Below are 124,434 nucleotides of genomic sequence, written 5' to 3'. Positions count from 1 at the left end.
GCTGTTTTGATGATTCATTGAGTTACAGTTGATCTTAACTAATTCAATTGAATTGTATACATACAAATATCAAAATTATCTTGTGAGATAATGGAAAATCTGACATATCCTAAATTGGCAGATCCTCATAAAGGGGAAGGAGATTGCATACAGTCATTGCCTGTGTTAATGTGTATGCAACATTCTAGCATAGAATTGCAGAGCCTTTGGAGAGGGAACAGTTTATACCTGTTTGATAAATTTCTGCAGCTTCTTAATTTTTTTTAAACTGCAAAGCAATGCACTTTAAGTAGTATGCACAAATTTATTTTCAATAATGTGCAATGTCACTCTTCTGGTTTTTGGTGGTGTTTTTAAAACTGTTTTACAATACTTTCTATAATAGCCATAGCTTGTATTTTCTTCGTGTTTGAATGTACACTTGAAATACAGGATCTCAAGAGTGGTTCATGAGAACTTTAGTAAGCCAGGTTTGGAATAAGGAAAGAGCCTTTATATTCTCTCCTTCCCCTCTTTTTTTCTTCTTCCCCAAGCACAAGATTCTTCAATATTTACGAATAAACTGCTTTCCCCAATATCTTTAAGTGTGGGGGTTGAGAGTTTTAAAATACAATACCAAAGTTGTCCTGGTTTTTTCATTGCTTGATTTTTTTTTTTTTTTTAAACTTCTTTTCATGATGTATCAGACACTCACTTGTTAGTTATGTTAAAAATTCCCCATTGTCTGAGTTGGCAGACTTACATCTTGTAAAAATGTAGTTGTCTTCACATTCTCCCACTGGTTTTACATTTCCCTAAGAATTCAAGGCTACAGTGTCTCTCTCTGCATTGTAATGGGCTATGCAGGTAAATCTTTACCTTTTGCTTCTCTAGAAACAGCTTTTCATCAAGAAGCTAGCCTTGCTCCTCTTGTTCGTAACCTCTGTTATCACATGTTAATCACAAAACTCAACACTAGATTGAGCATCTGGTTTTTATCTTCATAACACAGCGACTTCTTGTGGCATTGCCAGCCTACACCTTAAAGCAAAAGATGATCATCACTCAACTTCTTGGTAAAAATTTAGGGACGAGTCCCTTGCTATAACACTCGTACAAATGGTATGAATTGCTAGAGTAGAACAATTCAGGGAAAATGTGTATAATAAAGATTTATATATAGTTACTTGGAGTCTACAGTAGCAGATTTTTCTAAAGCGAGTAGTCTTGGTTTGATCTGTGTCTGGGAAAGTAATTTTGCTGTCACCTGAGATTGTATTGCTAATTCTGTTATGGCTGAAATGTAAGCATAGAACAAACAGCTCTGAGTGCTCTTAACAATTAGGAGGAGGAAGTGAGAATGTTAGACAAACTAGATTGAATTTCTGGGGATCCTTACATTTTCCATGGGACCCCTAGACCTACTGGAAGTCCTTTTTTGTAAGATGCATTTGTTATATGAAGTATAGCAGAGAGAAGCTGCATAGATTGAAGGTGAGTAGTTTAGGAGCAGAATGGCCAATAAATTGGACTCTATGGGATTAAAATATACTGTGTTCATATTAAGAAATATTGACCTGGGGATTTTAATTCAATGGAGGCTCAAGCATTATGCATGTAAAAAGAAGCCTCCAAGATGCACTACTGTATTTTTTGTCATTAAAATTAACAAGACAGAAATCACAAGCCTACTCAGTTTTTCTCAATATATGATATCCCCCCCCACAATTGTTTTGCTGTTTCTTGTCAGTTTCAGGTCTGAGGTATTTGTAAACTGGCAAGGAATAGTTAAAGCTAGCAGTTGAGGGTCCAGAAATGCAGAACTGAAAGGCAATACCTTGCTGGGTTTTGTTTTCAATTAAATACATCACACGTTCTGTTGCAGCATGTGACATATATGCTTCATTTAATAGAATAATATGTCTTGATCGTACTTCTGTCACACTCAGCAGCTTACAACAGCCTGGAGCCAAAGCCAGCTGTGTAATACTGGCATCTGCTAAAAGTTAGTGTTGTTTGCACTAGCTTCAATCCTGTCAAGGGTCTGCACTGGCTAAAGATAGGAATATGTTTGTCTAGCTAGATCCTTGCTACTTTCTCTTCAACCGCTGTTCTTGTGTGCTGAAGGTACCAAATGTTTTCCCTTTGCAAATATTACTGCTTGTGTTGGTTGACATGTAATACTGTACAGAGGATGTTTTTGCTGTAATCATTCTGGAGGCATTGTTTCTCACTGTATTGAGGCCCAGTGTCCACATGTTTTTCTTTTATTGTAAAATACATTTTGACTTTTTTCATTCTATCTAATTTAATAAATGTATCATGTATATCAAAACAGAAGAATCAGTCCTTTGAGGGAAGCTATACCTCTTAACCTGTATACATTCAGACTAAATAATCCAGCTTTCAATTTCTGGGGTCAACGATCAAAATAAAAATGAAGACAAATCTAGGATGGTGTGAGAAATTTTTCACTTCGGATGTTTGCAAAATCTTTGAGCACAATGGTCGGTTTCTATGCACATCACTCTTCCACTTGATGAGTCACTTTATTTTCTAATACCACAGTTACTTGATTGTAGATTGCATCTCTACAAGAATTTAGATGCAATCAGTCTGCTGTTAGTACAGTAAGTGTTTTAAAATGTCCTACAGTGGCTGCATGCACCATTCATAAACAAAAATGTGTACATCTAGAAGTGAAGAACGTAGGACAGACCTATAGGAGGGAGCACTCTATCATGGGAAGCAATGACTCTGAAAAAGGTTTTGGAGTCATAGTGGAAAATCAGCTGAACATAAGCTTCCAGTGCAATGCTGTGGCCAAAAGAAAATGCAAATCTTCTAATAGGTGTGTTTTTGTTCTTATTGGTATTTTGGATGTTATTCTATTCCAAGAATATTATCTTCATAGTTATCTAGTATTGTAACACCAAAGGAAATTTTGCTCAGAATGAAGAAGTAGAGTCTGCATAATTGTAAGGTGGCTGAAACAAAAATCAACTATATGTATGAATGACACTCATGTAAGGAGAAGAATGGGCTCCATCATCTCAGTGGATTGAAATCTGGTTAGAGAACACTGGTCTCCTGCTAATGAATAATTGGGCAACTGAATATTAACTATTTTTAGCTGTACATAAGAATTAGTCCTCTAATATAGCTGACAATTTTCAGTTAGTAAAATCACTAATTATATGCAAAGGTATTGTAAGCTAGTAACCAGCTTATTTATAAGTAGAGTGGGGTGAAATTGTATTGGTGAATAGTTTATTCAGCAAAAAAATGCAGTCCCATTTCAGCCTCAAAAAATCAAAATGTTCTTTTGAGTTCTGGTCCCTATGTATTCCACATGTGGGTACACGTCCTCCATGCATCTGAGACCAGAGATTTGCAGCAAGTAGTGCCCGTTGGTCTGCGCATGCACAGCTGCTCTCATCCTCTGACTCAAGAGCATAAAGGGAGGTGCGGACTAAAGCCCCTCCAGTTACTTCTGACCACTTAATGGCCTGAGTTGGAATTCTGTGTCCATTATGATCTTCCTATTGGAAAGGCTGAAACAAAATGTTTCATTTTAACCAACTCAAATTTTGGTTTAGACTTTGGGACACTTCTAACAAAAGCAAAGGACTATATTAACAAAACTCTGGGGGTATTGCCCTCATTAGAACTTTAAGAGGCAGTGGTTAGGGCACTCAGGTGGGTGACCCAGGTTCAGTTGCCCTGCTGCCTGATGTGGAGAAGGAATTTCAATTTCTCTCTCTCACATTGCAGGAAAGTGCTCTAACCACTGGGCTATGGACTAGTCTCATGTGGGGCTTTCTCAATCTTTCCTGTGGAAGCTGTTTGACTTTTTATAAATGAATAGGTATTGGAGCAGGGACTGGAACCACCCACATCCTATGTGAGTGACCTAACCCCTAGGCTATAGACTCATTCACACATTTTTCCTGGCCAAATGATTATTCATTGACATGAGTGACATTGGAGGACTCCCCTAGGACATGGGAGGCCCAAGTTCAAGTGCCTGCTCTGATGATTATTTATAAAAAGTGGGACAGCTTCAGCAGGAGAGATTGAGAAAGCTTCATAGCCCAGTGGGAGACCCAAGTTTAAATCCCTTCTCTACACTACCTGGGGCGCTCTCATCCCTAAGTGAGTGCCCTAACCACTGGGCTAAAAAGTTATATGGAGAGCAGCACCACCAACACCAATATCACCAGCTCCTCTCCACCCTTTTCCATTTTGTGAATCTAGTCCTTAAGTTGTTTTTTTTTAAAGTGCCCAGAATAAAAATGTTTTGATCCAACCCAAAAAAACTTAACTTTTTTTTGATTTGCCAAATTTCATTTTTGGTTTGACCCAAATCAAAAATTTAAAACCATTTTGTTTTGGAATTGCCAGCAAACTGAAAAATCCACTATTCACCCAGCTCTATTCATGAGGACCTTTTTAAAATGACTAATTTCTTGTTTTTTGACTGAAAGTCCATTCTCAAAGTCAACACATTGCTTTACCCAGCACCCATTACTGCATCAATATCCATTCTTTATTTTAGATTTATTTTCTCATATCTTAGGATTGGAACAATGTTTCTGGATTGTAATTAGATATCTATTTTACAATGTTTCTGATTTTTCATTCTGAGCTATATCAGTTGTGTGGCAGAAGGAAGATGCATTGGTGGGGGAGGGTGGTGAATCTTTGACCATTTTTTCCCCCCTCTTGGCATACTCCCTTAACTAAGGACTTACTGCTAGCACAATTTCATTTCATATTGTGTGCTCTAACTGCACTATCAGTTAGCAGTTGAATGCCAGTTTCCATCCCCATTAAAGTTCTAAAGCTTCTCACTGGGGCTCTTGCATTTTTTCAATGCGCTGTAGTAGATAAGAGAGGAAAATATGAAGATGAATTTGCTCAGGGACGTGGTAGCATTCTAGTGATTGTCAAAACATCTATTTAGGATTTTAATTATAGGACTTTTTAACATTTCAATGCTAATAGAGCAACACAGGTGTGGGGAAGTCTTTTTTGTTGTTGTTTAAGTATTAAAACATTAAAATATACTAACGAAAATACGGGCCTCTGGGAAAAATAATGAAAATACACTATGCATTTCCTTTCTTTTAGAATAAGGGAAAATCTATTGAGAGATTTTTATGCTGGGAAAATTAAATCAGTAGCCTAATGAAGATTGTTTAATTTGTCTCTCCTTGGTCTTCGGTCAAGTTGCTCAAAATCCAAGTTATACCTATTTTCACAGTGCAATTTGTATAACCTGAATGAATATTAACCTTCCTGGCTTACCAAAGAATACATAATTACTTTATATGAGTGTTATTAGGCTAAAATTACATTCCACATACATTAAGTTTGCAGTAATTTAAAAACTGAAAATAAATTTCTTTTCATATAAAATGGGAAAGTTATTTCCATTTGCCCAGTTTCCATATTTCAAAGTCAATCATTAACTGTCTCTGTATATTGGTGAAGGAGGTGGAAAGGAAGTGTGAAAAGTATTGTCACTGGCTAAATGTATAGCCCCTAGTGTGGAATGTATATTTGGAAATGAATTTGTTGCACACAGCTGAAGTATTGAAGGGTATGTGCTGTTTAGGAAAGACAGAAATAAAGGCAAAGGTGGTGGAGTAGCATTGTATATCAATGATGAGGTAGACTGTAAAGAAACAAGAAGGGATGGAATGGAAAAGAGAGTCTGTCTGGGCAAAAATCACATTGGGGAAGAAAGCTACTGGAGCCTCCCGTGAGATAGTGCTTGGGGTTTGCTATAGACCACCGGGATCTGATTTGGATATGGATAGAGACCTTTCTAATGTTTTTAATGAAGTAAATACTAATGGGAATTGTGTGATCAGGGGAGACTTTAACTTCCCAGATATAGACTGGAGGACAAGTGCTAGTAATAATCATAGGGCTCAGATTTTCCTAGATGCGATAGCTGATGGATTCCTTCACCAAGTAGTTGCTGAACCAACAAGAGGGGATGCCATTTTAGATTTGGTTTTGGTGAGTAGTGAGGACCTCATAGAAGAAATGGTTGTAGGGGACACCTTGGTTCGAGCAATCATAAGTTAATTCAGTTTAAACTAAATGGAAGGATAAACAAAAATAGATCTGTGACTAGGGTTTTTGATTTCAAAAGGGCTAACTTTAAAAAATTAAGGAAATTAGTTAGGGGAGTGGATTGGACCGAAGAACTTGTGGCTCTAAAGATGGAGGAGGCCTGGAATTACTTCAAGTCAAAGTTGCAGAAACTAGCAGAAGCCTGCATCCCAAGAAAGGGGGGGAAATTCATAGGCAGGAGTTGTAGACCAAGCTGGATGAGCAAGCATCTCACAGAGGTGATTAAGAAAAAGCAGAAAGCCTACAAGGAGTGGAAGATGGGAGTGATCAGCAAGGAAAGCTACCTTATTGAGGTCAGAATATGTAGGGATAAAGTGAGAAAGGCCAAAAGTCATGTAGAGTTGGACCTTGCAAAGGGAATTAAAACCAATAGTAAAAGGTTCTATAGCCATATAAATAAGAAAACAAAGAAAGAAGTGGGACCGCTAAACACTGGGGATGGAGTGGAGGTTAAGGATAATCTAGGCAAGACCCAATATCTAAATAAATACTTTGCCTCAGTCTTTAATGAGGCTAATGAGGAGCTTAGGGATAATGGTAGGATGACAAATGGGAATGAGGTTATGGAGGTAGATATTACCACATCCAAGGTAGAAGCCAAACTCGACCAGCTTAATGGGACTAAATCGGGGGGCCCAGATAATCTTCATCCAAGAATATTAAAGGAACTGGCATATGAAATTGCAAGCCCATTAGCAAGAATTTTTAATGAATCTGCAAACTCAGGGGTTGTACTGCATGACTGGAGAATTGCTAACATAGTTCCTATCTAAGAAAAGGGGGGGGGGGGGGGGAGAAAAGTGATCCGGGCAACTACAGGCCTGTTAGTTTGACATCTGTAGTATGCAAGGTCTTGGAAAACATTTTGAAGGAGAAAATAGTTAAGGAGATTGAGGTCAATGGTAATTGGGACAAAATACAACATGGTTTTACAAAAGGTAGATCATGCCAAACCAACCTGATATCCTTCTTTGAGAAGGTAACTGATTTTCTAGACAAAAGAAATGCAGTGGATCTAATTTACCTTGATTTCAGTAAGGCATTTGATACAGTTCCACATGGGGAATTATTAGCTAAATTGGAAAAGATGGGGATCAATATGAAAATTGAAAGGTGGATAAGGAACTGGTTAAAGGGGAGACTACAACTGGTCGTACTGAAAGGTGAACTGTCAGGCTGGAGGGAGGTTACTAGTGGAGTTCCTCAGGGATCAGTTTTGGGACCAATCTAATTTAATCTTTTTATTACTGACCTTGGCACAAAAAGTGAATGTGCCAATAAAGTTTGTGGATGACACAAAGCTGGGAGGTATTGTCAATACAGAGAAGGACTGGGATATCATACAGGAAGATCTGGATGACCTTGTAAACTGGAGTAATAGTAATAAGATGAAATTTAATAGTGAAAAGTGCAGGGTCATGCATTTAGGGATTAATAACAAGAATTATTGTTATAAGATGGGGACGCATCAGTTGGAAGTAACAGAGGAGGAGAAGGACCTCAGAGTATTGGTTGATCACAGGATGACTATGAGCCGCCAATGTGATATTGCCATGAAAAAAGCTAATGTGGTCTTGGGATGCATCAGGCAAGGTATTTTCAGTAGAGATAAGGAGGTGTTAGCACCGTTATACAAGGCACTGGTGAGACCTCATCTGGAATACTGTGTGCAGTTCTGGTCTCCCATGTTTAAAAGGATGAATTCAAACTGGAACAGGTACAGAGAAGGGCTACTAGGATGATCTGAGGAATGGAAAACCTGTCTTATGAAAGGAGACTCAAAGAGCTTGGCTTGTTTAGCCTAACCAAAAGAAGGCTATGGGGAGATATGATTGCTCTCTATAAATATATCAGAGGGATAAATACCAGGGAGGGAGAGGAATTATTTAAGTTCAGTACCAATGTGGACACTAGAACAAATGGATATAAACTGGCCATCAGGAAGTTTAGACGAAGGTTTCTAACCATCAGAGGAGTGAAGTTCTGGAACAGCCTTCCAAGGGGAGCAGTGGGGGCAAAAGATATATGTGGCTTCAAGACTAAGCTTGATAAGTTTATGGAGGGGATGGTATAATGGGATAGCCTAATTTTGGCAATTAATTGGTGTTTGACTATTAGCGGTAAATATGCTCAATGGCCTGTGATGGGATGTTAGATGGGGTGGGATCTGAGTTACTACAGAGAATTCTTTCCTGGATGTCTGGTTGGTGAGTCTTGCCCACATGCTCAGGGTTTAGCTGATCGCCATATTTGGGGTTGGGAAGGAATTTTCCTCCAGGGCAGATTGGCAGAGGCTCTGGGTTTTTTTTTTTGCCTTCCTCTACAGCATAGGGCACGGGTCACTTGCTGGAAGATTCTCTGCACCTTGAAGTCTTCAAACCATGATTTGAGGACTTCAATGGCTCAGACATAGGTTTGATACAGGAGTGGGTAGGTGAGATTCTGTGGCCTGTGTTGTGCAGGAGGTCAGACTAGATAATCATAATGGTCCCTTCTGACCTTAAAGTCTATGATTACGTACAAAGCAGACTAGATATAAAATGTGCAAAGCAAGATTTACAATACTGATTTATTCTTCAGTTACTTTGGGGGTGCACGATGGATTATTCAGTTACTAGGAATAGTGTCTGCTCATTCTCTGAGAGCATGAGGCACTATAGTCTTCTAGGTTGGTGCTGATACAACTTTATAGATTGGGAATTAGGAGTGGTATTTACATGGCAGAGCTGAAGTGCATTACCTCTTCAGGATACACACACAAATCATTTGCTTAAGGCGAAGGACAATCGCTGTCAAATATTTGTTTTGTTTTCAAATTGTTTTACAATGAAACTCCAGATAGAAATACAGAACATTGGGTACACTGCGGGCCAGCAGGAAACAGGAGCTGTGCAGATCTTAGAGTCCCTTGATAAGGTGGAATTCATCTCCTCAGAGAAAATACAGTTAATATGGTGTGAATTTAACAAGTCTTCTGGTTCTTCAGGTTTTTTTGTTGCTACAGTTTGCATTCTTCCACTGTTTGTTCTTTATTACTGGCTTTTAATAGTACCCCAGCTTAGTGCTTTACAGAAAAACAAAAAACTTCACTATCCTTGTGGAGTAGGTGTCATTGTGTATCGGTGGGTCATGACTTAGGATGCCAGGTTCAGGATGAACTGCTGTGAAGTAGGGCAGACTCACCCCAAACTGGCGGTAATTCTATTATTAGATAAACCAAGCCAGAAACAAAAATAAACTTCTGTCTTACCACACTGATTAACAAGAATTCCAAACTTCAGTCTCCTTTAGGCATCCTAGCCCTTGTTCCATCACCCAGACACTCAACTTCACAAGCTATTATTGAAAACCAATTTCATCAAACAAAGGGTCCTTCAAATCCCAAGCGATCAGCCACATAGCCAGGTCAATATATAACTCAGATTTTACCCAATAATCACGCTTTTGCCAGTCCTTTAGTATCTAATAGCTAATAGCTTTATTTGTAAGAGAAAAGAGGAAAAAGTTAAAATGGTCAAAGAAATGATATACATACAATCATTGCAAAGTTCTTGGATCAGGTTTGTAGCAGTGATGGAATAAACTGCTGGCTTGTAAAGTCTGGTAACTTCCAAAAGATTGGAAGGTCCTCAGCCCCTTCGTTGGAATGCTCCTTTTAGTGTAAAGTCCATAGTGCAGAGATCAGAGCAGGAAAGAGGCAAAATGGAGATGCTTCTAGGGTTTTTTATTCCTTTTCCCATGTGCCTGACTGCTCTGTCTTAGGCTGTGGGAAATTATAGTTGCAAGATAGAGTCCAGGGTCACATGAACAAATCACATGCCCTTGCATTCTTTGAGGACTCATAGGAGTAGCCATTACCTGTATTCCTGCTAAAGGGTCTACAGCAGGGGTTCTCAAACTGGGGGGTTGGGATCCTTCAGGGGGTTGTGAGCTTATTACATGGGGGCTTGTGAGCTGTCAGTCTCCACCCCAAATCCTGCTTTGTCTCCAGCATTTATAATGGTATTAAATTTACAAAAATGTGTTTTTAATTTATAAGGAGGGTCTCACTGAGAGGCTTGCTATGTGAAAGGGGTCACCAGTACAAAAGTTTGAGAACCACTGGACAGGAAGGCTCACTGGGCAGAGAGAGGAGCTTCTTCTATGACCCATTGTGAGAACGAAGTATTCTTTGATGGGCCATCAAATTGAATAGTTCATTCACAATGTGCTGGCCAGACTGCATGTAAATTACCTTGTGGGTGTTACCCTAGGAGCAAACACATTTGAAATACTGGTACATAGTCAATATTCATAACTTTAGATACAAAGGTGATGCATGCGTACTAACAGGATAATCATATTTGATTGTAACTTTTCCATTGATATCTTACATGACATACTTTGTATAAGATTTGTTGGAATTGTCTAACAGCATCACAGTAGGTACATGTTATCCTATTTTTAGAGGCAGAAACTTAAGGTTTGATTTGTCCAAAGCCAAAGGTGCTATCAGAGCTAGTATTAGTGCAGAGGAGTTCATGGCTCCAAGTTGCATACTCAGGCCACTTGGCCATGCCTCTTTAAGACCTTTTCTACACTATAGGGTTACCATATTTCCACAATCAAAAATGAGGACACGGGGGGGGGGGGGGGAAGCCCTGCCCCCGCCCCCATCCACTCCCTCCTACTTCCCACCTCCTGACTGCCCCCCTCAGAACCCCAACCCCCCCCTGCTTCTTGTCCCCTGACTGCCCCCTGCTGAGAACCCCCCACCCTAACTGCCCCCCCTAGGACCCTACCCGTCCCCTGACTGCCCTGACCCTTATCCACTCGAATGGGTGGCAGGGTTGTAGAAATTTTGGTGGTGCCCAGAAACCCCCCCCCCACCCACCTAAGGCTCTGGGAGCGGGGTTGGGTGGGGGGAGGAGGTCTGGGGTGCAGGTCCTGGGCTGGGGATTAGGGTGCAGGAGGGGTGCAGGCTCTGGGCTGGGGGTGGGTGTGCAGGAGGGGGTGAGGGGTGCAGGCTCTGGGATGGAGTTTGGGGGTGGGAGGCGGTGCAAAGGGAGGGGGTGCAGGCTTTGGGAGGGAGTTTGAGGGCAGGAGGGGGTGTGTGGGAAGGGGAGAGGGAGTTTGGGGATGGGGTGAGGGCTGTGGGTCTGAGGATGAGGGGTTCATGATGCAGGAAGGGGCTCAGGGATGGAGCAGAGGATTAGGGTGTGGGGGGATGAGGGCTCTGGCTGGGGCTGGGGATGAGGGGTTCATGATGCAGGAGGAGGCTCAGTGCTGGGGCAGAGGATTAGGGTGCAGGGGGATGAGGGCTGGGGTTGAGGGGTTTGGGGCGTTGGAGAGGCTCAGGGCTAGGGTGGAAGGGCAGGGTAAGGGCAGCCTGTCTTCCCATTAGTGGATGGGGGACACTAGGACCCGGGGGCAGCAGACAGCAGTTGCTGCTGGGTCTGGCAGTACAAGCAGGCAAGGGAGAGGCAGGCAGGGAGCGGGGGTCCACGGGGGGGGGGGGACACGTGGAGGGGGGGGTGGCAGGTGGAGGCTGGGGACCCATCCAACGCTCCCCCGCTCCCTGATTGCCCCCCCCGACTCCCCTTACCATTCTGGCTCCACGTGTAGGCAAAACACGCTGCCCGGTGGGTCGGTTTGTGTGTTACACAGGGCTGCAGACAGAGGGAGGGGGGAGCAGGGGAGGGCTCTGGCTGCTGGAAGCCAATGGGAGCGGCTCAATTGGCCCAGCCGCCCAATCAGCAGCCGCACTCTGCATGGAAGGGAGGGAGAAAACCCCCCCGGACATTTTAACCTTGTTGCCAATTCCTCCCGGACGGCTATTTAGAGACACAAAAGCTGGACATGTCCGGGGAAATACGGATGGATGGTAACCCTACTACACTACACAGTTTTATCGACAAAAGTCAGGTTTCATCAACAAAACAGTGGAGGTGTGCTCCAACAATGCTCCTCCCGCCGATTTAACTCTCCTGCCATGCCGACATCATAAAACCACCTAGACAAGCAGCATAGAGCCTTTTACAACAAAGTTAGTGACAAAGTGTCTGTGTAGAGAGTGTACTTGCTTATGTCACCCTAAGCGGCCTCCAGGAGGTGTCCCTCAATGCCCGTTATGAGTGCTCTGGCAAACAGTTTTTACTCTGCTGCCTGCAGCCAGGTACACAGGCATGCGCCCCTGCCCCTTTAAAGCCCCAGGAATTTTTGAAATTCCACTTCCTGTTTGGTCAGCATGGACAGCTCACATCATATCTTCCCAGCTGACCGTGCTGGCTTTCCTCAGCAAACGCCCTCCTGCCTCGAGTACACCAGAGTTGCTGGGTCTCTGGGGAGAGGAGGCTGTGCAGTCGCAGCTCCGATCCAGCTGTGGGAACTTTGAGACCTATGAGCAAGTTGCTCGTGGCACGGATAAAAAGGGGTACAAAAGGGACACGCAGCAGTGCCATGCTAAGATCAAGGTGCTGAGGCAGGTGTACTAGAAGGCAAGGGAAGCAACCGTCGCTTTGGTGTGGCGCTGAAAACATGCTGCTTTTACAAGGAGCTGCATGCCATCCTCCACCACCAAGAGTCTCGTGGATACTTCGGGGGGATTGGAGGCAGTGGCCAGTGGAGTCATCCCTGAGGACGAAGTGGTGGATGAGGAGGTCGAGTTGAAGGAGGATGTGTGACAGGCAACAGGCTCATCTGGTGGCGTGACGTGGTGTGGCGAGCCAGGACCTCTTTTTGACTCCGGAGGAGTCTAGCCAGTCCCATCACTCCCGCTCTGGCATGCCTGAAACAGGAGAGAGGAGCTCCAGTAAGTACTCATTTTGCTTTGCTGCTGCTGTGATGCTATCTGATTAAAATATGACCATACAGAACATTATTGCAACCACTATTATATAATTGCAACAAATCTTGTACAAAATGTGGCATGTAAGATGTCTATGGAAAGGTTATGATTTGCTGAATATGATTATGCTATTTGTATCCATGTATCATGTTTGTATTTGAAGTTATGAGTATTGGCTCTATACCTGTATATTTCAAATGTTTGCTTCTGGGGTAAGGCTCACAAGGTATCTAGCCTGCACATGCAGCTCTTCATTCCTCTCATGTTCCCGACCTGTCACAGTCCCCCTTGCACGCCACCCCCAGGGACATTTTCTATAATGACAGCTGGACTTACACACAGCTGTGAGATCCTCACTTCGGAGAGTGCTGCTCACTGTCATGTCCCTTGTAAGAAATGTTGCTGGCAAGGTTTCTGGTGTAGGGCTTCATGAGCCTCGGGAGTAAGGGATCGGCTGGGTCTCCCAGGATCACTATGGGCATTTCAGCATCCCCTATTGCAATCTTTTGGTCTGGAAAGAAAGTCCCTGCATGCAGCTTTCTATACAGGCCAGTGTTCCTGAAGGTGCGGGCACCATTTATCTTCCCCGACTACTCGGCGTTGGTGTCAGCGAAACGACCCCGGTGATCCACCAGCACCTGCAACACCATAGAGAAGCAGCCCATTCTGTTGATGTACTCTGCTGCAAGATGGTCTGGGGCCAGAATTGGGATATGCGGGCCATCTATGCCCATGCCGCAGTTAGGAAATCCTATTGCTGCAAAGCCATCCAGTACTTCCTGCACATTGCCCAGAGTCACAGTCCTTTGAAGTAGGAGGCGATTAATGGCCCTCCACGCTTGCATTACTCCAAATGAATTTGTGACTGACCAGTCGCAGTCTGGAGTTGCCAGCTGCCACACAGCAACCTCCACATTCTTTTCCACCATTAGGGTAGCTCTCATTTTGGTGTCCTTGTGCCACAGGGTGGAGGTGAGCTCCTCACAGAGTTCAAGGAAGGTGACTTTGCCCATATGAAAGTTCTGCAGCTGTTGCTCATCAATCCGATCCCACCACTCAGTACTTGTTTCCTGAGCCCAATACCGATGTTCCACCATGTGCAGCTGCTCCGTGAATGCCAACATCAATCTTGAATTTTCTTTCCGTGGCACTCAGCAGGTCAGGTACCATGCATTTCTGTTTAGATTCACAACTCATGAAATACTGAAGGATCAGCCGTGCTGTGTTCATAATGCTTATTACAAGACTGGTGAGCACTGCAGGATCCATGCTTTCAGTCAGAGATGGCGGGTGCAAACTTTATGAGGGCAGCTGAAAAATGGCGTGAAACATAGTCTGAAGCCCTTGGAATTATAGGATGGAGAAAAATGCATCATGGGGCGGTGATCCCGCCCCCTGTGATGCACTGTGATCCATTCCCAGACCTCCTAGCGGGAGAAGGTGGAGATTTGCACAGAGGTATAGCTACCCACAGCACACTTCTCTGTCGGCGGTAGAGCACCAACTGTGGCCTCGCTCCGCCAATACAAGGAGGGTCATGTGAACATGCACAAGCGATGTAATTACAGCGGTTTATGGTCGTTGATGTAACTTAAGTCGACTTAATTCCTTAGTGTACACATGGCCAAAGAAGCCTTCACCTTATTTCCTTTGTTTCTTTACTATTTTTCTCCAGTCCCACCCCACAAATCCAAGGGGGAATTTTCTGGGGGTCTGTTTCAGAGCTGTGAGAATCCCTATATTTCCTGATTTAATATATGTCCTCAAACTTGAAACTTTTTGTGCAGCTTCCCACAGTAAGAACTGAATTAGTCTAAAGGAGCCAGCACTGAGTGGTGTGTGAGGTAAGCATTTTGTTTGCTTTCTGTAATGCTTGCAGACCTTCTTGGTGTCAAAGCCCAGCACCAGAAACTGAGCCAGTCTCTTGCATGCCGGTGTACCATTAGGCCAGACCTGCAAAATCCTTATAAAAATGTAGTAGCTTGACTACATCCCATAGCCCAAAGAAAGGGCTTCTTGCAGTTCATGAGTCAGGGTTAGTCACAAAGGGATGTAGGTACCTAACTGCCACTTTAGGCACCTGAATTCAAAATTTAGATCCTCAAAACCCTTCTTCAGCTGCCACCTGATCCTGGAGGTGACTACACGTCTGCTGGCAAAGTGCCTCATGTGCTTACATTTCTGCTGGTGGGCATGTGCAAAGCCACCGAAGTCTTGATGCTGCCAAATTGCTTAGCACCTAAGCCATATAGGAATTCTCAAATTAGGCATTGCCCTGCCTTTCTCACCTGCAGGGCACCATCTGGTAGGCATTTTCAGAGGTGGCCAACTGGTCTGGGGCCTGCACAAAACACAACAGGTGGTAGTGCTGCCCCTTATCCTATAACCCAGCTGTTAGAGCACTTACCTGGGAGCTCGGAGACCTGGGTTCAAGTCCCTGCTCCAAATCAGGCAGAGCAGGGATTTGATTCTGGGTCTCTGATATCCCAGGTGAGTGCTTTACCCAGTAGGGTATTGGGGGGGGGGGGGGGGAAGGTAGGTGGGAAGAGGATGCCACATCTTCATTTTTGGTGAGAAAGAACTAACTTGGCTTAGGCACCTAACTCCAAGAGAGGAGCTTCATGGCTGGGAATCCCAAGAGGAGATAGGCAGCCCTGTAATGAATTCAATAACTAGTTCGACTAACGCATAACTTGTGTTTGGGTAAAGTAGATCTTTCAGAAAGTCATCCAGTCTTGATTTGAAGGCATAAAGAGAGAGAGTATCCACTACTTGCCTTGCTAGTTTGAGAGCAATTAACCATTCTAACACCATTCTTGAAAAAAATTAAAATTATGCCTAATTTCTAATTTGAAATTACCTGGCTTCAGTTTCTAGCCATTGGTGGTTCTTATGCCTTTCTCTGCCTAATTAAAGATCCTTTTAGTACCTGACATTTTCTCCTTATGAAGATACAGATATAGTATAATGAAGTCACTTCTCAACCTGCTTTCTGATGAAGTAAACAGACTGAATTCTTTAAATCATAAGGACACTGTCCCTGGGAGCAGTGTGGGTGTATATCAAGCATTCTAAATAGGTTTGGTGTAATTTATTACCTGGAGAGTTCTGATACTTTAATTGCAAAATATCTTACCTAATCATCAGTAGGATCATGAATGAAGAAACCCCATCATAGATGTACTCACTGGAAGTGGATGTGTGTATATATTTTAGAAATTTTAATGAACTTTTGTTATTTAACTCTTGTTCTTTCCCGCCATATACAAGCATTAATGTGGAGTGGCCCTTGTTCCAAACAACAAACTTGTTTGTGGAACCCAGATATGTTATAGGCTGAGCTAAAGCTTGCTGTTTGGAAGCCCCAAAGCACTACCTTCCCCTTTTACTCACTCAACCTGAGTGCGGCTCAAAGGCATTGTCACTATTCCCAAAGTGGTGAAGCCCTGGAAATTATTTGGTCACTATGAATAGTTGATATGGTCTATCATTGAGTAACACTAGGCTCAAACTCCATATCTCCTCTCTAGTAGCTGCATTCCAGCTGCATAGCCTGCTGCTGCAGCAAAGAAGATTGACAGTATCTCCTAGGGCTGGAACACTCATCAAAATTTGATCCAAAGAGGTGCTTAAGAACACTTACACCACTCTCCCAAGTCTCATGGTAGCAAATGTGACTGCATCACTGATCCAAGCTATTTATTAGGGGATAGTGCCTGTATCTTACCTCACGCACCCACACCCATCTCCAATCTGGTCCACTGTAAAACACTGCTTTGTGGTGGAAGCACAAGTTGCTCAACAGTGATGCAGTCTGCAGTTTACTCTGAGTGTCCTGACATGCCCATATTGGACCGGTCTCAGTACTGGTCATAGTTCAATGGTCACAGTTAAACTAGGCAAAGCAACACACTTGTGATCCATCATAGTGAATTAATTTTATCTTAGTGCTGTGAAGATGTTTGCTACATTTGGAGTCTTTTGGCTCCTTACAATTCTAAGCCGGTGTACGCTGCTCCAAATAACTTCATTTGTATCGACTAGTAAGGGTAGTCCATCTTCTTTGTGTGCTAGGATCGTGCTCCCTCAAATCATGTCACTTAAATCAAAGCTCAAGACAAATCTTTGCTTTTCTTTCTTATACTTTCACAAAGGTGATTTATATGAAGAGTTTGATGTAAACTGGTGATCAATTGATACATCTTTTAAATTCTACGTGGCCACTTTGGATGGTAGTGGCCCAAAATAAAATAGCCCTGTTATTTTTACTTACAAATGCAGGTTGTGTTTGTGTGAGTAACCAAGGCTTTAAGAGCTGGAAATGGCGGTAATTCTGTCCTAGGAGAGACACTCTCTGTGGTGTTTCCATAATAAACAGCTCAGGGTAGAGATGCAGAGCACTTCACTGATGCTTAAAAACTCTTTGCAAAAGGATGACAATTCTTTCCTCCTCCACTCTGCTAAGCCCCTGATCCAGATCGCTTTGCTGTAATCAAGCCTGAAGTGTTTCAAGTAGAGGAATACACAATGTGATTTCAAGATTTGATAACAAATGGCAGAAACTGCTTTGTTTGCTTCTCTTTTAGACAGAAAAGTTTGTTACCGTAATACTGAACAGCAGGGTAAAACAGTATGGTAACAAAAAAACAAACAAAAAAAGATCTTGCCAACTACAAAAGAACACTCCAAGTACAAGTGTAAGAATTCTTCTTATAAGAAGTTGGGGTTTTTAAATTTGCTGGAGGTAGAGGGAGGCAGAACCACTATAGATCTAAACCAGTATTTTCATAAATGGGTGCCCAAATTTATGCTGCTGAATCCATGTGCAAAGGACACAACCCTATGCTCTGGGTGTCCCTAAACCTCTGACTGCCAGAAGCTGGATGACAGAGGGTGGGTCACTGAATAAATTGCCCCATTTTGTTCATTTCTGCTGAAGCATCTGGCACTGGCCACTGTTGGAAGATAGGATACTGGGCTAGATGGACCATTGGTCTGACCCTGTATGGGCATTCTTACGTAATTCTTACCTAATTAAAAGTGGTCTTGTTTTTCAGAAGTGCTGAGTACCCACAAATCCCAGTGAAGTCAGTGGAAAATGCAGGTGCTCAGCACATCTGAGAATCTATATATCTTTAAATTTTTTTTAGGTGCCTAAATATGGCTTTAAATGCCAAACTCTGGCTACACAAATTCAAAAATGTTCATTTGAAGTTTTATGGCAACAGTAGCTATGTACAGCATTTTAAAACTGATCCTTCTTTGAGGTGTGTCCTTGTGGGTGCTCCATTTTAGATGAATCTGCATCCCTGCGCCTGCAACAACCATCTCGAAGAACCTCAGTTACTGCACAGGGTGAGCAGGGCCGGCTCCAGGCACCAGCAAAACAAGCAGGTGCTTGGGGCGGTACATTTCTAGGGGCGGCATTCTGGCGCTGGCCATCATAGGCGCTGACTGGGGCATGGGGAAAAAGTGCCCCCACCGCCCCAGCTCGCCTCCGCCTGCTCCCCTGAATGCGCCGCCGCCGCTCCGCTTCTCCCCCCTCCCTCCCAGGCTTGCCACGCGGGAAGCAGCTGTTTCACGCAGCAAGGCTGGGAGGGTGGAGAAGCGGAGTGGCGGGGTGCTCGGGGGAGGCGGCGGTGGTGGAGCGGAGGTGAGCTGGAGTGGGGAGCGGTTCCTCTACTCCCCGTTACTTCCTGCGTCCCCACACCCTAGCTCACCTCCGCACCACCTGTTCCCCTGAACTCGCTGCTGCTCTGCTTCTCCCCCCTCCCTCGCCTGAGAGGGAGGGGGGAGAAGCGGAGCGGCGGCGTGCCCGGGGGAGCAGGTGGAGTGGAGGTGAGTTAGGGCAGGAGGTCGTGGGGGGCCCGCAGGAAGCAATGGGGGGGGAATGCGGCATGCCCGGGGGAGGAGGTGGGGCTGGGGATTTGGGGAAGGTGTTCGGAAGGGGTGGAGTTGGGGCGGGGTTGGGGGGGCACAAAAAAAAAGGGGGGGGTGGCCAAAAGTTTTTTTTGCTTCGGGTGGCAAAAATCCTAGAGCTGGCCCTGAGGGTGAGCAACCTTCTCATTCTGCATTCTGGAGATTGAAGAGTTTTCTTGACAACAGTTGCTGACTAGAGTAAGAGATTGTACTAGTGTTCTTCACATTGGATATCCAGTACCCATTGCGCATCTGTATTTTAGAGGATGAATGTCAGATTTAAAAAAAAGAAAAATCCTTTCTAAACCCCCCAACAACTTACAAATAATGTTAAACGCAAGAGAAATTATTTAGTAATCAATCACTCCTTTTCCTTGTCGTTGTATTGAACCCCTTTGATTTAAAATTAAAAGCAAACAAACATAACCTTCCCCACCCACTCCAAACAAAGCCTGTTTTTATTAATTATGTTGTGAAATGCTATAAACTAGGCTTTTAAATATTTTGCAGCCAAAGCACCTACGACTTGATGCTGACCAATAAGGTAGTGTAGACGAACACCTTTTAAATCAACAAATATTTTATCAAATGAAGAGACCTGAAATCAATTAAGTGGGGAGCCCCAACACAACAACCAAACACATTGCCAGAATCCATTACATTAACACCTTGCCATCATGTTTAAAAAAAAAAAGAGAGAGAGAGTTTTCATAGCATCTTTGTCTATGCACGGTTCATTCACGCACAGAACTTTTTAAAATTCTGTTTAGAGCTATTTAAACAATTCATTTATTTTATATATATATATATATATATAAAGAGTGAAGCGCAATGGGAAAACAGATAAGGGGCTATAAATCTGATCCAAAGGCCATGGTAATCTTTCTATTGATTTCAGTGGGATTTGAATCAGGCTCTCTATTGGATATTGCGGTTCAAGTGCTGTAGAGGGTGTGAATTAGTGGATATTTAAAATTTGTAGATCTCTTACCATTTATCTTCTTCAAGCTGCATCTTTTGGCTATCAGGTGGGTCAAGTTGCCTGGATGTGTACAGGTATTGGATCTAGTTAGGTATTTTAACATCAGTTTTGAATCTTCCTAACATAGAAAGAAAAGAATTGCAAGACAGGAACAGGCCAAAAGTTTGTCTTGTCTGTTATCCTGCCTTGGCCAGTGGTCTATAGCGGATGACTTTGACATGGGTGAAAAAACTCCATAATGTACTTGTGTGTGATTTTTTTCCCCATGCTGGTGGAGGATGTTCTGCCAACTGAATTTAGGAATCAGCTAATGCCCTGAAGCATGAGGATTGATAACCCTTGTAATTTTTATCCTCGCTACTGGAACTGCAGATACTATTCTTATTAATCCTAAACAGTCCATCTCCAAATGATAAAACCATGGGTGCATATCTCAAAAACACTCAGCATGCTGGTGCCAAAATCATGGTGATAAATCTTCTTTGACAATGAAATCCTGTGGGAGTAACTTGAAATTTAGTTTTAAATGCTTGTCATTTTTACTCCATTGTTTGAAACAGCTCATAATGTAGAAAGTCAGTTAAACATTTCCCCTGCTAGCTTCTCTGTGGGGCGCATTTTACTTTAGAGAAAAAGGAAGGATGATTTATGTTGCTTTTCAGGGCTTTGACATAGTCGCACAGCATGGAAGCAAAAAAGCTAAGTACCTCCTGGCAGACCTCAGGGCTTACGCATGTGATATAGGTCCTGTAAGGTCAGGAGGGAGCCTTGTTGCTGCGTGTATATGATCCTGCAGAAATTAAAACAAAAACACATTGTCTCACTTTCATGCCTCTGTTATATTCAGTGCACATCAGAAACAATTCAGCTCAGTGTGAGTGCCAGTGGCATGTTTTCAAACTGAAGACACATTTCTATGACCTTGTTTCAGCAGACAAAATAGCCATACCCAAAATACCCATAGCAGCTGGGAAAATCGGGGGAGCTTAATTAATTTAGTGTAGCAACACAGGCGGTTGTCTGCAAGTAGCATGAGCATAAGGAATGCATTGTGACTGTATCTGCATAAAAACACCCACACTGTTGCTCTGATACAAGACATCAGAACACAGCATCTTTGTTTCTTTGATATTGCTTTTATATTTTAAATGAGTGCTCATTTGTGCTATGATATAGGAGGGAATGAGAGAGAAAAATGAAACTTACATTGGGGTGAACCTGAATCCCTTCCTGCTGGGCACGACCTAAAACCCAGTTTGGTCTTTCCCTGTACCTGATTTAGGAGAAAGGGTGTTGTCTAGATATAGGCAAACCTCAGGATGGATTCTGAGATATAAATCTTAAATTTTCTAGGATATTGGATTTGTGGATTTAGTTTTGGTCTTTCTCTCCTCAAATTAGTTTAAAAAAAGTCTAATTTCTTTGAAAATTTTCAAACAAAATGATTTGTTTGAAATATTTGTAGAAAAAGTTGGATTATGGATGAAATATTTGAAGTGAAAAAACATTTTCCTTTTGAATTCTTTGATGGAAAAATAAAAAACTTTATCTTAATCAAACATTTTGTGAAATATTTTGTTTTTGCCAAAACTATACTTTTCCATAAAATAAAATGGTTGAATAATTCTAACCAGCTCTAATCTCTGCCTTTAAGGAAAAGAAATACTTCATTTTAGTTATGTGATTATGCAATCTCTGCTAAAGAGAAAATTAGTAGAGTTTGTTATTGATTCCATGGGTTCCCCTGTATGATTTCTTCCCCCACATCAAATCCAATATTTTAGTAAAGATGGGCAACAGACAGGGCCGGTGCAACCATTTAGGCAAACTAGGCAGACGCTTAGGGCGCCTAGTGGTTGGGGGCGCCTAAAAGCTGATCCAGGTGGTGCTCGGGCACCAGCAATATTCAGAGCCAGGGGCCCAGCTCCAGCAATACTTGGGGCCATGTGTCCCCCCCGGCCCCACCTGCAGCCCCCCCACGCCTTCCCTGAGTGTCCCCTGGCCCCGATTTGCTGCCCCCCCCCCCCCGCTCGCCTTTCAGGGCACCCGGAGTCTCTGTCCGGGAGCAGAGCCTGTCTGTCTTTAAGGTGCCACAGGACTCTCTGTTGCTTTTTACAGATCCAGACTTACACGGCTACCCCTCTGATAACTAAGGAAGAATCTTAAAATAAAAGATGTCCTCTTTGTGAGAAGATGATGTGCACATATTATTAAAAAGGAATTTAAAGGAGACTATCCATCCCTCGATGGGTGGAAAAGGAAGTGAATTTTTGTGTGTGATGGTTAGGTATGTTATGCTTAAAAATAACTCCTATACTTTGAGTATGTGTTGCGTAAAGGGCAACTGTAGAGGAGCACTTAAGGGGAGAGCTACAATGGAGGAATTTCATGATGCTCTGAGAACCTATGAAATACTTGCAATGTACCAGGTAGTGCTCTGCTTTTTGGGGAACATAAAATGTAGGGGAGTACAGCACACTTGACTAGCAACTCCACAGGAGCTCCAAGTGCAACGCTATGGCAAAAAGGGTGAATTTGGTCCTTGGGTGTATACAGTGGAGTAGTGAGGTGATTTTATCTCTGTATGTAGCACTGGAGACCAGACTGACCAAGTACCTGGTATGTCAGGGACACTTCCATTTAACTCCAAAAAATTCTCAGGGGCCGAATTAATAATGTTATCCCCGGCATTAAAATACCAGGGTACTTGGTCAGTCTGCCTGCTGCGTAGCAACACAGGACTGCTTAAATTTGGCCTGATTGCTGCTGAGGATCGTGCCTGCCTGGGGCTGGAGGAGGGCCACACTATGGGGGAGCTGATGCTGTGAGATGATCAGTGGCCAGTGGTGCTGGTGACTGGGCTCCTCCTTGCTGTGGTTCAGCTCCTCCAGGTGGCAGGGAAACAAGGAGGGGCATAGAACCAGCTCCAGCCAACGCGAGCAGGAGGCAATGTGGGTGCTACATGCAACGTGACACAGAGACTTGAGAACCCCTCCTTGCCCTGCATGCACTCTTCTGCCGGTAAAGTAAGTTTGGGGGAAGGCCTCTTGTTGCTTATGGGCTGCTGTGTGGGGCACATTCGGGAGGTAGGAGCCTCCAGTTGAGCAGAGGCTGGGGTTGAAAGTTCCAGAGCTGCCTAGGCTTGCCTCTCTTTGGGAACTGGTTTGATGAATCTCTCCTGTTGGGACACAGGGTCTCCCTTATGTTGCAATAAACCCCATGCATGCTGCTTCTTTACATGGTCACAGAGCTTTGGAACTAGGGCCAAGTCTACCCGACAGCGCTACACTGGCACAGAGAGCTCTCATGTTGGCATAATTACTCCACCTTGGCAAGAAGCTATGTTGGCAGAAGAGCGTCTCCCACCGACATAGCGCTAGTGTGGACAGCGCAAAACTTGTGTCGCTCTACGGGGCAAGGGGGGGAGCTTTTTCATACCCCTGAACGACTTAAATTATATTGAATTAGGCTGTAGTGTAGCCCTGCCCTAGGAATCGCTGTGGATTGTTCTTTCCACACAGCAATGAGGGGAGGGAGATAAACTGACCATATGAAGCATATTGAATTCAACACCCTTTGTCTCCCTAGAAGCCGTTTCTCACTAAATAATCTGATTGAAAAGTTTATGATCAACTGTCTCTCACCCTGTGCCTATTATAAAGGGCCAGCATTCACTGAAGCTAATGTGCTTGCCTCAGGCATGAATTTAGCCCACAAAATTTTCTGTCTTTCTTTCTTTTCCCTCTTCAGAGTATATTCTTATATTTGTCAGTGGACTAAAGACTGCAGGATTGGTTAATTTGGGATTGTGTATCCTTTGCACCTTCCTTCAAAACAGATATTTTGTTTTGTTTGACTGAAGAAGAGGCTGGGCCAAGTGTCTAAAAGGGGACACCTCTAGGTATCTTAATGGAAATGTCCACCCTGTTAAAAATCTGACTGTGTGTTTCATACAGACAGAAAAGAACACTTCCAGCTATTAATTATACACTGATTTTTAAAACAATACACAAAAATAACATTAAGGGTCTAACAGACTAGCATAAGCCAGTAATTTTTTTGCTCAAGATGGTTACTCCCTGCTTTGCTTTTATCTCATGTGGCTGTGCTGATATGCTGTAGTGATCTGAGTAAAACTATTAGCCCCTGTTGCCCCAAGCTCCCTTCTATCCTCCTGCCCCCTGGCTGCACTGCCCCAGGTTCCTTTCTCCCCCAAACACCCCTTAGAGGCTCCTACAGCTCTCCCCTCACATCCTTGCCCTGGTTGCCCCAGGCTCCCCTCTCCACCTTTCCAGGATTTATCTGATTCTCTTCTCCTTCCTCCAGACACCAACAGCTCCTCTTCTAGACTCTCTTCCATAGCAACTTTCTCCCAGGAGCTGCTGCCTATTCCAGTACACTCAGCCTCTATTTACTCCCCCAACACCTCTGATTTTCTCAGTGCACCCCTTTCTTCTGAGGTATGCTCCTGTCTCCCTGGCATGGCTCCCAATGACCAGGGTCTTGGAGAGTGGGGCTCAGTGACATTTTCTCACTAGCGAGAAATGTCTCACATGGAGCTACAGAAAACTTGACGGATTGTCTGTTCTGGGGGCTTCTGGTTGGAATACCTTGCAGAATGGTGAAGGGGCTTTTCACAAGGCAGTTTAGCTTGTTCTCTGTTGGCACAAAATAATGTTTTTTAAAAAGTTTTAAAATAATCTAGAATACAGCAGAGAGAATAAAGTTACCATCCCTGTCTTCCAGACATGGACGGCCAATGCTCTGCTCTATGTAATCAATCTGATTGAAAAAGAATAGAAATCAACTATAAGAAGATATATTATGAGTTTGTTTGGAATATCAGTCTTGTTTTCTCCTTTTAAAAATCTCTTAGAAAAATAGCAAACTATTTTTAAAAAAAGGATAACTAAATACTGAAAGCAGAAAAATTACCCTGAATCTCCATGCATGTGTTCTGAGTTTCATTTTGTTTTTAAATGGAGACAAGCCGAAGTTATACATCCAAACTTTCCTGACCAACTTTTTTATTTGAAATTTTGGTTCAGGCTTGTCTGTCATTTGAAACTTAAGCTTTGTCAGGGCTGTGGAAATGTATAAAGATATTCCCACCACTACTAACATCAGTTGTCTGGTGTTAGTACTGACGGGAGCTCTATTGAAGACAAGGCATCTGTGGCCAGATATATTTTACCACAGTGTCAAACCTCCTTTTCATCTGGTTTAACTATCAGAGTGGTAAAAATGCTAAAATCTGCCAGTGTCTCCTCTACATTAGGGACCCTACATCAGGGCTAGCACCTGTGAGGATTATTTTTATAAATTTCCCCTGAGTAGAAATGTGTGACGATCTGGATATAGCCATCCCAGGAAGGGAACAGGATTTCTGAAGCCCAAAGAATAAGCAGTTGAATCAATTGATTGTATACAATATTACCATACTATAAAAGTGTATTGAGTAAGGTCTTTTATTAAAGCGGGTGACACATTGTTGATTGGTATCATTGTGAAATGTTTGTGTTAACACTATAGGAGGAATTATGGATACTTATTTATATTATGCTTTAAAATCTGTGACCAAACAAACGGAGAAACAGTTTTTTTGCAGACAGAGGGAAGATAGCTGTCTACCTCTCTCCAGTGTAAATTAAGCATTATGGAATCAAAACAGAAGCCCCATTTACATATAAATCAGCAGGGGGATGGAAAGCCAACAGGAAGGGGAGAACAGCAGGAGATCAGCCTGACTCTAGGGGACAAAACAATGAATTTTAGGAAATATAAGCAGAAGCAAAAAGCCATTTTGACATCCATCTCCTGCAGGAACAAAGAACTTTGATTCTGTGAGGGTTGGATTCTGGCTAGTACAGCCAGTCATGCCGGAGAATGCTAACAACTTGGTGTAAGTAAGAAACTATGTTTAGGCAAAGCTATAACTTTCTAGAATGAAGTTTTAGACACTAGAAAGCATGTTAGTTTTGCTTTGTAACTCTTTCATATCTCTTTCACTCTTGCTTGAAAGCACTTAAATCTGTTTTTCCTTAATAAACTTACTCTTTCTTTATTACAAAACCAACTCAGTGCTGTGTATTAAACTGAAGGGTGAAGTCCTCAGCTAAAGTAACAGGCTGGTGTATTCTGTCTCTTTGGAGGCAGTGAACTTAACTTCAGTGTGAATATCCAGTGAGAGGGACTGGACACTGGAGGGGAGATGGTTTTGGGGAGATACAGGACTGGAAAGGCTGTTGGTGTCGCTCTGAAATGAGTAACCCGGCTGGTGGAAGCCACGGTGAGGCCATTGTACTGTGAGCATGTTGCTGATATCAGGGCTCTGACCCAAAGGTGCAGGTGCACAGCATCAAAGCAGCCACGGTTACAGGGCAAGTGGTGACAGAATTAGTCCCATAGCATCATAACATGGCCTTACGTAGCCATATACCTGTCTCATCAGATTGACATTCCACCATGAAAAACACTTGTATGACAGTAAAACTGACAATATAAAAATCCCACACACCTTTGCACAGGGAGAGAGGGGGAGGGTAAAAGAGGTGAACAAATGTATCTAGTAGAACCCTTAGCCATGATCATCTTCCATTCAAGCAAATGGACAAAAAATTCTTACCATAGGAAACAGCCACCACATCCTAGTGAAGAAAGTGGTGCTGAGTGGAATTCTGTGACCAAAGGGGGATTCAGATTAATCCCCAATAGAAGGAACTGTCTTGAGTACTATCAATTCAGTATCAAAAGGAGGCAGGATAGCAAAACCCTGAATTTATTGATAGGCAAACTGAGGGGAAAAATGAGAATGAATGATAAAGGGGAAAGAGAGAGAAGGGGGAGCAGGAGTGGGAGGGAGGGGAGGACAACAATATATTTCTCTTGGCATCAAATGCTGCCTGTTTACGTTAATTTTTTCCAAAAAAAGGGGGGGGGAGGGCGACTGGGGGAAGATTGAAAAATAGAGAGTGAGCCCAAGCTTTAAAATTCAGACCCATATATCCTTAGTGTTTAGGGGGGATTGGTTCCATCTTCTGTTCAAAATGAAACTAATTTGGTTAGTCTATGACTTCCCAAACCACCAGCAAGTTGGGTATGATTGACAGCGCCTATTCAGGAGAAGCCGAGGCGGGCACAATGAGACATGCAGCACATCAGGATTGCAATGAGCTGTGGGAAAACACTGTGCAAACACCCCACCCCCACACACTGCCTCCCTTTGTTCAGTAGCACTAGCTTCTCTCACATTCATAAGCGCTACAATTCAGCAAGTAAACACAGAGGTTTACAAAAGAGAAAAAATTAGCCTTGACATTTTCAATGGATTGTTTAGATAAGGAACTCATAACAACTGTAAATTTGCTGTAAAGTAGGCAGCTGTTTTTGGATAAACACTTGAGACCATATTAAGAGACAGCTTACAGATTTGTTTACATAAAGGAACAGGCAAAACAAACCTTGTGCAGGGAGACCAATAAACTGTACCCAACTGGGTAATAGAAGCATATATGTGCATATTTTACAACATGGCCATTCCTAATAACAGTACCCCAAAGCACTTGTATTTAGCAATTTGATTAGATAAACATCCTAACACCCTATTTTCTTTTGTAGACAAGTGCCACTCATGGACGGTTCCTAATGAAATATCAGGACATCAGCTCATCTTTTTGGAAGGTCAAAGTGCACATTTTCTAAATGTATCTAGTATATTGCAACAACTGTTAGCAAAGTTGTCCAGTGCTGATTTTATCTGACATACTACTGTTCATTTTTCAAATGCAGTATCCTCACTAGTCTGTAACTGCATTGATTTATAGCATGAATACACAATTAATGTTTTCAATAATTTTGCCATGAGACTGAGAAATATATAGCACACCTCTACCTCGATATAAAGCTGTCCTCGGGAGCCAAAAAATCTTACCGCGTTATAGGTGAAACAGCGTTATATTGAATTTGCTTTGATCCACCGGAGTGCGCAGCCCTGCCCCCCCGGAGCACTGCTTTACCGCGTTATATCCGAATTCGTGTTATATCGGGTCGCGTTATATCGAGGTAGCGGTGTATTTGTTTAACTGTACTTCAAGAGTTAGGTTTCTTCTTCTGATTAACTAGATTAAAAGGAGACATGGTAGCTGGATATATATGGTGTCTTAGCAAAAAACAATGATCACTTTGTCAACCACAAGTTTATATCTTCATGTTATTTTTATGCCGTTATTGATAGATCTGTGTCTCAGATTCTCACTCTTTCTTAGAGATTCCTAGCTATTGATCTTTTGTAGTGATCAGTCTGTAGCAATTGTTTCTGAGAGATTGTAGTTTTTACAACTGGCCTAATCTCAGATATTCCAGTTTGTGGAAAAATTCCCACAAGCTGGAAATTCTGTCAAATTTTCGTTTTGGAAACACCAACACATGGTCTTTCCAAAACAAAATTTGTTCTCCATGACTCCAGCAGCTCCTGACTGTAATTAACGTGATTCTTGTCAGTTTTGTACTGCCCACCATCTGACTGACACTGACAGGGCTTCCAGGGTCCACAGCTCTCGGGAGACCGCACTGTGTGGTCTGTCCTGGGGCCGGAGACCCAAGAGATTCCAGGTTCTGTGGCTTCCAGGCAGGCCTGCCATACAGACTGTACCAGGGCCAGGCCTCCCACAGCTTCCAGACTCCTAGGCCAGCTGGTTCCCCAGGCTGCCAGACATTTTGGACAGCTGTCTTCGAGACTATGGGAGTCAGGCAGTCTGCAGAGCCAGCTGGCCTGAAAGTCTAGAAGCCCTGAGCTCCCTGGTCATAGGGCAGTCTGTATGGCAGGGCTGCCCTAGAGTTGCAGACCCTGGAATCCCTGGGGTCCCAGCAGCCAATCAGGCAGATTTTCAATGGAAACCTGCTGCAGTTCTTTGGAAGTTTGTCAAACAAGATACCTTTCTGTGAAACACTTTGGATTTGAGGAATCAACATTTCCTGATCAGCTCTAGCAGCTTTCCCCTCTATCCCGGACTCTCAATTTAGCTGGGGAAGAGTGTGGAAACTCCTTAATTAGGAAATGCAAGGACTAGTTTTTTCACTTGTTAGGTTTTGGGGGGAAAGGAGCCTGTGTCCCTCTTTCCATCAGTTCTTTTTAATTTTTTTAAGTCATTATTTATATTAAAAAGTGTATTAGGTACTTCACAGACAAGTAGGGAGTTCCGGTTCATACCTCAAGAAGGTAATTGGTCCCTATGCCCATGTAATCTTTGGTCTCCTGGCTGAGGCAACGAGCAAGTATACTAGATAGAGGACTTGCCATAAAAATATTGACATTTACTAATTAAAGAAATCAGTACAATTTTGATGATCTCGATCTATCTCCCAATGTTCAGATGTCTACAGCACAAAACCCACCACAGCTGGCACTACAGTGTTGCCAGTTGTGTTTTTTTTAATGATGTCGCAACATGTCCACTGAGGACTGCACTGAGATAATCAAATTCATTTCACATGCCACTGAGCAGCCAACTGACAGCAATTAGCTTTGGTCACTACTAACCCAAGTTGAGTAACCACCCACCACACTTTGGACCCTGTAAAATAAAAAATACTTTTCAATAGTGACAAAGGCAATAAGATCTATATTTCATTATCAATCCCTTGAGCCATCCAGTCTCCCTTTGTCTATTGTATTTAAATTTTGTATTGCATGTACTGTAGGATTTCAAACCCTCCCCCCATGAGATTAGTGAGTAAATAAATTTCACCTGTACTAAAATTTGTATTGGATGGTCTCATAGGAATACAGTACTCTGTTGACTGAAACACCTAATCATCACTAGAGGGCAGCTGAGCAACGTTTGAAGTGTAAGTACTGAACAGGACATTTTATAAAGTGGCTAAAATAATTGTAAGTGAAGCCAACAAACCAGATAACCTGTTTTGCAGGCTTTGTAACTGGTGAGCACATGAGTAAATAATCAGAATGTAGGGGACCAAATAGTTTCACAAAAACACCCAAACTTTTGGCCCAATTTTTAAAGGTGATAAGCGCCTGCAGTTTCCATGGACTTCAATGGGAGCTGAGTTTGCTCAGCACCACTAAAAATCAAGCCACTGCTAGAACTGTTCACATATTTTGCTTTATTTCTACCATAATCTCTATTGTTTGTAGTTTGGGGGAACTGATCTCAGTAACATTCTTCGTGGACAAGCAGCCACTTACACTACCAACCCAGCGGCTCTCAAACTGTGCATCTGGACCCCATTTTAATAGGGTCACCAGGGCCAGCGCTGAAGCTGAAGCCTGAATCCTGCCACCCCAGGCTGAAGCTGACCCCAAAGGCTTCAGCCTGGGGCAGTAGGGCTCCAGCTCTGGCTCCGTCCGGGGTCGTGTAGTAATTTTTGTTGTCAGAAGGAGGTCGCGGTGCAATGAAGTTTGAGAACCGCTGAGGCGGGTTAATCCTATTTCGTACACTAATAGTATAGAAATAGGATGAGATTTGTTAGATGAACCCCTTGGGCTAGCACTTTTTATGGCTGCTTCTTTTCTTGTGGGGAAGAAATAGAGGGTTATTCGGGTGTGGGAGCTTACTGGTCCCCCTCTAACTTTGGATAGAGAGTCACTTCTGTTGGGACCCTTCTTTTTAAGCTTACCTTGAGGACTGACTTCACTTCTGGGCTGGAGACTCACCCTGTTATTAGGGAGACACTGCAAAAGCTTCCTTGTTGGTTTGTATAGAGAAAGTTACTTGAGCTTGTTAAAAATATGAATTAGTAGAACAGCAATTTCTGAGTTTTAAGCCTAATGTCTATGGTAGCTGATTAAGGGGGCTTGGTTTAGGTCAAAGGGATCCGTGTAAGTGGAGATAGGCTTGAAGTGAAACCTTGGATCCCAAATCTTCCTAACTTTGTATATAGGTGTGGTGAAGGATAGCGGATGAGGCTGGGGTGGTAATTTGGATCCAAGTGTTAATGCTCTGATGTATCTCTACTTACCTTATCCAGGCAAATCACCTGGGAATTCAACCATTTGGGGTAATTATTTGTAGCCATTTAAGGAGTTATTAGAAAACCTAATTATTAAGCCACTTGTTTATATTGTGATTGCACTGTGTTGTGGATCATTTATGTAATGGGTTTATTTGTTGTTTACTCCTCTTTATTACTGAGAAAACTTGTAAATAGTAAAGGCACCTTGTAGTAGATATTATGTGTTTCACAGTTTTTTGTAGGGCTACCCAATGCAGCTCAATATGTAATTGTTAAGGTCAGAGAAATAAAACAGCTGGGACCTAGGGAAATTAGAAACTTAGAAAAGCCACAAGTAATCAACTGAAAGAAGAAATCCAGGAAGCAGTAATATTGGAGGAGAAGTAGGGGTGACAGTGGCCAGCGAATTAGGTCTGAGTTCAGGCTATATGGAGGAATGGTTCTATGTATTCACAGATTCTGAGGCCAGAACCATTGTAATCATCAAGTCCAACCTCCTGTATACCACATGCCATAGAGCGTCCCCAAAATAATTCCTAGAGCATGTCTTTAGAAAAATATCCAGTTCAGATTTAAAAATTGCTATGATGGAGAATCCACTAAAAGTTAGTAAATTGTTCCAATGGTTAATTACTCTCACTGCTAAAAATTTACACCTTACTTCCGGTCTGAATTTGTCTGGTTTCAACTTCCAGCCATTGGATCGTGTTATACCTTTCTTTGCTAGATTGAAGAGCCCATCACCTGCTCTATTAAACTAGAGAGATAGGCTCAAGGAATTCTATCCCTGTAAGGCATGTTTTCGAATCCTTTAATCACTCTTTTGGCACTGAACCCTCTCCAATTTATCAACATCCTAAATGCTAAATAGCATAGGGTCAAGACATCATCTCTATAACGCCTCTCTTAAGATAGAGTGGAGCTCAAGTACTATTCCAGATTACATTACAGACATACACTTAGGAGTTTAAACTTCTTTAGTGACACATTCGAGATACTTTCTCTCCCAATGTATTTGCAATTTTTCGGTTAAGTAACCTTGATTTATCTCAAGAAACTGTCAGTATAAAATTTTGTGACCATAAACTGAAGAATTTAATTCCTCCCCCCCAGGAAAAAAAATATTACACGAGATCCCATATCGTTAATACTCTATGGGCCAAAGGATATAATGCTATTGACCTTATTCAGGGTCTGAATTTGGCCCTCTGCTTATATGTGTTTAAAATTTGTAACTGAATACGATTATTTGAAAAGTCAGTTCTGCCTTTACTTTCCTGCAAAATCCTTAGTTTAGGCTTCTGTGTGTAAGCTGTAACAGCTGCTGATACAGCAGCCACCCAAAACAGTGCAGGCAAATATTAAGAACTGTTGAGGGGAAATGCAGCCAAATTCTTCCCTGGTGTAAGTCCTTGGAAGTCAAGATTTGGCAGGTAAGTGAAGGAAGAAAATGAGTTGGAAATGCTGCATTTAGTTGTAAACTATGGAGCTAGCTGTACATTTTAAGTTACCAATATGTTTGGGATCCTAAATAGCATTTTATATCTTTAAAAACCAACAATGCACTCTTCACCATTCATAAACATTTTGTTGTTAAGAGAGAAAAAAATATTTAAAAATCCTTCAGACATGTAAAGATGTCTAAATATGTCATTACTGTATCAATGATAAGGAGCAGCAGTTAATTCTCAGGAGCTAGATTGTTCCCTGGTCTAACATGGTAATGCAGGAGAGTAGCAGAGAGTCAGGTTCTCCCAATCCTGCAGGGCTGCAGTAACACCTTCTAAATCACAGCTCCAGGCATGTGGAAAGCAGGGGCTGAGGCCCTGTATGCTGCCCCTCCATCTCAGGAGCTGGTGGACTGGGAGGGAACAAAACCAGAGCTCTGCCCAACCTACATGCCAATCAACAGAGCTGGCCGGCTGTGTGCAGGGAGTATGCTGCCCTTGAGAAGGGTTTTCACAAAGGACTTGCCTCCCTGCCCAAGTGCAACTAAGGAGTGGATTTGTAGTTATCTGAGGCATGAACCCTCCTGAGTGGAGCAGCTAGACACATTGCAGCCAAAGTGATCAGATACATGGTCAGGCTAGGTTTCAGCAAGTGAAAACAGCAAAGTCACCAAAATTGAAAATGCTGAAAGTTTTATTAATCATGTAAGAACAAAATGAACGGGAAAAGATTACATGTTAACCCCATACAAAACCTTAAATCCATAGACAGTGAAACCCCCCCCAATAAAATTATTTCTCTACTCACAAATAAATAGCAAAGGACAGTGCAATGTAACTATAAAATTCAGTTTTTTACGTAAAACATTAGCTCACCATCACCATTATTTTTGTTTTAAAGAGTCATCCTACTACTTCTTGCTAAAACATTAATGTTGTAAACGGTTGACTGGAATAATTGCGAATTCCCATGATGTAAACAGGATATTTGTCAGGGGTCTTCAGTTGTTTTTAGATATACACGTGCACACAAATAACCATAATGGGTGACCCATTGAAACAATGAGAATACTAAAAAAAGAAATAGGTGAAAAGAATAGAACTAAATGGTCTCCAAACTTCACAGGGGAAATGGTAAAGGAAAGTAATTTTTGGATTAACTCACGACTCTAACAATGCAAGTTATAATTTTGTTTATCCTTTCCCCCTCAAAAGTTGTATTGTTTAGAAATAAAAATACATATGAAGACTTAGTTATTTGGCTCCTGAATATTCTCATATTTAAGAAGTGAAAAATGGTGATAGTGGAAGCTGAAATAAGTAAGAAACAGAGTTTTAAGCCGGTGCACAGGTTATTTTATCTATGTTGCTTTTGATTTTAACTGCTTTAGACCTCTTGGGTTCTTTTTTCCTATGATCATATTGTTTTTTTCTGCTCTTCTTCCTTTTGGAACTGTTGTGTGGTTGTGGTTTCTGGAATGCACGCAGTCATGCATTGGCACTGTTCCACATAGACATAGTCATAATTCATGCTTGTTCCATTGCTGCATGTCAGCGTCACCTCTCTCTTGTGGCTCTTGAGTTCCTGGCAGCAGGTACACTTGTGTTGCATCTGCTGTGTTTCAAAGGAATACCTGCCCCACCAGATAAAGAAAAGAAATTATACCCCTCTGTAAAAGTCTTCATATAGCACACACTCTGCTAAATATTGCACACTTTAAAAAAACGTATCTATTTGATAGAGGGCCTGTTCCTGCGCCCACTGTGCTCTGTGGCAAAACTGCCTTTCATTTTAATAGAAGCAAGATTGGGCCCATTATTTCCAGCTTTCAATCGTGTGTGTGTGTGTGTGTGTGTGTGTGTGTGTGTGTGTGTAGCTCAATATAAACAGGAAAGATCAAATTTTGTGGTGTTAGTCTGAGTTTTCTAGTCTCTCCACTGGCTTTCATCATCATTTAATGGCAGTTAGTTCTGAGCATGTATGAGACAGAGAGAGAAATCAAGGTGGTCTAAAGAACAACTGATAGGAAGGATGGGCCAATTTATATATGATGTACTCTATTTGCTAAATAGCCGTAATGGCTTATTTATGAATGCAGGATCTGATTCTCTTTAGCCACAGCAATATATCAGGTGTGACTCTACTGATGGCAATGAATGTAAGTCAGAGGAAAATCAGAACCCCAGTGTGCATCTTCCTCACTGTTGTTCCAATGGGTGCTTTGCTGTCAGATACTCAATACTCTGCTTTGTGACTTGAACAAGGTTTTTACCTCTGTGAGTCTGGTTGTTTGACATTGGGACCGTCATGTTATATTGTGTGTCAGGCAAAGTGATGGGAGATAACTGCTGTGGTATAGAGTAAGCACTCTCCCGCTCCCCCAAATACTGACACACACTTCAGATGTACAAGCCATCACACTCAATGGAAACCCTTGCTTTTCAAGTGTATATTAAATTAATTGAAAGGTCATAGGTGAGTCCATGCTCAATACCACTTGAGCAGTTGGATGAAAAGAGGCCACAAAGAGAAATAGATACAAGGAGAGGATATAATGTACTCGCTGCCACTTACACTGAGGAGCTGGCACAAACACCCTCACAGTACGTCAGTTCAATAGGCTCAGAAGATTCACATTCATTGTGGCGGATCACAGTTGAGTTCTTGTAAACTTTGCATCTTGTTACTAAGAAAGAGGAAAAAATAAATAGAAACGCTTCACGTCTCTTCATATTCACAGCTAAGCGAATGCTTAAAGCTGTTCTGAGAGGAAGATGTTTGATTATGCAGGATTCATGCTATAGGTAGGAAACACACAAGTAATTTAGTTGGGTATTTGAGTTTAAGTCCCAGTCTTAATCTTTCAACCTTAGGTCATTGGTAGCAGAGAGCACTGCTGAGGCAGTATAAACAGATCTTGGATGAGATGGGGAGTATCTTGACACTGTCAAACAACCATGTTTGCTCTTTTTCTTTGGAAGGACCAGTCAGTGTAACGTGGGGCTCTTGACAATGAGAACTAAAGAAAACCTGTGTGGGGATCCTGGAGGAAACTTCTACTTCCCCATCCCACGCAAAAAAAGTTAGAAATATTATAATTATACAGAATCTATTGGCAGCAGAACATCAGAAAATAGCTTTACTTACATTCAGAGGTACAGGTTTTGCAGCAGCCATCAGGAGTCAGCTGTACTTCATCCTTCAGTGCAGGAACAAAGAGAGAGCATTCAGAATTAGTGTATGAATGACAAGTCAAGAGCTTTCTAGCACTGGCTAGCATTTTTACCATTAACAGGTGGTGGGCTGTGCAGTGGATATTGAATGAAACCATGGCTGGTGGACCAGGAAGGCTATCTTGCCAGCTTGGTTCCATGTAGTTCTTGAATCCACATATCCAAAAATAAGAGGTAGCAGACTATTAAGTGGGAGGACAGGGCTGTTTTGGAGGGATTGTCCATTACAATTGACACTGTGACAAGATTAAGTTCACTCTCAAACCATTCCTGATAAATGGCTGTTTACACAGTGGGAGCCATTAATAACTAGAGATACTGGTTCCATGTTGTCTTGTCTTGTCTTGTATCCTTTGTCCCTTGTTCTGTGTAGTAGCACTCAACAAATAGCAAACAATAAAGGACTGATTGAAACTTACAGGCTTGCAGTCCTCTGGGTCAAAGGCAGGACATGTTCTCAGAACAGTGACTGAAACAAGCTGATCTTCAGTTTTTTCACATTTGTAATAGCTGCATGGATTATCTTCAGGCTTCCAGATATCACCCGGCTGACATTGGGAATAAAACAAATTTAGCATTATTGCTTTTCTGATGTGATCAAGATGTAATTATGATAAGTATAGTGTGATTACTCTGACAAAGCCTGGTGTAGGATTTTCTGATGAGCAATTTCATGCTCTCACCTAGAAGGAACTCATCTGTACCCTCTTAACTTCCTCTGAAACACTAAACACGGGGAGCCTAATTTTCAAACTTCACTGCCTAGGTGGGGAGCCTAAGGCTAAATCCTAGACCTACACTCTCAGGTCTGTAGTTAGATGCCTAAAATGGATATTCCCTCCCCCACCACCCCCCAGTCCATTTGAGCACCTAAATATGTGATTTAGTTATTCAAATGTGTGTCCAGCTAGAATAAATGTAGAAAATACCCTGCTGTAACTAAAAATGGACATAAGTTGGTTGAGAGCTGTCCCTTGCTTTTGTCAACACTTATCCCCTGTTGTGGGCTAAAACCAAGTGTAATGAGAATCAAAGGAAATAGTTACCTTGAGCACCTGGACAGTGTTGTTAGTCAGCTTGATTGTGCAAGCCACCTGGACACACTCTCCGCAGCACTCTCCATCTTTCATCATGTATTCATAACCCTGTTCAAGAAGTGGGAGAGAAAATACATTGAGTCAATAAGGGAGACTTCCATTTTCACCAGTTTAGAAACTAACGGGGAGGTGAAATAAAAAATGGAACTCACCAGGGGGCAAGTGGTGTCACAGCGGACCAGCTCACATTGCAGAAGGTTTCTGTTGGAGACTGGATCTACTTCAGAACTGCAGGTACACGTCTTACAAGAGTCCATTGGAACAGACATTCCAGGCTGGGAGAAGCCAAAGAGAGAACATTCAGTATGAGAAAATCTCATTATTTTAAGGAGATCTACTGTATGTTACCTCATAACGTATGGAGATAATTTAAAGCAATTTTGTGAACATAAAAGATGCTGATACACAAGTGAAATTGAGTTACCCAATGGACAGCATAAAGCAACTATGTTGCACATAATATATGAAAATGTGGGGCCAGTGCAAAAAGCATGTATAGGAACAAGCTAATTGAACTTATGCAAAATACTTAGGCTAGTAAAGAGATGGCAAGAATGTACCAAGAAAGGTCAAAAGAACATGCTGAGTTTGGGTACTACGTAAGACTGGTTTGAGCCGCCTCAGTATTTTGCAAACTCATCAATACACCACTTGTCGCAAAAGAAGCTTTCCATTATGAATTGTTTTCAGAGCTGGTGAAGCAGTCATCTCTTGCAAATGGATATTAAAACATCTACCCATTGGTGTATCCAGTTGCATGAGCATAAATATGTACACATTCTTTACACATGGACTTCAGGCCTCTTTTGAAAATTTGATCCAAAATCACATTCCAAGATGGCAGCTGTGATCTTAAGGAGAAAATCTTGACTGAGAAGTTAAGGTCTCAACTTGGAGGTCTAGGCCAAAGTCCTAGATTTATTTTTTGAGGGGCTTCAGTTCTTTTGCCCCACAAAAAAAGACTTTCAAAATTCTGCTCCATCAGAAAGTTATATTGCCCACATCTGGAATGGATAAAGAACCGATTCACCCCTCTCAGTAAAAACGGTTAAGTTTTTACTTTTGCTCCTTGTTAAAGGGGAGCTCCTCCAAACAAAATCTATTTCAGATCTGGGCTGGTGACCAAGGAGCAAACATGGTACAAAGGTTCTTTAATATGTAGGAGACAAAGAACTCCCTCATGGAAACTCCTAGTGAGATGCTCTGTATCAGGGTTTTAGAGAGCTACTGAAATATCAGTATATGTTAGTATGTTTGGTGTAGTACTACTGTTCTTACCTGGTAAATAGTTCCATTAAGCACACAGACATCTGGTATTGGTTCTGAAAAAAAGAATCAATTATTTAAAAAAAAAAAAGAAATGAAAAAAAAATCTTTAAAACTGCCAGAGTCTGAATGCACAAAAAAGTTCAGTTTTTCCCCTGGATATAGTTCAGTGAAGGTAAGTGGGTTTTTTTTAATGATTATTTAATGTACACTGACCTTACTTTCTTCACTTCTCATACATTTTTTCTTAACTCCATATCTCCTTTGAAATTGAAATTAGAGCCAGAGGTCAGAAGAAGCACAGTAACTTACCACATGTATAATTGACACAGCAGTCTCCTTCTGAAAGGATTGTGGCTAGCTGATACCCTGGCTCACAAGTCTTCTTGGTCTGGGAGCAGGCGCTTGTATTGCATCCTGTGGAATAAGCCAGAAGAGAAAGTGCGTAATGGGATAAAGCTAGCAATATGAGTCGTTGTTTTCCTGCTTAGAAGTAATTGGTGCTTCGGCTCCGTGAGCATGTGGAGAGCCTAACACAAAGAAGGGCACAGAACATAAGAACGGCCATACTGGGTCAGACCAAAGGTCCATCTAGCCCAGTATCCTGTCTTCCTACAGTGACCAATGCCAGAGGCCCCAGAGGGAATGAACAGAACAGGTAATCATCAAGTGATCCATCCCGTCACCCATTCCCAGCTTCTGGCACAGAAAGATTATTGATAACTTCTTTTAAAAACTTGATGTGCATAAAGTTCGAGTTACATTCTAGCATATGGCTGAAGCTTGAAGAAGCTGGAGGGATGTATCCCTAAAGGGAGAGAGAAGATTTAAGAGGATAAATGGCCTTGAACTAGAATGGGAGCCTGAGAAAGCCCTCTCTTTCCCTACTGCTATCAAGCTCCTCCTCAAGTTAGAGCAAATCATCTCTTACTCTATAACCACAGCAGTGTGATAAATTCAAAAGACACCTCTGTTCCATGGCTGAGTCCTCTGCAACCTGTCTGCAAGTGGCTTGGATGGACGACTGATCCTCATAGGAAATATATATGCCACACCATCATAATCAAATCATTTGGTAGCATCTCACATCCCACTCATGTTTTTCACAGGACCACTTCAAGCTTAGCCCTCCACTGCTCATTTGTTTAGTTCCAGGCTAATAAACTGTGGGCACATTCTCCCTTTTGACTTCACTATATCAGTAATAAAAAAAAATCTCTAAACAGCTAGCACTATATCACATACAGCTACTGGCTCGTGCTTTAGTGTTTGTTCATCTGTTTAGCTCTACTTAAATTAATATTGCCATTCTGCGACATAAAATCTGTGTATAAAGAAACACTGTGTAACCCACAACTATGGAGCTAATTTATCAGCTACTTTAAGACTCAGAAAAACCTTTTACCTCTCTTCTCCCCTTCTGCAACATACACACACCAAAAAGATTTTGTTTTACCAACTAAAAATGTACATCTAACTAACTCAGAAATCAACTTTTGGTACCTAGGTACAGTTATGAATCAATCAAGGAATAATGCTTAATTGTAAGAGCCGTTAGATATTACAGTGATAGTTACTATATGAAAACCTTAACTAGATTAGATTAGCTAGTGAGAGATGTGCAGCTGTAACTGAGGACAATATTTGGCCCACTATATTTTTATGAGCTGGCTATAAAAGATAGTAGCCGGTACTTACTGCATTCAGTTTCAGGACAGCATGGGTCTCCTGGTGTGAACACTGGGACAGCTATGAATCCTTCTTTCTCACACACGGGTGTCTCGGGTGTCTGACATGACAGTGACTTACATTGTACAGTAACAGAGAATGGGTCACAGACACACTCCTGGCAGTTACTCTTCCAAATGGCTCCAGGCTGTAAAAATATAAAAATATTTTATCTTACCTGTTCTCTGATGCTCATGATCATAGGTATTTTTTCAGGGTCAACCTGGATGAAGGCCTCAAAGCGGATAGTAAGTTAGACTGTTCATGGAGCCTGATCCCAAGCCCATTGATTTCAATGGGTTTGAATCTGGCCCAAAGAGCAGGCCGAAAATCTTCAGACAGGCTGCTTTCAATTTCCCAAGTTAGGAGACCCATAAATAAATAACATTTCCAATACTTGGCAATGGAATGATACAACACTGGAATTGAAGTACTAGCAATTTATCTGAAGCAATATAGACACACCATTGTGCAATTTGAAGCTGTTACACACAATTCATATTAGTTCTTTTTGGGCATTTTGGGGTTTTAAAATGTGATTTTTTTAAAAAAAACTGGGTGCAGTTGATAACAGAATACAAAGTGTATTGGCTGTAATCAAGTCCTTACCATCATCTCCTTCCATTTTATTTCTGCTAAGAATTTAACCTGCCACAACCTTGCACATTTCATAACAAAGTGAGGACTAAGAGGTGGGCAAATGCAATGAAATCCTGGAAACAGCTGTATTTGGGAGATGTTTCCGGGAAAGATGCCTTGGAGAAAGTGCTGACTGAAATACTCACCAGTTTGGGCATTCCATCTGGTCCCACACAAGCTGAGGGGAATGAAAGGATAAAGATTTACATTGATGCTGATCTGATGACCCATGTGATACACAAATGAATCTCGCTTACCCGTTTAATTAAGGGTTCATAAAGGCACTTTTCAGATATTATTATTGCTACACACTTTATCCACAAAGTATTTACTTTTAAACCTTCATCTTGTCTCATGATTCAGCTCAGACCCATTTTTTTCAACAAGTAGACACTGATGCTAATGCCATTTACCAGTCACTTTCTAAAAAAAATGGAAATGGAAATAACTAGCCATTCTCAAGGTGAAGTCAGTTTTGGCACTCAGCATTCACATGTTAAGTGGCTGGTGTATTTACTCCGATGATGATGATGCAAGACTAAAATCTGCTATTAGGCTGAGTCTGAAAACAGACTATGGGGCATTTCACTGGCAGTGTAAATATTATGCAGGTTCACTAAATTCTAGGAATGTAATATAAAATGGGGAGGAGGGTAAAGTAATGGGTTTAATATGCTAATCTTAAACTATGAGGGATCAGGCTTTAAATGTGATATATTATAAGTGAAACACGGTCGGTAGTTTTAGTCCCTAGTATGAATTTGTCATAATTACAAAACTACCTGTCAGACTGGTTCAGCTAGCAGAATTTGGATATTCACGAACAGAATTTGGATATTCAAGAATGGGTAAAGCTGAGTGGGATTAAGGTCCATGAGCAGAGCTGTGTGATAGAAGCTTCCATAGCATTTTTTCACGCTATACCTAGAACTAGGTTGTCCTGTCCATCTCTTTCTTTCATCAACACTAATATTCACATTATTTACATCCTCCTCCAACCCTTTCTCCTTCCCTCCTTCCTGTCCCCCCCAAACTTACCGCATTCTGACACACAGATGTCAGTGTATGAATTGAAGAGAATCTTATCCTTGGGGCAGAAGCATCCTTCAGCAACATGTTCACTTGTATGGTTAACAGTTCTACAAGGAAGAAAGGAATGGATATTAAAGTACATTTTCCCAGCATTATCTGATCAATAACTTTTTACAGCACTAACATAATTGAGGCATGAAGAAGAATTTCTCTAAACAATCAGGTAAGGTTTCCTGAATATATATAAAAAATGTACATTTATACAATATGGTAATCCTTATCCCCAAATATTACAAAACACTTTGTAAACATTCAGAAACGATCTATGTACGGGAATCATTTTTACCCATCACTGAACTATAGGCAACTCTGAAGTGGAGCACTACATCGACCTAACAGCTCACAGCAATGCTGGGCATGTTTTTCTGTTTAGGAAATAGCAGGAAGTGAAAATACAGCATCCATTTGAAATTGTAGAGGGATTTAAGTAGCACAATGTAATTATCCAAAGAGGAAATTGGCTAGGCACTAAATACTGGCCTTCCTACTCATGTGAAAAGTGCCATGGGGTTTTTAATAATCAAAGGAGTCAGGACTTCAGTTTCAATGCCACAACTAAAATATGGCATCTCTAGTAACAACACATTGTCCCCGTCACCACTTTGAGGATTTACTCAGTCATCAATGCCACCCTGTCCTCAAGCAGTTGGTTTTTACTACGAGGTCTCCCGTCCAAAGACAGACACAGTTGAACACAGTGACATTACACTAATGTAAAGCTAATTATTTGGTTTAGCCTTACCCGGAATGACAGGTGACAGGATTAAGAGGGCCACATGCATCATACACCTTGCCGTTAGGACAGTTGTATGCTGTGTGGGAGCAAAAATAAAATCAATATGAAAATGAAACATTGTATGAAGGTAAAGAAGCAGAGATGATGCTTTCCAATTGCTTTTAATTTTATGTAGGTGGAGGGGTAACAACCACTGGTGCTCTCACTTCATCAACCCTTTGGATCAGGAAATAGAAAAGCAGAAATATTTTGTAACGGCTACTGAATGATTTTGAACCTCACAAAAGATGTGGCTTTGGTTGAATTTGAGAGAACAGCAAAGGTTCAGGGTTGTTTATATTTTATCGGAACTAGTTCACCCATCTCCACAGGAATGAAATTAAAGTAAAGTTTAGATACGTATCTATTCCTCCCCCCCAAAATAATGGAAGAAATTTACATTTCCAGAATAAGTTTGTAATAAGCACGTCATAGATCCAAGGCAAAATATCTCTTAATGCTACTTACGGCATTGTCCTTGGGTCTTGCTTCTCCAGTCGGCACAGACACCTTTAGCAGAGCAGAGGGAGGCATATGTTTCCAAGCTGAAGCATGGTATAGATTCATTGGTAATGTGGCATGAATCAGCGATGCAACTCTCATAGAATATGCTGGGCGTCAGAATCTTATGACACTCTGCAAAGAGACTTTAAATATAATGGAAGAGAAGTTTGAGCTGTGCTGCATAATCACTATAAAAATCTAGACTTGTCCGAGTGAAATAATTAAAGGGTAATGAACTGCCTAGATGGTCTTTTAGGGCTAAAATACGATATTAGTCCCAGGTGAGTGTTTTATTGACAATGTAATAATAGCCCTTGGTGGGACACAGTTTATATTTAATGAGAATTCTTCAAGGGCAGACTGGGTTTCTAGATAGCGCAACTCTAAGGCTACGTCCTCACTACAGGGGGTGGGGGTCGATTTAAGATATGCAAATTCAGCTACGCGAATAGCGTAGCTGAATTCGACGTATCGCAGCCGACTTACCCCGCTGTAAGGACGGTGGCAAAATCGACCTCCACGGCTTCCCGTCGACGGCGCTTACTCCCACCTCCGCTGGTGGAGTAAGAGCGTCGATTCGGGGATCGATTGTCGCGTCCCGACAGGACGTGATAATTCGATCCCCGAGAGGTCGATTTCTACCCGCCGATTCAGGCGGGTAGTGTAGACCTAGCCTAAAAGAGACTAAAGTGATGCCCAGAGAACCAGCTTTGGTAACAGCCACAACAAACTACACAGTTATTCTGTATTCTTAAAAAACAAACCAAGACTACTTTGCTATTATTACAATCAGGGCCGGCTCCAGGCACCAGCCCACCAAGCGTGTGCTTGGGGCGGCGCCTGGAGGGGGGCGGCGCGGCGGGGCGGGGCGCTCCGGCCCGAGAGCGGGGCCGCGACTGGGCTCGCCGCCCTCCCCCCGGTGCTCCAGCCGGTCGGGGAGAGCGGGGCCCCGGCCGGGCTCGCCGCCCTCCCCCCGGCGCTCCAGCCGGTCGGGGAGAGCGGAGAGCCCCGACCGGGCTCTCCGCCCTGCTCCCGACGTTCTGGCCGCCGGGGGCTCTCTGCCCTCCCCCCGGTGCTCTGGCTGCCGGGGAGAGCGGAGAGCCGCGGCCGGGCTCGCCGCCCTCCCCCCGGTGCTCTGGCCGCCGGGGAGAGCGGAGAGCCCTGGCCGGGCTCGCCGCCCTCCTCCCGGCGCTCTGGCTGCCGGGGGCTCTCCGCCCTCCCCCCGGCACTCTGGCTGCCAGGGAGAGCGGAGAGCCCCAGCCGGGCTCTCTGCCCTGCTCCCGGCGCTCTGGCCGCCGGGGAGAGCGGAGAGCCCCAACCGGGCTCTCCGCCCTGCTCCCGGCGCTCTGGCCTGTCGGGGACTGCGGGCCCGCGGCTGGGCTCGGTGCCCTCCCCTGCCGCAATTGGGGGGGGGGGGGGCGGCTGGTGGCTTTTTTGCCTAGGGCGGCAAAAAAGCCAGAGCTGGCCCTGATTACAATCAATAATGCAGTGTATATTTTTGTTACTAAATGCCACTTCAAAGACCATTATTAAGGCTTCCAAAACACTTTTTTGCTTTTCAATACATTCAAATGTATCCTAAGCCTGAATTTAACTTACTCGCTCAAAATCAGCTCACAAAGAGGAGAAGTAGAATTGCAGGGCACAGGTGGAGTTGTTGGCGTGGCAGGTGGTACCGGGGGCCTTTCACAATTGGGCTTATTTTCATTCTGAACCTGCCAAGCGGCAGCCATTTCTGAACAAGAGGAAATTACTTCGCCACTTGGCATGCGGCATTCGTCCACTTTGTCATTTGAACATGTGCCTAGAAGAAAACAGATGGAACCAAGTCTGAAAGGTATTGAAGCACTGGCAATAGAGCAACTCAGCATGGCAAGGTAAGTACAAGAGGGAATGTCCACGCTAAATGTAACAAACACAGTCAGGGGCTGGTTACCTGATTTTCAGGTTACTACGATACCACTAATCTTACTTGGTCCTAACACTTTATGAAAGACTGAAAGTAGAAATATTCTTGTTAATGTAAATTGCATTTTGAGGTGATGCTGAGACTGGAAATAGTGAAAAAGTGATATGCTCCATAATCCCACTGTGGTTATTTTATTTCATTTGCTGTAGCACCTAGAAACTTAAATGATCAGCTAAAGTGCACCTTACCATAGCATAAATAAAGAAAAAAGTCTCCTGAGAATTGCCTTATGGAAAAGAGGGGATTAAACCACTCTACTCACCACACTGGCCTTCAGTGTTGTGTCCAAACATGCTGAATGGCATTTTCACTGTGAAGGTGAGTCCATTGAAGAAGATGTAAGACTTGATGTCCGGGATTTCAACAACCATGTATGTTCCACCATTGGCAACTGAAATGCCATCTCTGCTGAAGCCTCCACTGATTGGCTCGTTGTTGACAAGAATCTAAAACCCAACAAAATAAAAGCAGCTAAAGCACAGGTTTATTTTATGTCTTAGGCAGGGAGACAAGTCTTTGAACACATGATGGCAGTGTTAAGAGTTAAGAAAGAGCAGAGTTCCTCTCTGTAGATCTGAAGATCCCCATTATGTTCCTCATGAAAAAAAGAGGCATAAGAGAAAGAGATTACAAAATAATCTCTCTCTCACACACACGTGCGCGGTAAACACACACACACTATGGAGTTCTTATGAAATTAAATATAATTACCACATATCTAATGTTGTGTTTATAATCTTTAGCTGTTTTTATATGGTGTTATTAAACAAGCCTTCTCTTATTATTAAAATGTTTTTATTGAAGCAATTTATAAAATGTGAAAATCCATTAAGGTTTACCTTATTATTTTTCTCTCCTTGGTGTATCTGACTGATTAGCACTATTTCCATGGAGTTGTAATTCACAATGATAGATCTAGGGCAGGAGAGTCCATCAGCCACATCACAGAAGTAATTGTCCACAAGGATTCTGAAATTGTATTTGGGCACAATCTGTTTCATCAGCACATATGTGCAGTTGTCATGGAATGTGTAGTGAGTTCCATCAAAAGTCAAGTAGTCAGAATTGCTCCAGCCGCTGCAAACACCTATCAGGAAGAAAAGAAAAGAAAAGTATCTATTTATAATCAAAAGCTAAAAATAGCAAATTTCCTTAATCTGCCAGTCAAAGAAAGATTGGTTGCTGGTACTGAAATTGAAGGTGATGTATCATATTTAAACTAAAATCTTTCTCCCTTGTATGACATCTGTAAAAATAAAGATTCTAGAAGCAGAATTTAGTTGGCGTTAAGTATTCATACCTGTTTTTCTGTCTATATATCTAGCTTTATTTTAGCCGATGATCTGGATTATTAAATTCTTACTTAGCGTCAGATGCTACTACAATGGATGTATAATAAATACCAAACTAGATAGAAAAATCTATAATTTAATGATATACTCTTGTAATTCAAATATTTTAGCCTGATTCTATCTTCTGAGAAAAATAGAGTGCCTAAAGCATTGACTCATCACAACAATATTATAAATTTGTAAACTATAATTTGGCGGGTAAAGCCTGCTATAGTACAACACTAGATGAATCAAGACATTCTGAAAACCTCTTTTTCTGCAATATTAAAGTATATTGTGCATCGTTAGTGCTTTGCTTGTTTCTTGGTTCCCTTACAGTCACACTCATAGTGGTAGTTGCAGCCATCCTCATCATAGACTTTTATTGGTGGGAGTCCACTTGCACAAGTAATCATCTCTACAGCTGGAGGAAGCAATAGAACAATTCTGTTGTCTCCCTCACAAGTTGCCATAGTGCAATTGTTTAACATCCAGGATTCATTCATCTAGAAGAGACAAGGAAATTCTTGTACAGATGGTTTGGGTTGAGGCAGAATTTAGATGTCTATCTTACAATAATATAATAATCAATCTTTGGGATTCAGGTTGTTTCAAGTAAGATTGTCTACGGGTGACCTAGCAAGAATGGAATTCAAAGAAAGTAGGTCACGTATCTGAAGAGGAAGCTGACTATGAGTGACTGCCCTTACATATCTGGGTTTAGAGCATAATGAATATTGAAAAAAGTTATTCATGGACATTTTGTTGACTTCCGTAATAGAATTTTGCTTCACCCAAAAAACAAACACACTTGGGTGAACAGGATAAAAGTTAAAAAAAACCAACCAACCAAAAAAAAAACCCAGTATAAAAGTTCCGTCATCCAGTTAGTGAATGACAACTATGCTATATGACTTCAGTGATCAATCATACAGCTTGAATATCAAATACACAAGAAACACTTATAAGGAACACTTTGTAAACAATCTTTAGGATGAAATTTATTTGCATAAAATATTGAGAAATTCTGAATATTGAACAAATTTGTAAAAACTGTAAGTCAGTCTGTGGACAATTTGCAAACAGGAAAAGTTGACAGCACAAGTTCACAAAAAATTACATCTTGCCAGATTATTTTCAATAGCCAAATCCTGCCCGGACATATACATGAGCAACTCCCAGTAAAATTAATGAAAGTTGGATGTGGGTCTATCTGATGGCAGAATTTGGGTCAATTTTGGGAATGGTGGTGTTGTAGAAAAAGAAAATAGATAATTGGATTACCTTTCTTGGCGGGTCAGCATCAGGGCAACCTGATATTGGAGTAGTTTCTGGAGTTACTGGCACTGAAGAAGATATAGCTGTTGGGGTTGATAAACTTGGTATTGTAGATGACGGGATTAATGAAACAGGAGTTGTTGTAGGACATGGCCCCTGGAGTCGTTCAATTTCGCATCTTTTACTGCAAAGTGCATAAAAACTACAACCAGTGCTATCTGTTCTGTTGTATATAACTTCGCCTATGAAACAAAATTAATAATACAAATGCAATAAAATGGCTGAGTAAAATGTTCAGCAAAAAATCAAACAAACAATATTAAAATGTTTTAACTTGTATGCATTCATCATATTTTTATATAAAGAAAACATTCTCACTTTTAAGTTACACTGTACAGTAAAATATAATTTTAAAAAGGTGAATGCTAATATTGTATCTCAGTTTTTAAAAGCATGAAACAATAAACTCACCGGGAGAAAAGAAATCACCAGACACGTGGCATAAACACGGTGTTACTCTGCTTGAAGTGAAAGATGTACTTTTTTCACGTGCTTTGTAGGCTGTACTGGGGCCTTCAGTTGTTGCAGATACTGAAGAAGTAAGCCTTGAAATAGTAGATGTTGGAGGAGTTCTAATGCTTAAAGTTGGGGAGACCGCAACAGTAGTGGAAACCGGAGATAAAAGTGTGGTGGTGCTTCCCTGTGATGTTGGCTGTGCTGGACTTGTGGAAAAAAGCATAGTACTTCCAGTGATGGTAGAACCCTTACCCGTGGAGGCTGAACCTGTTCTCATTTCTCCACGTGTGCCTGTAACAGGTGGGATTGTGCCTGTTTGCAGTGATGCTGTACCAGCTGAGCCTGTTGGTATACCTGGAGTTGGAGGAGAAGCAGTGGAGGTGACTGATATTGTAGTGGAAACTGGGCGTACAAGCATGGTGGTGCTTCCCTGTGTAGAGAGTAGTGTGGTGCCTTCAGTGGTTGTTCGTCCCGAAGGAGGAAGGGTGGAACCTGGTGAAGGTTGTGGACGTGTGCCTGTCACAGGTGGGATTGTGCCTGTTTGCAGTGCTACTGTACCAGCTAAGCCTGTTGCTTTGCCAGGAGTTGGAGGAGAAGCAGTGGAGGAGACTGATACGGTAGTGGAAACTGGGGGTACAAGCGTGGTGGTGCTTCCCTGTGGTGTGGGCTGCGTAGAGAGTAGTGTGGTGCCTTGAGTTGTTGTTTGTCCTGAAAGAGGAAGAGTGGAACCTGGTGAAGGTTGTGGACGCGTGCCTGTCACAAGTGGGATTGTGCCTGTTTGCAGTGGTACTGTACCAGCTGAGCCTGTTGCTGTGCCTGGACTTGGAGGAGACGCAGTGGAGGTGATTGATACTGTAGTGGAAACTGGGGGTACAAGCGTGGTGGTGCTTCCCTGTGATGTTGGCCGCGTAGACAGTAGTGTGATGCCTTCAGTGGTTGTTTGTCCCGAAGGAGGAAGAGTGGAACTTGGTGAAGGTTGTGGACGTGTGCCTGTCACAAGTGGGATTGTGCCTGTTTGCAGTGGTGCTGTACCAGCTGAGCCTGTTGCTGTGCCTGGAGTTGGAGGAGAAGCAGTGGAGGTGACTGATACGGTAGTGGAAACTGGGGGCACAAGCATGGTGGTGCTTCGCTGTGATGCTGGCTGCGTAGAGAGTAGTGTGGTGCCTTGAGTGGTTGTTTGTCCCGAAGAAGGAAAGGTGGAGCCTGGTGAAGGTTGTGGATTCGTGCCTGTCACAGGTGGGATTGTGCCTGTTTGCAGTGGTGCTGTACCACCTGAGCCTGTTGCTGTGCCTGGAGTTGGAGGAGAAGCAGTGGAGGTGACTGATACGGTAGTCGAAACTGGGGGCACAAGCATGGTGGTGCTTCCCTGTGATGTTGGCTGCGTAGACAGTAGTGTGGTGCCTTCAGTGGTTGTTCGTCCCGAAGAAGGAAAGGTGGAACCTGGTGAAGGTTGTGGACGCGTGCCTGTCACAGGTGGGATTGTGCCTGTTTGCAGTGGTGCTGTACCAGCTGAGCCTGTTGCTGTGCCTGGACTTGGAGGAGACGCAGTGGAGGTGACTGATATTGTAGTGGAAACTGGGGGTACAAGCGTGGTGGTGCTTCCCTGTGATGTTGGCTGCGTAGACAGTAGTGTGGTGCCTTCAGTGGTTGTTCGTCCCGAAGAAGGAAAGGTGGAACCTGGTGAAGGTTGTGGATGCGTGCCTGTCACAGGTGGGATTGTGCCTGTTTGCAGTGGTGCTGTACCAGCTGAGCCTGTTGCTGTGCCTGGAGTTCGAGGAGAAGCAGTGGAGGTGACTGATACGGTAGTGGAAACTGGGGGTACAAGCGTGGTGGTGCTTCCCTGTGATGTTGGCTGCGTAGAGAGTAGTGTGGTGCCTTGAGTGGTTGTTTGTCCCGAAGAAGGAAAGGTGGAGCCTGGTGAAGGTTGTGGATTCGTGCCTGTCACAGGTGGGATTGTGCCTGTTTGCAGTGGTGCTGTACCACCTGAGCCTGTTGCTGTGCCTGGAGTTGGAGGAGAAGCAGTGGAGGTGACTGATACGGTAGTCGAAACTGGGGGCACAAGCATGGTGGTGCTTCGCTGTGATGCTGGCTGCGTAGAGAGTAGTGTGGTGCCTTCAGTGGTTGTTTGTTCCGAAGAAGGAAAGGTGGAGCCTGGTGAAGGTTGTGGACGCATGCCTATCAGAGGTGGGATTGTGCCTGTTTGCAGTGGTGCTGTACCAGCTGAGCCTGTTGCTGTGCCTGGACTTGGAGGAGACGCAGTGGAGGTGACTGATATTGTAGTGGAAACTGGGGGTACAAGCGTGGTGGTGCTTCGCTGTGATGTTGGCCGCGTAGACAGTAGTGTGGTGCCTTCAGTGGTTGTTTGTCCCGAAGGAGGAAGAGTGGAACCTGGTGAAGGTTGTGGATGTGTGCCTGTCACAAGTGGGATTGTGCCTGTTTGCAGTGGTGCTGTACCAGCTGAGCCTGTTGCTGTGCCTGGAGTTCGAGGAGACACAGTGGAGGTGACTGATACGGTAGTGGAAACTGGGGGTAGAAGCATGGTGGTGCTTCGCTGTGATGCTGGCTGCATAGAGAGTAGTGTGGTGCCTTCAGTGGTTGTTTGTTCCGAAGAAGGAAAGGTGGAGCCTGGTGAAGGTTGTGGACGCATGCCTATCAGAGGTGGGATTGTGCCTGTTTGCAGTGGTGCTGTTCCAGCTGAGCCTGTTGCTGTGCCTGGACTTGGAGGAGACGCAGTGGAGGTGACTGATATTGTAGTGGAAACTGGGGGTACAAGCATGGTGGTGCTTCCCTGTGATGTTGGCTGCGTAGACAGTAGTGTGGTGCCTTCAGTGGTTGTTCGTCCCGAAGAAGGAAAGGTGGAACCTGGTGAAGGTTGTGGACGCGTGCCTGTCAGAGGTGGGATTGTGCCTGTTTGCAGTGGTACTGTACCAGCTGAGCCTGTTGCTGTGCCTGGACTTGGAGGAGACGCAGTGGAGGTGACTGATATTGTAGTGGAAACTGGGGGTACAAGCGTGGTGGTGCTTCCCTGTGATGTTGGCTGCGTAGAGAGTAGTGTGGTGCCTTGAGTGGTTGTTTGTCCCGAAGAAGGAAAGGTGGAGCCTGGTGAAGGTTGTGGATTCGTGCCTGTCACAGGTGGGATTGTGCCTGTTTGCAGTGGTGCTGTACCAGCTGAGCCTGTTGCTGTGCCTGGACTTGGAGGAGACGCAGTGGAGGTGACTGATACTGTAGTGGAAACTGGGGGTACAAGCGTGGTGGTGCTTCCCTGTGATGTTGGCTGCGTAGAGAGTAGTGTGGTGCCTTGAGTGGTTGTTTGTCCCGAAGAAGGAAAGGTGGAGCCTGGTGAAGGTTGTGGATTCGTGCCTGTCACAGGTGGGATTGTGCCTGTTTGCAGTGGTGCTGTACCACCTGAGCCTGTTGCTGTGCCTGGAGTTGGAGGAGAAGCAGTGGAGGTGACTGATACGGTAGTCGAAACTGGGGGCACAAGCATGGTGGTGCTTCCCTGTGATGTTGGCTGCGTAGACAGTAGTGTGGTGCCTTCAGTGGTTGTTCGTCCCGAAGAAGGAAAGGTGGAACCTGGTGAAGGTTGTGGACGCATGCCTGTCACAGGTGGGATTGTGCCTGTTTGCAGTGGTGCTGTACCAGCTGAGCCTGTTGCTGTGCCTGGACTTGGAGGAGACGCAGTGGAGGTGACTGATATTGTAGTGGAAACTGGGGGTACAAGCGTGGTGGTGCTTCCCTGTGATGTTGGCTGCGTAGAGAGTAGTGTGGTGCCTTGAGTGGTTGTTTGTCCCGAAGAAGGAAAGGTGGAGCCTGGTGAAGGTTGTGGATTCGTGCCTGTCACAGGTGGGATTGTGCCTGTTTGCAGTGGTGCTGTACCACCTGAGCCTGTTGCTGTGCCTGGAGTTGGAGGAGAAGCAGTGGAGGTGACTGATACGGTAGTGGAAACTGGGGGCACAAGCATGGTGGTGCTTCGCTGTGATGCTGGCTGCGTAGAGAGTAGTGTGGTGCCTTCAGTGGTTGTTTGTTCCGAAGAAGGAAAGGTGGAGCCTGGTGAAGGTTGTGGACGCATGCCTATCAGAGGTGGGATTGTGCCTGTTTGCAGTGGTGCTGTACCAGCTGAGCCTGTTGCTGTGCCTGGACTTGGAGGAGACGCAGTGGAGGTGACTGATATTGTAGTGGAAACTGGGGGTACAAGCGTGGTGGTGCTTCGCTGTGATGTTGGCCGCGTAGACAGTAGTGTGGTGCCTTCAGTGGTTGTTTGTCCCGAAGGAGGAAGAGTGGAACCTGGTGAAGGTTGTGGACGTGTGCCTGTCACAAGTGGGATTGTGCCTGTTTGCAGTGGTGCTGTACCAGCTGAGCCTGTTGCTGTGCCTGGAGTTCGAGGAGACGCAGTGGAGGTGACTGATACGGTAGTGGAAACTGGGGGTAGAAGCATGGTGGTGCTTCGCTGTGATGCTGGCTGCATAGAGAGTAGTGTGGTGCCTTCAGTGGTTGTTTGTTCCGAAGAAGGAAAGGTGGAGCCTGGTGAAGGTTGTGGACGCATGCCTATCAGAGGTGGGATTGTGCCTGTTTGCAGTGGTGCTGTACCAGCTGAGCCTGTTGCTGTGCCTGGACTTGGAGGAGACGCAGTGGAGGTGACTGATATTGTAGTGGAAACTGGGGGTACAAGCATGGTGGTGCTTCCCTGTGATGTTGGCTGCGTAGACAGTAGTGTGGTGCCTTCAGTGGTTGTTCGTCCCGAAGAAGGAAAGGTGGAACCTGGTGAAGGTTGTGGACGCGTGCCTGTCAGAGGTGGGATTGTGCCTGTTTGCAGTGGTACTGTACCAGCTGAGCCTGTTGCTGTGCCTGGACTTGGAGGAGACGCAGTGGAGGTGACTGATACTGTAGTGGAAACTGGGGGTACAAGCGTGGTGGTGCTTCCCTGTGATGTTGGCTGCGTAGAGAGTAGTGTGGTGCCTTGAGTGGTTGTTTGTCCCGAAGAAGGAAAGGTGGAGCCTGGTGAAGGTTGTGGATTCGTGCCTGTCACAGGTGGGATTGTGCCTGTTTGCAGTGGTGCTGTACCACCTGAGCCTGTTGCTGTGCCTGGAGTTGGAGGAGAAGCAGTGGAGGTGACTGATACGGTAGTCGAAACTGGGGGCACAAGCATGGTGGTGCTTCCCTGTGATGTTGGCTGCGTAGACAGTAGTGTGGTGCCTTCAGTGGTTGTTCGTCCCGAAGAAGGAAAGGTGGAACCTGGTGAAGGTTGTGGACGCGTGCCTGTCACAGGTGGGATTGTGCCTGTTTGCAGTGGTGCTGTACCAGCTGAGCCTGTTGCTGTGCCTGGACTTGGAGGAGACGCAGTGGAGGTGACTGATATTGTAGTGGAAACTGGGGGTACAAGCGTGGTGGTGCTTCCTTGTGATGTTGGCTGCGTAGAGAGTAGTGTGGTGCCTTGAGTGGTTGTTTGTCCCGAAGAAGGAAAGGTGGAGCCTGGTGAAGGTTGTGGATTCGTGCCTGTCACAGGTGGGATTGTGCCTGTTTGCAGTGGTGCTGTACCACCTGAGCCTGTTGCTGTGCCTGGAGTTGGAGGAGAAGCAGTGGAGGTGACTGATACGGTAGTCGAAACTGGGGGCACAAGCATGGTGGTGCTTCGCTGTGATGCTGGCTGCGTAGAGAGTAGTGTGGTGCCTTCAGTGGTTGTTTGTTCCGAAGAAGGAAAGGTGGAGCCTGGTGAAGGTTGTGGACGCATGCCTATCAGAGGTGGGATTGTGCCTGTTTGCAGTGGTGCTGTACCAGCTGAGCCTGTTGCTGTGCCTGGACTTGGAGGAGACGCAGTGGAGGTGACTGATATTGTAGTGGAAACTGGGGGTACAAGCGTGGTGGTGCTTCGCTGTGATGTTGGCCGCGTAGACAGTAGTGTGGTGCCTTCAGTGGTTGTTTGTCCCGAAGGAGGAAGAGTGGAACCTGGTGAAGGTTGTGGACGTGTGCCTGTCACAAGTGGGATTGTGCCTGTTTGCAGTGGTGCTGTACCAGCTGAGCCTGTTGCTGTGCCTGGAGTTCGAGGAGACGCAGTGGAGGTGACTGATACGGTAGTGGAAACTGGGGGTAGAAGCATGGTGGTGCTTCGCTGTGATGCTGGCTGCATAGAGAGTAGTGTGGTGCCTTCAGTGGTTGTTTGTTCCGAAGAAGGAAAGGTGGAGCCTGGTGAAGGTTGTGGACGCATGCCTATCAGAGGTGGGATTGTGCCTGTTTGCAGTGGTGCTGTACCAGCTGAGCCTGTTGCTGTGCCTGGACTTGGAGGAGACGCAGTGGAGGTGACTGATATTGTAGTGGAAACTGGGGGTACAAGCATGGTGGTGCTTCCCTGTGATGTTGGCTGCGTAGACAGTAGTGTGGTGCCTTCAGTGGTTGTTCGTCCCGAAGAAGGAAAGGTGGAACCTGGTGAAGGTTGTGGACGCGTGCCTGTCAGAGGTGGGATTGTGCCTGTTTGCAGTGGTACTGTACCAGCTGAGCCTGTTGCTGTGCCTGGACGTGGAGGAGACGCAGTGGAGGTGACTGATACTGTAGTGGAAACTGGGGGTACAAGCGTGGTGGTGCTTCCCTGTGATGTTGGCTGCGTAGAGAGTAGTGTGGTGCCTTGAGTGGTTGTTTGTCCCGAAGAAGGAAAGGTGGAGCCTGGTGAAGGTTGTGGATTCGTGCCTGTCACAGGTGGGATTGTGCCTGTTTGCAGTGGTGCTGTACCACCTGAGCCTGTTGCTGTGCCTGGAGTTGGAGGAGAAGCAGTGGAGGTGACTGATACGGTAGTCGAAACTGGGGGCACAAGCATGGTGGTGCTTCCCTGTGATGTTGGCTGCGTAGACAGTAGTGTGGTGCCTTCAGTGGTTGTTCGTCCCGAAGAAGGAAAGGTGGAACCTGGTGAAGGTTGTGGACGCGTGCCTGTCACAGGTGGGATTGTGCCTGTTTGCAGTGGTGCTGTACCAGCTGAGCCTGTTGCTGTGCCTGGACTTGGAGGAGACGCAGTGGAGGTGACTGATATTGTAGTGGAAACTGGGGGTACAAGCGTGGTGGTGCTTCCCTGTGATGTTGGCTGCGTAGAGAGTAGTGTGGTGCCTTGAGTGGTTGTTTGTCCCAAAGAAGGAAAGGTGGAGCCTGGTGAAGGTTGTGGATTCGTGCCTGTCACAGGTGGGATTGTGCCTGTTTGCAGTGGTGCTGTACCACCTGAGCCTGTTGCTGTGCCTGGAGTTGGAGGAGAAGCAGTGGAGGTGACTGATACGGTAGTCGAAACTGGGGGCACAAGCATGGTGGTGCTTCGCTGTGATGCTGGCTGCGTAGAGAGTAGTGTGGTGCCTTCAGTGGTTGTTTGTTCCGAAGAAGGAAAGGTGGAGCCTGGTGAAGGTTGTGGACGTGTGCCTGTCACAAGTGGGATTGTGCCTGTTTGCAGTGGTGCTGTACCAGCTGAGCCTGTTGCTGTGCCTGGAGTTCGAGGAGAAGCAGTGGAGGTGACTGATACGGTAGTGGAAACTGGGGGCACAAGCATGGTGGTGCTTCGCTGTGATGCTGGCTGCGTAGAGAGTAGTGTGGTGCCTTGAGTGGTTGTTTGTCCCGAAGAAGGAAAGGTGGAGTCTGGTGAAGGTTGTGGATGCGTGCCTGTCACAGGTGGGATTGTGCCTGTTTGCAGTGGTGCTGTACCACCTGAGCCTGTTGCTGTGCCTGGAGTTGGAGGAGAAGCAGTGGAGGTGACTGATACGGTAGTGGAAACTGGGGGCACAAGCATGGTGGTGCTTCGCTGTGATGCTGGCTGCGTAGAGAGTAGTGTGGTGCCTTCAGTGGTTGTTTGTCCCGAAGAAGGAAAGGTGGAACCTGGTGAAGGTTGTGGATGCGTGCCTGTCACAGGTGGGATTGTGCCTGTTTGCAGTGGCGCTGTACCAGCTGAGCCTTTTGCTGTGCCTGGACTTGGAGGAGACGCAGTGGAGGTGACTGATATTGTAGTGGAAACTGGGGGTAGAAGCATGGTGGTGCTTCGCTGTGATGTTGGCTGCGTAGAGAGTAGTGTGGTGCCTTCAGTGGTTGTTTGTTCCGAAGAAGGAAAGGTGGAGCCTGGTGAAGGTTGTGGACGCATGCCTATCAGAGGTGGGATTGTGCCTGTTTGCAGTGGTGCTGTACCAGCTGAGCCTGTTGCTGTGCCTGGACTTGGAGGAGACGCAGTGGAGGTGACTGATACGGTAGTGGAAACTGGGGGCACAAGCATGGTGGTGCTTCGCTGTGATGCTGGCTGCGTAGAGAGTAGTGTGGTGCCTTCAGTGGTTGTTTGTCCCGAAGAAGGAAAGGTGGAACCTGGTGAAGGTTGTGGATGCGTGCCTGTCACAGGTGGGATTGTGCCTGTTTGCAGTGGCGCTGTACCAGCTGAGCCTGTTGCTGTGCCTGGACTTGGAGGAGACGCAGTGGAGGTGACTGATATTGTAGTGGAAACTGGGGGTAGAAGCATGGTGGTGCTTCGCTGTGATGTTGGCTGCGTAGAGAGTAGTGTGGTGCCTTCAGTGGTTGTTTGTTCCGAAGAAGGAAAGGTGGAGCCTGGTGAAGGTTGTGGACGCATGCCTATCAGAGGTGGGATTGTGCCTGTTTGCAGTGGTGCTGTACCAGCTGAGCCTGTTGCTGTGCCTGGACTTGGAGGAGACGCAGTGGAGGTGACTGATATTGTAGTGGAAACTGGGGGTACAAGCATGGTGGTGCTTCCCTGTGATGTTGGCTGCGTAGACAGTAGTGTGGTGCCTTCAGTGGTTGTTCGTCCCGAAGAAGGAAAGGTGGAACCTGGTGAAGGTTGTGGACGCGTGCCTGTCACAGGTGGGATTGTGCCTGTTTGCAGTGGTGCTGTACCACCTGAGCCTGTTGCTGTGCCTGGAGTTGGAGGAGAAGCAGTGGAGGTGACTGATACGGTAGTCGAAACTGGGGGCACAAGCATGGTGGTGCTTCGCTGTGATGCTGGCTGCGTAGACAGTAGTGTGGTGCCTTCAGTGGTTGTTTGTTCTGAAGAAGGAAAGGTGGAGCCTGGTGAAGGTTGTGGACGCATGCCTATCAGAGGTGGGATTGTGCCTGTTTGCAGTGGTGCTGTACCAGCTGAGCCTGTTGCTGTTCCTGGACTTGGAGGAGACGCAGTGGAGGTGACTGATATTGTAGTGGAAACTGGGGGTACAAGCGTGGTGGTGCTTCGCTGTGATGTTGGCCGCGTAGACAGTAGTGTGGTGCCTTCAGTGGTTGTTCGTCCCGAAGGAGGAAGAGTGGAACCTGGTGAAGGTTGTGGACGTGTGCCTGTCACAAGTGGGATTGTGCCTGTTTGCAGTGGTGCTGTACCAGCTGAGCCTGTTGCTGTGCCTGGAGTTCGAGGAGAAGCAGTGGAGGTGACTGATACGGTAGTGGAAACTGGGGGCACAAGCATGGTGGTACTTCGCTGTGATGCTGGCTGCGTAGAGAGTAGTGTGGTGCCTTCAGTGGTTGTTCGTCCCGAAGAAGGAAAGGTGGAACCTGGTGAAGGTTGTGGATGCGTGCCTGTCACAGGTGGGATTGTGCCTGTTTGCAGTGGTGCTGTACCAGCTGAGCCTGTTGCTGTGCCTGGACTTGGAGGAGACGCAGTGGAGGTGACTGATACGGTAGTGGAAACTGGAGGTACAAGCATGGTGGTGCTTGCCTGTGATGTTGGCTGTGTAGAGAGTAGTGTGGTGCCTTCAGTGGTTGTTTGTCTCGAAGGAGGAAGAGTGGAACCTGGTGAAGGTTGTGGACGCGTGCCTGTCAGAGGTGGGATTGTGCCTGTTTGCAGTGGTGCTGTACCAGCTGAGCCTGTTGCTGTGCCTGGAGTTCGAGGAGACGCAATGGAGGTGACTGATACTGTAGTGGAAACTGGGGGTACAAGCGTGGTGGTGACAGATGAAGTGATGGGAAGTGGGAATGGAGTTGGACTTTCTGTACTTCTTGAAGCAGTTGGATGTCCACTAGTTGTGACTGACGGGGTAGATGTTGAAGAGTCACATGGTACATAAGTACAACATAATATTCTGATCTGATAGTTGAGGCACTTTGGTCGAATCTGATCCCTATTATTACATATGAGTCCAAAGTCTTTGCTACATGTCACGTTTTGGTTCCGGTCTTTTAGTGGTACGTCAGTGTGTCTTTCTGCTCTGCATTCCACATCGCTTGGAGTTTCGCAAACACTAAATCCCTTAGCTCTTATGTTTTCAAATGTTTCAAAATCTCCATAGTTGGAGTCTCTTGGATAACTGACATCGTACCACTCTGACCATTGGCATACGTTGTGAACACAGACTGTTGTAACTGGTGGTGTAGTTGTTGTTCCTGTGGTAGAAAGAAAAAAAAGTACTTGCTTGTCCTTAGATTCAATATTCTTGTTAATAATTACTGTCTGATGTCTAATTATTACTACTGCATTTGGAAAGATTAGGGTATTAATCTTTCACAGAATTTATTTTAGGCCACATGGGGGACCTTTATTATCTTAGACGCTGTTCTCCAGCAAAGTGTTTTGGAAGAGCAATTTTAATCACCTGTGTGAGTGCATGTAGTATCAAAACTTAACCTGACTTATAGTCTGTTTCTTTCTGCTTTTGCAGTTAAAAGTATTTCAAGTTATGTCTTGTGTATCCAGTCTCAATATATAAAGGAGTCAATGAATTTTTAAGAGGCACTTTTCTACTGTGTACAGTGTAAAGAAGAGGCCCTGATTTTCCACTGTATTATCTCTTTTGTAATAATTTACAATTGATTTCTAGACAATCAAAACGGTACACACACTTCACAGTGACTACGCAAGGAACAAGTCAATGGCAATTAAGACAGTCATATTTAGAACTTTTCTTTTTATTTTAACGTAGGTTTCTGTAGCATCTTGGTATTACTGAGACATTTATGTTGAATAAACACCATCTTGTTCACAGAATGGTTGTTCCTGCTTGATCCAACATTGAATTCATCATGTTGTGTTCATGATATTACTGTACCATGCCATGGATATATTTGTCATTTTTGCAAGTTCAGCATGATGCATTAACTGCAGGATCAAGCAGGAGTAAATGAGCTTTTTGGAAGAAAGCACTAGCTGGTTAAAAAAATCTTTAGCAATCAGGAGGAGTGTCAAAGGACATTCTGAAATACCTTGAAAGTTCCCTCATACTGGATTTTTTAGCTTTGAGATTGCACTAATGTGTTTAGTTTATTTTAAAATTGTTATTTGTTGTCCAGCATATATATAGGGAGAGGTAGTAAAGATGCCCGCCCAGTCTAGAGCTCTCTGGGAGCTGCCCTTAAAGCTGCTCTACTTCATGCTCATGGCAGCCAGGGATCTCCAGGGCATAAAGATGAACTAGCTACACTTTCTTTCCTCTGGGAGCACCTGGTGTTGGTGTTACCCAGGGTAACAATGGGGACTGAGGGAGAGAATTTGTAGAAGCTGTATCTCTCTGCACCAGCTGGGCAGAGAATCCTCAAGATGGGGTGGGGGTGGGGGGGGAGCTGCCAGCTGAGTTTCTGACTGTTATGGTAGAAATTACCAACTTACAGTACAAACATGTGCAATTAGAGGAGTAAGTGGCCCTTACCCCCCGGTATGCAAAGATTTTTTCAGATATTTTGAGAAATGCATAGAAATACCTGCAGCACTCGGAGGTAGAACTGTACTAAATGTGAATGGGATGGTAGTTGTAATTCCACTGCATTCAAAGAATTTTCTGGTTATTGTTCCATTGATGTCACAAATTGCACTCAAACACCCTCCAATCCCATCTGTGGTGTTATAAATGACATCCTTATATTTATATTTGTGTTCTTCATAATAGCAATAACATGCTGTAAAACAGAAGAGGTGGAATGACATTGTTAGTTACCTGTCAAATGAAACAAAAGCTCAAGAATTTGTTTTCATTCATAAATGTTCTTTGCCAACTTACCTTCAGCATCAAACTTGCACTCTAAGCCTTCCATTGTGCATGTACTGAAAGAAATAACAGAGAAGAAATGTGAGACTGAAGATGCATGAAGGGTGATGAACTCGCTTTACTGTTATGCTATTTTCACTGAATTTATAGAGACTAATCATAAGCCAGAGAGGAGTTATTCTGAATTAGGGTTTGACTGAAGTTCAGAGAAGTACTTGTTTAGTTTCCAGCTAATATTCTGATAGTCAGCTCTGATTAAAATACCTCTTTCAAGCTGAATAGTTAAGAGGAGGTGCTGCTCCCTCTCCACAGTACCTGCAGCATGTCAAGGTTAGAGGCTGCTTTTTTCTTCCTCCCTAAAGCCAATTCTGACATTGGAGCAGCATGGATCAGAGGGAGGGTTAAGAAGAGGGTCCATTCCTTTCCCATCCCCTTACTGTTAGACCAATCTCTTCTTATGCCATCCCCCTTATAGCCAGTTCATGTCAGTTCCTCTGGCTGCCATTCTTTTCCCAACCATCTCCCTGATATCAGACCTCAGCTCCTGTGCGAGAATGAAGTCAAAGATCATGGGAAACTACAGAAACAAGTCTTCAGGGAGGCTACTTGTCACATTCGTCATTCTTCCTTATGTTTTGGCCCGGAGGCTAGAAAAGGAAAAAGTCTGAATATTGGATCATATTAATTATGAACTTTAAATTATATGTGGATGTAGAATAAACCCCAGCAACAAATCTATATTATATTTTACATAACTGGGTTTGTTCTATTCTGCACTCTTCTATCATGGTGACGAGTGACCTTATGGGAATATCACCATGAGATAGGAGCACAGAATAAAACAAACCGGGTTATAAAGCACATCATATTTTTTTCTGGGCACTAAGCTGAAGAATTTACTGTGATACTGAGAACAAATTCAACAGAATCAAAAATCGCTTCAACAGAATCAAATATTGCTCACTAGTAATACGAAAATTGGTATGTGACAATAAGGGGTCGCTTTTGCACAGGCAACATCCTCACCTTACCGTGGGATAGCGGCGCATAACTTTCAAACACTGCTTTGGTCCTTTCTCCTTAACATGGTCAGACTGTACATTAAATCTTACCATGACTGACAGTTGTCCTGTGAGTAGACGCTCACTCCTGGTTTGTGGTAGTTTCCTTTAGCATCGTAACAGCCACAGTTATCAACACACGTCATCTCATCCTCATTGAAATATGGCTTGTTTGCTGGACAGTTTGGATAGCAGCCTGAGACCAAAAAAAAAAAAAAGAGTATAAGCTGGAAGAGTTTAAGCTGGAACTTTACGCAGAAGGTAATTCCTTTTTATTTTTCTACTTTGGGCTATATTTCTCAGGCACAAGGGCTTTCCAAATTTGTACTCCTTCCCCTGGCTCACTTTCTATGGCTTGCCTTCCTTATAATATGATGAGTCCTTCTAAATAAAAGGAAACTACTGCTTCTGGATTCTTGTTAATGGCTCCTTTGTTGGTTGGCACGGTGTTATTATTTAGCAAACAAGGCTCCCCTAGCCCCTAAGATGTGGATGTGATGCTAGCCTATGAACCAAGATACTAATACAGTTCTCTCATGTAGCACAGACTATTATCATTAGGAGACCCCACCAGGCCTGAGTCCTACAAATGTTTTCAAACCCCATGGACCAAACTCTGCCCTCACTTATACCAATGCAACCCACTGAAGAAAATAAGATTGTATGGGGTGTATCTGAAGAGAGAATTTGATGCAACAATGACTGAGCTGGAAAAAAATGGTAACCAGTTGTGCACTCTACAGTAAGCAACATGCTGTGTCATAGCTCTTTTCACCTTCTAAACCTGGTAACTTATGAAGGCATCTTCCACTTGGATTCCTACAGGTCTTCATGCAGGGGGCTCCACAAGGCTTGTAGTGCCACTCGCATTCCCCTTCTGGGTTGTAATAATCACAGAACAGAGCTGAGGGGAAACAGGAAAACACATGTTCAGAACAAAATGCCTCAGTTTTTTCATAGCTCTCCATTATACCACTACTATACCATTTGGGTAGTCTTGAAAGTCATGAATCAAGAGCTGAAACTGCATAATTGTCAACCCAGTTTGATATGAAACACAGGGTTGAAAACAAATTGTTGTCATATATTTAATAACATATTTAATAACATTCTCAAAACAATTGCCTTGAAACTGATACACTACTCTTTCAGTCACCATTGAGCTATGGGCTAATACTCACGACAGATTGATGGAGTTCTCCAGGCTACACAGACACCAAATTCACTACATGCTTGAGCATATGCAGCTACTGCTGTACAGAAACATTCACAGTCTCCCCCACTGTCACAAGCACAAGCATCAGTCACGCATGCTTCATAATATTTAGTTGGTTCAACCTGTTAGACAAAGAAAGCAGTAAATGTAAGTTTTACTTTCTCTGTAGTCATCTTGCTTTGCCAGAGTAACGCTTCTAGAATATTAACAAAAATGCCACAAAAAGGGAAAATCTGTAACTTTCATTTTCTTGTATTTGCATTGCTAGACAAACTAGGCCCAATTTTCCCATGTGGATGCTGAAACAGTATGTCTAAATCATACATTTGATCATTCACATAAGCAGATTTGCAAACAATTGCAGATTTGAGACCCAAAATGCAGGTTTCAAACAGGCAACTATGTTTGAAAATTAGGATTTGTATCTATGGAAAGAATTAAGATACAAATAACACAGGTAGGCTACATTGTTTTACATATGCTTTAGCAATGGCTGCTGATATCTACACTGATTCTTTTCCCCTGCTACTCCAGCATGTTGTTAATTAACCCAGGGATAGAGCTTGTATAACCCACACACCTTCTGGGTGTGGTGTTCTGTCCCATCTAGTGGCACCAAGACCACTTAGAAAGAGAGATTAATGAGTTTGCTCTACAGCCTTTGCTAACAGCCAGTTGGCTTTTAGCTCATGAGGTAGAGGCTCATGCACTAAGCTCCAGAAATCCCCGGTTCTATGCCACCCGCTGATGACCGGGGTTTGTTGGCGTTACACTTGTATTCTGTACATGGCATATGATGAAAATATTAACTAACCCACACTAAAAATAAAACTCAGACTGACTTGAGATTATCCTTCTTTTACACAAGAAAAACAAGAATGCTTCCTGTAAAATAAACGTTATATTTTTCTACAGGTGCAGTGCCCATTCCTGTTGGGTAGAATAATCCAGCCTGAAATTTACCTATGACAATTCAAGGTGAAACATATGTTAGCTGATGAATTGTGCACCTGTTTCAGAATGTATGAGAACAACCTTCAGTGGGGGTAGTTCTTTTGGAATAGGGAGAAAATGGACCCAAATGAAACTTCTGGATAGTCAGCAATTTAGTTAGTAATTAGCTCGGACTCCCATCTTCTAAGGGATGGGTTTTTTCAACAATGTAGTGTATATATTAGAGATGAGCCTTAGTTGTAAAATTCAGAGCTGGATCCAAACACCCAAAGGTTGAGGTGTGGGGCTGGATCCAGTTGCTCTTGTTCACACCCATGTCTAGCAGACTACTTGTATTCAATGGAATGTAAGGAGTGACAACTCAATGTCAAGTGCACAGGCATCTGAGGAATATAAAAAGATAGTCTTTATTTAGGAGAATTTTGCTCTGAGGATTTGCTATACCTGAGAGTGACAAGCAGCAAAGACTTCACTGTTGATGATGCTGCACTGCCTCTGTGACCAGGACTTCCTATAAGGGTTGGTAGAGCAAGGGTCCTTTGTAGAGTTGGCATCAGGACAAGTAAGAGACACTTTCCAGCTGTTTCCAAACTCCAGCACATCTCCTACCACAGACTGACTTCTGGTGGTAAAGTCATTAATGCCATTGCCATCGTAGTTCCCACACAGGCCACAGACCTGACCCTGTATGTACACACAGACACAAAAGGATGATAGAAAGTTTGCAGCAACATCACAGACTAAAAGCACCTCTGGAATTCCCTATTTTGCATGTTATCTCTAACTGTTTGGTAATATCCTGACTCTCTGTTTTTCTAAGATAACATACTTTCCACAAAATCTGCTTTTTATCTCAGTAAAAGGACCTGATGACTGGTCTGAGGGGTATACGTCTAGTAATTTATTTAAAAATTTGAACAATAAGAAAATTGCTTTGTTATTGTGCCCCATCACTGGTGAGTTACCATAATGAATCTACAGTTAGCTAATTGCATATTCTTTTGTTTGTCTTGTGTTGTACAGATATACAATAGACATACATAGATAAAACAGCCTTACAAAACTGTCATGAAAATGAGCAGCCCACTCCAGGCACAAAATCTACTCACTTGCTCTTTACCAAAATTAATGACAGTGATAAAAATGAATACTTTGCTTGTCCATCCAAAAAATGTCACCCTAGGCAAGTAAACAGGTAAAATTTAGCAAGGCTGACATTAATACTAGGCTGTATGTATGAATCTAAAGTACATACATTCCATATTTGTGGGGAAAAATTATTTGATTCTGGTGTATTATTTAGCTAAAGAACTCATAGCATTAGAATATACTTCTACATAAATTTCTGAAGCTGGCTGAACCACTCCCTGATACATTTCCCTAATGGAAAAGTCAGTGTAGTATGCAAATAGGATGACAAAATTCCCATTTCCTATGGTATATAATACCCTTCTCACACATCAATAGCTATGTTGACAAACTCTAGTATAATACCATACACTGCCTTTAACATCTGTATTTGAGACATGGTTAAACATACTTCCTATCATTTTACACAAGACTTTCAGCTGTACTCTGTTTCATTTCAATCAATATTGCTTTCTCACTCAAGAGGGACGATAATTCATCATTTGTGTCAATGATAGTTGGCAGCAAACTCCTGCCTTCTTAAGCCTTACCTTGAAATCAGGGCTGAGTTTGATGAAGATGCTGGTTTTCTTATCCCACATGAGGATCAGTCCATTGTTGGTCTCAATAACTAAGTACATGCCCATATAGCGGACTTGGTATGGCATTTGCCTTCCATTTTCTCTTTCTACCACTTCAAGGTGTTCCTCACTGAGTATCAACTCATAGCCCTAAAATGGGGAGAAAAAAATCAAAGGAATGACTAAGGATCAGCTTTTCAGTAATTAGTATGGTTTGTTGGTATAGGAGACACCTCCCAACAACAAACGTTTGGGAATGATCTTAACTATGTCTGTTTTCCATTTTAAAGAGAACAATACTATTTATCCAGCAAAGATGAGTAATTATTCATTTTTGAGGCAAATGAGATAAATCTAATTTATATAGTTCAAATCACATGATGGTACAACTGTTTTAAGAACATACATTTTAAAATGTTTAAGTCAATCAAAGGAGAGAATGCCTACAATTATAGAGGTACTATAGGGTGCACCATAAAATGATTTATTTTACATAACTCCCCTGGAAAATTAAATTTGGCCCAAGTACTACATAGGATAGCTTTGCCACCAAATAAACAAACAAACAAATAAATAAAGATTGGAAGCACTACCAAATATTTTGTTTGTTTTTGGCTTAAATTGCATTTTACAAACCTTGGAAAGTCTTCACTTCAGAAGCTTCTGGCTCCTTCTGAGTCTCAAATGGATACATAATAAAAATGTTCTTTTCAAAAATGTACCAAAAAAGCTACTCACCACTAGGAAGACTTTAATAGACTTAGAGCAGGTGGTCCCAGTGGAGCCACAGGGGATGTTTTCAGTGACAACTCGAAAGGTTCCATTGACTGTGCTGTTTTTCCCACAGTGGTCCTGAAGAGAGAAATGAAGTTATCAGATGGATAATTGCAATATGGAGGATACAGGTGACTCCACAAGTAGTAATGCTAAGACAAAAGCTCAGTACCTGGACTAATGTGTATTCACAATCTCCATTGAAGTTAAACCATTTGTCATCAAATGTGATGTAATGCCCATCTCCATAAATAGCGCATGTACCAAGGCATTGTTCACTGGTGCATTTCCACATCCTGTTCTTACACACGCTAAGAAGGAGAAGAAAACATTTTAATCATAAAATTACTCACTTGATGCACATGTAATTCCCACAACATATTTATTTAATTCAGTATATATCAGTCCTGGTAAATGTTGTGTTCATGCTAGTGTTAAAGTTAGAATTTCTCCAAGCAAACAATTAATGCAAAAGCTCTATATCATCAGCATGAAGGGGTTAATAGGAATATAGATAATACTGTAGGAAAACACAAGGCCTTTTAGTAATGGGGGACTTTAACCACCCAGACATCTGTTGAAAAAGTAATATGGCAAAACACAAAATGTCCAGTAGGTTCTTGGAATGTATTGGTAACAGCTTTTTGTTTCAAAGGGTGAAGGAAGTAACCAGGGGAACAGCCATTTTAGATTTGATTCTGACCAACAGGGAAGGAACTGGTTGTGAATCTGATGGATGAAGGCAATTTGGGTGAAAATGATCATGACATGGTAGATTTCATTATTCTAAAGAATGGAAGGAGTGAGAACAGCAGAATAAGAACAATAGCAGATTTTAACAAACTCAGAGAACTGGTAGGCAAGGTCCTGTTGGACGGAAATCTAGGGGGAAAAGGAGTCCAAGAGAGTTGTCAGTTTCTCGAGGAGACAATATTAAAGGAGCAACAGCAAACTATCCCGATGCAAAGGAAAGATAGGAGAATAGTAAAAGGCCAATATGGCTCTATCACAAGCTCTTTAATGAACTGAAAATAAAAAAAAATCCTACAAAAAGTGAAAACATGGACAAATTGCTAAGGATGAGAGCAAAAGAATAGCAGAAGCATGTAGAAACAAAATCAGAAAGGCTGAGGCACAAAATGAGTTACCTCTAGCAAGGGACATAAAAGACAATGAGAAGAGGTTCTATAAATACACTATGAGCAAGAGAAAGACGAAGGAGGTCCTCTACTTAGCAGGAAAGAAGAGTTAATAATGGACATTATCAAGAAGGCTGAGGTGCTTAATGCCTATTTTGCTTCAGTCTTCACTAAAAAGGTAAATTGTGACCAGATAGTTAACATTATTAATATTAACAACAAGGAGAAAGGAATGCAAACTAAAATAGGGAAAGAGCAGGTTAAAGAATATGTAGATAAGTTAGCTATATTCAAGTTGGCAGGGCTTGATGAAATTCATCCTAGGGAACTTCAGGAATAATTGAGGCAATCTTGGAACAATTAATGAATATCTTTGAGAATTTATGGAGGATGGGTGAGGTCCCAGATGACTGAAGCAGGAAAAAGTGTAACAAAGAGGACCTGGGGAATTATAGATCAGTCAGCCTGATTTCAATACCTGGAAATATACTGGAACAAATTATTAATCAATTTGTAAACACATTGAGAATAATAGGGCTATAAGTAATAGCCAACATGGATTTTGTCAAGAACAAACCATGCCACACCAACCTAATTTCCTTCTTTGATGGGATTACTGGCCTAGTGGAGAGAGGAAAAGCTGTAAATGTAATATATCTTGATTTTAGAAAGGCTTTTGGTAAAGTCCCATATGATATTCTCATGAGAAAACTAGGGAAATGTGGTCTAGATGAAATTACTGTAAGGTGTGTGTAAAACTGGTTGAAGGACTGTACTCATAATTATAAATGGTTTGGTGTTAAACTCGGGGGATGTATCTAATGGGGTCCTGCAGAGGTTTGTCCTGGGTCCGGTACTGTTCAATATATTCATTAATGACTTGGACAATAGAATAGAGAATATACTTATAAAATTTGCCCATAACACAAGCTGGAAGGAATTGCGAGCACTTTGGAGGACAGGATTAGAATTCAAAATGACGCTGACAAATTGGAGAACTCTTGATAAAATTCAATAAAGACAAGTGCAAAGTACTATATTAAGGAAGGAAAAAATCAAATGCACAACTACAAAAGGAGGAATAAGTGGCTAGGCAGTAGTGTTGGTGAAAAGGATCTGGGCATTATACTGGATCACAAATTGAATATGAGTCAACAATGTGATGCAGTTGCAAAAAAGGCTAATATTCTGGGCTATATTAACAGGCCTGACGTAATTTTCCCATTCTACTTAGCATTGGTTAGGCCTCAGTTGGAGTACTGTGTTCAGTTCTGAATGCCGCACTTTAAGAAAGATGTGGACTATCTGGAGAGAGTACAGAGGAGAGCAGCACACATGAGAAAAGGTTTAGAAAAGCTGACCTATGAGGAAATGTTTAAAAAAAAAACTGGGCATGTTTAGTCTTGAGAAAAGAAGATGGAGAGGGAACTTGCTAACAGTCTTCAAATATATTAAGGACTTGATCAATTATTCTTCATGTTCACTGAAGATAGGACAAGAAGTAATGGGCTTAATCTGTAGCAAGGGAAATTTAGGTTAGATATTAAGAAAAACCTTCTACCTACAAGTATAGTTAAGCTCTGGAATAGATTATCAAGCGAGGTTGTGAAATCCCTATCTTTGGCGGTTTTTAAAAACAAGTTAGACAAACACCTGTCATGGATGGTCCAGGTATACTTGTCCTGCCACAGCATGGGGGATGGACTAGATCATCTGTCAAGGTCCCTTCCACCCCTATTTTTCTATGAATCTGTTTCTATGAAAACCTTAAACCCAAAGATTTCCTGGCTCCCACTCTTTGCTTTTACCATCTACCTTGATTGACAGAAAACTGGCTTGTTATGGTTAATATACTGAAAAGTCCATCTGCCAACCCAATCCAATGAACATTTCTTTTCGCCATTGTGCTGCTTATATATGGATCTTTGGAAAGGGGAAAGTGGTGGCTCCATGAACCACACAGTTCAATGAATACATACCAGGTGTTGCAGTCAACTTTGATCTCTTCCCCTGGTTTGTAGGTAGCCTCATTGTGAATACATGGACATTCCTCTTCAGCAACACAGCTGCCTTTACCATCTGACACTAGCCCAGAGGGGCACATGCAGCCAGACATACACTGTGTGCTGTACTGTAAAGCCAAGCAGAAAATGTAACTTACTTACTCAAGTATCAGAGGGGTAGCCGTGTTAGTCTGAATCTGTAAAAAGCAACAGAGGGTCCTGTGGCACCTTTAAGACTAACAGAAGTATTGGGAGCATAAGCTTTCATGGGTAAGAACCTCACTTCTTGCATCTGAAGAAGTGAGGTTCTTACCCACGAAAGCTTATGCTCCCAATACTTCTGTTAGTCTTAAAGGTGCCACAGGACCCTCTGTTGCTTTTTACTTACTCAAGTAGAGAGAGAGTAAGATTAGGTTCTTAGAACCTGTCTCTGGACTGTTGATTTACATGCAGTTTAAATCAGAGATGGCTTGAAGGAAAATATGGATTTTGCTCAAACATATGGTTGGTTGCTAAAGGAAGATTTAGTGGAAGATAAAACCTGCTAAACATCAACATTTCATGTGTTCCAGTCTCCATAGGTGGTCTATGGATTGTGAAAGTGGGAAAGATATTGAATTGGGTACCAGCCTGACTTGCTGATGAACCTGTGGACCTGCTGATCTGTGTCTGAGAGGATGATAAGTTAAAAAAAGAATAGTTTAATACATTTTTTCTGATGCATTAAGTTGGATTGCCATTTATCTCATGTGATGCTGTCTCATAAAATGACAGCCAATCAGGCTGTTATCATGTTCCTAGCCTTTGTAATATAATTGGATGTGTAAGAGATTATTAAAAAATGCATCACGGCACAAAAAATATTAACAATTTCAATCAAGATTACATCCAGTAATTTTCTACTGAACAGATTGTGCACATGACAAAGTTCTGGATGTTTTGCTGAGAACTAGTTCTTGCTAGGTATTGTTATCTGAATTAGATCTACAAAGTCTGATGCATCTCCAGTCAGTACCTATGTGAGAGATTCAAGTAAAGTTGACTTTTATTTGCTCATGAACTTGACCTTTAGTGATCCCATTGTTAATGCTTCATAACATGCTTCCAGGGTTTCGTTGCACAAACAACAGACTATCAGTATTACAGCTTCAGGACTATATTTATGAACAACGAATAGTTCTAGTGTACAGGAGTGTCCAGCCACTTCATACTTACACACTGCATGTCAAGCGTCTGGCAGCTCTTCTGGCATTCGGCTCCAGTGGTGCCTGCAGTGACATTTCTGCAGTCAAAGTAGACCATGGGAGGAGCACAAACTAGGGGAGAGAATGATATGAGAGAGATGAGAAAAGGCACCAGAGTTTGCACAACAATATCACGTTTTCAATTTGCTATAAGGAGACTAGGCTCTTCATATTGAGTACAATTAAAAAAAGAACGCAGGGGCTTATGTGACAGGACGCTATGAATTCCCTAGGAAGCAGCAGTTTTAAATTTATATAATCTTTTAGAAATTACATGTAATTATTATTTCATTACCTTCATGTTAATTTTTGTGTGCTTTTTTTTTTTAACTGGTCACACTGTATAGACTGATGTTTTATTTTAAAAATAGTAGATGAAATTAAGCAACAGTTTCCACCCTATTGACTTTCCTGTGTGTTTCAGTTTTGTTCTGTTGCGCCAAGAGAAAACGTACTCAAAACCAAGGACAGGCTAGAGAGCAAAGATAAGCTAAAGAAGGGTTTTTACCTGGGATTTGGTTCACAGCTCCAATGCAGCTCAGTTTACCCTTTGCACAAGTGCTGTAAGAAATGGAAGGGAATAATAATAATATTTATTATTTATTATTTTGTATTTCTGTAGCGCCTTCTGTTCTAAGCTCCACATACTGAGCTTCTTTTCTGCTGTTACAGAACTTTCCAATAAGACACGGCATTCTAACATGCCACCTTGTGGTTACAGAAAAAAGTTTCTTGTCAACCCAACAGCTGGTGGTATTTCCCTATGATCTCGGCGATAGATGTCCAGGAAAAATTGTGACCGAAAATGTGACAATGTCTCCCGGTGAGTTTGATCTTTATTATACTATAAACCTCTCACTGTGTATTTTTGTATTTTATGCTGGGAAAAATCATTGAATACAACAGGAATCTCGCCTAAATACAATAGTTCTCATATGTCTGGAAAAATGCTCTCATAGTCTAACAGAACTATTCTGTGGACAGAGCATTGTATTGAAAATCATGCAGGGCTGGGTACAGCCAGCTTAACTGAGGTGTATTCTTTTATTTATACAATGCAGCTTTAGTGTTTTATAAAAGAATCTCTTACCATACAAGACCATCTTCATGAACAACTTCCCCAGAGAGAATGGGAGATCCTTTGTAATAACAAGGACATTCACTAGCAGACACACATTTGCCATATTCATCCATGTAGGTTCCTTTTTCACAGGTGCAACCATCAACTGGAATGAACCTGATGTTACATGTGACATCGGGCTCACTCAGAGACCGGCAAGTGGGTTGACAGGAACTGATGTTATAGCTGTAGCTCAAGGATTTGGGACACGAGGTTGTGTATTTGGCTTGAGAAGGAAAAACAAAAACAAAAATTACATTAACAGATTTGTTAGTTCCAGATATTATTTGGTGGGGAGAGAGGGGCAATATGTAGTGTGAATAACATAAACAACAATGCTATATATTTTTTTGTGTATCACATTTTTCAGACAAAATGTATCCCAGCATGCTTTCAGAGTTAAATAATGCACAGCATTATATTAAAAAAAAAAAAGGTAACAGTAGATGGGGGACAAATTAAGTGATATATGCAAATGAAAAAAATATATGTTTTCAAATGAGATTTGGAAAGAGAAACCACACATCAGGTTGGCAATTACAATAGAAACCTATAAACCTTTGGTGCAGTCTGAGGCATGAGGCCTCCTGAGGTACATAAATACTCCTGCACTGGAAACAGACATGTTGGATCAAAGAAAACAGCTTGGTGACTTTAAACAACCCTTTGTTTAAACATTCTTTATTTATAAAGTGTTCTGTTTAGAATTAATATTGTTTCTGTGATCTGACACATTCATTTCCATGGCAACCGGTGACAGATGAAACTCTAGTTAACTTAAAGCCTCTGCGGAGAGAGTCAGAGCCCCTTCAGCAGCAGTTGTCTCTTTCCTAGCCACAACTGTATCTTCCATCTGTATTCACCATAACTAACCTCCATTACATTAAAAAAAAATAGGGAATTATTGCTAGAATTTTACTTTTCAATACCTTTCCCTCAAAATTTACTGGGAGAGCCCTGGATTGGCTAGAAATTGATATAAAATGATGATTGATAGATAAATTCTACTACTGGTTCTTTCAGAATAGAAGACCGAGGGCGTGGCTATAACACTTACAACAGACATCAGTCCTCCATCCCTCCAGCTGGACTCCTTTGGCAGCACAGACTCTCACATAGGAAGAGAGGGCAGCACACATGCAGTCCTCACTCTTTTCACAATTACAGGTGTCAAACAGACAGTTCTAGGGGTGCAGAAACAAACTAATTAATCATCACAGAACTGCCCATCCAAAAACAGGTCCTGTTAATTTCTGGTCTTAGGTATCAGCTTCTTCTCCATATACATTCAGTTGTGAGCAGTGTCAACATATCTTTAATATTTTCCTACCTCCTTTTAGGATTTTTTTGATATGGCGATAATGGAGACCCCCAAATATTGGCAGTTGTTATTGTAAAATAAGAGCCAAAGAATCTATTGTATGCTTCGTAATCTCCCATTTTACCTAAATATATGGATTATTCTGAAGATATTATGCTTTAGTAAGCAAAAATTTATATAGAATTCATATATTTTATATACTTTATATATAACTTCCTCTTTATATGTTTACATTTTGGTTTTCTTGCTCTGTGGCAAATAGCAGTTCTTGTTTAACAAAGAGTGTAAAAGCAATTCAGGATGATGAAACCAAGACTGCAGACTGAAATAAGGGTAGGAAATATACACATAGAGTAAGAAACATATATAGAGAAAAAGAAGTGATGTATTATGCAGATTAAAATATAGACACAGCATAATCTGGGAGACGTGTTTCGGACATTTCTTTCCAAACAGCTGGTTTTAAGGCTCCAATTTTGATTGGTTTTTAAAGGAAAAAGAAAAATAGCTAAGTACCGTGTGGTAAACAGCTGGATTCACTGTTAAGTGGCAATTGGCAAAAGGTCCTGTGCTGTCCGTCAGCAATCCGCACCAGTGCTGAGCATACTTTTCTGTGAACAGAGGAAATGAAATAAATCCATATTACTCTTTTTATTTCATTAGGCTCAAAAACCTAGTGCTAATGTGCCCTTGTGTGACTCATGATCTCTTGTAAACTCAATTCTGAAATTGTACCATAGCAACCACATTGTTTTGCTCACTGCAACATTTGGTAAAGACTTGTTAAAGCCAAAGTTATGAAAAAGCAGTTTCTCACCATGGATTGAACAAAGAATTCACCAAAGCCTTATAAACATATAGCTATTGTACACTCATTCTGCACCAAGTTGTCATCTTATGCACTAAACCTAAATCTGTGAAGATAAACTGTTGTTGGAAAGTATCCATGATTCTTGCACTTATTTTATTACTTAGCTTCTCTCTAATTTTCTTCTCTTATTAACATTTCTTTCTGATTCCAAATATATGTTTTACCATGTTTAAAATCTCTTATTTCTTCTAATTTTTGCTTTATGTCAAGTATTTTCCATTAGCTCTATAGGGAAAACTAGAAATCTAATTTCAAATTGCCCGCATGTCATGGACAATTTTCTATAATGGATTTACCATTTTCTACGCTGAGGGCACAAGGATTCTCAAAGTTGTTTTTGATGTTAGGGCATGAAGCTTGTGTTTTCCAGGTATTAGCAAATGCAGCTGCTGTTCCTTCCACTACACCACTTATGGCTTTGAAGTCATCAGCCTCAATATTGTTGAAGTTTCCACAGAGACCTGTTGAAAAAACACAAAGTTTGAATCATTCATACAAGACCAATGGGGATTTCAGGCAGATCACTGGTTTTGTTACATTCACTTACCGCAAGTCTGCTCTTTGAAAGATGGATCCAGTCGCACAAATGCTTGCATGATGGGTACAAGTTGGATCTCCAGTTGAAGTCCAAAGTTTGTTTCCACCATGATGAAAAAGGATGAGGGTCTGAAAATGGTGACATTAGCTATGGACAAAGAACAGGATAATCAGATTTCAGAAGAGATCAAATGCTGGAAACACCCCATTCTTATGGCTCTTCTTGGATTACTGTTGCAACTATAGAGACCCCTAGTGTGGAGTAAAGCCAAGATATGCTTAAAGTTGAATGAAAAATACAATGCAATATTTGCTTGTGACTGCCTAGGAGCTAGCAAGTGAAGTTTGTGTTAAAGTTACACAGGAATAGAATGCTCCTTTTGTCTGCTCCTTCCCACAGACTAATGAAGGGAAAAATTGGATTACATCAAGCATTAACAAGAATAATTTTGTTCTAGTGTCTAATCTCGTATCTTGATCATTGCAAGTCCATTATGGAGAGGAGAATGAGCAGGGTCTGGGTGGCATAAAAATCTTCAGTGAGGATCATTCTTTATGAGGATAGACAGCAAAAACCAAATTAATATCTTAACAAGTTGGACAACGGGCTGTAATGTATCATGAGACTTTGGACCTCTATTGCTGGAATCACCATTTGGGTCAAGAATCATCATAGTGAGAATCTAGTGTGAACATGCTGGGCTATGGGATTCTTCATTATACAGACATCACATCAACTCCTTTGAAGTTTAAAATAATAAGCAGGAGTCTAGGTGAAGTTTTGAGAGTGTCACGTATTGGCCCCGGGAGAGAAACATACCTGCTGAGAAGGGCAACTGAGTGTAGATCCAATTCACAAACACACCACCTCCAGGCTTGATCACAATGATCTGGCAAGGAAGATAAAGATAAAGTAACAATATGTCATGCGTTGGTAATATCAGCATGATAAAGAATTTCATGAAAGGGGGTTGATTTTCTGATTTTTTTACCCTTCCTTTAAAATCTTAATTGTCCTTCCTTTTAATCTTCGGTTGCCTTCCCTTCAGAAAGGGAATTGTTTTAAAGAATCATTCTTTGTCCTTTACAGAGCTGCAGTAGTGGTCAGGCTATCTTGGTTTGCAGTGATGCAGAGCCTCTGTATCTGAACTGACTTACATCTAGTGCAGCTGGTAGTTTTAGGGAGAAGCCAAGAAGATCATGGTGTCATTGTTTACTTAATAGAAAGAGAACTTCTCTCCTGTTTTGTGAATAAAGTATCTTTTCTGACTGAACTAACACAGGGCTGAACATACTACTTACCTCACTATTATGATAAATAAAGATACATTTATTTTACCTTGGTTTTAAAAACTAATACATATTTTCCAGACCTGCAGATCCTTAGAAGGATAAATGCCACTCCCTGACTAGATCTGGATGAAATTTTCTAGACTAAACTTTTTTTTATGCTGAGAAATGCAGATTCAAGTGGACAAACATTTTCCAAACACGTCGCATTTGCTAAATAGTTTCAATAAAAGAAAAAAGTTTAAACCTTTCATTCTGACATTCAAAATGAACTGTTTCGATTTGTTGACTCCAAATGACTTTTTAACTTTAGTTTTATTAATTTTTTTAAAAGAAAAAAGAACTTGAAAACGAAACAAATCTTTTCATTTTGTCTCAAATGAAACATTTCCTTTGACCTGAATTGAAAAATCAATTATTAACAAAGCTCTATCCCTGACTCATTCTGGCTTAATCTTTTTGCTCCCCACATTTTTATAAAATATTCTTGCAGCATTTTCACCACTTGTTTTGGATACTTACAGTTTGTCCTCCATTAACGCTGAGGACTATTGTCTTTAAGCATGTCTCAGTGTCTGTCAAGCCACATCTGCGGAGTTCTCCCAGAACAGCGAATGTGTCATTTTTACAGTGCTGAAAAAAACAATACCAACAACTATTGCTTTAAAGGCTTGTTCCCGGGTCTGAAAAATATTTATTTTTTAGAGGTTGGTCCAAACTTTCCCAAAGCTCAGGGCTATTTTGAACTAGTGTTATAGTGATAGAGACTGGGACTAGTCACAGAATTTGGATCTGGTTCTGGTGTTTAGACTCAAAGTTTTGTTTCAACCCCCTCTAAAAAATGTGCTTCCGCTTCACTCTCTATCCCCATCTTTTCCTGCCTGACCTGTTATGACCAAGGACTAGTAACATGGCAAAAACAGTTGCCACGCAGCAAGGGGGTTGAATTGTATGACAGCTATGAAAATAGACCAAATACAGCAGTTGCTTGTAAATATTCAGCATTTACCAACAATTACCACATCCTGGAATCTGAAATACATCAGTATTTACCTTGCTCCCAACATCACAACTAGTTAATACATTTTGCATGAATTGTTGTATATTCTCGCTCAATACAGTGCTCTTCTGCTTTAACAGGAAACTCTCCAATGTTCTTTCCTAAGTGTGGTTAGCTTCTCTAGTCCTGACTCAGGCAGCCCTCCCACTCCTTCCTCCATATAACTGCATAGGACTCTATGACCTATTAAAACCTGATGGTGCTTACCTTAGATAAAACATAAGTGCAGTCTCCATGGACATTGTAACGTTTTTCATCATATGTGGAGATGTGTGAACCTCCCTCTACTGTACAAGATCCAGGGCATGGAATGTTTGTGCAAATCCACTGGCCTCCATTGCAGGTACTGGAAGGAGAAATTAATCACAATCAGCGATAATAGCTTGGAGGAAAGGAGTTACAATGTCATTAAGTTTTGTTGTTTTGCTACTGATGTTCCCATCATATTATTCTTGGCTTCTTCAGGGGAAATCTATGTTTGCAAATAAGTGAGTGGCTGCAGTTTCTTTTGTCTTGGAAAAGTCAAAATACTTCAAGGGAGCAAACAAAGAGAGAGAATTTTAATGGAGAGGTAAGAAACCTATATATCACAAATCCTTATTTTAACTTGAGTCAGAATGCAAAGCCTGTTAAATAATGACACTAAAGGAGACAAACATTGTTTTTTTGAGATTCTGTTAGAATTGCAGGGAAGTCAGTAATATGCACTCAGAGATGGTTAATGATGAAATTGTGTATAATAAACCATTAAACTAATTCATTTTACTAAAAAAGAAACAGCAAAATAGGTAAGTTACCAGGAATGGCAATGGGCGTGAAAAGATGTCCCTGGAGCGTAAGAGTTGCCATTGTAAGTACAGGAGCACTTCCAAAGGGGGATGCAGCCAGCATTGTTAATGTCATCAAGCACAGTTCCTAAATGAAGAAAGAAACGGATACATTACAAAGGTGTTTTACACATATAGACAATATGCAGTTTTTCTTGTTTTAAATAGTTGACTACAAATATAAAATACAGTCTTGGAGCTCATAAATGGTCATAGCTCCATTGAAGTCAGGGGAGCTATGCCAAATTGCACCAGCTGAGGGTCTTGCCCTGGGAGTTTTAAAATCCCATTGGTCTTTCAAGGGGTTTCCTGCCCTGTAAGGTGAATTCAATTGAATAATACTGAATTGCTGTAGTAAAACCACCTCATTCCTATAAGACGGGTAGCATTTTATGTTCTATTTTGGTCCCTGATTGTTCCTCACTGCTTTGCAGATGTTGCATATCTACAGGAAATTAATTATTCAGTCACGTGTTTTGTCACTTGTTGTGCACAGGTAAAGGCCTACCACTTGAAGCCATGAAGAGGGCAGCTGGAGGAGCCCTGACCCCTGAGAAAGCTACTAAACTCCTACATGTAAATCTGCTAGTGCTCTTTATTGAGATTATGAAAGATGGGAGTAAATAAAAACTTGCCTGGGGGACAGAAGCAGCCATCCATACAATGATCTTCACAGACATGAGATCTTTCAGGGTTGGTGCAGGTGTCAGTGCAGGGGGATCCACATTCCTGGTACTGCATGTTGAAAGGACACTTCTTGGCTGGAATTTTAAAGGAAGACAGGTTTCTGAATTCAAATGTAATCCCCATTTGCTACATATTAGAATGCATGCTCATTCAACCTTTCCCCACTAGAGATGGGGCCACACCAAACCCGAGGTCCAAGGATCCCTTGGATTTTGGAAATCTCAATCCATATTTTGTAGTTTAGGTGTGTTTTTCAAAAACTTGTGCGTCAGATAGAACTGTATGATGCTGAATTTGTGACTTAAAGTCTGGAATTCTATGAATTCATGAGTAATTGTCTCACAGATCTCTGAGGCATATACTCTGGCGCGTTTGTTTTGCCGTCCCCTCTTTTCAAGAATCTAAATTTCTAGTGAAATTTGGAAGCGTTAATTTTCCAGTGCATATGCATATTTGAGTTCTGTGGAAATCACTGAAGTATCCAATTATACCCTGGGGAATTTAACTCCAGAATTTACATTGATAAATATTAATGACCACAGTTTAACCATGGGGAGATCAGCTGCACCCCAGGATCTGGCCCGAAGTATGGAATTCATATAAGAGCCCTCTGGAAACCAATCCAGTACTTAATAACATTTAGTTCCCATGAGTCCCCAACAAACTATAGGAATCTGTCGCTGACTAATTGGCAAGCACAGATGAAGGCCAGTTCTAGAGACACTTACGACACAGTTGTGGGGTTCTCCAGTTCAGAGGTTGTCCACCGGCATGGGCGCACTGCCGGGAGTATTCACCAAAGGTGTTACAAATACAGAAGGCATTCTTAGACTGGTCACAGCGGCACAAGTCTTGTTCACAAGACTTAATGTACTCGCTAACCTCAACTAGTGCATTACATTCTGAAAATGCAGGGCCAGTCAATACTTTATGGCAGATGTCATCCTAGAGAGAAAACAAAACAGAACAATTTATTAAATCCACAAATTCCTCAAAATAGAGAACAGGAGTACTTGTGGCACCTTAGAGACTAACAAATTTATTTGAGCATAAGCTTTCGTGGGCTACAGCCCACTTCATCGGATGCATAGAATGGAACATATATTGAGGAGATATATATACACATACAGAGAGCATGAAAGGTGGGAGTTGTCTTACCAACTCTGAGAGGCCAATTAAGTAAGAGAAGTGATAATCAAGATAGCCCAGTGTATATATATCTCCTCAATATATGTTCCATTCTATGCAGCCGAAGAAGTGGGCTGTAGCCCATGAAAGCTTATGCTCAAATACATTTGTTAGTCTCTAAGGTGCCACAAGTACTCCCGTTCTTTTTGCGGGTACAGACTAACACGGCTGCTACTCTGAAACCTGTCAAAATAGAGAGGATCAGTTTTTAATATGGTTATCCATTTGTTAAAATTATTCTTTAATGACATCTTGTATTCTCCTCCTTCTACCTCCAATCCCTTCATAGTTTTCTCCATGTGTCCCTCCTGAAACAGGAAAAGAGAGTGGATACATTTAAATGAAAGACACATGAATAAACAAAAAGATCCTTACAAAATTGTCTGTGCAGTTGTTCAGGGAGGATGATGTAGGATCCTCACAGACTTCTGTTGGCCCATCCATCTTTTGCATATTTCCAAACTGCGTGGCAGTCAGCTTGGCATCTGCAATAAATACATTAATAATATATAGGATTTTTAATGGAGTTGGTACTCTTTGAGTTCTTTCATGTAGACATTACATTTGGCATGTTGACAAAATTAACACTGATGCACCATAGACAAAATTAACACTGTGACATCATAGACTCAATTTACTTTGAATGACATCATCCTTCTATCAGAAAACAATTTCAGGAACATGCAAACTGGAATTTGTGTTGGAAAATGACAAACTCATTCCAGGTTAGATGACCCCGTAGTTAGATAACAGAAGAGAAAGTTTTAGACAGGTTTTGAATAGAAGAGACTATTGTGAGACAGAATTTAGGAGAAAAGGTGAGATTTGAATAAATTGCCTAAAAGCTTTGTAAACAAAATGGTGATACTGACAGTGGGAAAAGAAAGATGGATAGAGGCCTATAGCCAGCTGATTGGAAGAATATATAGAGAGGAGGGAGTGATAAAGTCAGAAAGATAGGATGGGAGAAGGTAGTGTAAAGATTATGTCAATCAGTAGGCCAATCTAGAATTACACTGTGGAATAGGATCGGGCAACTCAGGATCGAGATGTTGGGCTGATGCTTGCATGTTAATTATGGACAAAAATGTGTGCGGCTTTGCAAATATAGTTTATATATAAAATTATATAAATATAATTTAGAGGTGACATCTTGGAGCATGTTAAAATAGAACATTCTTGACCAAAAATTGTTGTGATTGCTTTGCTTGGTATTGTTATTGTCTTTTGGTCTGTGGATGTATTTCTATATTTAATCATGCTTGAAAATCAGTATTTCGCCCACATCTAACTGGCTAACAAATGAAATAAATAGACAAATGGTATACGTGAATACATATATAATTCAAGTTACTAAAGATCCAAATGTGCTGATGTTCTCAGCAAATCTTTCAGCAGGTTGGAAGAGAGGCCTGCTGAAGACGTATAACCAGGAGAACACAAAAAATGGATCATGTAGAAATTGGCGCTACTAGAAACCAACAGTCTGTCATTATTTTTAACACTTACTGTTTGAAAAGAACTCATTGTACGTTGGAATACCATTGAAGTCCCCACAAAGCCCACAGGTATAATTGGCATATTTGTCACTCAGTTCCAGCTAAAATGATGGGGGAAAAGTTGGTAGAAGTTAATATACACATTCCACAATAAAAAGCAACAGAGGGTCCTGTGGCACCTTTAAGACTAACAGAAGTATTGGGAGCATAAGCTTTCGTGGGTAAGAACCTCACTTGCATCTGAAGAAGTGAGGTTCTTACCCACGAAAGCTTATGCTCCCAATACTTCTGTTAGTCTTAAAGGTGCCACAGGACCCTCCGTTGCTTTTTACAGATTCAGACTAACACGGCTACCCCTCTGATACATTCCACAATGTATTCAAAATCAGTGCAAGCAGCTGTGCCTGCTACACCTACATAATTTTCATCAGTGTTGTGTAGATGTTTTAGCAGACCAATTCAAACCTGGCTGATAGAATATGGACGAGGTTTGGATATGATTTCTGATTCATCGAATCCAAGTTATTTATGCAGAACTAGTTTTCACTGCAATATCTGTATTATAATCAGCCTTTTTACTATCTATTTTTTTCTTCAGAAAGAAAATCAAATCCACTGTGACACTGAAGTCCTATGACAGTGGAATTCTACTGGAAAATAAAATGTGAGGAGGTGAGTGGCACCTGATGTAATGATGCTATTATGTTAATGAAGTGAGGGAAGTGCTTTTTCCCATTTTAAGTGGGAGGCCTGATTTCCACTAGGAACACAGCACAGTTGCTTTCTTCAGGAATGCATGAATGCAATCATAGCTCTGTAATGGGAGAAATAATCAGCAGGGGGAAACAGCAGCTCCCAAACTGCTGGGGGCAAGTATATCCAGGGACTAACCATATATCTTCATACTACCTCTCAAGATTTAGGCTTATGGTCAAATATTTAGGCAGTTTCTCTTTTGTACACCTTTACCTACTTGATTTGCATATGCCATGGCTGTTTGTGTGCACAAGTGTGGAATCAGTGCGTGCAAGTGGGTGCCCAAACAAATTCTTAAGCCAGTCAAAAATTTGAGTCTAAATGTTTTAATAGCCTGTTTCCTATTCTCTGAAGCATCTAGAATTTATTCTTACCAGGATGCTGTCATCTTCATTCCACATGAAAACCAGGCCCATTTTGGCAGTCACTTTTATATACATGCTGCTTCTCTCAGCCATGATTCCAGACTGGCTGTAAGGCAGCTGAACCCTGGAGAAAAAAAGCATCAGAGATGCTAAGTATTTGCTATGCCATGCAGAATAAGAAGAAAAGGTTGCTTGTGTTATCAGGTGTCCATGTGGGTTCTTCGACAATGCAGTATTGTGGAAGAAAAAGCAGTTTAAAGAAAAGATGGGCCCAAGCCACAAAAAATATGGATCTGGATCTGGATTCAAGCTTCCTCAAAGTTCAGGGGTATTTTGATCTGGCGTTCTGGTTTGGGCCCATCTTTATAGCGTGACATCTTAACAGAAGAATGGCGAGATGGGTGTATGGTTAAAGTTACATGGTTTATCAAAATGCATAGAAGTTTTTCCAAGAAAGTGCTGAAATATATGCCTGGTTTGAGGAAACAGTTATGTTCAGCACACACAGTGATATGTCTAAACCTACCTGTTGCCATTGACAACAACAAAGTTCTTTGCCATTTCAAAAACCACCCCATCGAGCTTCATGGTGATATGGTTGATAGTAGGAGCATTTTCCACCACAGTGCGCCTGATTTGGATGTTGAAATCCTCATAGGCAGCATTGCAGTGGGATGCAAAGATGTAATTGCAGAGCCCCGGGAAGTAAAAGATGTCCCCATCAAAAGTCTTGAAGTGGAAATTGCCCCACGTACTGCATACGCGGCCATTGTGAGCAGGGTTGAAGGCTGTGGATTGAAAACTCTTTGTAAGAATTTACTGGAAATTCCCTGACTTAATGTGAATATTATTATATCAGTCTGCCCAAGCCTTCATTTCCTTAGTTTATTCATTGCTCTGTCTCCTTCCATTTATTTTCTGTCCATTTATCAATTGTGACACTATACATAATCAATTTGTCCATCTATCCACCTACTTATTTAACCCATCTCTGTTCCTCCACCCATCTTCTGTCTGCCATTTATAATGTACCACCCTATCTATATTTCTGGGTTTCTACTTATCTATCATATGTCTGCCCACCTATCTACCTATCAATCAACTCATTGTTTTGCCATCATATCATGTTTATCCAGCTATTTGTTCCTTACACCACTGATCTACCCATTTTTTTTGATTAATCAGTCTGTTTCCCTGTTTATTTTAACTTTCTGATCAGTACTTCAGAAAGATGGAGGAATTTTTGAGACTATTTGCTTAACTTACATGTTATTACTGGGCTTGTTGTCAATGGCGGGATGAAGTTCACTGTTCCAGATGGAGTATTAGTAGTAAATGCTGCAGACAAATAAGAAAAAAAATCAATATAGAAAGTTTATGGGTGGTGGTAGTGGGAGGAATCCACCCGCCTTAAAATTTTCTAACCAAGCAGGATTGCATCCTTATTTTGTAGTCATTCTACTCAGAGAATGTGAGAAAGAGACACTTGCATAACAGTAGGATGCAAGAGAAAAGGAATTTGGTGGCCTCAGTCTAGTCTCCACCTGTCCATATCACAAAACCACCTGTCAGGTTATCATTATCCAGTAGAAATAACTTTTTCTGCCCAGAAGAGGCCCTGGGCCAGAATAGCAAAGGATCAGTGCTGAGGTGCAGAACTCTAAATAAAAGCTTGTACAATTCTTACTTGCTCCATTTTATGCCTGATTCAATTTGCTGCCTGCCCTTACTTTTATGAAGAACAAAATTCACTGAAAATCATTATATTTACAATTGACAGTGTTTAGAGAATGGTGAACAAGAAAGAGAAAATTTACATTAGCACAAAGGATTATGGGAACATTTCTCAAGAAGTGGCAACAATTATGATACACGAATAGGAGCAATTCTGCAAGCCCTTACTCATGCAAGTAATCTTTACATTTAATAGGACTACTCACATGAGTAAGGGCTTTTGGGATTAGTTCTAATTAATGTAACATTATCATAATAACAAAGCATACAAAATGATGAATGACATAGAGAAGACAGATCAGGTACTTCAGTTCACCCTGTCTGATTATACAAAAAACCAAGGGAAGAATCAATATAAATTGGCAAATATAAGTGGCAAATTTGAAACTCAGATGAAAAGTGGCAAATTCAACAACACGCAGTTAGGCGGGGGAACTCATTACCACAATATCGCTGAATCCAAGAGTTTATATGGATCACAAGAATAACTAGAGTTATTAATAACAGATACTAACAGACATAAATAATTTGAAAAGGATATAAGCCCTCATGTTTCAGAGCTTGAGACCACCTCTAACAATTGTGAGGGAGGAGGAAAACTTTCTTTGGGTGCAAGTTACCCCATGACTGTCTATTGCAGGGTTTCTTGCACCCTCCTCTGAAGCATCTGGTACTGCAGAGTGTGATTAACAGGATACTGGAATTGATGGACCATGGGGGTCTGATCAAGTATAGGGTAATTTTTACATTTATGATTACATAAAAATGTAGGATTTAACAACAATCCTAGTGGAAAACTCACCAAAAATAAAATGTTTTAAAACATTTTAAACTGATAGTGAAATCATGACATTTCAAGAGATGGATAGTTATTATTTTGTTTTGATCTTCAAAGCTATCTTCATCCAAATGTTGTTAATTGTACTGGCTTGAGGCAAGATGAAATTAAATCAGTCCAGTTAATACACAAACATTAACTATTTAATGGAATTGGTACAAAAATAAAAAGACACAAAGAAATCTCATTTAAATGCAACCATTTAGAAGGTTTGCAAAGTAAAAGAAATAAAACTGTTTAAACTATATCCATATAGAGCTAATTAAATTAGACTTTTTCTTTTCTTTTCTCAGAGCAAAATGAAATGTGAATGAGTTCTTACCTTGTTTTTGGGCACAGCAGACACCTAACATAAAGGCCCATACGGACACCCGTATCCCCTGACCAAACCCCATCCTGAGTGGAGTTTGGCACAAGGATACTGAGTCAGATGTTGGTCAGGAGAAATAGTTCACCTGCACTGTCTGGGTCTTATATAGCAGGAAACTTTGGCTTTGCTCCCAGATTGTTTCACAGGGACTGAGAAGGTGAGGTTTGGGGGATAAACAGAGGATGCTCTTTTTTTCTCAGGGACGGACCAAGCTTGTTTGCATTTTGGGAGGAGTATTATTTTTCTAAAGGTTCTGGCTAATAAAGGAACATAACATGAATGACAGTAGAACAATTCCTGTCCCATTAACAGCAGATCCTGAAAAAATAGTCAAAGATCTTTTGAGTCACTTGGTGGTTTTTTGAATGACAGGCAGGTCACCTTATATGTTTCTAGTTTCTGTAAATGATACCAGTTTCCTCTCTGGTGAAAACCAGTTCTTCCTTAGTCCTCAAGAGGATGCAACATTTCAGCATGGGGGACCCTCCTTGCTTTAGAAACAATTTGGTGCCTCATGATGTGGATATTCTTTTTGTGATACGAAGCGACCTGTAGCCCTAAAGGACAGGTACTATGTGAGCACGTACAGTGAGAATTTCTCCATGCTGCATAGACAACAAGCATTATGCATCTTCCTGGGGAGATTTGAGCTGTTTTTATCCATGCTTTATCCTGATTATATTAAAGATTGGTCCAAACCCTGCACTCTGGATCCAAACACTCTTCAGATTTTCCAGTTGTGTGGCTCTGGGTTTATCTTCCAGGCTTCCAGAGCCCATCGAAGGCTGATTTCTACTGCCAAGGTTTGAAAGTAGAAATTAGGCTCTGTCCCTGCTAGGTTATACCTTCAGTTCTGCCCAAAACTCTTTTCCCAGTGCCCCATTTCCACCTTAATTCTCAACTCAGGATTGTTGTCTTGTGGGAGGAAGCCCATGGGGCCCCCACCCCCATCGTGGACTATTGAGGGGTATTAGTTGGGCGCTTCCCCAGCTGCCTCTCTGTGTCCTGCAAATTCAGGCCACTGTCCCTGTAATTTCACAAGGGTCTAACTGAGGGTGGAACCTGACCCGACCTTCATATTGACATGGGTGGTGAGAAACACTGCAGTCCACTCCACACTGCTCTCACCACCCACTGGAAGTTCAGACCCCAGAAACACTTGCGTGATTGTTGGGGGGCCTGTGGATTCTCAACTCATCATACGACAATGGTAAGAGGGAATCCTGAGAGGGTTGAGGTAAAAACCAGAGAAGTTAATTGTCTTCACAAGATTTCACTCCATTTTGTTTTAGATGCTGGATCCAAATTCAGAGATGAGTTACTGTGAAAATCTGGACCCCACATTTTTACTTTGGCAGTCTGCTGAACTAGAATCACATCCATACACTGCTGAGTCATCCCATTGTCAGTTATGGGTCTGAATCTGCTCTCACACGCTCCAGTCTGAATCGGGAGTAATTCCACTGAACTCAAGCAGCCTAACACCAGTTTAAGGGAAAGGAGAATCAGGGTGATCATGTTTGTGGGATTCAATCTCAAATGTGTTACTCCAATTTTGCTCCAGTTTAACTCCATTCACATCATTGGAATTACAACAGCTAAAAGTGGTATAACAGAGTGTTGACTGTGGCCCTGTATGTGTATGTTCTGTGTTAATAGAAATCTGTCAAGACCTGTTAATGTACTGATCACAGATGTGGACCTGCAAATCCTTTCCACAATTGTTACCTCCGATATTAATAATTTATCATTTTAAAAATGTGAATTAATTTATATTTAAAGAGACAATGCCAACATTTCTGGACTCTTGCTTTATGCCTTTTAAATCTTCCATTTTAAAATTTACTCCTTTTATTTAGGGGAAAAAACCCATCAATCTTCAAATTTAGGGCTTTGGCATTCTTTAAAACCCTGATGAACTGGGCAAAAGCCAACATGCAGTCCAGTACATTGTGTTGGTCAGGATCACCAATATGGTTATACACCTGTCAGGTATAACATAAACATTGCAACAGTTATCTGTAGTATCTGTTTGCTCTGTTTTTCTGAGCCCACAGAGGAGTGTACTTGATGATATTCCTGCTCTGAGAGCATATTAGAGCTTGATTCTTATCATTTTCAATCTCCTGCTAGTTTGTAAGAATGGAGCTGGCAGACCGAGTCAGGAGTCAGCACCATGTGCATGTACCCACTCTTTCCATGTGCATGCCTGTGTTTGTGTGTTCATTGTGTGGGATGGGGTGGGAGGACTATTGCACCAAAGAAAGAGAGAGTGTGTGTGGGGGATAGCTGAAAGATCACATGTCTGATGTGTGTAGGGGGAGAGGAGAAGTCACAACTGTGTGTCTAGCTTGCAGGTGGCTGGAGGAAAATCATGCAGATGAGGATATATGGAAGTGGAGATAAGACAGGTAAACTGTAGGAGAGAGGAAATTTCCAGGAGAATGGGAAAGTATTATCTCCAGCATGTCTGGTGGGACTCAAACTGGTGACCTCTCACAGGCCAGTCTGGAGCCCTTCTGCCTGACCAACTGGGATATTAAGTAGCTATAATTTCTTACAGCTGAGATAGTCAAAGGAGTCTAAGGAAGTTAGGGGCTGAATTTCAGTGGGAAATGGGCATCTAATTCTCTTAGGCCAGGGGTGGGCAACCTGTGGCTCCGGAGCCACATGCAGCTCTTCAGAGGTTAATATGCGGCTCCTTGCATAGGCGCCAACCCCGGGGCTGGAGCTACAGGCGCCAACTTTCCAATGTGCTACAGGGTGCTCACTGCTCAATGCCTGGCTTTGCCCCATGCCCCAGCCCCACTCCACTCCTTCCCCCAAGGCCCCTGCCCCTTCCCTGAGTCTGCTGCGCCCTTGCTCCTCTTCCTTCTTTCCCCCCCCCCCCAGCCTCCTGCACACCACAAAACAGCTGATTGCGGTGGGCGGGAGGCGCAGGGATGGAGGGTTAGGTGCTGATCAGTGGTGCTGCTGGCGGGTGGGAGACACTGGGGGTGGGGGTGGGGAGCTGACGGGGGGCTGCTGATGTGTTACTGTGGCTCTTTGGCAATGTACTTTGATAAATTCTGGCTCCTTCTCAGGTTCAGGTTGTCCACCCCGTCTTAGGCTTTTTTCAAAATCTCTGCTTGCAATTATAAATGGAAACACATTCTCCCTAATCATAATGCTTTCAATTATAACACTCTGCATGCTACTGCATTGCACCTCGGCTCCCTTTTACATTCCATTAAGTGCTGTTAGTACAACTGTTTTTTAACAACAGTCCCATGTAATGTTAAGAATACAGGTTCCTAATGGAATATTTTATTATACTAAAATGAACAAAACTGAATAACACTTTCAAACTTTATTCTAATAGATTTTTGGACTGAATTCCAGATGGTGGCCAAATGCGCAAGCGTTAGTCATAAGGTCAACATGCTAGCCTTTCTATTATACCATGCACGGTATATGATCCCTATCGAGACATCCAGGATGTCTGATGAAATCATATCTGAAGAGTCAGTAATAAGTTGTTTACCTCTTCATGGTTCAGAAGCCCTGGAAAATGGAATAAAGAAAAGAAAAAAACCTGGACTTCCTGCCCATAGGACATTAATTTACTCTGTGCCAGTACCTGTAATTAATGTCAATACATCTGTATGTGGAGAAGGCAAATGCCATGTAGTTTTTGTGTTGGCTCAAACCGGCTAAATGTTTTAGATAAATATACTTTAGGCTTGTTTAGATATTTGAACAAGATATCTACAGTATGTCAAATTGGGCATCCTGCTACTGTTGTACATATAGTTCTAGTCAATCTATCGTGTTCTATGCTGTGCTCAGAAGTGACAGAGTTGGCATTTCTGTTTGCCCCCTTCCCTGTAGGTGCCCCATGCAACTTCTGATATTATTGGTTACTAGGGCCAGTCCTGTGTTTGATACCCTACGGTCTGATTCTCCACTTGTGCAGTGATTTGTACTGGTACAAAGTGGACCAGATGCACCACTACATTACTTCAGTTTTAAGACGCTATCATTCCATTGAATTCAATGGAATTACACCTGTCTAAAAGTGGAAGGACATAGTGGTGAATCGGGCCTAGGGAGTGTGAAGTGGATGTAAAATCTGCCACCCACGTATAAATTCTAATGGGGGCAGTGTTTTACAGCTGCTTTGCATCACAGGCGCCAACTTTCCTTGGCAGCGGTGGGTGCTTGCGCTCCCCCTGCCCCGGCCCCACCCCGACTCCACCCCCTCCCTGCCCCTATTGGACCCCTCCCCAAATCCCCGCCCCGGCCCCGCCTCTTCCCTGAGCGTGCCGCGTTCCTCCTCCTTCCCCCTCCCTCCCAGCGCTTGCCACGCAAAACAGCTGTTTCATGGCGCAAGCAGTGGGAGGGAGGGGGAGAAGCAGGATGCGGCGGCGCGCTCAGGGGAGGAGGCAGAGGCAGAGCGGAGGCAGAGGTGAGCTGGGGCGGGGGATGGGTCGGGGAGCTGCCAGTGGGTGCAGAGCACCCACCAATTTTTCCCCATGGGTGCTCCAGCCCCGGAGCACCCACGGGATCGACGCCTATGCTTTGAATAGCTTTAAATTACTACATGAGGTACATGGCTGTAGAGAATCAGAACCATTGTTCTGCAATTGGATGTTTAGAGCCAAACTCTACTCACAATGGTGTAAATGTGGAGTAACTCCACTGACTTCAGTGCAAGAACAGAATTTTCAATTTACTCAGACACACATAGAAACAGTTGTTCTACATCAGCATAGCTCCATGCACTTCAATGCACACGCCAACTGGGGCTCTATCTGGCCTATAGTTGAGGCTGAAATCAATTGATGCCTCTTTGGTCTCTTGTGACACCATGGCTAGGAGTCAGGACTCCTTCTTGGGGCCAATCTAGTGATCAGTGTATGCTAGGAAACACAAGCACAACTTCCCATAGTTAAGCATGGAACCCTATTTTTATACCCTGGGAGACAATTTGTGTTCAAATCATAGCATGTAAAAAAAATAAATTATCCTAACAAAATGGATTCTGCCAGTGCTTCATGGAGCATAGGGTTCCAGACATTGATGCCCTGTTGGGATAAGAGCCAAAGAATAAGGAAATAGTAAGAAACTATACCTGCAATATTCATGAACATAAGATTTTAATTAAGATCAAAGAAGTCAGTGATTCCCAAACAAACAAAGATGTCACTGGGGTAGCTGAGATGCTTATTATTCAGGACATGACATTCAGTGCCACTAAAAGCTCTTAACATTGATGTAGCAAAAAACTTGCTTCCCTGGGGAAGAAGTGAAAAATGTGCTGAGAAGTGGAGGCGAGCTTAAGATGTGAGAAGATGCTTGGTGTAAATGACTGTGCAAGATGCAGGCCAGTGGAGAATCTGGCCCAATGTATTAGCAAGGGAGCAAAAGTACGGCAAAACCTAAGCTTAAAAGAGTGCAGAATGCTGGCTGTAGGGCTCACTGTGTCAGCACTAGACAGAACAGTCCCAAGGGCCCATTCCCTCATTTAGACCAGTTTTGCACCAGTGTAAATGAGAGCAGCATCAGGCCCATAGTCTTCTGTGGGAGTCATCTATTACTTTAAGCCCTTGGACACAGATCTTGTCTTAGCGGGTGGAGAAGGGCTGGTGGGGACACAGAGAGCTCTTCCCTCACTGAGCAGGAGATAGCCAAAATCCCACTGGGTGCACTCTAAGCTCAGATGGGAAAGGACATGGATGAGAAAGGTGTTAACAATACTAGGTACCCCAATAGGATTGGATCTGGCTTCCTTTCACCACAACTTGTCATTTGGGGATGATGCTAGGCAGAACATTAATATCATGTGCTCCTATACCTATCTCATAGAGCTGGAAGGGACCCTGAAAGGTCATCGAGTCCAGCCCCCTGCCTTCACTAGCAGGACCAAGTACTGATTTTGCCCCAGATCCCTAAGTGGCCCCCTCAAGGGCTGAGCTCACAGCCTTGCGTTTAACAGGCCAATGCTCAAACCACTGAGCTATCCCTCCCCTCCTCTTTCCTTTTCAGCACCTCCTCTTCAGCTCTGGCTTTTCACTACTCTTTGTGGCTACAGGAATGCACATTCCTCTTTAATGTGATCTTTTACGGTGCGCTGTATTGCTTGGTTTCACTAAATTGCTGCACATTAGTCTCTGCATGAGCACGTGTATTAAAAATAAAGTGATCAGGTATTTTGACTTGTAAATGTCAGCTCAAAATGTCATCTGCTATGAAGTGTCTTTGGCTGATTCAACAAGAAATCTTTGTTCTCCAATAAAATAACAACATCCAAGTGAAATTCCAATGTCCACCCTACCCAGTTGCATAGACCTCTGTTTCCAATCTCCTCTGTTTGAGGAATCAGAAATCTGTTACTCATGGTTGAGGGGTCTGGAGAAATTTTAGTTCACTCCATCTGATGGAAAGTGAAAAGCAAAAACTGTCAGGCTGTAAGAGTTGACTGATTGTAACGGCCTCAAATCAATTAAAGAGTATGCAGCAAAAGAAAAGTTTATCAGCCAAATGGATAGTTACTTAAAGTGATATTTGTAGGTTAAAGAATAAATTATCTTAGATGCTCAAAGATGCTCAGATACTATGGGGAGGACGGCCATATGGAGTCTAGATAGATATGGTATAATAAATTACCAAGGAAAAAACCCTGAAAACAAGGTTGAAAGTGTTTTAGTAACACAAGTTTACTTTGTGTTTTTACAAGACCTTATCTTGCTTATAATTAAGAGGTACTCAGTCTGAATCCCTCTCTCAGGGACTGCTTTCCAGTATTATCACAGGCAGTGAAACTGAAATATGTGGTTTGCGTAAGGGAATGTTACTTGTTCATGCAGGTGATGATACCTTTTCTTTTTTCTTTCTTGTACTTTCCATTTTTCTCATTTTAATATTTCAAGAAACCTAAAGCCTTAAGAGTGAGCCTCTCATTGTCAAAATAATGTACAATTAGTTTGGGCCAGGTCACTGGTAGGTGTAAATTAGCCTGGGTCCGTTGAAGGCAATGGAACTGAGTCCAGATTTTTTTGACTCTTTAAATCTAAACTTAACCTCTAAAACCTACAATAGTAGATATTGGTCATTAACATTGGCTTGTATAACAGTAAATATAACATCATCTGTTAGCTGATCAGTAATTACAGTGCCTGGCATACTCTCTCCTAATTGATTCAACTGTATTTTTTTCTCTTTATGTTGAAAACATACAAGATAAAAGACACCGATTATACTAACTTAATACAAAATTCACCTAAGGTGTTTATATCACCTTTAAAACCATGTATATCATAACTACTTCACTCAGACAAAGAGAAAGAGAAAATTAGAAATTGTCGTGCTATGGTCGGCAAATCCACACAAAGAAGTCAAAAGGTCTTTTCTGAGGTTTTTTATTAGGGAAGTTAACTACTATTAGCCCAAGAATTGCCTGGACTCTCCAACTTTGTTTGCACTGAATAAGGTGTCCCAAGCAAACAGAGATGAGCAAGTCATGATCCACCGTTGAATACTTCCTCATGGTGATTAAAACTGTAAATCACAAACAAATATACACCCTTATTTAAAATAAAACTATTGACATAAAGCATAATGAAACATTTATCCTTGATAATGATACATTCACTGCTAATGTATGACAGTAAAGCTGATACAATTATTCATTGTAAAGAAATTATCCAACAAATGTAGCCCTTTTTTCTGTTTGGAGATCATTTGGTAACAGATTCTGATTTTTGTTGCTATATCCAGTATTCACAAGAACTGTATCCACCAAATACTAATTGTTTGGTCTATGATAGTCACTGCGGTAGTTTCTGACAGGTAGTTTGGAGCCATTCTGCAAACCACACAACACAGAGAGTTTCTGTTCTCAATCACCTGAGTATTATGATTTGACTGCTTTATATACGACATTATCTTGTAAGCTCATCTCATCTTGACAGTTCCTGTGTTCCTGGGAGGCCAGTGGGGATTCATCCCTTGTGTCTGGCCATCCTGATACAATGTTGGACATGAGCACTTGTACATCTGTGTCATATATAGTTTGTTCTTGGATTCTTACTAGCTCATGTCATGAAACTGGTATATAACTAACTTAGTTGATGCTTTCTAGGTCTTTCTGTGTCTTCTGAGGATTTCAAATTCTTCTTCAGTTGCCATATTTTCATGCTGCAAGGTCGCTTTGGATAAGAAGTCAGATATGTACATCTCAGTCCCTTTCTTGTAGCATACATCTAAATTAGAGCATTGCAGCTTCAGTAGCTGATAGTGTTTTGGGTCTGCTAGCCGTGGATTTTTTAAAAAAGTGTTCGCTAGTGGCTTATGGCTACATTATACTCAAAAGTTGTCCAGTGCTTCTGCATACTGGTTGAATTTTTCACAAGTGAGCACAATTACAAGAAATTCAATTTCAATTTGAACATATCTTTATTCTGTTAGTGATAATGGCCTTGACGTGAAAGCTACCTGCTGTCCCTTTTGTTCGAGTGATGCCCCGGGTCCCATCTCACTGGCTTCCCACTGCATAGTTGCCTCTTCATTGGCATTGCAGTATTTTATGATGAAATAATTAATCACAGATCTTTGATATGTATGATAGCTACATCATGTTGAGGAAGCCATGTACATACTGCACCTCTGTCCTTTAGTCACCTCAGGGGTCAGTAGAAAGATGCTTGGAAGAATTTTTGTCAGATAGTTTACAAATCTAGTTTCTGAACTGATTTAATATCTTCAGGTGTGCACAACTGCAGTATTGCTTTTATCTTTTGGTGGTCAGGCTGTAGCCCTTGGGAGCTCAGCGAGTGTCTCATGTAGGAGATTGCAGTCAATTGCAATTCAATTTTGTTTAGTTTTTATTCAGTTTTAGATTTATTTCCATGGCTCTTTTTAGCAGACAGATGAGGTTGTGGTTGTGATCTGCCACAGCTTTCACCATGCTCTCTCTGCATTCGTACACTAGAATAGTCTCAGCTATGACGCTAATCCCTGAAAGTCCTGTTAGTACATCTTCCTGGTGGCATTGATATGAGACTGGAGATCAGAAAGTAAGGTGAGGTCTGGAGTCACATCAGGCCAGAAGTGTGTGTGGTTGCCCAGACTACTTCCTGGAGTACCCTCCAGTGTTAAATAGTGAACATGGGCCAATCAGAAGGCCACAGGGTGCTGTCACTCTGGATACTTTGGGCAGTACTTCTTGCAGCACCTAATCGCTACAGTGTTCCTTGGATGTTGCTCTGCATAGCCTCCTGGTAGCAATATGGGAATGTCAGATCTCCTGGGCTCCACACACTTGGGTTCCCTTCCCAAGAATCTTTTTGTTATTGCCCTTCCTCTGGGTTGCTGCCAGACCTGGTGTCTTGACGAAACTCTTTTTACCAGGTCAGGGGCGTGGATGTGGGCAGCTGGTTCCCAGGAGTGTGCTTCAGGTCCACAGCCCTGAAAATCAAAGAGTTAGTACTGTCTTCCCCCTCTGCAGTTTAGGATTGAGGATAGCACAGACTATATATTTCTCATGCACTTGGGCCTGGATTGGCGGGGGTAGCTGTTGGGAAAGGGGTTCTCCATATAAGGTTTCAAGAGGGATACATGGAAAACAGGATGTATCTTAAGGGATGGCGGGAACTGCAATTTGAAGGTGACAGGGTTGATTTGCTGACAAATCTGGAATGGTCTGAGGAACTGGTGCCCTAGCTTGCGGGATGACCTGTTTGTATGGAGGTATTTTGCTGCAAGCTAAACCTTTTGGCCCACTATCAGAGATGGGCTTTCTTGGCATTGACAGTCTGAATACTGCTTGTAATCCTTTTTTTGTGTCTTCAAAGTGGCTCTTAAGGTCCTCCTGGAGATGATGAATTCATTGGATCCAATTGACGGTTGCTAGGTTGGGGGAGGCTGCTGGCAAGGCTAGGTGGAAGTGAGGGTGGAACTTGTAATTTGCAAAAAAGGACCTCTTCCACGTGGAGACATGGTCAGTGTAGTTGTATGAGAACTCGGCATAAAGTAGGAGGGAGAACCATAGATCTTGATGGTAGTTGACAAAGCACCTTAGATATTGTTCTAGTACTGATTTAGGGTCTCTTTCTGCCCATCTGGCTGACTGTGATATGCAGAGAAGGGAAAAGTGTGACTGTCCAATAACTGGAGAATATCATGCCAAAAGTATGAGACAACCTGCAGGCTTTGGTCCAAAGTGATATGGTTCAGAAGCCCATGAAAATGGATAACGTGCACCATCAGGAAGTGAGCCATTGTTTCAGCAGAAGGTAGGCCGTCACAGGGGATGAAATGCACCATTTTAGTCAGTTGGTCTACAATGGTCAAGACTTCACTCATACAATCATATGTAAATATAATGGATAAAGACCCATTAATGTCAAGCCCTCTCAAATGTGAAAATTTGAATAAATGGGGCTTGGATTCAAACCAATCCTTAGTTTAGGTTTAAGAAAATCAAAACCAGCTCCAGTTGTGACCATCTTTTATTTTTCTGAACTTGCAGATGCTTAAGGGAATTGATTGAAAATGGTACCTGAGTTCAATCCAGTTGAATTAGCAACACCCAAACCAGTCATTTAAATTTTGCAAAGTCAAACCACACCAAAGTTACGATTCTTTCTTATCCTCAGTGTGTGGTGGGTTGTAGTAAACCTTGCAGTGTATTTGATCTTGGAGGAAGAAGAGGGGAGTTGCTGCCCAAATGCTGTGAAAATCATTTGGCTCCCAGGTCTTACTACCAGCCACAAACCAGCGGCTGCTTCTTACATTGCTTTTTGAAAAACATGCAATCCTTTTGTAAAGAGAAAATTAGAAATTGTCGTGCTATGGTCGGCAAATCCACACAAAGAAGTCAAAAGGTCTTTTCTGAGGTTTTTCATTAGGGAAGTTAACTATGATTAGCCCAAGAATTGCCTGGACTCTCCAACTTTGTTTGCACTGAATAAGGTGTCCCAAGCATACAGAGATGAGCAATTCATGGTCCACCCTTGAATACTTTCTCATGGTGATTAAAACTGTGAATCACAAACAAATATACACCCTTATTTAAAATAAAATTATTGACATAAACCATAATGAAACATTCATACATGATACTGACACATTTACTGCTAATACATGACAGTAGAGCTGATAACATTATTCATTGTAAAGAAATTATCCAACAAATGTAGCCCTTTTTTCTGTTTGGAGATCATTTGGTAACAGATTCTGATTTCTGTTGATATATCCAGTATTCACAAGAACTATATCCACCAAATATTCAACTATATATATATAAATATATAAAATGAATGATATCTTATAGGCTAGATACCCTTACTCACTGTTATATGGTGATGACGGGCTATGACTGAATTCCCATTGCCTGCTAAATTGCACAAACTCACCGCAGGTCATCTGGGGTCTGTTTTCTGAAGTTAAACAGTTTGTGATACGGTGGCTGTTGAAATACTTTATTGGTTGGTCTATGATAGTCACTGCGGTAGTTTCTGACAGGTTGTCTAGTTCCTAGAAGTCTGAATAGTAGTCTCCAATAATGAGGTAGTTTGGAGCCATTCTGCAAACCACACAACATAGAGTTTCTGTTCTCAATCACCTGAGTATTATGATTTGGCTGCTTTATATACAACATTATCTTGTAAGCTCATCTCATCTTGGTAGTTCCTGTGTTCCTGGGAGGCCAGTGGGGATTCATCCCTTGTGTCTCGCCATCCTGATACAATGTTGGACATGAGCACTTGTACATCTGTGTCATATATAGTTTGTTCTTGGATTCTTTCTAGCTCCTGCCATGAAACTGGTATATAACTAATTTAGTTGATGCTTTCTAGATCTTTCTGTGTCTTCTGAGGATTTCAAATTCTTCTTCAGTTGCCATATTTTCATGCTGCAAGGTCGCTTTGGATAAGAAGTCAGATATGTACATCTCAGTCCCTTTCTTGTAGCATACATCTAAATTAGAGCATTGCAGCTTCAGTAGCTGATAGTGTTTTGGGTCTGCTAGCCGTGGATTTTTTTAAAAAGTGTTCGCTAGTGGCTTATGGCTACATTATACTCAAAAGTTGTCCAGTGCTTCTGCATACTGGTTGAATTTTTCACAAGTGAGCACAATTACAAGAAATTCAATTTCAATTTGAACATATCTTTATTCTGTTAGTGATAATGGCCTTGACGTGAAAGCTACCTGCTGTCCCTTTTGTTCGAGTGATGCCCCAGGTCCCATCTCACTGGCTTCCCACTGCATAGTTGCCTCTTCATTGGCATTGCAGTATTTTATGATGAAATAATTAGTCACAGATCTTTGATATGTATGATAGTTACATCATGTTGAGGAAGCCATGTACATACTGCACCTCTGTCCTTTAGTCACCTCAGGGGTCAGTAGAAAGATGCTTGGAAGAATTTTTGTCAGATAGTTTACAAATCTAGTTTCTGAATTGATTTAATATCTTCAGGTGTGCACAACTGCAGTATTGCTTTTATCTTTTGGTGGTCAGGCTGTAGTTTTTGGGAGCTCAGCGAGTGTCTCATGTAGGAGATTGCAGTCAATTGCAATTTCATTTTGTTTTGTTTTTATTCAGTTTTAGATTTATTTCCATGGCTCTTTTTAGCAGACAGATGAGGTTGTGGTTGTGATCTGCCACAGCTTTCACCATGCTCTCTCTGCATTCGTACACTAGAATAGTCTCAGCTATGACGCTAATCCCTGAAAGTCCTGTTAGTACATCTTCCTGGTTGCATTGATATGAGACTGGAGATCAGAAAGTAAGGTGAGATCTGGAGTCACATCAGGCCAGAAGTGTGTGTGGTTACCCAGACTACTTCCTGGATTACCCTCCAGTGTTAAATAGTGAACATGGGCCAATCAGAAGGCCACAGGGTGCTGTCACTCTGGACACTTTGGGCAGTACTTCTTGCAGCACCTAATCGCTACAGTGTTCCTTGGATGTTGCTCTGCATAGCCTCCTGGTGGCAATATGAGAATGTCAGCTCTCCTGGGCTCCACACACTTGGGTTCCCTTCCCAAGGATCTTTTTGTTATTGCCCTTCCTCTGGGTTGCTGCCAGACCTGGTGTGTCTTGACGAAACTCTTTTTACCAGGTCAGGGGCATGGATGTGGGCAGCTGGTTCCCAGGAGTGTGCTTCAGGTCCACAGCCCTGAAAATCAAAGAGTTAGTAGTGTTTTCCCCCTCTGCAGTTTAGGATTGAGGATAGCACAGACTATATATTTCTCATGCACTTGGCCCTGGACTGGCGGGGGTAGCTGTTGGGAAAGGGGTTCTCCATAGAAGGTTTCAAGAGGGATACATGGAAAACAGGATGTATCTTAAGGGATGGCGGGAGCTGCAATTTGAAGGTGACAGGGTTGATTTGCTGACAAATCTGGAATGGTCTGAGGAACTGGTGCCCTAGCTTGTGGGATGACCTGTTGGTATGGAGATATTTTGCTGCAAGCTAAACCTTTTGGCCCACTATCAGAGATGGGCTTTCTTGGCATTGACAGTCTGAATACTGCTTGTAGTCCTTTTTTGTGTCTTCAAAGTGGCTCTTAAGGTCCTCCTGGAGATGATGAATTCATTGGATCCAGTTGCCGGTTGCTAGGTTAGGGGAAGCTGCTGGCAAGGCTAGGTGGAAGTGAGGGTGGAACTTGTAATTTGCAAAAAAGGACCTCTTCCACGTGGAGGCATGGTCCGTGTAGTTGTATGAGAACTCGGCATAAAGCAGGAGGGAGAACCATATATCTTGATGGTAGTTGACAAAGCACCTTAGATATTGCTCTAGTACTGATTTACGCTCTCTGTCTGCCCATCTGGCTGGCTGTGATACGCAGAGAAGGGAAAAGTGCGGATGTCCAATAACTGGAGAATATCATGCCAAAAGTATGAGACAAACTGCAGGTTTTGGTCCAAAGTGATATGGTTCAGAAGTCAATGGTAATGGATAATGTGCACCATCAGGAAGTGAGCCATTGTTTCAGCAGAAGGTAGGCAGTCACAGAGGATGAAATGCACCATTTTAGTCAGTTGGTCTACAGTGGTCAAGACTTCACTCATACAATCATATGTAAATATAATGGATAAGGACCCATTAATGTCAAGCCCGCTCAAATGTGAAAATTTGTATAAATGGGGCTTGGATTCAAACCAATCCTTAGTTTAGGTTTAAGAAAATCAAAACCAGCTCCAGTTGTGACCATCTTTTATTTTTCTGAACTTGCAGATGCTTAAGGGAATTGATTGAAAATGGTACCTGAGTTCAATCCAGTTGAATTAGCAACACCCAAACCAGTCATTTAAATTTTGCAAAATCAAACCACAGCAAAGTTATGATTCTTTCTTATCCTCAGTGTATGGTGGGTTCTTAGTGAACCTTTGATCTTGGAGGGAGAAGAGGGGAGTTGCTGCCCAAATGCTGTGAAAATTATTGGCTCCCCAGTCTTACTGACAGCCACAAACCAGCTGCTGCTTCTTACATTGCTTTTTGAAAAACATGAAATCCTTTTGTACAGAGAAAATTAGAAATTGTCGTGCTATGGTCAGCAAATCCACACAAAGAAGTCAAAAGGTCTTTTCTGAGGTTTTTCATTAGGGAAGTTAACTATGATTAGCCCAAGAATTGCCTGGACTCTCCAACTTTGTTTGCACTGAATAAGGTGTCCCAAGCATACAGAGATGAGCAATTCATGGTCCACCCTTGAATACTTTCTCATGGTGATTAAAACTGTAAATCACAAACAAATATACACCCTTATTTAAAATAAAACTATTGACATAAACCATAATGAAACATTCATACGTGATACTGACACATTTACTGCTTATGCAAGACAGTAGAGCTGATAACATTGTTCATTGTAAAGAAATTATCCAACAAATGTAGCCCTTTTTTCTGTTTGGAGATCATTTGGTAACAGATTCTGATTTCTGTTGATATATCCAGTATTCACAAGAACTGTATCCACCAAATATTCAACTATATATATATATATATATATATATAAAATGAATGATATCTTATAGGCTAGATACCCTTACTCACTGTTATATGGTGATGACGGGCTATGACTGAATTCCCATTGCCAGCTAAATTGCACAAGCTCACCGCAGGTCATCTGGGGTCTGTTTTCTGAAGTTAAACAGTTTGTGATACGGTGGCTGTTGAAATACTTTATTGGTTGGTCTATGATAGTCACTGCGGTAGTTTCTGACAGGTTGTCTAGTTCCTAGAAGTCTGAATAGTAGTCTCCAATAATGAGGTAGTTTGGAGCCATTCTGCAAACCACACAACATAGAGTTTCTGTTCTCAATCACCTGAGTATTATGATTTGGCTGCTTTATATACAACATTATCTTGTAAGCTCATCTCATCTTGGTAGTTCCTGTGTTCCTGGGAGGCCAGTGGGGATTCATCCCTTGTGTCTCGCCATCCTGATACAATGTTGGACATGAGCACTTGTACATCTGTGTCATATATAGTTTGTTCTTGGATTCTTACTAGCTCATGTCATGAAACTGGTATATAACTAACTTAGTTGATGCTTTCTAGGTCTTTCTGTGTCTTCTGAGGATTTCAAATTCTTCTTCAGTTGCCATATTTTCATGCTGCAAGGTCGCTTTGGATAAGAAGTCAGATATGTACATCTCAGTCCCTTTCTTGTAGCATACATCTAAATTAGAGCATTGCAGCTTCAGTAGCTGATAGTGTTTTGGGTCTGCTAGCCGTGGATTTTTTAAAAAAGTGTTCGCTAGTGGCTTATGGCTACATTATACTCAAAAGTTGTCCAGTGCTTCTGCATACTGGTTGAATTTTTCACAAGTGAGCACAATTACAAGAAATTCAATTTCAATTTGAACATATCTTTATTCTGTTAGTGATAATGGCCTTGACGTGAAAGCTACCTGCTGTCCCTTTTGTTCGAGTGATGCCCCAGGTCCCATCTCACTGGCTTCCCACTGCATAGTTGCCTCTTCATTGGCATAGCAGTATTTTATGATGAAATAATTAGTCACAGATCTTTGATATGTATGATAGCTACATCATGTTGAGGAAGCCATGTACATACTGCACCTCTGTCCTTTAGTCACCTCAGGGGTCAGTAGAAAGATGCTTGGAAGAATTTTTGTCAGATAGTTTACAAATCTAGTTTCTGAACTGATTTAATATCTTCAGGTGTGCACAACTGCAGTATTGCTTTTATCTTTTGGTGGTCAGGCTGTAGCCCTTGGGAGCTCAGCGAGTGTCTCATGTAGGAGATTGCAGTCAATTGCAATTCAATTTTGTTTAGTTTTTATTCAGTTTTAGATTTATTTCCATGGCTCTTTTTAGCAGACAGATGAGGTTGTGGTTGTGATCTGCCACAGCTTTCACCATGTTCTCTCTGCATTCGTACACTAGAATAGTCTCAGCTATGATGCTAATCCCTGAAAGTCCTGTTAGTACATCTTCCTGGTTGCATTGATATGAGACTGGAGATCAGAAAGTAAGGTGAGGTCTGGAGTCACATCAGGCCAGAAGTGTGTGTGGTTGCCCAGACTACTTCCTGGATTACCCTCCAGTGTTAAATAGTGAACATGGGCCAATCAGAAGGCCACAGGGTGCTGTCACTCTGGACACTTTGGGCAGTACTTCTTGCAGCACCTAATCGCTACAGTGTTCCTTGGATGTTGCTCTGCATAGCCTCCTGGTAGCAATATGGAAATGTCAGATCTCCTGGGCTCCACACACTTGGGTTCCCTTCCCAAGGATCTTTTTGTTATTGCCCTTCCTCTGGGTTGCTGTCAGACCTGGTGTGTCTTGACGAAACTCTTTTTACCAGGTCAGGGGCATGGATGTGGGCAGCTGGTTCCCAGGAGTGTGCTTCAGGTCCACAGCCCTGAAAATCAAAGAGTTAGTAGTGTTTTCCCCCTCTGCAGTTTAGGATTGAGGATAGCACAGACTATATATTTCTCATGCACTTGGGCCTGGACTGGCGGGGATAGCTGTTGGGAAAGGGGTTCTCCATATAAGGTTTCAAGAGGGATACATGGAAAACAGGATGTATCTTAAGGGATGGCGGGAGCTGCAATTTGAAGGTGACAGGGTTGATTTGCTGACAAATCTGGAATGGTCTGAGGAACTGGTGTCTTAGCTTGTGGGATGACCTGTTTGTATGGAGGTATTTTGCTGCAAGCTAAACGTTTTGGCCCACTATCAGAGATGGGCTTTCTTGGCATTGACAGTCTGAATACTGCTTGTAGTCCTTTTTTGTGTCTTCAAAGTGGCTCTTAAGGTCCTCCTGGAGATGATGAATTCATTGGATCCAATTGACGGCTGCTAAGTTAGGGGAGGCTGCTGGCAAGGCTAGGTGGAAGTGAGGGTGGAACTTGTAATTTGCAAAAAAGGATCTCTTGCACGTGGAGGCATGGTCAGTGTAGTTGTATGAGAACTCAGCATAAAGCAGGAGGAAGAACCATAGATCTTGATGGTAGTTGACAAAGCACCTTAGATATTGCTCTAGTACTGATTTACGCTCTCTGTCTTCCCATCTGGCTGGCTGTGGTACCAGAGAAGGGGAAATTGCGAATGTCCAGTAACTGGAGAATATCATTCCAAAGTATGAGACAAACTGCAGGCTTTGGTCCAAGGTGATATGGTCAGAAGTCCATGAAAATGGATAACGTGCACCATCCGGAAGTGAGCCATTGTTTCAGCAGAGGGTAGGCAGTGACAGGGGATGAAATGCACCATTTTGGTCATTTGGTCTACAATGGTCAAGACCACTGTGTGGCTGTCAGAGATGGGGAGTTCCACTATGAAATCCAGTGTGACAGAGTCCCAGGGTCTACATGGGATATCCAGGGCACCAGGGTGCCAAGGGTCTTAGCATGAAGCGTTTTGGTGCACACACACAGGTCACAGAGTCAATGAAGCTCTGGGCTTTGGTTCACATATGAGGCCACCAGAAGAATCAGAAAGTAGTGCAGAAAGACTTAAGGTGGCCCACGAAGATGTTGTGGCAGAGATGAAGCAGTTCTAGCAGGGAGTGCCCAGTGGAATGTATATCTGCCCATCAACGTATGTGATCCTGGGTATTGGGGGGAGGGATAGCTCAGTGGTTTGAGCATTGGCCTGCTAAACCCAGGGTTGTGAGCCCAATCCTTGAGGGGGCCATTTAGAGATCTGGGGTAAAAATCTGTCTGGGGATTGGTCCTGCTTTGAGCAGGGGATTGGACTTGATGACCTTCTGAGGTCCCTTCCAACCCTGATAGTCTATGATTCTAGATTATGCCACTCATCAAAGGTGGATTTAATGGTGGGCAATTCTTTATCTAATATTTCATAATTCCATTTGGCAGGGGCGAGTTTTCTGGAGTATGTGCAGGGGTGCAGCAATTGGTGTGGCCCATGCCTCTGGGAGAGTATGGCTCCAATGGTTACATTGGCTACATTGTCTTCCACTATGAATGCTTGGGCAGGGTCTGGATATGCTAGAACAGGAGTGGAGGTGAAAGCATCCTTGAGCTGTTTGAAGACATGGTGAGCTTCAGGCATCCAAACATATCTGATGGCCTTGCAGAGAAGGTTAGTCATGGGCGCTATTTGCCCTGCGAAGCCCGGAATGAATTGTCAGTAAAAATTCATAAAGCACAGGAAGTGCTGTAACTCCCAGGGGGACCTGGGCACTACCCAGCTGCGGATGGCATTTACTTTCTGGGGAGTTCATCTTAAGGCCCGCTGGGGTAAGAATATAACCCAAAATTCCTGGGAGGATTGGTCAAAGGTACGTTTTTCCAGTTTCACGTACCGGCCGCGCTTCTGTACTCTTAACAGGATGGAACGAATGTGGTAACAATGCTGTTCAGGGTTGTCTGAAAACATAAGTATGTCCCTGAGATAGATAACTACATACTCGTCCAGGATGTCTTTAAATACATCGTTCATGAAGTGTTGAAACATCGTGGGAGTATTAGTCAGACCACATGGCATTACTAAATATCTGAAGTGCCCAGAGCAGGTTCGAAATGCAGTCTTCCATTCTTCTCCTGCCATAAAGAGTACTAGGTTGTAAGCACCTTGGAGGTCCAGTTCGGTAAAAATTCTGGCAAACTGCACATGGTCTAGCCACTCTGAGATTAGGGGCAGAGGATGCTGGTTTTAGACTATCACCTGGTTTAGGGACTGATAGTCTATGCAGAGGTGTAGCATTCCATCTTTTTTCTTACTTGAAAAGGACAAGAGTCCCTGGTGGGGAGGTGAAGTGCCAGATGAAGCCCTTGGCCAGGTTTTCATGAATGTACACAGGAAGGGCTGTCAGTTCCGGCTCAGACAATGCATAGATCCATCCATAAGGGTCCTTTGCCTTAGGTTGCAGGTCTATGGGGCAGTCGTAGTCCCCGAGCGGAGGTTGTATATCTGCATTTTTCTTTTCAAAAACATCTGTATAATCCTGATACTTATGAAGGAGATGGGGACTCAGGTTTGAGAGCGGTTCCTTCTGGCTGGCCGCTGCCATCTGGGGTTCCCCTGCGAGTGCTGTCACTTCTGATCGGCTACAGAAGCCCAGGATTGGAGGATTGGGGTTGCCTTCATGCAGGCAGATCTTTTTGCAATAGTCACAGGGGAAACTGATCCTCTTCTCACCAGGAGATGCAAGGATTGTGCTGCTCTAGCCAGGTATGCCAAGAATCAGGGAAAAGTGTGCTGAATGAATCACATTGAATTGTAGCACCTCCTGATGTCCCTTAGGTATAGCCGCTAGGGGTACTGTTTCCTGCATCACTAGTCCCAGGGACAGGAGTCACCCATCTATCATCTCTGTGAGAACTGATGTAGGCTTTAAACAGAGGGGGATCTGTAGGGCTTGAGTGGCTTCAGCATCTACGAAATTATCAGCAGCCCATGAATTGATCAGGGCCCACTAACGGAGAATCAGCTTGGCCCATGGAACATAACTGTATTTGTACTTGGAAGTGTGGGATGGACACACATGTCTTGAATCAGGATTTCCTTGAGGTTTGGGGTAGGGGGGTAGTTTCACAGCATAGTACCCTGGTTGTGCCCTGGCTAGCTCTCCCCAGTACAGCCTGGGTTTGTTTCCTGATTCCTTCCTAATCAAAATCTGCAATGGACAAGAGGCAAGGGCATGTCCTGGTGCTTCACAATAAAGTTATTGTGCTGGTACCATTCCTTTTCTTCCAGGGTCAATCGTTGGCAGACCAGATCACCCTGAATTGGTTGGTGGTTGGGCCTGGGGTTTTCAGCCTGGGGTATGGGTGAGGTGGTGGCACAGTTCCCCTCCTCTCCTCATTTTGCTCATGCAGCCAATTGTTGATATAGATAAAGAGGTCAACAAAAGCATCTAAGCTGGCCGGGGCAGTTGGGCTGCCTCGTTCCATTCAGCATTGGCCATGAGTCTCTAGAACTGGGGAGCGTACGAGGTAGCTGGCTCTTGCCCTTGCTAGAGCCTTCATAGTATGGCTTCTGCTGAGTGAGTACAATGAGGGTTGTCAAAAATTGCAGAAAATGCTCACAGGAAAGCATTCGTCAGTTAACACTGGGATGTCCTGCTGTTTTAGGGGGGAGGCCCAAACCAGTGCTTCTCCAGCTAGCAAACTGATCAGTATTCCCACCCTGGCCTGATCAGTGGGATACATTCGAGGGCGGAGCAGGAAAATGAGACGGGATTGCTTCAGGAACCCCCTAAACATCCTGTGGTTCCCATCAAAACGTTTGGGTAGCCGTACTGAGGAACCCTATTCAGAGGGCAGTTGCCCAACCTGAGCAAAGAACACGGGCTTCTCTTCCTGGAAGCATGCTAGCTGCTCATGGAGTGTCTGATTTTTTGCTAGGAGCTATGCCACTTGGGACCGCAGCCTATGGTTCTTGGATTGGAGTTGAGTGATCCTCTCCTGCAGCTCTTTTCCCCAGGGGGTCCAGTGGGTTGTGGTAGACCCACTCCTTCCAGGTCCTGCTAAGGGGCTTCCAGGGAGGGGGTTGAAAGGTGGTCTGGGCAGGGGACTGGGGTGTAGGACGTCTCACCTAACAGTCACGGCTGGACTGGTGTCAAGTCAAGGATGGCCAAGAGGCAGGAGTCAATGAGCAGGGACAGAGTAATTGCTAGAGCCCGGATAGATAAGCAAGAGTCAGAGTTCGAGTCAGGCTGGGGTTGGAGACCGGAGATGAGACATAGCACCAGGCTGGAATCAGGAGGCCAGAGTCAGGGTCAGTCAGGGTGGGGTCAGAAGCCAGAGATCAGTAAGTGAGGTGACAGCTGGAGTTGCAGCAGGCCAGAAGTCTGTGTGGTTGCCCAGACAACATCCTGGAGCTCCCTCCGGGGTTAAATAGTGAACATGGACCAATCAGTAGTCTGCAGTTTGCTGTTGCTCTGGGCTCTCTGGGTAGGGTTGCCAATTTCTAATCACACAAAACTGAACACTGAGGCCCCACCTCTTCCCAGAGGCCCTGCCCCTTCCCTGAGGGCCTGCCCCTGCTCACTACATTCCCCCCCCCCCCTCGCTGGCTCGCTCTCCCCGACCCTCACTCACTTTCACTGGGCTGGGGCAGGGGGTTAGGGTGCAGGAGGGGGTATGAGCTCTAGGCTGGGGGTGCGGGCTCTGGGGTGGGGCTGGGGTTGAGGTGTTTGGGCTGCAGGAGGGGGCTCTGGGTTTGGGGGGGCTCAGGGCTGAGGCAGGAAGTTGAGGTTCAGGGTTTGGTCACAGGCTTACCTCGGGTAGCTCCCAGGCAGCGATGCAGTGGGGCTAAGGCTGGCTCCCTGTCTGTCCTGGCATCTCACTGTGCCTCGGAAGCAGCCAGCAGGTCCAGCTCCTAGGCGGGGGGCCGGGAGGCTCTGTGCGCTGCTCTGTGCGCAGCAGTCACTGCCCCCCACATCCTATTGGTCATGGTTCCTGGCCAATGGGAGTGCAGAGCCGGTGTTCGGGGTGGGGGCAGTACGCGGGAGCCCTGTGGGCCCCGCCTCCTAGGAGCCGGACTTGCTGGCCACTTCCAGGGCACAGCCCGGTGTCAGGAAAGGTAGGAACTAGCCTGCCTTAGATCCGCAGCACCGCCGACTGGACTTTTAACAGCCCAGTTCGCGGTGCTGACCGGAGCTGCCAGGGTCCCTTTTTGACCGGGCATTCCGGTCGAAAACCGGACACCAGGCAACCCTACGTCTGGGCAGTACTTCCTGCAGTACCTGTTCTCCACAGTGCTCTATGTGGCCTCTTGTGGGCAGTGTGCGAACATCAGGTGTCCCGGGCTCCTGTGACCTGGGTTCTGCTCCCATGGATCCTTACGCTCTGCAGTCTGATCCCACATGGCATTCTCAGCCAGCTGTATCTATCTGGTGGTATCCAAAATGTAGTGAGGTAGCCGCTTTCCTTATGTACAGTAGCACTTGCCAATAGCCATCTTTGGCATCAAGTACTAAGAATTTTTTTGCTTTTGCCAAGTAAGGAAATATTTCTTCAAAAGTAGGTATTTGGTAGTGAACTCTTTTTTAGTGCTTTGTTTAAACTGCTTGGTTCTATGTAAATGCAGAGTTTGCCTGGCTTCTCAAAAGCTAACGTGCTGCTTATCCAACTTATGGCTCTGTGACTTTAGCAACGATGCCTTCTTTTTCCATATGTTTTATTGCTCCCGTTATTTTTTTTCCCTTTTAATGCAATGGGTCCTCTGCAAGGCAGATGCTGTATTGGCTCAATCATTTTATCTATTTCCAGGTGTAATGTGCCTGGAAGACATCTCATTCCTTTGAATACATTTTGGTAACGTTTTAACAGCTTCACTGCAGGGAGGCCACAAGATGTTGTCTGCTCTGATTATGTTTTTTTGGTTTGCTTGTGTGTCTTTTGTATGAATTGTATGTCTCAGGTTTAGCGTCACTGTGGTTATGCATTAACTTGTTTTAGCTGAAAGCAGTGGCTTCTGTGATTTTGAACTATCTGAAATTTTGGACAGTATACTTTTCCTTGCTATTCTGCATGTAATTTACATTGTCCTATGCCATTGTATAATTTTATTGTGGCTTTGCTGGGTTGTAATTACACTTTCTTCTCTTGAACAATGTTGAGGTAGTCTTTGTAGCTTCATACAATCACTGAGGCACAGGGCCGGCTCTAGGTTTTTTGCCGCCCCAAGCAAAAAAAAATTTGGCTGCCCCCCGTCCCAGCCCTGGGCTCCTCGCCGCACCCCCCTGCTGCCCCAGCCCTGGGCTCTCCCCTCCCACCCACACCCCCTGCTCTGGGCTCCCTCATTCCCCCCCACCATGCCCCCCACACACATCTCCTGCCGCCCCAGCCCTGAGCTCTCTCCTCCGCCCCCCACCTGCACCCTCCTTCCGCCGCAGCCCTGGGTCACTGGTAAAATGCTCCCACGGCAGGTCATTCAGCAGGAATTTTAGATGTGCACAGAACACAGACAGGATTGGTTCCCATATGGTTACAGAACTGCAGTAAAGTGGAACAATTTTCAGCTTGTGTGATTGGAGGATATCGGGATGCATATTATAAGACTGTCCTACATAAATGAGGAAAAGTTGAGGTGCCTTTATTAGTCTTTTGTTCCTCTCTTTCTTTCTATGGGGAATTTGCCAATGCAATATCACTGTCTTCCTTTTAAACAAACAAACAAACAAACAAACAAACAAAAAAGGCAATGGCTGTTGAAAATAGCAATTCCAGTCCTAATAACCACTGGGAAGCATTTATTGCTCAATTTTATCCTACTTTTTCTACAGCAAGTTACAGTGGATCAGTATATTTGATTTGGGAGAAATGAAGTAACAGCTGCCCAAACTGAGCTTGAACACTCCTGAATTTTGAGGTGTTCAAATCTGGAAGGCAGGTGCTGGGGCGGGAGGGGGAACTGTGGCTCCGCGGGGGAGCACGGCAGCACGTATGCAGCAGTGTGTCTGGCGCTGCGCGGAGCCAGACATGCTGGTCTGAGTGGCACGGTAAGGGGGCTGGGAGGTTGGATTGGGGCGGAGGTTCGGGGGGGCAGTCAGGGGCAGGGAGAAGGGGGGGTTAGATGGGTCAGGGGCTTGGGGGGGCAGTCAGGGGACAGGTAGTGGTTGGATAGGCATGGGAGTCCTGGGGGTTTGTCAGGGGACAGGTAGGGGTTGGGGTCCTAGGGCGGAAGTTGGGGGGGGGTCTCAGGAGGGGGCAGTTGGACAAGGAGAAGGGAGGCTTAGATAGGGGTGAGGTCCTGGGAGGGGGCAATCAGGGGACAAGGAGCAGGGGCACTTAGATAGGGGGTGGGGTCCTGGGGGGCAGGGGTGATCAGGGGACAGGGAGCAGGGGGGTTGGATGGGTTGGGGTTTCTGTGGGGGGCAGTTGGAGGGAGTGGATGGTGGCAGGGTGGGGCTACCCTCCCGCCCTGTGGAGTGTCCTATTTTTTGAATGTTAAAATATGGTATCCCTACTCACAGCACAGCTCTCTATTCACTGCAGGCTGCAGCATGAGGTCTCAGCTACCTCCCTCCCTCCCTCCCCCTCTTTCCTGTTGATAGTGGCCAAGGGAATGCTGGGAAATGTAGTTCTTTCCCTGCTCCAGGGCTGGCTCTATAGCAGGGGTCAACAACGTTCGGCACGCGGCTTGCCAGGGTAAGCACCCTGGCGGGCCGGGCCAGTTTTATTTACCTGCTGACGCGGCAGGTTCGGCCGATCGCGGCCCCCACTGGCCGCGGTTCGCTGTCCCGGTCCAATGGGGGCGGCGGGAAGCGGCACGGGCCGAGGGATGTGCTGGCCGCGGCTTCTTGCCACCCCCATTGGCCCGGGACGGCAAACCGCGGCCAGTGGGGGCTGCGATCGGCCGAACCTGCCACGTCAGCAGGTAAATAAAACTGGCCCGGCCTGCCAGGGTGCTTACCCTGGCAAGCCGCGTGCCGAACGTTGCCGACCCCTGCTCTATAGGCAGGGAGCTAACCAAGGAACTACAGCTCCCAGGGCCCCCTGTTGGTTCTCAGCTCCCATGCTGGATCTCTGCCGCCCCTGCAAATGGGCTGCCCCAAGCACGTGCTTGCTTTGCTGGTGCCTAGAGCCACCCCTGCTGAGGCAGCACTATCTAGTTGGCATTGAGTTTCCTACTTATCTGTGTGCTGCTGCCTTGTCTTTTCATCTGATGCTAGTCTGAGATTTACAAACCATTTATTTTTGCTGTTTTGCACTTCATTACTATCATAAACATGCAAAATCTCGTTCTCTGACTGCTTGGTTCCTCGATATAGTGCATTTGTCCCTTTGTTTTTCTTATTGGCAAGCTGTGCCATAATAATTTCTCTTGCAACAATTATTGCATATGACTCTGTATGTGGGACATTTTCCATTATCATGTTTTTCTCTACAGTACCTATAGATATTCATTTGCATTTCATTTGTCTCCTCTGCTTTGTATTTTTGCATTTGCTTTTGCACACTTTCTGTGCATTTTTCCGTATATTTTCGTCCCTTTCCTGAGCTACTTGGTGAAGTATTTCTGTGTCCACGCTATTTATGCTCTGCATTTGGACGGGAGCTTGTTCACTAGCTTTGCACAGCTCTTTGTAGAGTTAGTGTGGGTTCCCTCAGCATTCTTATTCAAGCTCCTTCATCTTTCATTCCTGTTGATCGTATATAATAAATGAATTCATCTTTTAAGATTTGACAATCGTATGAGTTAGCTATTTTGATCAGTTTGGCAATATGTTGGTTTATTGTTTCTCCAGATTCTTGATTACACATACCTTTCATATGACAATTTTTGTGGGTTGACAATGCTTTTGGAGCACTTCTAGGACTTTACCTGGGTCCTTACAGTCTGATGCAGTGCGGACATGTCCAGATGCAGTTGGAGCACGTGGCAGCCTTTGCATATTACAGGTAATAGTGTGGCTATGGTTATTTTGTTTTCCTTTTTATCCCACTCCATTGCAATTTCATAGTTTTCCCATTGTGATCTAAACAATATCCAGTTGCTAAACATGTCCCTTTTATTTTCCTCTGCTCAGGAACGGGAATCTGGTAGGCTGTCATGACTATTGTTTTCCCTTTGTTCTTGTTTTCAATGTTCTTAGTTTCTGATTTCACGTATCTGGAGGAACTGACTCACTTCTGATACCATGTTCAGTGCTCAAGCATAAAGAGAGAGAGAGAGAGAGAGAGAGAGAGAGGCAAGACAGTGCAGCCTTCCGGCTTTATTGTGCCTCCACCTATACTGTCCTCGTCTCTCTCATCAAGGACTTCCTGAAAGCATAGTTCTCAAATTCTCTAGACATTGCCCTTCTATAGTTAAGGATGTTATCACAGTATCATGCCCCTTATTGGAAAGCTATCTATTGCAACAGGAATAAGGCCGATCTACCCAGAACTTAGGTCCAGATCTGGTCCTGAGCACAGTCCCTGGCTCTCCAAATACTCTTCACTGCCAGCAAGTAGGGGATGAGGGCAGGGAATGGGTGGAAACTTGGTTCTGCTCGCTGTCCCCGCACTCACTAGCTGAAGTAACTGGATAAGTGTGAGGGGAAAGTAAGCAGCCCATTTCAAGGGCTGCAGTAACTTCCTTTCTTTCTGGAGCAAGAGGCAAGCGGAGGTGACTCTGAGGCATGATGCCTCCCAGGACTATTGGTGGTGCAACGTATGCACCACCCCTTGCAAAGGACTCTGTCTATAGCCACAACCTAGCCCTTTACATTTGCAAAGATCTTGGTATCCTTGGATGAAAAGTGCTATACAAAGATAACTATATTATTATTATTATTATTATTATTATGTAATTATGTGAGCTGATTTTTATCTTAAAAAGCCTTTGCCAGCCTTGTATTTCAAATATGAAGGCATAAGGCAATGGATGCTAGGTTACATTAATTAACCTACTGTATATGATATTTCAAAGCCTGATAAAAGAACAATAGATTAACAGGATCTCATGCAAATATACTTCTTTGCCTTTGGGTGGAACTGTAATCCATCCATTATTTTATTTAGTATTTGCTTATCGTAACCTTTATGTATGTGTGTGCGCATATGAATGCCATTCTATTAGTTTAACTACAAAGAAAGACATTGCAAACTGCTAAAGCAAATAAACCTAATCGCTGTGTGTGTGTGTGTGTGTGTGGGGGGGGGGGTTGGTTCCTCCAATTTTATTTGCAAATCTCCAGAGAGGAACAAAATCTAAATTAGTTCTGATAACAATTGTCCAGAGAGAGAGAAGCCCTCAAGATATTTAACAATAAAGTTTCACCCAGATCCAGCAGTGTCATGTTTTAGGGCCAAGTTCAATAATAAAATGTTGACTGGTTTCTGGACTCCAAAATGCATAGCAAAAGAGCAGAAAAATCTACTGCTTATTTCTTAATCAGCACGAGTCATATTCTGATCTCAATTATACCATTGTAATACCATCAAAGCCACTGGCACTCAAATGCCCTGCTGAGGGGTCCAGAATAAGACCCTAGATCAGGGATGGCCAACCTGAGCCTGAGAAGGAGCCAGAATTTACCAATGTACATTGCCAAAGAGCCACAGTAATACGTTTATTAGAGCATAAGCTTTCATGGGCTACAACCCACTTCTTCGGATGCATATAGAGTGAACCATATATTGAGGAGATATATATACACACACATACAGAGAGCATGAACAGGTGGGAGTTGTCTTACCAACTCTGAGAGGCCAATTAAGTAAGAGGAAAAAAACTTTTGAAGTGATAATCAAGATGGCTCAGTACAGACAGTTTGATAAGAAGCAAGTGTGAAAATACTTACAAGGGGAGATAGATTCAATGTTTGTAATGGCTCAGCCATTCCCAATCCCTATTTAGCCCTGAGTTGATTGTGTCTAGTTTGCATATCAATTCCAGCTCAGCAGTCTCTCCTTGGAGTCTGTTTTTGAAGTTTTTCTGTTTTAAGATAGCCACCCGCAGGTCTGTCAAAGAATGGCCAGACAGGTTAAAGTGTTCTCCCACTGGTTTTTGAGTATTATGATTCCTGATGTCAGATTTGTGTCCATTAATTCTTTTGCGTAGAGACTGTCCGGTTTGGCCAATGTACATGGCAGAGGGGCATTGCTGGCACATGATGGCCATCAGGAAATCTGACATCAGGAATCATAATACTCAAAAACCAGTGGGAGAACACTTTAACCTGTCTGGCCATTCTTTGACAGACCTGCGGGTGGCTATCTTAAAACAGAAAAACTTCAAAAACAGACTCCAAGGAGAGACTGCTGAGCTGGAATTGATATGCAAACTAGACACAATCAACTCAGGGCTAAATAGGGATTGGGAATGGCTGAGCCATTACAAACATTGAATCTATCTCCCCTTGTAAGTATTTTCACACTTGCTTCTTATCAAACTGTCTGTACTGAGCCATCTTGATTATCACTTCAAAAGTTTTTTTCCTCTTACTTAATTGGCCTCTCAGAGTTGGTAAGACAACTCCCACCTGTTCATGCTCTCTGTATGTGTGTGTATATATATCTCCTCAATATATGGTTCACTCTATATGCATCCGAAGAAGTGGGTTGTAGCCCACGAAAGCTTATGCTCTAATAAATTTGTTAGTCTCTAAGGTGCCACAAGTACTCCTGTTATTTTTGCGGATACAGACTAACACGGCTGCTACTCTGAAACCAGTAATACGTTAGCAGCCCCCCATCAGCTCCCCACCCTGCTCCCAGCACCTCCCACCCACCGACAGCCCTGCTGATCAGCGCCTCCCCCTCCCTACCCACACCTCCCGATCAGCTGTTTCGGGGGGTGCAGGAGGCTCTGGGGGAGAGGGGGAGGAGCGAGGGCATGGCAGGCTCAGTGGAGGGGGCGGAAGGAGTGGGGGCAGGGCCTGGGGCAGAGCCAGGGTTTAAGCAGTGAGCACCCCCCGACACATTGGAAAGTTGGCGCCTGCAGCTCCAGCCCCGGAGTTGGTGCCTATACAAGGAGCCGCATATTAACTTCTGAAGAGCCGCATGTGGCTCCAGAGCCATAGGTTGGCCACCCCTGCCCTAGGTGGACAGATTAAATAAAGTCACTCTTGATTCACACTGGTGTAGTTGAGATAAAGTTTCCAGAACGTACTTTTGGGGGAGGCAGGATAGTCCAATAGTTAGGGTGTTAGCCTGGGACTCTGAAGACTCAGGTTCAGGTGCCTGCTCCATTGCATATCCTGTGTGACCTTAGGAAAGTCACTTAGGCTATGTCTACACTTATGGCCGTGTGTAGAGTACAGGCACTACATATATAGCTGCACACCACGGTGAAAGGAAGGTTGCATCCACATTTGTCACTGCGGGCTTAATTCCGTGACTGAGGTTTGCTCTGTGCAGCTGAGGAGATGTGAGGGAAGGATGGCTGTAATACATATATGTGGTTCCCTGATTCTTGGGGCCTACCAGGGATTAGTCTGTCCATTGGCTTAATTTAGAGCAATCTGAGGGCTGTTTTAATTACACTCAGCTCCCCAGGCTCCAAAGGGCCATTCTGGCAGCTAGGATTGGTGGAATACAGCACTGTTCTGGACATATCTCATGCAACAGGGGTTACTCAAAAGGGTAGCATAAAACCACTACACTGGAAGAATACCCAGGAGGTTAGATTCACTGGTGCAAAACAGCCAGAAAGGGGCTGAGGATCTAATCCTTTGCAAATCAACACAGATAAAAAAAACCATATTATACAAGTCCAGTGCATCTAATATAAATCCCTATCTCTCCTTAATAAGACAAAGAAACTTTCTTTTCCTTAAGACAAGTGCTATAAAGTAACACATCTTCATTCTAAATTAATTTTTAAAAAAATACATATTTAACTATACATTTGTATTTAACAATATTGAAGAATGGGTCCAATCCTGCACTATTTGTTCACACCACAATCCTACTTGATCTTTTGTTTGTCATAAAGTGTAGTATCAATTTAATATTGGACACATCCTCATTCTGAAGACCATGTTCTTCTTCTGCATCAGCGTGACTCAGCCTTGTGAGCTTTTCCATTTCTAACTACTAACATCCTAAATAGTAGTTTGCAGTGCTGTTGTAGTCATGTGATTGTAGATCAATACAGGATAATGTTGTATATATGTCAAGGCCAAAGAAATCATTTTTATAATAATAATTGTAATACTTAGCTCTTACAAAGTACTTTTCATCTGTATATTTTAAAGTGCTTTACAAAGGAAGGTAAAAATAATTGTCTAAACATAACATGAATAACAATAATAATATTAAAATTAATAATATTAATATATAGCTAAGTAAACCCAATATTCCAGATTTATTTTCAGACAGGAAGGGATTCATCTTCAGATAATACTCAATTACATTTTCTTTATTGGTTTTGCACTATATGCCTAATATAAATGTAACCATTTGTAGGGGAACAAGAGTGACAGTTGTACTGACCTTTTGTATTCTGATTGTCTTGCAGAATTGCTCTATGCTTCAGCCAATTACAGACAGCCATACATTTACAGTTTTATTAGTGCATATTTATGGATGAGCTGTTTTTAAGTGACTGGAGTGTTTTTTTAAACCTTTTATCAATGGGATGCTATCGTGATTCCATTAGGTATATTATGAATATATGTTTCATTAACAATACTAACAGAAGAGACAAGAACTAAATAGACAGGAAAAACTCCCAACAGTATGTTAATCATAGATCCAATATATAATCTGAATCAGTGACCTTTTGCATATCAGGTTCTCTAACAGCTTTGTAAGGGCAGGGTGGTCATGGCACCCATGCTGAGAATCCAGGTTATGAAGCACACAACTTTACAGGTAACATACGATTTTTGTATGTGGATTGGTCACTGACACCTGGACAAATACCCAACATCACCAATGAAATTAAATACCTGTTACAAACACTGACCAAACAAACACAGCTAAAGTAATCCCATTAATACCTCAGACAAATGTCCAGAGATATCCAGCAAAGGAAACCCCTAGCACAATTAACTATTGTCTTAGAATTCTGTGGAAGAGAAACCCATTCCTTAATAAGGGAGCTCAAAGAAATCTAAACAACCATTCCCCCTGCTATATCTTACTGTAAATATAAAGGACAAGAAAAACTATCTGGGTGATTTTCACCAAGCAATACCTATCTGTAGCATGTCTGATGGAATGCTTGGGTTTTTGACTATAGCAATAAACCATAATAACACAATGGGCATTAGGCAATGAGTGAATGCCTGGGCTGCATTTTGAGGGATAAGACTGAAAACTTAGGCCCCAGTTCAGGACAATGCTTAAGCACATGCTTAAGTTCCATAGAGATGCTTTCCTGAATTGTGTCCTGAGTGCTTTCAACCACTCAAGAAGTACACTCAATAGTAACTAATCTTTAAGGAATAAAGTGCCTGGCACCAGTTCTGGGTGGTTTCTAGTAATTCTGGAAATATCTTTACTTAATACAAGTAATTTAACATTTTTAAATGCGTGGGGGATTACCTTGGCATGGTCATTTAGCAAAAGTGGGGTCTTTAATCCAAGTGTCAAAGTAAAGAGCATTCTATGGCCTGGTCTACACTATGAGTTTAGGTCAACTTTAGCCGCGTTAAATCGAATTTAGCCTGGACACGTTCACACGACGAAGCCCTTTCTTTCGACTTAAAGGGCCCTTTAAACCGGTTTCTTTACTCCACCTCCGACGAGGGGATTAGCGATAAAATCGGCCTTAGGGGGTCGAAATTGGGTTAGTGTGGACGGAATTCGACGTTATTGGCCTCCGGGAGCTATCCCACAGTGCTTCATTGTGACCGCTCTGGACAGCACTCTCAACTCAGATGCACTGGCCAGGTAGACAGGAAAAGCCCCGCGAACGTTTGAATTTCATTTCCTGTTTGCTGAGCGTGGAGAGCACAGGTGACCACGCAGAGCTCATCAGCACAAGTAACCGTGATGGAGTCCCAGGATCACAAAAGAGCTCCAGCATGGACAGAACGGGAGGTACGGGATCTGCTCGCCATATGGGGAGATGAATCAGTGCTGGCTGAACTCCGAAGCAGTAAACGAAATGGCAAAATATTAGAAAAGGTCTCCAAGGCCATGAAGGACAGAGGCCATAACAGGGACGCACAGCAGTGCCGCGTGAAAATTAAGGAGCTAAGGCAAGCCTACCACAAAGCCAGAGAAGCAAATGGAAGGTCCGGGGCTGAGCCGCAAACATGCCGCTTCTACGCGGAGCTGCATGCCATTCTAGGGGGTGCAGCCACCACTACCCCAACCGTGTGCTATGAGTCCCTCACTGGAGAAACACACAGGCAAGCGGGTTCGGGGTACGAGGAAGATGAGGATGAAGATAATGTAAATAGCTCACAGCAGCAAGGAAGCGGAGAAACCGGTTTCCCCAACAGCCAGGATATGTTTATCACCCTGGACCTGGAACCAGTAACCCCCGAACTCACCCAAGACCCTGTGGGCACACAGGGGACCTCTGGTGAGTGTACCTTTGTAAATATTACACATGGTTTAAAAGCAAGTGTGTTTAATGATTAATGATTAATTTGCCCTGGCAATCGCGGCCAGTACAGCTACTGGAAAAGTCTGTTAACGTGTATGGGGATGGAGCGGAAATCCTCCAGGGACATCTCCAGAAAGCTCTCCTTCATGTACTCCCAAAGCCTTTGCAAAAGGTTTCTGGGGAGGGCTGCCTTATCCCGTCCGCCATGGTAGGACACTTTACCACGCCAGGCCAGTAGCACGTAGTCTGGAATCATTGCATAACAAAGCATGGCAGCGTATGGTCCCGGTGTTTGCTGGCATGCAGACAACATCCATTCCTTATCGCTCTTTGTTATCCTCAGGAGAGTGATATCATTCACGGTCACCTGGTTGAAATGGGGCAATTTTATTAAGGGGACATTCAGAGGTGCCCCTTCCTGCTCTGCTGAACAGAAATATTCCCCGCTGTTAGCCACGCGGTGGGGGGGAGGGGTGAAGTGATCATCCCAGAGAATTGGGTGTGTGGGGGAGGGGAATTAGTTGGGTTTGTGCTGCACGTTAACCCTGAAACCGCAGCCCCTCCTTTTACATTGCAAACCCATTTTAAATGGCCAACCCAACGGGTGCTTGGTATGGTTAATGAGAGCAGTACTGTTTTAAAGCATCCCCACATGTTAAGAAGGTTAAAAAAGCCAAAAGACTGTGTCTTACCATGGCTGCCTGCAAGCTGAAATCTGTGGCCTGGCACTGCGTGAGTGATCTCTCACACCAAACCGGCAGGCCCTCAATATAAGAGGAAAAATGCGACCTTGTAACGAAAGCACATGTGCTGTGTGATGTGAACAGCAAAATTTAACGTGAAAGAGTGTACCCATTGTTCTCTAAAATGTATCTTTTTTAACCACCTCTCCCTTCTCCTCCACCAGCTGCAAATCTTTCTCCTTCACAGAGGCTAGTGAATATTCGAAAGCGGAAGCGAAGGACGCGTGATGAAATGTTTACAGAACTACAGACTGCCTCCCACGCTGACAGAGCACAGCAGAATGCGTGGAGGCAGTCAATGACTGATTATAGAAAAGCCCAATATGAGCGAGAGGAGAGGTGGCGTGCTGAATCGCGGGCTGAAGAGGAGAGGTGGCGTGCTGAATCGCGGGCTGAAGGTGAGAGGTGGCGTCAGCTTGCACACAGAAGGCAAGAGTCGATGCTCCGGCTGCTGGAGCATCAAACTGATATGCTCCAGCGTATGGTTGAGCTGCAGGAAAGGCAGCAGGAGCAGAGACCGCCGCTACAGCCCCTGTGTAACCAACAGCCCTCCTCCCCAAGTCCCATTGCCTCCTCACCCAGACGCCCAAGAACACGGTGGGGGGGCCTCCGGCCACCCAGTCACTCCACCCTAGATGATTTCCCGAGCAATAAGTGTTAAAGTTTTAAAGTTTTAAATTGCAGTGTGTCCTTTTCCTTCCCTCCTCCCCCACCCATCCCGGGCTGCCTTTGCAATTATCCCCCTAGTTGTGTGATGAATTAATAAAGAATGCATGAATGTGAAGTAACAATGACTTTATTGCCTCTGCAAGTGGTGCTTGAAGGGGGGAGGGTAGGGGAGGGTGGGGTGGTTGGTTTACAGGGAAGTAGAGTTAACCGGGTGGGTGGGGGGGCGGAGATTTCATCAAGGAGAAACAAACAGAAGTTTCACACCGTAGCCTGGCCAGTCACAAAACTAGTTTTCAAAGCTTCTCTGATGCGCACCGCGCCCTGCTGTGCTCCTCTAACCGCCCTGGTGTCTGGCTGCGCGTAATCAGCGGCCAGGCGATTTGCCTCTACCTCCCACCCCGCCATAAATGTCTCCCCCTTACTCTCACAGATATTGTGGAGCGCACAGCAAGCAGCAATAACAATGGGGATATTCTTTTCGCTAAGGTCTGAGCGAGTCAGTAAGCTACGCCAGCGTGCTTTTAAACGCCCAAATGCACATTCCACCACCATTCGGCACTTGCTCAGCCTGTAGTTGAACAGGTCCTGACTCCTGTCCAGGCTGCCTGTGTACGGCTTCATGAGCCATGGCATTAAGGGGTAGGCTGGGTCCCCAAGGATCACAATAGGCATTTCAACATCCCCAACGGTTATTTTCTGGTCCGGGAAGAAAGTCCCTTCCTCCAGCTTTCGAAACAGAACAGAGTGCCTGAAGACGCGAGCATCATGTACCCTTCCCGGCCAGCCCACGTTGATGTCGGTGAAACGTCCCTTGTGATCCACCAGGGCTTGCAGCAGCATTGAAAAGTACCCCTTGCGGTTTATGTACTCGGTGGCTTCGTGCTCCGGTGCCAAGATAGGGATATGGGTTCCATCTATCGCCCCACCACAGTTTGGGAATCCCATTGCAGCAAAGCCATCCACTATGGCCTGCACGTTTCCCAGAGTCACTACCCTTGATATCACCAGGTCTCTCATTGCCCTGGCAACTTGGATCACAGCAGCCCCCACAGTCGATTTGCCCACTCCAAATTGATTCCCGACTGACCGGTAGCTGTCTGGCGTTGCAAGCTTCCACAGGGCTATCGCCACTTGCTTCTCAACTGTGAGGGCTGCTCTCATCCTGGTATTCTGGCGCTTCAGGGCAGGGGAAAGCAAGTCACAAAGTTCCATGAAAGTGCCCTTACGCATGCGAAAGTTTCGCAGCCACTGGGAATCGTCCCACACCTGCAGCACGATGCGGTCCCACCAGTCTGTGCTTGTTTCCCGTGCCCAGAATCGGCGTTCCACGGCATCAACCTGCCCCAGGAACACCATGATTTCCACATTGCTGGGGCCTGTGACTTGGTCTAGGTCCATGTCCATTTCCTCATCACTCTCGTCGCCGCACTGCAATCGCCTCCTCCTCGGCTGGTCCTGGTTTTGCTTTGGCATGTCCTGGCTCTGCATATACTCCAGGACAATGCGCGTGGTGTTCATAGTGCTCATAATTGCCGCGGTGATCTGAGCGGGCTCCATGATCCCAGTGCTAGCTATGGCGTCTGGTCTGAAAAAAGGCGCGAAACTAGTATCTGAAGGACCAGGGGAAGGAGGGAGGGAGGGAGGGGCGAGTGACGACATGGCGTACAGGTACAGGGAATTAAAATCAAGAAAGGTGGCTGTGCATCAGGGAGAAACACAAACAACTGTCACACAGAATGCCCCCCCCCCCCCGAGATTGAACTCCTAAGCCTGGGTTTAGCAGGCCGTTGATTTGACGGAGGGAGGGGGGAAGGAAATGAATACAGAACAAATCTATTTTTTACATCTTAAGACGACGGTGCAGCATGACTGATAGCCCTCGGCATTTTCTGGGTGCTTGGCAGCAAATACTGGGCGCTTGGCAGTTAGCCTTCAGGCCTATTGCACGATCTGATACCCACTGCAGTATGATGATGACGGATACCAGTCATAATATACTATCTACTGCCAAAAGGCAAGGGGTTGCTGCTGTGTAGCAATGTAGCCCCACGTCTGCCAACCCCATGTCTGCCAGCACCCAGATTGCCCTCGGCCTCTTCTGGGTGCTTAGCAGAAAATACTGGGCACTTGGCAGAAAATAGCATACTACGACTGATAGCCATCATTGTCAAGACAGTTCGATAGGATAGAGCATGTCTGCCCAGGTGCCCATGATTGACAGCCACTGCTGTACGACGAGGACGGTTACCAGTCGTAATAAACCATCTACTGCCAAAAGGCAAAAGGTAAGGGGCTGGTGCAATGCAGCCCTACGGCTGCCAGCCCCACAGCTACCAGCACCCAGATCGCTGATGAAGGCTACCAGTCATGCTGCACCGTCTACTGCCAAAAGGCAGTTAGCTGCTGCTGCTGTGTAGCAATGCAGTCCCACGTCTGCCGGCACCCGGATGACATATGGTGACGGTGAGCTGAGCTGAGCGGGCTCCATGCTTGCCGTGGTATGTTGTCTGCACAGGTAACCCAGGTAAAAAGGTGCAAATCTATTGTCTGCTGTTGCTGTGACGGAGGGGGAGGGGCCTGACGACATGTACCCAGAACCCCCCGCGGCACTGTTTTGCATCATTCGGGCATTGGGATCTCAACCCATAATTCCAATGGGCGCCGGAGACTGCGGGAACTGTGGGATAGCTACCCATAGTGCAATGCGCCGGAAGTCGACGCTAGCCTCGGTACTGTGGACGCGGTCCACCGACGTAATGCACTTAGAGCATTTTATGTGGGGACACACACAATCGGCTGTATACAACCGATTTCTATAAAACCGGCTTCTATTAATTCGATCGAATGTCGTAGTGTAGACATACCCTATGTCTCATTTAACTTCTTCTTATATTTTGAGAGTGAGTGGGTGCCATCAAAGAAGTAGCTTAGTTTTACAGGCTCCATCTTCACAGGGCATGGAGTTAAGGTTGGGAAATGTGTTAAACATAGTTCTAGCCAAACTGGTTTCTGGCATAGTGTAGCTTACTGGTGTGTGTCTATGTTAGAAGAACTGAGACCAGGCAAACTGCTTTTGTCTCATCTAGGAACTATTAGAAAACCTTCAATTTGAAAGTTTGACTTGAACTCAAATATTATTTGGTTCACTGTAAAAAAAAATGCAAAAGGAAAAAAACGTTAAATAAAATGGAAATGGGGCAGTGGAAAACAAATACAGAGCAATTGTGAGAAAAGGGGAATAACTCTAAAGAATAATTTCTTCAACAAGTTTTGCATTTTTTCTATTTAGCAAATTATCCTGAACAATGTAGAAATGATTTATATGAATAATGATTGGTTTGTAGATTGTGTGCAAAATTTGAGAAGTGTTGTGTAGTTTTCATTAGATATGTCAAAGTCAATGATATGTTTGATGGCCTGTTTTCCCCCCCAGATAAGATTATCCTTAGATCTTGTCTATACATGGGATTCAGCAACCAGTGGTCAGCAACAAGTGTAGCTGCACTGATGCAAACCCCAAGTGTAGGCCAGGAAAGCAGTCATTGGGGTAAACTCAACTAGCAAAATCATAGCTTTCCTTGTCTACACTTGAGGTTTGCACTGGTATAGCTATACCAATGCAATAGAGAAGGTTTTGGAACAAATTGATGAATTAAACAGTAATAAGTCACCAGGACCAGGTGGTATTTACCCAAGAGCTCTGAAGGAATTCAAATATGAAACCGCAGAACTACTAACCATGGTATGTAACCTATTGCTTAAATCAGCTTCTGTACCAGATAACTGGAGGATAGCTAATATAATGCTGATTTTTAAAAAAGGCTGCAGAGGCAATCTTGGCAATTATAGGCCGGTAAGCCTGACTTCTGTACCAAGCAAATTGATTGAAACTACAGTAATGAACAAAATAATCAGACACACAGATAAACACGATACATTGGGGAAGAGTCAACATGGCTTTTGTAAAGGGAAAATATTCCTCCACAATCTATTAGAATTCTTTGAGGTAGTCAGCAACCATGTAGAGAAGCAACAGAGGGTCCTGTGGCACCTTTAAGACTAACAGAAGTATTGGGAGCATAAGCTTTCGTGGGTAAGAACCTCACTTCTTCAGATGCAAGTAATGGAAATTTCCAGAGGCAGGTATAAATCAGTATGGAGATAACGAGGTTAGTTCAATCAGGGAGGGTGAGGTGCTCTGCTAGCAGTTGAGGTGTGAACACCAAGGGAGGAGAAACTGCTTCTGTAGTTGGATAGCCATTCACAGTCTTTGTTTAATCCTGATCTGATGGTGTCAAATTTGCAAATTTGTGAACACTTCAACCTCCCTGGCCACACAATAGCAGATGTAAAGGTAGCCATCTTACAGCAAAAAAACTTCAGGACCAGACTCCAAAGAGAAACTACTGAGCTCCAGTTCATTTGCAAATTTGACACCATCAGATCAGGATTAAACAAAGACTGTGAATGCTCCCAATACTTCTGTTAGTCTTAAAGGTGCCACAGGACCCTCTGTTGCTTTTTACAGATTCAGACTAACACGGCTACCTCTCTGATACATGTAGAGAAGGGTGATCCAGTTGATATGGTGTACATGGACTTTCATAAAGCCTTAGACAAGGTCCCTCACCAAAAGCTCTTAAGCAAAGGGATAAGAGGGAAGGTCCTCTCATGGATCAGTAACTGGTCAAAAGATAGGAAACAAAGGGCAGGAATAAATGGTTAATTTTCACAGTCGAGCTAGGTAAATAGTGGGATCCTCCAAGGATCTGTACTGGGACCAGTGCTGTTCAACATATTCATAAATGATCTGGAAAAAGGGGTGAACAGTGAAGTGGCATAATTTGCAGAGGATACAAAATTACTCAAGATAGTTAAGTCCAAAGCAGTCTCTGAAGAGTTACAACAGGATCTCACAATTTTGGGTGACTGGGTAATAAAATGGCAGATGAAATTCAATGCTAATGCACATTGGAAAAAATAATTACAACTACACATACAAAATGATGGAGTCTAAATTAGCTATAATCACTCAAGAAAGAGATCTTGGAGACATTGTGGATAGTTCCCTGAATAGATCTTCTCAATGTTCAGTGGGAGTTGGAAAAATTTAACAGAATGTTAGGAACCGTTAGGAAAGGGATAGATAAATTATACAGAAAATATCATAATGCCGCTATATAAATCCATGATACAACCACGTCTTCAATAATGCGTTCAGAGCATCTTACCTCAAAAAAGATGTATTAGAATTTGAAAAGGAGCAGAGAAAGACAACAAAAATTATTAGGGTTATGGAACAACTTCCAGATGAAGAGAGATTAAAAAGACTGTGACTGTGCAGCTTAAATAAGAAATAAGTAAGGTGGGGAGATATGATAGAGGCATATAAACTCACGAATGGTATGGGGAAAGTGAATAGGGAAGTGTTATTTACCCTTTCACATAACACAAGAACTAAGAGTCACCTGATAAATTAACAGGCAGCAGGTTTAAGACAACAAAAAGAAGTACTTCTTTATACAACACACAGTCATCCTGTGGAACTCATTCATTGCCTTGGAATGTTGTGAAGGCCCAAAGTATAACTGGGTTAAAAGAAGAATTAGATAAATAAATGGAGGACAGGATCATCAAAAGCTATTAGCTAAGATGGTCAGGGATGCAACCCCATGCTTTGGGTGACCCTATATCTCCAACTGCCAGGACCTGGCACTAGAGGGGATGATACAGGATGGATCACTCAAAATTGCCCTGTTCTGTTCATTCCCTCTGAAGCATCTGGCACTGGCCACTGTGAGAGACAGGATACTGGGCTAGGTCGACCATTGGTCTGAACCACTGTTGCCATTCTTATGTTTTTATGTTATGTACAGCATTTGCTGGCCATTGATTGCTGAGCTGGGCTAATCCCAAATAGAAATAAGACCTCAGAATTGAGTTTCCAGTGTGACTACTGATACAAGTTTACTCCCCAATGCTCCAAGAAAATTTGCTGTTTCTGTGAATATTGCTGTCACTAAACTTACTTTCTAGGATATTTGTGGAGTGACAAACTCAGGCCATATGGCTACAAGAGGGTCATAGAATCATAGAATATCAGGATTGGAAGGGTCCTCAGGAAGTCATCTAGTCCAACCCCCTGCTCAAAACAGGACCAATCCCCAACTAAATCATCCCAGCCAGGGCTTTGTCAAGCTGGGCCTTAAAAACCTCTATGGAAGGAGATTCCACCACCTCCCTAGGTAACCCATTCCAGTGCTTCACCGCCCTCCTAGTGAAAAAGCTTTCCTAATATCCAACCTAACCCCCCCTGCACTGCAACTTGAGACCATTACTCCTTGTTCTGTCATCTGGTACCACTGAGAACAGTCTAGATCCATCGTCTTTAGAACCCCCTTTCAGGT

At 43.2% G+C, this 124,434-nt stretch overlaps 1 protein-coding gene across 1 annotated transcript; it reads right to left on the bottom strand.

Moving 5' to 3' along the window:
• Nucleotides 1-33,689: 33,689 nt before the first annotated feature.
• Nucleotides 33,690-84,210, bottom strand: LOC135877798 (mucin-5AC-like). The gene is made up of 47 exons (XM_065403349.1): nucleotides 84,138-84,210; nucleotides 82,510-82,581; nucleotides 81,770-82,031; nucleotides 81,253-81,367; nucleotides 80,133-80,223; nucleotides 78,999-79,108; nucleotides 78,164-78,380; nucleotides 77,384-77,509; nucleotides 76,719-76,836; nucleotides 76,129-76,267; nucleotides 75,384-75,494; nucleotides 74,392-74,461; nucleotides 73,582-73,719; nucleotides 73,331-73,495; nucleotides 72,680-72,774; nucleotides 71,900-72,026; nucleotides 70,813-71,068; nucleotides 70,231-70,283; nucleotides 69,694-69,794; nucleotides 68,455-68,606; nucleotides 65,509-65,647; nucleotides 65,301-65,414; nucleotides 64,533-64,712; nucleotides 63,298-63,537; nucleotides 61,865-62,021; nucleotides 61,459-61,587; nucleotides 60,735-60,879; nucleotides 59,635-59,678; nucleotides 59,348-59,533; nucleotides 47,954-58,051; nucleotides 47,287-47,427; nucleotides 47,192-47,238; nucleotides 46,245-46,413; nucleotides 45,416-45,663; nucleotides 44,839-45,022; nucleotides 44,207-44,411; nucleotides 42,572-42,750; nucleotides 42,071-42,140; nucleotides 41,275-41,375; nucleotides 38,182-38,286; nucleotides 37,882-37,925; nucleotides 36,756-36,878; nucleotides 36,553-36,651; nucleotides 35,926-36,054; nucleotides 35,421-35,472; nucleotides 34,848-34,959; nucleotides 33,690-33,906 (listed from the first exon to the last, which is right to left on the bottom strand). The coding sequence occupies exons 1-47, from the start codon at nucleotides 84,208-84,210 to the stop codon at nucleotides 33,690-33,692; spliced, it is 16,248 nt and encodes a 5,415-aa protein (XP_065259421.1).
• Between the last annotated feature and the right edge of the window lie 40,224 nt (nucleotides 84,211-124,434).

Source organism: Emys orbicularis, chromosome 4, assembly GCF_028017835.1.
Source record: "Emys orbicularis isolate rEmyOrb1 chromosome 4, rEmyOrb1.hap1, whole genome shotgun sequence".
Lineage (NCBI taxonomy): Eukaryota > Metazoa > Chordata > Testudines > Emydidae > Emys > Emys orbicularis.
This window is presented reverse-complemented; position numbering and strand designations above follow the sequence as displayed.

Bases quoted from the DNA above. Each gene is read 5' to 3' on its own strand.
- LOC135877798 (XM_065403349.1), bottom strand. From the start codon at position 84,210: ATGGGGTTTGGTCAGGGGATACGGGTGTCCGTATGGGCCTTTATGTTA. The intron at 70,284-70,812 runs GTAAGAGATTCT...CATTTCTTACAG, and splicing joins CATGAAGATGGTCTTGTATG to CACTTGTGCAAAGGGTAAAC. The intron at 47,239-47,286 runs GTTTATCAACCC...CAGTAACTCCAG, and splicing joins CCCGTCATCTACAATACCAA to AAACTACTCCAATATCAGGT.